The sequence below is a fragment of the Crinia signifera genome, chromosome 3, assembly GCF_055691185.1.
Source record: "Crinia signifera chromosome 3, ASM5569118v1, whole genome shotgun sequence".
Taxonomy (NCBI): Eukaryota; Metazoa; Chordata; class Amphibia; order Anura; family Myobatrachidae; genus Crinia; species Crinia signifera.
This window is the reverse complement of record NC_139219.1, coordinates 185,802,547-185,945,387: the sequence shown is the minus strand read 5'-3', so window position 1 is coordinate 185,945,387 and position 142,841 is coordinate 185,802,547. Positions and strand designations below refer to the sequence as shown.

The window sequence follows — 142,841 nt, the reverse complement described above, 5'->3', positions numbered from 1 at the left end:
TGACGCGTCTATGGACTGATTTTATGTAAATACAGCAGAATTGTACATGTTTTTGATGCGCTTCCGATGCGCATCCATCCCTTTTGGAGTTTTTACTTGCTGCGCTAAAGATTCGTCATTTACATTGGATTGGGTACCGATCGTGTGCAACCATCGTACAATTTCATGAAATCGTTCTGGTGTGTACCCTACATAACCATTTGAGTGCCAACGCTGCTGTGAGAGATGTACAAACTATTCGCTGTGAGCACTGCTGCCATTTTTAGCAGATACTTTACACCTCTCTCACACTATCTTTGGCGCTCACAGGGATAAAAATCAACTTATAATGCTTTTGGTGCTTCCAGATTTTTTTAATTTAGTTTAAATGGAGAATATCAGACTAAATAGAATACTTAAATGTAGAGCACTTCTTTTATAAAAAAACAAAAAAACAAAAACAGATGTGATCAAGTATAGATCACGTGCTAATTGTACTAAAGCTAGGCAATTCAAACACATGTACATGTGACCGTTCTCATGTGAATATAGGGACATCCTCCTTTCAGGGGTATGCAGAAATCCAGTAATTTAGTGTGAATAAAAATATTCGAAGCCCTACTTGTTTGGAAAGTAGGCATATGTAAAAGAGTACCATACTACACATTTATACAGTAGCATGTTGAGCACTTTCTCAAATGATGCTATTTAAATGTTTTAATTTAAAATACATGGCACTAGTTTAAACATGCAGTGGATGTACTTAGTTTTGTAGTCTGTGTTTTGTAGTTTTTAGTTTACTTTTGTACTTTAAAAATAAAATAAAATCAGTTTGTGAACTAAAATTTTAATTGTAAAACCAAAAAAAAATAGACCAAAGCAAAAAAAATCCAAATTGAAAAAGTTAGTGGCAATCCATATTTTAAATGCATGCTTTATTTTTAATATTGTGTTATTCCATGCATGGTTGTTCTTTTTGTATGTTGATATTGAAATTTTGGTTTGTTTTATTTTTGTTTGTTTTTTTTCTATCAAAATATTCTATGTCTAATTGGTGCCTTTTGTTACCTGGCTAGCAGGGAAAAGGGGTCGAGGCCGGTCCTGACCTGTTACAATGAAGACTGACTTGCTATGTGGGATTACACCAGAAGCTTGCAGTGGAGTAATGGTAAGAAAATCAAGAAACCTTTAAAATATATCTGAGATGTATAGGAGCATTTCTATCGCAGAAGGCCTTCAAGCAAAGATCATGGATTCTAATATTGGACTTTTGAACTAATATGTGGACTTTGATATGAATTCCTTTAACATTTTTTTGCAGTGCAAGTTATTAAATTTAAGTTACCCTAAATCTCCATGTGTTCTACAGCGTTAAGTTCATGACTAGCATGGTATCTTGGTAAAAAAAATTATTCTATAGACAAAAATCTGCATATAGTAGATTTTCCATTTTCTTAATGTTGGGTTCCAATGGTGCTTACTCTGCCATTTCCTTAGTCTGTTGTTCATCATGCCTACTTCAGCCATTTAAACCTGAGCATCTTAATCAACATTTGATTGCAGTTCTAAGCCTGCAGGAATCCTGCCTCCTTAAGCCTGACTGGTTAGCTGTAGTATTCCCTTATGTTAAATATATTAATAAAAAAGGGTTTACATTGAGCCCCAGAACCTGCAGTTTTGGGGCTGATAAACTGTTTGTATAGAGCTTAATGCTGACATTTAAGTGGTTTAAGCAGCTGTCATATGGAACCTCTGACTAGAAATGGCTTAGTAATGTATTTTTGACTTTTTTGAGGGAATATGATGCTTCTTTAAAATATGCTTGTTTAAAAAAAAAAAAGTATGGGACAGCGTGGGTTATTGTAAATGTATTTTTATCACCATTGGTACCCATTTTCATTTTGTTTTTCAATACATAAATATATATATATTTTATTTTTGCTCCCAAAGGTTATTAATGAATGTCTCACATGAATTGTGTTTAAATTGAAGTACAGAAGTTTCGGGTGTAATCATCAGAGCCGGTTAGTCAGGCATTCCAGATAGTGGTTCTTTTCAGAACCTTTTTTTAAAGGGTTGGTTAACTACCTCAGTAGCAGAGGATTGAACTATACCCTGTGTGTACTGTATATAGAAAATCTTTGTTGATGAAAGCCAGACTTGTGTAATGTGCCATGAGGAATTTGAAATGTACCAAATGTAACATTCTTTTACAGCCTTTTTCATGTTAAAAGGTTTGTGAGACTTCCTCATGGGCCCAACAACAAGCCTAGCTTTTGTCGTATTTTGTGGCTGAAAAAGCAGCCTTTGCTCTTTCAGATATATTGTAGTTATTTGGATGTAAAATAGTTTAGCGAGATGTTACTTTTTACTAAGACATCAAATGTTCCAAAAAGTACATCGGCAACTTGTACTAAATACTGCAGTGTCCCTTTTTGTTTAGTCAAGCTTAACGCACCTTTTACAGTTAAGCCTGACTTCTTCTTTATAGTGATGAGAATCCGAATACAAAGCTCATCGGCTATTGTATTCCATCATTAGAAAACAAATTGTATGCTTATGGTTGTTTTTTCTTTGGTTACTTTTGAACCATGAATCTATTCTTCCTAAAACATACTATATAATTACTGTGCAGTACAAATATGATAGTTGTCCTCCCCATTTTTTTTTTTACATTTTCCTTATGATTATTATTTTTTTTTTTTTCCTTCTCTAAAGCACCTTGATAAGTGTTAGATTCCTTTTAATGGAGTCTAATTTGAAAAAACAAACACACCTTATCCTTAAAGGGATACTGCAGTTGAACTACATATTCAATTAGCCACCACAATAGTTGATCAATCCTGTTACCCAGTGGTAGTTTCATACACTTATTTTCCCCAGTAATGCTAATTTTAAGCAGAATCAATAGACCTGTCATCTGTTCAAAATGCTCATGACAAACAATCATTTTTGCATTCCTGCAAATAAAATTGTTTTATACTGTAAGCTGGAGGCGAGTGTAACTTATTTTTGTAATAAAAGTTTTTTATTTTTTTTTTAAGTGTCATTAATATAACTGTGTGTTAGTCCGGAGGATGTTTTAAGTTCTAGTCACTGCAGTATGTTTACTTATACTGTACATTACATAGCATAGTGGTTGCCAATATCTGTATGCTTCATTTCTAATTAAAACGCTATCTGTCCCTAAGACCAATTTCCGATTACCATGGCTAATGAGCACCCACAAGGTCCACCATAGTATCTGTTTGCAGGACCCTCTAAATTTATAGAATAACTTTGATGCTAGAATGTCCCCTTTCTATCCATTTTTTTTTTTTTTTTGTCTTTGCAAACTCATTACTATGTAGCGCATTAATATTACTATTATATAGTATTACAATTGGAAGTTCTTAATAACTGAACACGAGCATTTGTAATATTCTCCCCGAAATTATATATTCTAGTTGTGATGTACACTTTGTCAAAGCATGTGTTTGTGATGACTGTCTTAATACTGCCACAGTTCTTTCAATGCTGGGTCATCTTTCTATAGTGTTTCAGTATTTAAAGGATAACCCTCATGCACAGAATTCAAAACCTAGCGAGAGTACACAGCATCGTGGAAAAAACACTACAGAAAGCTACTTATTTTTCAAATACCCATAGTATTACTTTGAAAGCATTAAAGCAATTATCAGCAAGTCTGTGCCACAAACTACCATGTCACAACAAGCAGAGAGTGTTCATTTACTTTGTTTTGTATTGTACGCAACCTAAATAAGTAAATTGTAACTGTCCCTTTGGAAAAAGGGAAACATATACATTAGCAGGGTACAGTAGCCTGAAGCTATTCCAAAGCCTGCTGAAACATTTGAAAACCTATATTCCCATGTATAACCAACCATAATGTGCTACACCGTTTTCTTTTTTTCTTTTTCTTTTTTTTTTGCATACATTTTCTTTTTAATATGGATTCAAATGTAAATGGCTGTCTATTTGTTTGTGCTTGCCAGCTTATTCACTATTGTGCATTATACCACACCACTCATATTACAGTTGGGAAGAATCTAAACTTTCGACTAAGCTCTGTTTTGTAGTATTTCATCATATTTTCCACCACTAAATACTTATGAAATGTCTGGATCTTGTGGTTAACTAATTTGCCACTAGATATACATACGAGTACCAATCAGTGATGGGCATCATTCTTTGTCACCCTAGGAAAATGTGTGCACTTCTGCCAGCAAAATGTCCCTGGCTAAACCTCTATTTCATTGATGCAACTTTTTAACTTTTTCTCATATCTCTACATATATAAATATATACATACAGTGGTTTGGCAGAACTTGGATGATAAATATCTGTCTTCAAAAAGATTTTATTAGCTGCCTTTTGCCAGTGGGGTTGTAAAAGTTTATAACATTCATTTGGTTTTGGGATTTCACCAGTGATTTGCATTTTACTGGCTTTGGATTTTCCAGACATATTTTTAAATGTATATAAATAAAGTGATTTACAAAAACATATTCTGTGTTCTGTAATTTTGTTTTCCATAGTAGAGTTATTGTATTATTATTAATTTTTTTAATTCAATGTCATTTTATAAAAAATAACACAACACACATTGCTTGCCTTTGTGTTTTTACAACCTTGTTGCACAAATAGCAGCAATTCTGGTAGCCCATCCTTGCACGCTATTCCATAGGGAACCTGCCAAAAAGTAGCAAAATATGTACATAATTGAAACTGCCCTTAATTGTCTTTCTTCTACAGCAGTGGTTTCCAAACTTTTTTGAATCACGCTGCCCTGGGGTATCAGGATTTTTTTCATGGTGCCCCATGGTCAAGCGTTTTATTTAAAATGTAATTATAAACTCAATTTACTTAAATATTATTTTATTTCACCATTAGGTTCTGTTATGTGGTGATGTACAGATGTAGTAGTACTCCTCTTCCTTGCAGGGGCTGGTGATTCTATCGCCGGCTCCTGCCAGGGGCACGCACAAGATGCTCGCGCGCCCCATGGCAATGGAGCTTGACCCGGGTCCCCCTCGCCTCCCTGAAACTGAGACGGGTAGACGTTGCCCAGCCGCCGTGATACTGGGACGCGCGTGCTAGTCCCTATCGCCGGCGCTCGCCAGAGGAGAGGATCTGGCGGGCGCCGTCAATGAATAAGGCCGGCTCCATCTGTACAGGATTCACTTCTGTTTGTCCACATATTTTATGATTGACAGCATCAATTACTGGTCTATTAAAATTTCCATAATTAATTTTCTATATAAAAACTATATGGAACCAATGACCTCCATGGAGTACTTTTTTTTTTTTTTTTTTTTTTTTTTTCAGTGAATTAATGAACTACTTTTTCATGAATGTTTTAAAATACTGGGGCTTGATTCAGTTTGAGTACTTAACCTGTTGCGGCATACTATATGTCTATATGTTGTGAATTTGCAATATATATATGCCCAGAAGAGTGGGTGTATGCGTAATCATTTTGTAATTCATAATTTTTGGTCCGAATGGACAAATGTACAAAGGTTTTTATTTGGTCAGCTGAGATACATTGGATAATGATGGTGGCCATGATTTGCTATGAACTTCACTGGCTAAGTGAAGCACATAGTAAAGGAATTCCACCTTTAAAAAAAAAAAGGTACTTGTTTCCTAGAATGGTGCCCAGATTTCCTACGCACGGCACCGTTGGGGCATCACATCGGCCATTATAGCGGCATGTAATGAGATTTTTTTCATGTAATTTTTTTCCCTCATTGTACCCCACTGCATCGCATTGCATGTCCTGCATGCGATGGCCACACTATATAAAATCAACTCCATGACGACGAGGATAGTGGGGTAATGAAAAAGTCGGACGCGTTCCACCGCCCCTTGCGGGGCTCGCTGCACTCGCCACGCTTTGGGGTGGGGGGAGCGTTAAACCTATTTTTGGGACATACAATCATATTGTATACTTAATGTCATGGCATCAAACACCCTATAAAATCGACAAGAAGAAGATAATGAGCGCTATATTAACCCTAGATATACGGGGTTCCAGCTGCTAACTCTGGGAAAACCTATCCCTAGAAACAAGACAAATAAGATACAATAGAAGTAGCGCTAGGAACCGGTTCCTAGTGCTACTTCTATTGTATCTTTCTTGCCCTATAAAATCGCATGCGATTTTGCGGCAGATGTGATGCGATTGCCCAGGGCTGAGAGCAGTGAATAAATTACATAGGAAAATCACATGACCCTAAAATGGCCCATGCAATGCGATTTCCCTACGCAGAATAGCCCACTAAGCAAATTGCTTAGTGGGCGCCGTTCTAGGAAACAAGTACCAAAAAAAACATACATTTGCAAAAACTGAAGTATGGGTGCTAGATCATATTCATTAATACATTCGCTAATTTCCCAAAAGGGAAAAGAAATCCGCACACCTGTTAAATATTTACACAAAATTTTATGAAGTGGAAAAAAAAAGCTCAAAGCCACATGGCAACATACTGTCATTTACAAAGAGATGCAGGTACTTATCATTAATCGTAACTCCAATATGATAGAGGAGGAAGACTGCACCCGGACACACTACCCTCAGACAAAGGCAAAAATCACAGCAAACGAAAGCCCTTATTCAGATCTAATCGCAGTACAAATTTGTTCTCAAAATAGGTAAAACCATGTGTACTGGAGGTGGGGCAGATGTAACATGTATAGAGAGAGTTAGATTTGTGAGTTATTTTGTTTCTGTGCAGGGTAAATACTGTCTGCATTATTTTTTCACTGCAATATAGATTTCAATTTCAACACACCCCACCCAAATCTAACTCTCTATACATGTTACATCTGACCCACCTGCAGTGCACATGGTTTTGCCCATTTTGAGAACAAATTTGTATTGCAATCAGATCTGAATAAGCAAGCTTTTGGAACAATCACAAAAGAGCGTTGCGCTTATTTCACTGATATATATTTTTTTGCCCATACCTGAGGTATTTTAAATATATTTACCACTGTGTAGGGATTTTTAACAAGACCATTTGATTTATATTTGTCTTCTGCTAATTCATAGTTTGATTTTATATTTGATTGTCTGTTAACAAACTGATGTATGAACATTTCTGTTAAAGCTGATCTTGCCTATTTAATCCCGAAGTCCGTAAAGACGAAACACGTAGGGTTAAAAGTGCTTTTGTTTGCATGTTCAGCTGGAAATCTGATATCCACTGTGCTTGTCTTCAAGGAGAACTGAAGGATCAGTAATTAACCTTCCATTGTACGATGTGTATGTAACAAATTCTGCAGTTCTAATAACATTTTGTTCTTATGTCATCTTAAATATTTTTTTTAATTTATGTGTTTTGTTAACTATATATTATAAGATTATCATATATCTTTGATTTTTTTTTTTTTTTTTTCAATTAATGTGTATTAACAACTAAAAGGTATGATAGATCTTTTGAACTGTTTATATGCTCTGTTATGATTGAAGAATAGTATGATTTATGTGTCCACTCACATGTGTCAATAAATCTGGTTCACAGCAGAGTGTTTCAAATATAGAACAGAATACTATACTGGTATATAATCATTAAACAGAAGGGTCTAAAGGCCCCCATACATTAGGCCGACTTGTCCTAGGGACAAGTCGGACCCAATTTACCTGCGAGCCGCCCGGCAGCTCCCCGGGAGGCTCACATACAATTTGGCACTTGATGTGCCATTTTTTACATGGGATAAATCGCATGCGATTTATCCCATGTTAAAAAAAACCCGGGGAGCTGCAGGGCGGTGAGGAGTAGTGGGGGCGGCCAGCGGTGGTGGCGGGCGGCGGGTGCGGTGAGCGCTGCTGACCTGGCCGGGCAGTGTACTTACTTACATAGCAGCAGCGGGGACGGGCAGCGCAGTGGCGGCTATTATATTTTGAAAATACTTGTCAAATGACCGGCCGCTCTCTGATTGGCCGGAGAGCTCTCAGCCAATCAGAGAGCGGCCGGTCATTTGACAAGTATTTTAAAAATATAATAGCCGCCACTGCGTTGCCCGTCCCCGCTGCTGCTATGTGTAAGTACACTGCCCGGCCAGGTCAGCAGCGCTCACCGCACCCGCCCCCACCACCGCTGGCCGCTGCCCACACGCACCACCGCCTGGCCAGGTCAGTCAGCCGGTGCTCAGGGACCCGCTGCCCGCCCGGTGTCTGCATGCATATGCCTGTCAGGTGGCAGGCATATGCATACAGGGAGGTCGGACGTGATCGTATGTACAGACCGTCCGACCTCCCTGATCCAGTCCGATGCGCACGGGACCGCGCATCGGATCAGATATCACACACATACGATTTTGGGCCGATTTCATCCGATTATCGGCACCAAGTGCCGAAATCGGATGAAATCGGACCAAAATCGCATAGTGTATGGGGGCCTTAAGTCCATCGCACTCCAGGAGGTTATTTGGCTAAAGAAAGAACTGCCTTGAACTAGAAAAAGTCTTTATCTCTTGAAAAGAAAATGTAGCCACTGCAGCACCTAAAGGTGCATACACGCTAGTTGATTTTGAGCTCAAAGTAGCTAATTTTGACTAGTGTGTTGGTGGGCGATGAGTGTTGATGCATGTTCCCCTATCATCGCCAGCTGCTGACGTCAATCAGTCGGTTATTCAGGCTGAATTAACCACTTTCCATAGTCCCCTTTTATGGAAAGTGATTCACCCTCTGAAAATCTCTGTGTGTATGCCCTGTGCTATATATTGGCCATCAATTTTCATTACATCTTTAGACATAAACACTGGGCAAAAATGCTCAGTGTGTATGTGTACCTTAAGTCTTGCAAGGAACATTGGGGTCAGTTAGGTGTGAATTTATTTCTACATAAATCCCTATTGCAAATGAATTTTACAATCCAATTAAAAACTCTCATCGAACCAGTCAGATAACATTTTTCCATTCATACCTCATTGGAGGGGAGAGATGGTAGGCAAACATTTCAGTGAAATTAAGCCAAAAATTAATTATCGGATTTTTACTTTAGAATGACTACTGCGTTTTACACTTTTTTTTATTTATTTTTTTTTGTCATCCAAGGTCCTCCGAAGGCTGATTTTTGATTTAGTGGTACTAGTATTTACCATGGTTTGCGATTAATAGAACGACTGCGTTTGACACTACTTTGCAGTCTAAAATATTAGGTTTAGTAAGGATTGCTAGAGGAGTTATGTGGCTGAAAAAACAGGAGGCAGATAAAGAAAAAAAGTTATGAATTTTCCAAATAAGTTAGATAAAATTTCTATCTGAGGCCATGGGAGGAAAATGTGGCTTTTGCATTTTTCTCTTTTCATTTAAAAATCTTGTAGCCAAAGGAAGTATTCTTCTGACAGCGGTAAAACAAAACACTTCAGAAATGTTACTTCAATGCTGCTTGGTTGCCATACGCAACTACTCCACTGGCTCACTTCACCCTTTTCACTGCTTTATTAAAATAAACCATAATAATATAAAAGGTTGTTTCCAGCATCTGACTCCAACTCAAACCATTTTTTTTGTAACAAAATGGCTGATCATGCAGCAGAACGATAGTTAGGCAGGGCTTGACAAACACCGGGGGCCAAGGCTACCAGATTATAATTTTTTTTTTTTGGGAGAAAGTAGAATCTGGTCGTGGCTGGGTGCGCTTGCAGGAAGAGCCATCATCAACCCCCTCCTCGCTCTCCGCTGTACAAGAGCATTAGAGCAGGTCTGCTGTACTGTGGTGGTTTCAAAACTACTCGAGCCGGCATCGCTAGCCAATCTAGAGCGGCAGTGGAAGCTCGGCTCCTGATTGGCTGTCGGACCGAGCTCTGAATGGCTTGCGATCTGAGTTTTGAAATGGCCATGCTGTGGGTGAGCTGCTCTTGTGCAGGGGGATAGTTGACGACTGCTCTGCCCCTGGCTGCTGCTGTTACCGCAGATGGTAGCGGCAGGGTGGAGGAGTGTCTGCCATTTAGCTGACAGAACTTGTTAACCCAATGACAACGAGCATTACCCCTGGCAGACCAGGTTAACCCTGTGGAAATGTGCATTAACCCCTGGCAGACCAGGTTAACCCTGTGGCAACAAGCATAAACCCCTGTCAGACAAGGATAACCACATGACAACAAGCAATTTACCCCTGGCAGACCATGTTAACCGCCTGGCAAAGAGCATGAAACCCATATCAACAAGCGTGTAGGTAAGCGTAACTTATGTGGCAAAATATGTAAAAGGCATTATGGCGTGTGGTATATGTAATGAGTATTAGTGTGTGGCAAAATTTATAATGGGCATTATGGTGTTTGGTATAATGTTTAATGGGCATTTTGGCGTATGGTAAATGTAATGGGTATTACGGTGTGTGGCATAACATGTAATAGGTATTATGGCATTTTAGTATAATATGTAATGGGTGTGTGTAATAGACATTACAGTGTACATTTTTGGTGCTCACTGTCTGTATCTTTAGTTTGTCTGGCTCCTACACTTTCATCCCGGCTCTGAGATTTTAATGAAATTGGTCGAGCCCTGCAGTAAGTGCCTTCAGATGAGATTTTATTCTAACATTTTTGGGACAAAATCCAGGAAGTAACATGTTCCCATTTTTAAAAGTACCAAAAAATATTAAAAAAGGTTTAGAAGGTTGGTCATAAAGAGGATTAACATTACGTATTAGGTGTGGCATGTACAGGCCCGGCGACAGGGGGGTTCAAGGGGGACAGCTGTCCCGGGCCCCGCCGATCTGAGGGACTGAAAGCTTCCCCCGCCGCTCAATATGTGAACTTGACTAGCCCCCAGCCACCCGACACCGCGGGTAGGTGTGGAACGAAGCCAGGAGCTACACAGGCTGGGAGGCGAGGGGCGGGGTTTCACGGGCCTCTTTGGAGGGTGTGGGGTCAAACAACTCGGGGTGGAGCCTCATGTCACTTGAAGCTCAGGCAGTTTTGCTGCTTTCAGTTTCTACAGAAGAGGGAGGGCAGAGGCCTCTGGTTTTCCTCACCCACTGAGCCAGACTGCACTGTTTTTTAATTTCAATGGTAAGAGAGAATGGATATGTATGTGGGGTGGATTAGGGTTAGGCTTGGGGGGGGGGGGGGGGGTAAGGAGTTTAGGCTGTGGTGGGAGGGTTGGGAAGTACATCAGTGGGAGAGAGAGCAGAGTGACGTAGGGCGTCAATGTGATAGAGCGCAGGGTGAGTTAGCATCAGTGTGATAGATCGCAGGGTGAGGGATTGTGTCAGTGTGATAGAGCGCAGGCTGCAGGAGGAAGGAGTGTTTCAGTGTGATAGAAAGCAGGGTGAGCTAGGGCATCAATGTGATAGAGCGCAGGCTGCAGGAGGAAGGAGTGTTTCAGTGTGATAGATAGCAGGGTGAGCTAGAGCGTCAATGTGATAGAGAGCAGGCAGCAGGGGGTGCGTAAGTGCATCAGTGTGGTAGAGCGCAGACTGCAGGATGAGTGAGTGCATCAGTGTGATAGAGCGCAGGGTGAGGCAGTGTCCGTCAGTGTGATTAAGTGCAGGCCACGTGTTAAGGGAGTGCATCAGTGTTATAAAGCACAGGCCTCTGGGTGAGGGAGAGCATCAGTGTGATAGAGCGCAGACCGCAGAAAATAGGGCTGCTCCCTGAAATTTCCTGGGCTGGTTTTCCATTACAATCTAATCGTCCCTCCCTGCAATCCAGTAATGAGCACTGGGCGCTTCCAGTTTAGGATCGAGCATGGGGAATGGGGACCTGCACAGATATTAGTGTATGGGGCCCCAAGATTTCTGTTGCTGGGCATGTATAGATATAAAGGATCCTAATTTGTGAGGATCATCCACCCTAAGACTTGCAATCAGGAAAGACTCCGGAATTGTTTTAGTACCATGGTTCGGACATAGTTTTGAAAAAAATTCAAGTTGATTCCCATTTGGCAAATGGAATTTTTTGGTCTAAATTCCAACACAAAATTAGCCAGATTTTCAGGCAGAATGAAAGATCTAAAGGCCCATACACTATTATTGTTTCCAATCTGGATGGTTGGAATGAAAATTAGATCTTTTTCGGACCATTTGCTCCTAAACATGGAAAATATACAAAAATGGTCATTCAGACAAATTGGTTGAATCAATTTATGCAGATGCCTGATTTTTTGTCTATTTTACAGCTTTTGGGAGCAACTGTTAATTGTAATTTGTTCCCAGAAATTTAGAAGCTACTCAAAAGTGTTTTAGGATGCTGAAGCCCATCAGTTCTCTTTTGCATGGAACTTTTAGGAGTAAACATCCAAAAGCGTTGCTCAGGATCCAACCATCCGCTATCAACTCTTCATTTCTCTGTCCACAGAGACAAGGCCATGTCTCATAGTTACATAGTAGATAAGGCTGAAACAAGACTTGCGTCCATCGAGTTCAACCTAGGTTTTAATAGCTTATCCCTTGTAAAAGACAGAAAGATTCTTATTAGTACCCTTGGAGGTTTTTATCCAATAAATGTTTGTCCACCCTTATTTTGAACGTATTTATTATATCTGCCGACACCACTTCTCCAGGAAGAGAGTTCCACAGTTTGACTGCTCTGACTGTAAATAATTTTTGGTACTTATGTATTATCTGGGCTCCCATGTTAAATGCACCCCATTTTTTCATACCACTACTATCCAACTACGCATGGAGTTGATTTTATATAGTGTGGCGAGCCACTGTGCCCGAAGCGTGGCGAGGGGACGCGGTCTCATAAGAAAAACGGGAGCCCAGATATTACATAAGTACCAAATTTTTTTTCTTTCGAGGGAACAAAATCTTCTTTCTTCTAATCTAAATTCGGGCCCTCATGTCCTAGATTCCTTTCTTGCAGTAAAAAGGGTACTTGAGAGTTCTTTATATTGGCCCCTGATATATTTGTACATGTTGAGCATGTCCCCCCTTAAATGTCTCTTCTCTAGTGTAAATCGTCCCAAACTGCTCAATCTCTCCTCGTAGTTTAAATTCTCCATTCCCCTGATTAGCTTGGTAGCTCTTTGGTTTTTTTTTTTCCAATTCTATGATGTTCTTTTTATAGTGTGGGGGCCAGAACTGTACTCCATATTCAATGTGAGATCTAACTAATGCCTTGTACCGTGGCATAATTACTTTTGAGTCCCTAGTTTCCATGCCCCTTTCAATACATGCTAGAATTCTATTGGCCTTTTGTTGCTATGTGACATTGAGCACTGCACCCCAGCTTGTTAGCTATATATGGACTCCTAGATCCTTCTCGAGTGCTAAAATACCCAATGTCTCCCCGCTTGGGTTGTAACTAGCACACTGGTTATGTCTCCCGAGATGCATAACCTTGCATTTATCCACATTGAACCTCATCTTCCACTTTTTAGCCCACTCATCTAGCTTGTTAAGATCATTTTGAAGTACGTTTACATGCTCTGTTGATTTTAATATCTCTACTCAATTTTGTGTCATCAGCAAAGATGGATACATTGCTGAGTATCCCCATCCTGATATCGTTAATATATATGTTAAATAAGATGGGCCCTAGTAACGAACCCTGTGGCACTCCACTTAGAACTGGTGTCATATTTAATAAAGCACTGTTTACGACTGTCTTGCATGGTGAACTTGTGCAAATAATCTTTAAGAAAAAAAAGACTTCCTTGCAATGGTCTGCCTGGTGATTGCTACAGCTTCCAGTCTACTAGGATGGAGGCATGCTGGTCATGCGGAAGCATAATGTCTCCATCACTCACCAGGGCAAACTGGCATAGACTGGTGGATGAGTGGAGCCTGGCAATTTGTAATCTTTAATGTGCCCAAGAGAGTTAGTCACTCCCTGCCTAGCCTTTTAGTTTTTTTGTGGTGGTCTTGCAGCTGTAAAAGTTTTCTGCAACATAGCTCCACTTGAGGGGGACCTGCCACTAGTTACTGAGGCAGGATCCAGACCACTGTAAGATGGCTTAAATTTCTCCAAACATTTTCCACAGATAATAGAGGCTTGTGCCCAGGTCTTTCACTGTCCACATTAGCTCTGATTCAGAAAATTAAATTAGAATGGATTGGATTAAATGTAATTAAAATGCAATTAGATTCCACGTGCCAATTAGGTTTAAAATATAGTAGCATTTAAGAAAATCTAAACATTATGACCTAACATGACATAAATAAAAATCTGCAATGTAACAGAGGGAACTAATGATTTATGCCAGTCCATACGGAACCATATTTGCATGGTCCTGTATAAAGATGGTCTGTTCCTATAGTGCCTTGTTGGTGAAGGAATGAAGCTGAAACCAACTTGATGGAATTGAAGCCAACTTGAAATATTCCAACAATTAAAAGGCAGTATTGGAAGTTGTTATGTCGTAATGTTTAGATGTTGTTATTAAATTCTACTATATTTTAAACTTATTTGACACCATGGAATCTAATTGTAATTTGTATTACATTTAATTCAGTTAATCATATATTGTACAGTGCAGTGCACCTCCTTTTTTCTTTCTAGCAATTTATAAGGGGTTGAATACCCCTCACCCACACTGCAGCTTGACAAAGCATCTCAAATACCTTGTGCCCCCATAACGTGTTGATAACCAGTTATCAACGTCTTTTTCCACAGAATAGCATATGCCCATGTGCATGGCTTCTGTGCGGGCAACTTGCATAGTCGCCATGACACTTACGGGTGTGGTATATGGTTCCGACAGTCGGGATCCTGACAGTCCTTAGCCCGATGTCGGGCTCAGACAGCATGGCGAGTGCAACAAAGCCCCTTGCGGGCAAGGTGGCTTGTTATGCTCACCATCTATTCTATTCTCCCTCTATAGGGGTCGTGGACCCCCCTGAGGGAGAAAAGCCGGTTGCCACCAGGAACCTGGCTGTCGGTGCTTTAACAGTCTGGATCCCGATGTCGGGTAAATGACCGTTGGGACCCCACCCGACACTTACACGGGGGAGGGGGTGGAGGGATGTGAATGTCCTGTGTTTCCTGGGCGTACCCTCAAAAATGGTGGGAGTCTCCATGCTAAAATAGTGGGAGCTAATTGCACATATTCATCACATGAAAACATGGGGGACACTTTTGTATATGATGCAAATTTGCTATGTATTGTTGGGCAAACTGGTGATCAGTGTTGTGGTTAGTGCCATTGTGGCCAAACACTGGTATCCAATGCTATTAAAGTAAAAAAAAAAAAAACCTTTATCACAGAAAACAAATAGATGCATACCGATGGAGCTGCTCCTGCCGATAGAATCGCCAGCCTGTGCCAACCACCGGAAGGGGGCTTATGTGCTCCAGCTCCCCCCTAACCCTGCCTGTCTCACTGAAGAGGAGATGGGCAGGGCAAGTGCTGGTCCACATGAGGTGGGGTGGGAGTGTCCGGGAAAATGCTAATCAAATGATGTGGGCCATACCATCATCTAATGTCCAATCACATGTGCAAAACTATCATATTTATAGCACATATGATCACAGGATCTGCAGGACTGCACATGGCACCTAAACAACTCTCCTTGTGCACAAAAAAAAGATTCATATAACCCACTAAAATCGTGTGTTCGGGCCTGTAATCGTTCTGATGTATGGCCAGCTTAAGTTCCATATGCTCTGCTGAGTTTAGCATAGCTCTTTCCAGCCAGGTCCGATTGTAGCTCTGCTCTCCACCAGGTCCATGTATTGCAAGCCACCCTACCCCCACCGGGTCCCCTGCAGAAGCAAGTATGTAAGATGCAGTGTGGGGACAGTGCCTCTCCTGCTTGGCGCTTCCCTGACTATGTATGGTAGTGGTGCACCCACAGTGCAGATGCTCTGTGGGCCCTGGTAAGAACACACATCTGTTGCACCTTGGTCTTATATAGAGATACCAGAAAAATATTATATTCCTAGCAACATTTTACCAAAGAAAAGTTTAAAATCTCTTTACCATGCATTTATGGCTCTTTACACTACACAGGCCCATGTAGAAATTTGTTTTGGTGAAAATGTAAATATAGTGATATGATAAAAAATAGATCAATGCTGTGTACTATTTTTAATAGGCAAAGCCCTGCAATCTAGGAAAAGCCTTCCCTGCAGGCGATGCATGGGGCTGCGCTTTGCTGCAGGGCATACATATGGAGCGATTAGGGCTCTTTTTCTATTTTACTAAATCAAAACGCATGTAAATCACTGTGTGTAGACCACACAGCGACTTAAATGTGTGCCCCCGTCGTTCTGAATCTGCCCACAATTCAGAATGGATGGGACAGATAATTTCGGTGCAGTTACTCAGAAGGTCCTGCTTGTCTCCCACATGTGTGGCACAGTCGGGTGAGCTGGGCCTTCTGAGTGGGCGATGCAACACCCCCGTCACCGCACCTGCGGCACTTCAGACCCCTCCATATGTAGAACTCACTCTGATTGTGGCAGTCCGGATCCCCAGGGGCAGCAGTCCGGGTGCTCCTGTCATCCATCAGCGGCAGCGGAGGGGGAAAAAATTGCCACAGCCAGCCAATCACGGCTCACCATGTAATCAACCTGCCCCCTAGAGCTATATTAGCCAGCTCGAGACAGGAGGCAGGCAGTTTAATGGCGGCGGAGGAGGAGCAGAGAAGAGCTCCTGAAGAACAAGCCCTGAGAAGCGGTGGCCATGCAATAGAGCTTAAGCGGCCGCTGCTCCCCAGGTGAAGATGCAACAGAAGCCCTGGTGGGGGTAAAGACAGAAGATGCAATTTCATAAAATATTTTAATATGTCCTTTACAGGGGGGCTTTAGGTACCGGTGGATCTTTCATGACCCACATGCTGGTACTTGTGGTTTTCCCAAGTACCAGCATGTGGGGCAGGCTTGCTGGGACCTGTAGTCCTACTGTAAAGGACAATATTTCTGTTTAAACCAGCTATCATCCCTACATCCACCGCCCCAGGCCTGGGGTGCCCTGGAGAGGGGCGACCCCTTTATTTCCCAGCTCCCCCATAAACGTCTGGACTGACTAGTTAGGGAGGGTAATGCTTTGGCCGCGGGACCCCATCAAGTGTGTCCTCTGTTACCCTCCCTGTTAGTGGAGCCTGGTGCTGGTCCACAAAATACAGGGGGACCCCTACTCATTTTGTCCACCGTTTTTTGGGAGCCAGGGCCTGCTCAAGGTGCTGGTCCCTAAAATATGGGGGGTCCCCACTCACTGTTCCCCTGTAATTTGGGAACCAGGACCAGCCTAAGACCTGGTGACATTATTTTTCTATTATAGACAAATAAGGATGACACTCCACCAGGCTTTATTCCAACCCATTATTTATCAAAACTTTTTTTTTTATTCGCCTGAAGATTTTTTGTGAGAGATTTGAATTCTCTCATGCTGAATCTCTGGCACAAATCTCTCCATGTGTGGGGCTGAAATTACCATGTGTATGCCCCTTAAAGGGCATAGGCTAGGGCCCTTATTCCGATCTGATCGCAGAACAAATTTGGGTACTTGTTTCCTAGCACGGCGCCACCGATTTTAATTGTATGCAATCGGGTTGCAAAAATCGGGTCAATCGCATCGCATGCAACCAAATTGCATGCGATAAGATTGACCTGACCGACCTGGTTTTTTACATTGAATCCAATGTTAATTGGTCCCTGAGACCCGATTTTACATTGGCCCCAATGTTAAATGCCCCCCCGACCCCATTTTTCATTGTATGCCCCTCCATTGTTAACGCCACGATCAACGTGAACCCGAAGCGTGGCGCTACGCGTCCTCCGACCTTTTCATACCCCCACTATCCACGTCGCCGTGGAGTTGATTCTATATAGTGTGGCGAGCGGATGCGCATTACTTCAGACGTATTACGTGTCCCTTCGCGGGGCTCGCTGCGCTCGCCACACTATATAAAATCTACTCCACACCGCCGTGGATAGTGGGGGTATGAAAAGGTCGGAGGACGCGTACCACCGCCCCTCGCGGGCTCGCTGTGCTCGCTTCGGGTTGGCGTTCATCGTGGGGTGGCGTTAACAATGGGGGGCATTTCACATAGAAATTACCCATCAGGGTGGGTATACAATCAAAAATTGGGTATGGGGGGGCCATTTAACATTTGTTCCTATGTAAAATCGGGTCCATTGCATTGGTCGTATTGTATGCCATTATAATGGCATACAATGGCCCTGATTTTACATAGGAATTTAACATTACATACAATGCTTACAATGTAAAATCGGGTCGATCGCATGCCATTATAATGGCATGCGATCGACCCGATTTTACATTTGTCGGGAAACCTCATAAAAAAAGCCTGAAAATCGGGTCCCATTGCATACCTTAAGTTAAGGTATGCGATGGGACCTGATGGGCGCCGTGCTAGGAAACAAGTACCCAAATTTGTTCTTAAAATGGGTAAAACCATGTGCACTGCTGGTGGGGCAGATGTAACATGTATAGAGAGAGTTAGATTTGTGTGAGTTGTTTTGTTTCTGTGCAGAGTAAATACCGCCTGACTTATTTTTACACTGCAATTATTTAGATTTCAGTTTCAACACATCCCACTCAAATCTAAAGGTGCCCATACACGTGCCGATATGTGTGCTGTGCGTTTTGTACTTCATTTGTGCCTTGCTATTTTGGCACTTGAAGGGCGATGTGATTTTAGCCTCTTTTTTTTAGTTTATAGTTAAGTAATGGGTACTTATGTAGTATCTGGGCTGCCGATTTTGTGATCGTATGCCTTACCTTAAGGCATACAATCAGATGCGATGCGATGCGATTCGATGCAATTTTGCATAGGATTCAATGTTAAGAAGGTCCTGTTCATTTCCCCACTATCCAAGTGGGCATAGAGTTGATTTTATATAGCGTGGCGAGCGCAGCGAGCCACTGAGCCCGAAGCGTGGCGAGCGAACGCATATTTCTTAAAAAGTATTCTGTGTCCCCTCGCGGGGCTCGCTACGCTCGCCACGCTTCGGGCTCGGTGGCTCGCTACGCTCGCCACAGGTTTATATCCAACTCCATGCCCACTTGGATAGTGGGGAAAGGAAAAGGACCCCTTTTTCCCATTGAATTCTATGTTAAAATGGACTCAGACCATTTTAACATTGAATCCTATGGAAAAATCTTGACCATCGCATCGCATACGATTTGGTCGCATGCGATGCGATACGATGCGATCCGATCCGATTTCTAAATCGGCAGCCCAGATACTACATAAGTACCAAGTAATGTATATTGCATTGCATTTACTACAAAAGTGATGTAATGCAGCACAAAAAGATACTTTTTGTGCTATACAATATTGTACCCGCGGGGCTGCGCATCGCATCCCCGCAGGTACACGGTGCAATTCTATCCAATGCGATGCATTTTGAACTTTAAAAGTTCAAAAGCATGCGATAATCACAGCGTGTATGGGCACCTTAACTCTCTCTGCTCTGCTACATCTGTCCCACCTGCAGTGCACATGATTTTGCCCATTTTGTTAACAAATGTGTACTGCGATCAGATCTCAACAAGGGCCTAGATACGTTTGTATCCCCGAGTGTACTGCATTCATAAAATATTTGATGAATTTGGAAGACTTCATACCAGATATGGTGGATCTGTGTGAAATTAGCACTTTGTAGAATGGTCGTACAATCAAAAACAAATACTACAGAAAAAAACATAGACCATTTTTCTATTTCTAGTGTTGTTCAAACTATTATTATCCCAGTACTTGTATCAACTAGATGGCATTTCATGTGAAGAAAATTTTAGATCAGTTTGCTTTGTTTTGTTTCTTCTCTGTGTATATAGAGACCGATTCAGAGATAGATACGGTAGCACAGCCACTGCATCTCACTATTCAGCCGCTCTGTTAACCTATGCTAATGCTGCAGGAGCGGTGCCACCTGCTGCCTTCTCTGACCCTCTACTGTGTCTGTCTGAGTAAGCAGCACTGGATCATCTGCGTCTGGTCATTTGTGTAACCTTCAGGTTACCTGGCATGATGTGGAAATGGATGCTACAGTGATGCGGAGTCTCAGGATGCAGCCACTTGCGTTATCAGGTCCAGAAACTGAGCCTGACATGTCCCCGTCTTCCCTAATTTGGGCTGTCTTCTCCGCTTCCATACCACTAAATAGCATGGCTTAGACGGCAAAGCAAGCAATCTCGCAGACAGAGATCTACATATGCACCGAACTCACACCATCAGAGATGTACGTAAACCGTTGCAGTTGTGTACGTCTCTGAATTAGACTCATACTTCATAATTCACATATAATTCAATATATTAAAAATATACAGTTAACCAGTGTGATGCTACTAAATGATGTACCTCTGTAAAGCATTATATGAAATCTAGATTATATTACTACTCTGAAGGATCATTAGTTAATGGACATCTATTATACACGTCCATTGCAAAGTTCAATGTGTTTTTCCACTATTTTGAATCGGCACAGATCAGCATTAACATGTTATTTATTAGGGTGCAGCAAAATCCAAGCCTCTTGCATATATTACAGGACTATTTCTCTTTTCAACACTAGAGGGTGCTGCATTTCTATATCTGTACCTTTGTAAAAAGCTTAGTGCTTTCAAGTTTCAATTACATGAAGAATATTGCAGTATGGATTTTGTAATGTATGTAACCAAGGGTCCAATTTAGACCCTCTCGTAGCAGACCAAATTTGTTCCTGTCCATGATGGTTGAGGCTTGAGCGAATATGTGTAAAAACATCACAAATTATTTTCAGAGATTTTATGAGTTTTCTACTGTAAAATGTATGAACAGGTAAAGTTCTTGAACACGCTTTATGTAAAATATGTATTTACCGCAAATGCTAGAATACTGACATATTAATTTTGCATTGACTTTGAAAGTACTCTTACCCAGTTATTCACAAACTTTTTTGAATCACGATGCCCTGGAGTATCAGAATATTTTTCATGGCACCATTACGTCAAAAGTATCTTGTTGATAAAGTGTCTCGAGGCACCCCAGGGTACCTAGGCACTACAGTTTGGGAACCACTGTCCTAGACCATCAACTTAGGGAACCCCTGCAAGGATCCTGTGGCACCCCAGGGTGCCGGGCATACAGTTTGGGAACCACCGTGCCCTAGCCTGATATATCTGCACGTCTTGCTATGGTGATTGTGCGCATACGCTTAAAACTTGTATGGCAATTTGCTAATATTGTCTCATTCTTAAACATGTAAAACGATATTTATATTGATGACATTATTCACTGATTGTGATCAGAATGACTTTGTGAATTAATACTTCATGTGCACTGGATGGCCAATAGCGATCAAATAAAACACCGATGAATGCCCACTTCCAACATGGTGGATTCAGTGTATCGTGTGATGACGCGTGCCTCAGGCGCCGAGTCGCATGTCAGGAAGGGAGAGGGCGGAAGCCGGGCGCCGTCATGTCAACATCAACAGCCGGGAGAATGTGGCTGAATCTCAAGCAGCGGCTTAGGGTTGGAGCAGTGCGGGAGATATTTAGACATTATCCGCTGCTATGCTTCAGCCTGCTCTTCCTCTCCTTGTCAACCATTCTGCTGCTCAGGTAACGGGGAACCGGAGACGACTGCTCCTGTGTATGTCTGCCATCTTACCCCGCTTCACTTATTTACTTGCTGCCCCTGGTCCTTTACCTGCTGCTCTGCTCCTGGTCCTTCCCTCCGTTTCGTTTTCTGAATAAGAGCATCTCACAGCAGCTGAGCTTACTGACACATTACTGCATTTATATCACCAAAATAAGAACATTTTAGTGGAACTGCTACATACCCTCCAACAATTCCAACGCAAAAATATGTACAGACCAGGGGGTGTGGCAATAGATAGTGGGCGTGACCATTTCTAAAGGGGCGTGGTCTTTACCCTTTTACTTTCAACTGGACCACTACACATCCCAAGCCGAAACTGGACTGACATGACACACAGGATCAAGAGCGCACACACACTCCATGCTGCTCACGTGTTAGATAGTCAGACGGATATACCTCAGACACACACGTGTATCCCCCACGGCTATTCAGTGAGCCCCGGGCCTCTGTGTGTCGTCCCGTCCCCCCGGTCCCTGCTCACCTGGATCCCCCGGCTCGGTGCCCAGGTGAGGTGGGCGGAGGGCACGTACTCTCTGGTCAGGGCTCCAATCTGTGTTTCCCACACCTGTATCCGCCTATCCATCCCGGAGATGGATAGGCGGATACAGCAATCTCCCTCATGTCACCTAGCCCACATTACACTGTTACATCATAGGTACCTCCTCTCCTGCATTCTGCAGGAGACTCCCTGACATAGCAGCAATCTTATCTCCCTCTCTCCCTCATTAGTCTAGCAATCGCCCTCATGTCACCTAACCCATATTATGTAGCTGTTACATTTTTGAGAAAAAAAAGAATCAGAATCAGAGACAGATACATTTACATAGAATCCTCAGCACCATTTCCCAGCACTTTACCAAGTACAGTAACTGCTTTGGGGCTCATCTACATTTGGCTATAAGTAATTTTAAAAGATTCTTCTCAGATTTAGAAGTACACACCCAAGTTTCTAGGTGCCACGTTCACAATCTCTATTCACAATCTGACCTGTAAGCGATGTGGACGATAAAGTGTAGATTTGCACTATATAGTCATTGCAGCCCTGTCTATCTGGGTTTCAATTTGTGCTGCCATGGGAACGTGCATCGGGATCGCAAGGTAAAAACAGCTGTGGGATCTGTATGCGACCCTAATGCGATTTTGACTATATAGTCAAAATCTCATGCTGATTGTACCCGTGTGTACACACCATTAGAGTGGTAACTATTACTAACCCAATTTACATTGGGAAAAACAGTCTTTCTAAAAGCATAGTGTCTGCATTTGGGAGCCAAAGTGAATTCTTCTTTGATGCACCCTGACAGTTACTATTCATTGGGACTTGACTGCTGATCACGTGGTTCATGTAATCTTGTACACCGCAGGCTACATATACAATGATCTATATAAAGGGCCATATTCAATGCGCTAGTGAGGGGGTTAAACAATGAGGATCACCGAAAACAAGCCACCCTCGCCGTTTAACCCCTGCGCCGGCCACTCTACTCATACACCATCCACACAGATGAAATGGAACTCAGAGACATAATTAGGAAGTTGTCCCCAAAATGACCTGATTAAACACATTTTGCACTTTTGTATTGGCACACAAAAAGGGTGACGAGTTTTTCATTTTTTTTTTTTAAACTGTTAAAACTTTTTCATACTTACCATCCATTTGGACCTGTATTGGGAAAGTGGAAAGTCTCATCTCTTTTAACCTTCTTTATACCAGTGGTACTCATCAATTGGAACCTTTACAGAGGAAATTACTCTTTATGTATGTAATACAATAATAAATAAATAAAAAACAATCTCTGTGCTCCACATTTTCTCACATGACTCCACTAGTAGGGAGGCTAATACTAGGGTGTTATTTTAATCCCAGGATTCAGAATTGAAAAAATCAATCCCGGATTGGTCCCTGAACGCCGTAACAAAAAACTGCTGTTAACCAGTCCTTAGGTGGGTGGAGGGGGCGGGCAGGTGCATAGTGTTGCAGTGTCACCTTTTAATACCACGCCGTGCAGCCCCACATCCTGGTTTCTGTGCATTGCCTAAATTAATAACTGCTGGTGCCCAGCGCTGCCTGGCAGTAAAAGGGTCAACTGTCTATGCACATGATTCAAATTCCAGCAAAAATTGGCCTCAATCTCAGGATCCCTCCAATCCTGGGATTGGCATCCCTAACCATGGGTACAAGGGACCACCCATATAACTCATATATTACTAGTAATTATTAAATCACAAATTTTAAATATATTTTATAATTGGAATGTAAAAATGACTTATCTTCAGTCAAGCTACACTTGTATAAAAAGGGGGTTCTGTCGGGTGCCGGATGGCTGACAGTCATTACACCAACGTCGGAATCCCGACTGTTAAAACCCTGACACTCGGGATCCTGATGGCCAACAGCTATTATCCCTCATGGGGGTCCATGACCCCATATAGGGAGAATAGAGTAGGTGGCGAGCGCACCGAGCCACTGTGCCCGCAGGGGGCTTCGTTGCACTCCCCACGCGCCCCCCCCCCCCCTGCTGTCTGAGTCCTATACCACACCCGTTTCTGTCCTTACTAAATTCATCATCACATGTTAAGGTGAGTGCATTTGTTACCTTGCGTTTTACAATATAAATTGACTAAACCTTCTAAAATTTTTTAAAAAAGGTGCTGCCTTCATATTTTGTCATTTCTCTATTGCATCCTAGAAAATGATAGACAGAATGTTTATGGTTGCTATGGGCAACATCACCTCTTTTCATATTCAGATGCTTTAGTAAATTTACTGTTTAGTTTTTACAATATTTACATGTGTTGCATACTAACAACCATTTTTATTTTCCCTCCTACAGATATCTTCATATTCTTATGATCTTCTGGTCATTTCTTGCTGGAGTTGTCACATTATACTGCTCACTGGAACCTGAATCTCTTCTTCCTAATATTTTATTTAACATCAAGCACAAGCCAAAGGTATTAAACTAATAAAATGTGGATTTTCTCATGCTCTTGAGCAGTCCTTGAGGAATTTTATTTTTACAAAGCAAGATGTTTCATGTTGGCTGAAGGATTATTATCTCGTCCTGCGAAGAGTTTAAATAAGAAAACCTCTGTGCTAGAGTTTATATCGAATAATCTAAAGCAGGTCGCTTGGCACTTTTATAGTCTGTGGGACTGTGTTTGGGGTGCAGGGCTCTTTGGGCTGCTCCATGGCATCATATAGTATATATGTAGCACCCTTCACATTTATTATTACCTCTTACTTAGGTAAGTCTTATCACATATAATTTCCCTTATCCCTTTTAATGTCACTTTATTTTCACACCAATGTGATGCCATGGGGTGATTCTGCTGGGCTGGCCTGGGGGGGTTCCGTGCCCTGGACCTGTCTCAGAGTAGTGTTAGGGACTTGTCCTATTGAGGTAACCTGGACGCGGTGGACAAGCCCATAATAATGGCCATCATTATGCTAAGAACCTCAAAAATGCAATATAGCAATGATATTAAAAGGTCTAGCATTTATATTTAGTGTGCACCTGCAAACTCCTTCTCCTGCTTGCTGCACTTTTATGTGCTAAATGATAGATCTGATCTGATAAATAATATGTACTACTTCAGTTTCCCTGCCTTGCAAATGCTTCCTTGACAAGGGCATTAACATATGGGTTGGATTTGTATTGATTTATACATGCCAGGTTTGCCTGAACCAGCCATAGAGTGACAGAAACTCCACCCACCGAAGCAGATATAGGTGGGGGTATTCAATCTCGGGTCACAACTGTCGGTAAGTTACAACAGCCGTGACCATGGCCCGTTTTTGTTTTGCTCGACCGCAAATCGCCAAACGGCCGTGTATTGTTGAGATCCGGCCGTGATCGCGACCGTTCTTAGCAAAACGGGCCCGACCGCTTTTAAAGGCGGGCCCGTTCTGTCGATCTATCTCTTCAAAGCTGTCGGGAAAGACCACATTGAATAGGCGCACGCCGCTATTTCAGCAGGGATTGAATTCCCCCCATAATCTTAATAGTAAAGCTTTGTTCAGATGGATGGTGCTAGGCTAGTAGTTTCCAAACTCTGTGCTGTTGCACCCTGAGGTGCCTTGTGCGACTTGCAAGGGTGCCCTTTATTGGTGGTCCATGACCAATTCAAAATTATTTATGACCAATGTAATAGAATTGTAGACAAACAAAAGTATGTCCATTATCACATAACTGACCCTAAGGATGAAATAAAAATGCTATTTACTTCATTTAATATTTTTTTTTTCTGATTATATCAATGGGAAACTTTTGACCTAGGGGTGCCGTGAAAAAATTCTGATACTCAGGTGCGCCGTAATTTCAAAATGTTTGGGAACCTCTGTGCTAGCCATGCCCCATCTCTAGGAACGTTACCAGTAATATGCCCTTTTTTCCTTTAAGCCCCATACACACTATAGCTTTGTGTACACTCATTGTTGTTAACACCCCGCTCCCTCATCTGAACATGTTCAGGCAAGGGAGGTTCTCGTTAAGGACAACCATGCGGTGGCATGTGGAGACTGGTTAAAAAGATTTATGGTGATATGGGAGATGGTGATTATTTGGGGTTAGTATTGAGAGTGGGGTGGAGCAGTGAATCTATGTTAAATAGGGCACCAGTGAACACTCCTTTGCACCTACCTGTCTGGAATAATGGTGTAGTCAATCTTTGCTGCTGAAACACGTGTCCAGGGGTTTAGTCACATGCTACATGTTACATCTGTTCCACCTGCAGTGCACATGGTTTTGCCCATCAGAGAAAGATTTTGCATTTGCGATCTATGCTAAATTAGGCCCTGATTCCAGCAATATTTGTGCAAAGAACTAAAGTTTTGTATGCAAACAATTTCTATTGAGAAAATAGTTGTTTTCCAAATTGTATTTCAGGTAAATATAGAAAAGTCTTAAGCTGGGTACACATTCGGCGATATATCATTAATGATATGGACAATATTGATTTAATTTGTGCAAATTACTCAATGTGTACCCACTATGTTGTAAACGATGTGTGCTCCCACGCATTGATAATGACAGGCCCTGTTGGCTGTACATGCAGCTTAATCTTACAATATTGTCAGAGCCTGCATGTAGTGGCGGGTTTTGTGATGTCCCTGACCGAAATCATGAACAATATCGGTCAGTGTGTATACACTATATCAGGGATGGGGAACCTTTGGCTATCCAGCTGTTGTTAAACTTTACACCCCAGCTTGTCCTGCTACAGTTTTGCTCTTTTGGCAATGCTGAAACTCTTAAAGGGCATGCTGGGATGTCTAGTTCAGCAACAGCTGAAGGTTTCTTATCCCTGTCCTACATCATTCTGCCGGGGATCTCTAAGTGTGTACCCAGCTTGTGCCATTGCATGTCAACCAAGTGTAACACTAACTTAAAAAATGAGCAGCTATTTTGAAGATGGTATGTAAGAAAGTTTCCCAACCTCTGCTGTTACAGTCCAGGGTTTAAGGGTATCCAAGCTTGAGCACAGGTGACTTAATTGTACTTCAGTCCATTTGATTAACTATCTGGACTCAAACATGGCTATCTTTAAAACCTGGACTGTAATAACAGATTTTGGAAAGCTCTATGATTAGTGATTAATACCCCTTTAAGATCGTAGCAATAACCGGGACTATACCCTTTCGACCCACTAAACTGAATAACCCGGGTTGCGCTGTGTATAATGGGAGACCAGGGTTTAGTGTGAAAGGGTCGGACCCTGGATCAAAATCCCTGGTCAGACCCGGATTTGCGATCTGAAAGTGGTGTTTTATTGAGTTGACATGCTCATAAGAACATGCCAACAGTACTAATACATTTTGAAGGTAGTCATTGTGATTTGGCTATTTTGGAATTGCTTGCTCCTGTTTAAATGAAATAATAGTATCCATGTATTTGTATTCCTCCAGCAGCCTGAACTACAAGAGCTTTTTCCACAAGGCCATAGCTGTGCAGTGTGTGGTAAAGTTAAGTGCAAAAGGCATAGGTAAGTTTAAACAGAATGTTATCAAAGTAAAGGGGTTCTGTTTAGTATGATTTGTACATAATTGTGTCATTTCTGGTGAATTTCAGGCCTACTTTGCAGTTGGAAAACTATCAACCATGGCTGGATTTGAAAGTCCCTTCAAAGGTTGATGCATCTTTGTCAGAGGTAGCTTGCTATGTTGTTGTTTTGTTTTATTGAGTTGACCTACACAAAAGCATATTGGTAGTACACACATTTCATCTCAGCACAAAGCCTTCATGAGATGCTAAGAAAATGGGGCATAGGTCAGAAGTATCTTGATGTGTAAGTTTTGCAAGTTATGTCTATGCTGGACATTGTTTCCATTACTTACAGATTATGTTATGACATTCTCCATAGGTACAGCAATAGAAGAAGGATTATGCAATATGAGGAAGGCTGTCATACATTCTCAATGACAGGGACATAGGAGGTCATTCTGGTTAACATTGAAAGCTGCGAAATTCGCAGTTTTGCTTGTCATTTTACCACCGCCCGTACGAACGTCGCCCCCCCCCCCAACGCACGCCGAATATCCCCGAACGCATGCGAATGGATGTTAAGCATAAACATCCATTCACAGCCTTGCGTGCGGGGACAAAATCATTGAATGGTTTTGCAGGCACTCGCAGATGTAAGACTCCGCTCTGGTGTCATACATCTGTTTGTGCCCCGTACGGGAAGCAGATGGGCAACTGACATCCGCTGCTGGCCTCCTGCACCCACATCATGGGCAAATTTACATGAACGCTGGGCATTCCCATTGGCGCAGCCCCTCGCCGCCGCCCCACGCCCTCAGTGCGAGGTGCAAACAGAAGGAACAGCAAACAAGCAGCAAACAAGTTGTTTAAGCTTGAATCCCTTTACCAGTGCCAAGATTAAGGACCTTATTCTGGTCCATTCGCTCCAATGTGTGTTCACACAGGGGAGCGATGGTGCGCACGCATAAACTGTTATGCGCATGTTCAGCCGCTTGGGGCGCACACAGCACTGCGGGCATGGGGCGGCAGCGAGCGGTCGCACCCATGTGAATGCCCAGCATTTTATGGGCATTCCCATGAAAATGCTTGGCGTTCCCATGGAAATTTGTTGGGGAGCAGGCAGCTGCCCGTCCACTTTCTGCACATGGCACCCTCGGACCTAAAACATCCATTTCCATGCCTACGGGGGATCGCAGGGGGGGGCAGGCGGCCATGCGAGTGGTGTTTGGTGGACTTTGCAGCCTTGTGAGTCAACCAGAATAAGGTCCTAAGTGAGCAGTGGCTACTTTGACAAGGAGCTTTTCGGCTCGGTGGCCACTGATTGGTCAAGGGTGTTAAGTAATGAGCAAATTAAAAACTGATGTTCTCTGACTGAATAATGTTTGTAATTCCCCCATTAACAAAGCTACAGTGCATTGTGCCAAGGATCCATTATCGAATATGGCTAGGTACTCCTTATTGTTTGGGGGTTGTTTCTCTAGCAAGCTTGTTGGTTCTCTACACTGTGTAGAAGGTATTGTGGATCAATGACATTACAGTAACATTTTAGCTAAACAAATGTTTGCGTTGGTGGGAATGAAAGTCTTTTAACAAAACAATCCCAAACATCTGAGAGTACTGGAATGGCCAAGTCAAAGACCCAATCTTATTCCCAATGAACACTTGTGAGAAGAGTGATGCAGATATGGGAGATGATTCTGATTTACTCGCTCCCCTGCGTGTACGCTCAGGGGAGCGGTGTTCAGCGTCTGCGCAGGTGCAGACATTGGGTGAGAGCAGGCATGGCAAACTGCTAGTTCACCATCCCGTTCGCACCCCACGCACTGGGCATGGGGCAGCGGCGAAGGGTCGCGCCCAGCGTTTCATGGGAATTTCCATGAAAACGCTGGGCGTTCCTGTAGTAATGGGCCGGTGATGTGGGGGTGGGCAGTTGACATAAGCACAGGGCGCTCGCAAATGGAAGACACCATAGAGTTGCTAAACATCTGAAAATGACTGCAGCGCTGGATATATATGTAAAGGATTTCTTGTTGGATATGCAGAAAAAAATCCTCCCAATATGGACCTTTGGAATATACAGTCTCCACAATTTTCTTTAAAAGTAACGCAATCTCTTTATTTCTCCACAAACCAACAGATCAGTAAAAATAAAAAAATATAAAAATACATATAAAATTAAGAACCAGTTCCTTATTCTCAAACAAAAAGAAATTTCTTTTTAGCTCACCGGACCTCCTGGGGATTGATATTATCCTTTTATTACACAGATGTTATATATTCCTTTTCTGGCAGGGCCACTGCCGCTCCTACACTAGTACTCCTCTTCCGGATGTCGCACTGCCAATACGGCTATCCTTCAGAATTTCCCTTTGTGTTAGGATTTTAGTGGAAAGAAGGAGCTGGTTTCTCTAAGCTAGGCATACGGCTTTAGATGTTGGTGCATGTACCGCCCAGGCTCTGCCTGCGCTCGCAGTCTGGTGGGGTCTCACGGCAAGGGTAACTGCAGAAAGCCGTGTCGCTCAAGAGAACTTCAGATTGGCTTACGATCTTTCCAAGCCGCCCGGTGCCGCAGGTGTCACAGACTCACACTCGTCGGCTCTGGCACTGCTCCCCTTGTATGCGGGGGCTTTCTCGCACAGGCTCCGGTCTCCAGCTGCTCACCAACGCGTTTCTACCTGTAAAGGTCTTTCTCAAGGTGCACCTTGAGAAAGACCTTTACAGGTAGATACAATATGAGAAATAAGGATGGCACTCAGAGGACTTATCATACATGCTGTATTCTAAAAACAGAAACCAACGTTTCGGGGCTGGCATGCCCCTTTGTCAAGGTATGCAGTGAAACAAATAACATAATAATTACCTTAAATGCCGCCAGCAGGAAGTAGTTTCCACTTCTGCTTCTACCCCAGTTCCGGCATCAAGGCGTCCCCGTTGGTGCGCGAACTGGAGGATGAGACAGGAACACTGCACCTCTTATTTAAGGGGACTAGCACTTGTTATTTTTTTCATCACAAACCTTGACAAAGGGGCGTGCTAGCCCGAAACGTTGGTTTACGTTTTTACAATACAGCACGTTTGATAAGTCCTCTGAGTGCCATCCTTATTTCTCATATTGTATCTATCCGCCGGAAGAGCGCAGGGGCCAGTGACTTTTTGTTTTTAAATAGGTAGTGGCCGGCACTCCATGGCTCAGCAAACAAATAATGGCACCAGGTGCCCTCCCTAGGTGAACCTTGCAGGGTCCCTAACAGACAGGTAGGCAAATGGGCGGCACTCTGGTGACTTGTAGAAGGAAGAACACAGAAGCCTGTTTAGTTCAACGTTTCGAGAGTGTTTATTTTCATCATCCGGATACAGATATGGTCCAGTGAAAAGCCGCAATACATGTGCCCGTGATAAACAAGCCACTCCCAGGAACACACCTGAGAGTGGTGATTAATCAAATTAATGTTGCTTGTATTAGCAAGCAAAACATTGCAGTCTAAATGCATAAGTAATATCCAAAGTGTCAAATACAAAAATAACATAAAAAAATAGACAAGACAATACAAACGCATACACTTGTGCATATACTGAAAATATACGTCATAGACTAAACAAAATAGCGTCTTTTTTACATAGAGAATCTTGAAAGGAATATAATCCAGGTCTCTAGTGACATCTTGTGGTGAAAAAAATTACAGAACAATATATTTGCCCAATACTGCTTCTTATCAATGGTTAACAGAATCTGTGATGGCTGTCAGATAAATGGGAAAAGAAATTTCTAAGCATAACACACGATAACCATCCAATGCTACACACCATACGATATTCATACGATGTTACAACAATATGATATCCATTCGATGTTACATACAATATCTATGCGATGTTACAAACATGCATTTAAGCCCAAGGTCTCGTTCAGGCCAATTGGTGACAGGGTCTTTAAGAAAAAAAATCCATTTTGATTCTAGCTGCAAAAGCTTTTTAGACCTATCTCCCCCCTGACACCAATCAGTACCTGGTATGGTATCTGAGTGTGGCCAATGAGTGACGAGCTTCAAGGAAGTGGCATGCCACAGGTTGGTCACTATGACCCTTTGTGATTGCTCCTCTAATGGCACTCCTGTGTAGTGCCATACGTTCCTTGAAGCTCCTCTCCGTTTTCCCCATCTAATGTTTACTGCAGGGACATGAAAAAAGATATATCACAAATTTAGAATTACATGATAAATAATGTTAATGAGGATATTTTTACTAGAGGTAGGATGTCTGAATGAGTTACTGCTCAGCATATAATTACAGGTAACACAATTGGGACATCTAAAGCATCCCATTTTCAAGGGTGCCAAAACACCCCCGGTGCCCTGTTTTCTCGGTAACATCCACCTTCACCAAAATTTCCCTAAGGTTCTTCCCTCTAGTGAAGCATTGCATTGTACGAGTATCTTGCAAAACAGCAAGATCCGGGTCATCTCGTACCAGGGACCAGTTTTTATCTAAACTCCTACGTATCACCTTACTTTTAGGGTTAAAGTGATTCACCCAGGGGATATTATTTTTCAATTCCTTTTTCTCACTGCTACATAGAAGCTAATCCTTAGGTATTTTAATTTATTGTTATTTTTTATACAGGTATTTGAATTGGTGCTGGAAAACTTTGTCTACCCTTGGTATCGGTAAGTATAGTAATACGTTTGAGATAAAATACTTAGTACTTAAAATACAAGTTCTAGATATGTGGAAACATTACCCAATCGATATAAAAAATGTATTAAATGTGGATAATCACATATATATACTAATTTAATTATCCCTTTTAATACAATGACCATTCAAAAATGATATATGCTTATCTCTGCACTTATGATAACATTTTACATCCACACATCAGCACAGACATTTTTATAATAATTTCCCAATATCACAAGCAAGAACGGGATTTAATTATGTGGTAATTTACCATGTCAGGAAAAGTGGTAGCCTCGGGCTGTAACACCCAGGTCTGTTAGGTCTGTTCTGTTACAGCCCATTTTTTCCCGTGTGATAAATGACCTTGCAACTCATATTAAGATCTGTGATAAATTCTCAGAGCTATGGGTCAACATGTTTGCAGCACCCATGATCAGTAAACTTTTTGTATTCAACGTGTGGAATTAGGACAGCGGTTTCCCAAACTTTTTAAAATCACACGGCCCTTCAGGATTAAAAAAAAAATTTCACTGCACCCCTAGGTTTAAAAGGTTTTAATTGAGCAATTTAGAAAAATATATTAAATTAACTATTTTGTGTTTATATGTGATCTTTGCGTTATGTGATGAAGGAGATTGGCAGCCACCATTTATGAATTTGCCTATTAAATTGACCATAAATAATTTAAATTGGTCCTGGACCACCAATCCAAGGCACCCTTGCAAGTGTTTTGAGACACCTCAGGATGCCACGGCACACAGTTTGGGAACCACTGAGTTAGGAGTTTGTTGAATTGATTGTCGATACTATTCACATTTATAGCTCAATCATATTGTTGTGTTGGTTCTATGCAGTTACTGCTTTTAACAGTTAACACTTCAGCCCTGTTGAATGATATTGAGGAACCTTTGGCCAGACTGATCAGAAAAACGCAACTTAAAAATAACCGTTATAGAGAAATCTTTGACTTAAATTGTATCTGTTTTGCAACATGCCACGTGCTGACAGGAATTTGAGATGGTGGACGAAGTACTTTTTTCTGACACAGTTTTTTGCTATGTTTTTCATTGTTGTCCATGGAAACCGTGTGTCTTGCACTGCAAAGACATACATATGTTTATTGTGCCCAATTTTACGAGCATATTCCAATTTCCATTTCAAACACAAGCAGAGAACCCATTTATGTGGGTAAACACTAAGCACATCAGCAGTCGAATGATGCAGAGTAGTCGCGGGGAATGTGTTATTGGCTCTATCAATGCGATAACTTCCCCTTTTTTATTTATTTGTTTTTCACCCCACATGCTCACCGCAGTGATATTACTGAAGATGAATCTTTTGTGGATGAACTGAGGCTGACATTGAGATTCTTTGCATCGGTTCTTGTGCGGAGAATACAGAAGGTGAATCCTTGCTTAGTTTTATAGCAATATTTGGTTGCCAGTGCGCTAACCTGTTAAAATGTTTGTTTGCTATTTGTTTTCTTGACTTGTGTACCCTTGCTGAGAATGTGGCCTAAACAACTGATTAAATCCAAGGCACGTATTGGTCACAGTGATGATGATGATGATGAATAAATACTAGTGTTCATTCTAGCACCATGCATCTTCCAAAATCTGTGCAGTTCCTCTTCCCTGCCTGTGGTGCTGCTCTCTGCTGTGGTGCTTCTAGCACAATGTGGTCTATACTTCAGCACTGATATGAAGACCAGACCTGTGCTAGATGCACCACTGCGGCGCACGACACCCCAGGAGGTGAAGATGAACTGCACGGATTTTAAAAAGTGCAGGGTCCCTGAATGAATACTAAACTATATTTATGCAGATATAAAACAGATGCATTGGATGTGTATTACAGATGCAGCTGGAAATGTATGACAATAGGGTAAGTGTAGCATATACTAACTTACATGGATGGGTGTAATGACAGGTTAGTTAAGTTTGGAATGGCCTTTATCTGTTAGGACGCTCTGCACCTCAGGTGTGAATGGTCCCTACAATCTTACTGTTTATCAGAATGGTAGTAGGCATGGTCCTGATTGCAGGAATGGTGCTCAGCCAAATTAAGTCATACCGGGCTGGGTAATGTATCTGCTTACTCTTAAGGTGCCCATACACTGCTGCGACGTCTCGCAGCAGTGTTCGGACACCCGATACCCCTGCAAGCCGCTGGACCTTCCCAGCGGCAGGGACGCATGTGATCCATTGTGATGGATCACATGCGTTCCTACTTGGTCGGACAGCCTGCCGGCATGTCAGGGAGGGGCGATTTGGTCTGATTTAACGGGCCAATTGGTCGAAATTGGACCAAATCACCTCAGTGTATGGTTACCTTTTAGATGTATACTGCACCTCCAGAAGCCAATCAGATATCACTGGAGTCCTATTGCTGTATTATCTTGCATTGTTATTGTTGGCATAGCTTAAAGGTGTGCTAAAGGGGATATCTTTGTTTAAAAATAAGTCTGCTATTTATATTTTAAAGAACATATTTTTGATTACCATATACATGCCCATGAATGTTTCTAATAGTGTGTACACACGGTGAGATGTGCCGTGCGATTCTATGTTCGATTCGATGTTTCATCCAATTTTTACTTTCTCTACTCATTTGAGATCAGCTTGAGATTTTCACTTTTGTGCTATGCGATGTGCTATGCGATGTGCTATGCGATGTGCTATGCGATTTTCACTATGCGATTTTGTCTTATCTGTATATTTGAATAAAGGGTGTTCTTTACTTGCAGAAGGGGTGAGTCTATTTCTAGCTAAATAGAAGGGGAATGGTGATTCCTAATTTACTAACCGGCCGTAATTTCAATACGGCCAGTAATTATCGGCAATTAGCGTGATATGCCCGCTAATTGCCAGCCAAATACGCCAGAAAAATACACTTCGTTTTCCTGTCATATTTGGATTCAGCCTGCACGGATCAGTCAGATCCCTGCAGGCTTCAGTGTAAATATAGAAAAATAAATAAATAAATGAAAAAAAAAAAACGCAGTGGGGTCCTCCCCCCCCCACGCCCGTAACCAGCACCAGGCTGAAAGAGCCCGACTGGTATTAAAAAATCAGGGAACAATTTGCACAGAGCTCCGCTGTATTTTTTAAAACCAGCTCCAGGGCCGGGGCTGGTTCCCAAAATACGGGGGACAAAATGACTAGGGGTCCCCCATATTTTAAGAACCAGGCCCAACCAGCCAGCAGGGTAATTCCGCAGCCGGGGGGTGGGGGGGAGACTTTTTAATACAAGTCCCCCCCCCCCCCCCGGCGAAAGCATTCATCCCTGTGACCGGTCAGCCTGGCCAGGGGTCCTAGGGGAGTGGGGACCGCCCCCAATAAAGGGGTCCCCCCCCCCCTCCAGGACTTACCTGGCCAGGCTGAAGCCTGGGCTGTGGGTACCGGGCTGATAAAGTGTAAAAAAGTAGATTAAACCATTGGGTTTTGTTGTGGAACTATGAGTCCCAGCAAGCCTGGAATGCAAACTGGGACTTGGAGAACCACAAGTCCCAGCATGCGGCCCAATAATGGGCTTGCTGCGACTCTTAGTTCCAAAGCAGAACCAATAGTTAAATAAAAACTTTACTACATACACGGGCCATACAAACTGAAACTTACCTATCTTGACCCTGTACCGTAGGTCTCCATCCATCTGTCCATCAGCTGGGGCTGGATGATGCTGCCAGAGGATCCCACAGGGGTGACTGGGGATGATGCTGCCAGGACGGGCTGGGGATGGATGATGCAGGGGGGGGGGGGGGGGGGTGACTGGGGATGGATGATGCATCTCCCTACCCCCAACATACTTTACTCCCCCTATCTCCTAGAAGCACCCTATATACCTCTAACCCCAACACATCCTACACTTCAGTTCCTGTCCCTCAATATACACCCCATAACTCTCTATCCTGTCCCCCAATATACACCCCATATCTCTCTATCATGTCCCCCAATACACAACCCATAAACCCCCCCCCCCCCCCCGGTCCCTTTAGTTACAGTACATCGTGGGAGCCGGGTGGGAGGTTAGATGCGGCGGGTGTATGCTGTCTTCCGTTCTGCACAGACAGCTCAGAAGTCAGCTGGGGGTGCAGTGCCACGGATCCACAGAGATCCGATCAGCACGCAGCATCCCCCCATAGCTCCATATCCCCTATTGTGTCTGCGGCTGGCGGGGGTCTGTGCAGGGGCGCTGAACTTTAGTAAAAAAAAAAATGTGTTGGATTCCGGAGCAGACGGCAGTGCCGCTGCGTGCCCCATACATTGGTGGCCAGTGGATAAGCGGCTTGTACTCACCGAGTTCCAGGTGACGACAGGTCCCACTCAAGACCAGATCCGCACAAGTAATGCTGCTTGGCTTGCTGCTGCTGCGTCTTCTCTGGCCCGGGCCTGGATAGAAATGGGCGGCGACCAGGTGAGTGACAGGTCCCGGGATATTGCATCGTGATCGCAAGGCGCATACGATGCATGCGGTCACCTTTCGATGTTAACTATATAGTGTTGGCTGCCCTCACTATATCACCACCGATTTTTACTTAAACGGGAGCGCGCATCGGGCTCGCAAGCCCTTAAACACTATACAATCACCATGAGATATGCATGCGATATGGCTTCCGATGTTCGCTATATCGGCAACATCGGAAGCCATATCGGCCCGTGTGTACACACCATAAGGAAGTGACTCGAGGATATTCGCTATCAATTGATAGGCTTCATACTAGCTCAGCGTAAAAATGAATGTTTCCACTGTCTGTAGATCGGTAGGAATTCGTTTTTTTATCATTTTTTATAGAAAGTGTATTTAGAAATGATGCGTCAACACACTCAGATTTACCTCAGACTTTACCTCAGACTTTATATCCCTTTTATTGTACATGACAAACGCTGCAAATAATATAATTGCTCATGTTTAGGTGGATATTCCATGCATTATAACAGGAAAGTTATTGAAAGCCGCTATGAAGCATATTGAGATAATCGCAAAAGCAAGACAAAGAGGTAAATTGAAACAGTATAATTATCCTGATAGTAGAGTGTGGTACAGGGGTCCGACAGTCGGGATGCACTGCTGTGTATTTTCCTAGTGGCTCTGAGCTATACCTTGGTGATCGAAACATCCACTACATACTCCAGCACTCGCACTAGAAGTGGGCTTTCCATCATACACCACTCTGCATTGCGTAAGCTGGGAGCCATTGCACGTTGGTCTACAGGGTTGATCGTTCCCAAATAAAGTATGCATAGTCAAATAGAAATTCCAGAGATGACATCACCTAGGTCTCCTGAAGATGTAATAATGAGAATCTTTGCCCAGTAAAGAAGTTCTATCACAGGGTAGTCTGCTACAGTGGTGGGTAAAACTGATACTTATACTGAACATTGTGTGAGTATTGGCTGCAGTGTGGTATGGAGATCCGTAAACTAGTATAATGTGCATTGCTCTCAGTTGGTACACTGCAGTCTTTTACTTTTAATGGATAGATATATGTAACTTTTCCCATTGCTTTCTCATTAGTAAAAAACTCGGAGGATCTCCAGCAAGCAGCTTTGGAGGAATATGGACCAGATCTTCATGTTGCGTTGAGAAGTCGCAGAGATGAACTTTGCTACCTAAGAAAACTTACTGAGCTGCTTTTTCCTTATATTCTGCCTCCCAAAGCAACAGACAGCAGGTGAATTACTCGGTTTTATTGTCCTGCCATTTGTTTAAATGTAGGTAGTTCAAACTTGATGCCCGGACAAAGAAGTGGATTATTGCTATAAATGCAACATAGACTATGGGGGTTGTAAACAGTGCCACAGTACTCGTCTTTATCACGCAGTAATGCACGTGGAGTCATGTGGGACACTCCCAGTTGGTATGTAACTTGCCTCAGCAATACATTTTCAGATAATTGGGTTTCAACTTTAAGTGGGGGTGATGTGCCTTTTTAAAATGTATAAAACAGAATAGGGCATAAAAGTGCAACCTTAGGTGTGTTGGTTTCTATAAAATTATGAATGACCTTGGCTAAAAAGTATAACATGTATTTATTTATACTGATATATCAAATATATAGAACATAAAGTTTGCACTTAAATTGGAGTTTCCTAGACAAACTATCAATAAAAAGTGTAACCTATTATTGATTGTGTGTCTAGGAATCTCAGATTTTACTGTTTTACATGTCTTCTGTTGTCTGGAGTGCTGCTGCTAATCGTTTGTTTGTTTGTTTATGTGTTTGTATGTATGTATGCGACCTCAACATGGAGTCTGCATAAAATATTACATACCTAAATATGGCAGCTGCGTATGGTACCATATCTGTTTATCCCAGAGGAACAACAATAGTTAAATACACCCTTTTTTTTTTTTTTTATTCAATCTTTATTTTTCCAATTTTTCTTTTAAGTACAAAATTAACATTTAAAATTTACCAAGTTTAGAACAATAGGGTAGCAATTTAGACGTCACATGTAGATTCAGTCCCCTGTGCACAGACAGGTCTTCTATAGGTATCCTGCCCTCGCTAGGTACATAGTACACATCATATTATGTGGAACGGTGTCCAAGACCCTTGCGCTCCTCGTCCATGACCCCAGTGAACTTATCTTATAATAATTCATTAATTTTATTTTGCTTACTTTTAGCGTTTATCCTTTCTTAGCGTGCAATCATCTTAATTCATAATTTTTATGTGTTTGTGCAACATTTTATATATGATACAGCCAATAGGTGTGCTGTATGTACTGTGTAAAAAAGAAAAAAATAGACGGTGTTACATATATTATTAATACCTATGAATCTAAAGTGCACTGTGCAGAAAAAAGAAAGAAAAGAAGGGATAAAAAAAATAAAAGGGAAAGAAAAATTTAACCCAATCTGTGACACTGTTTTTATTGCATATCTTTGTTCCCCTTAATTGCTACTGTGCGGGCGCTTGGGGCTGGACACCGAACCACCTGTACATATATACATATATCACATGCATCACATAAGTTACCACACCTACTTGCTCAAAAACTTAGTATCCTCTCCCCCCCCCACCCACCCACCCTAGGCGTTAGGGAATCAACTCTCATCGTATATTTCTTTAAGTACCTTTTTGCTGTTGTCTACCTTTCTTCTCCCCTAAATTCTTCCTATTCTTCTCTCCTGACATCACCTGTTCGTTGACCCTCCTCCTAACACTCAACCGGTGGCCTCCTCGTAGGCTGACCATCTATCCCAGGACAAAAAACAAGGTGAAGACTGATTCCTCCACTGGCGCTCTGTATAGGATGGTACCTTCCTTAAAATGGAGGTACGATCCTCTTCTCCCAAATATATACGATCACTGCAGTATAAGTATAAATACCATACATCCCATTGTCATAAACAGCGATCCTCTTCTCCGCCTCTGTATACTCAATTTCTGTGTTAGATAAACTTCGTCCAACTCAAATCGAAGGATAGGCACAAGAATTTAGCGTGCTCCCCCCAAAAAGGAATTAGGAGAAATGGCACAAATAGTGTAATACCATTTAATACATATAACACATTTAAAATACAGAAGTGGGACATAAACAATGCGGATGGTAAATGGAAGATTGGCCTGTTACCCGTATGCGTGGAGAACTTGGATGGCAATCCAGTCCTCAAAGTTGGCATAAGAGGATGACGGTGAGCCCGGGATTTCGACCGTCAAACGTCCACAGCAATAGGCACAGAGTCCAAATGGTCCATAAACGCTATCCCCATACAAAAAGGGTAACCCAGCTCCAAGCGCTTTCGACCTCCACTGAGGTCTTTTTCAAGAAGAGTGCTGGGAAACTCTATACTCCGGGTTTATATAGTACAAGTGTCCAATCAGAGCATAATATGGTGTGATTGACACGTCCCTGTGCCAATCAGAACTGAATTCTAGTTTTACCTGAACAAGTGTCCAATCAGAGCATAATATGGTGTGATTGACACGTCCCTGTGCCAATCAGAACTGAATTCTAGTTTTACCTGAACAAGTGTCCAATCAGAACATAATATGGTGTGATTGACACGTCCCTGTGCCAATCAGAACTGAATTCTAGTTTTACCTGAACAAGTGTCCAATCAGAGCATAATATGGTGTGATTGACACGTCCCTGTGCCAATCAGAACTGAATTCTAGTTTTACCTGAACAAGTGTCCAATCAGAGCATAATATGGTGTGATTGACACGTCCCTGTGCCAATCAGAACTGAATTCTAGTTTTACCTGAACAAGTGTCCAATCAGAGCATAATATGGTGTGATTGACACGTCCCTGTGCCAATCAGAACTGAATTCGAGTTTTACCTGAACAAAGGATAAGTCCAAACAGACGCTAAAGTCCAGGATGTGCGGTAAATGCCGCGACTTCCGGTCCGCGGTAGTAAGTATCCAGTGACGATACCGGAAGTACGTGGTCCGGCGTGTGACGTCATATCCGGGAATGGTGTTATGCTTCCGGATATTCGTGGTGTCAGCGGCCATCTTGGTGCACCTCCGGGAATAGTGTTTAACTTCCGGATATTCATAGTATTAGCGGCCATCTTGGTGCACCTCTGAAACGTTATAGATGGGCTGGAATTCATATGAACGTCTCATAGTGTGCTAAAAATCCGGAATCACTGAAAATTATATACATATTGGGTATAAGTAAAATTTCATATATGCATAAAGTATTTAACCATAACAATATAAAAATTGGGGATTTTAAAATAGACAATATAAAAATAGCAGATATAAAAATAGACCATAAGAATTATAAAACAGGTAATGTGCAGGAATACAGGATTCGGAGGGTTGTAAATAACACTATAAAAACCATTTTACCTCGAAGTCTAAATTAAGACCATTGGGTTTTAAAGTGTTAAAATTATAAATACATTTCATCTCCTCCTGTGCCAACCTAGTGGGCAAATTTCTGTTCCTAATGTCTGCACAAACTTGTTTAATACAGAAAAAACGGGAAATGGCTCCAATGGAGGAGTTATGTTTAACCCTAAAGTGCTGTGAAAGTGAATGGGATTCTAGACCTTTTTTAATATTATTCAAATGTTCGTTAAGACGGACTTTAAAGGGTCTGCTGGTCCGTCCAACATAAAAGAGTCCACATGTGCATTCGATGGCATATACAACGTTTTTGCTGTTACATGTTAAAAATTGATCTATGACATGATAAAATCCATTGATCTCGACTCTCTCATATTTAGTGATCCCATTATTTTTAACTGCCTTACAACCATTGCAACCCCCGCACCTGTGGAAACCCTTGGTGGCAATGGTTCCCCTAGGTTTATTGGTTATCAAGGCACTTCGCACAATCTTATTTCTTATATTTGGGGCTTTTCTATAAATAAAATTCGGGCGGTCGGGTAGAATTGACCCCAAGATCGGATCCTTCTTTAATACCCCCCAATTTTTCTTAAAAGATCTCTCTATATTTTTGTGTTGGGCGCTATAGCCAGTAATGAAGGCCCATTTTAAATCTTTGTTTGTGGTTGTACTGTCGTTTTTATCCTTGTCTTTTAACAACTCATTTCTTTCGATTTGATTGGTATTTTCCATTTTTGTCTCAATAAAGTGCGAATCATATCCGCTTCTGACAAATCTCTGGGCCATGTTCGTTGCTTGTTCCTGATAGACTGTGTTGTCAGTACAATTGCGTCGTATTCTTTTGAACTGCCCCCCTGGTATTGCATTCAACCATTGTGAGTGGTGGCAACTATCGTGGTGAATATATGATAAGCAGTCCGTAGGTTTTGTAAATGTTTTCGTCTTTAAAACACCATCTTCAATAAAAATTGTAATATCTAAAAAGTCTACTGTTGTTCGACTGATGTTAAAAGTTAGTTCAATGTTGACAGTATTTGTATTGAGGTATGCACAAAAGGAATTTAAGTCAACCTCACTACCCCTCCAGAAAAAAATAATATCATCTATATAACGTTTCCATGACACCAGATTCGCCCCATATGGGTTGTTAGACCATACCTTATCATCTTCCCATGCCCCCATGAAGATGTTGGCATAGCTAGGGGCGAATCTGGTGCCCATGGCTGTCCCCGTTTTCTGGATATAAAAACAGTCTTGAAATAAAAAATAGTTATTATTCAAGATAAAATGTACTCCCTCTTCAATAAAAGCTTGGAGGTTTTTGTCCAGGTCACTATCATGCAATGATCGATTCATAGCAGCTAGGCCATCTTGATGCTCAATTATGGTGTATAATGATTTGACATCTGCAGTGACCATAAAAATGTCATCGTTAAAACATAAATCTGATAAAATATTTAAAAGGCTTTTGGTGTCTCTGAGATGTGACCGGTTTTTTAAAACAAGGGGCTGTAAATAAAAGTCAATATATTCAGAGAGATTGGCCGTCAAGGAATTAGTTCCGGAAACAATAGGGCGTCCGGGAGGATGAGTAACACTTTTATGAACTTTGGGAAGTAAATAAATAACAGGTATGGATGGTTCTTTAGTGAGTAAAAATTTGTGGGTATTATCTTCTAAAACACCTTGTGACTTATATTTATCAAGTAGGGTGGTGAGTTTTTTTAGCATATTATCCGTGGGATCCCCCCTGAGTTTGTGGTAAGTGGTTTTATCCTCTACCTGGGAGAGGACTTCATTGATATACCATATTTTGTCCATCAGGACAATCCCCCCGCCTTTATCGGCGGGTTTGATAATGAGGTCCAGGACCTCATTATCAAACCCGCCGATAAAGGCGGGGGGATTGTCCTGATGGACAAAATATGGTATATCAATGAAGTCCTCTCCCAGGTAGAGGATAAAACCACTTACCACAAACTCAGGGGGGATCCCACGGATAATATGCTAAAAAAACTCACCACCCTACTTGATAAATATAAGTCACAAGGTGTTTTAGAAGATAATACCCACAAATTTTTACTCACTAAAGAACCATCCATACCTGTTATTTATTTACTTCCCAAAGTTCATAAAAGTGTTACTCATCCTCCCGGACGCCCTATTGTTTCCGGAACTAATTCCTTGACGGCCAATCTCTCTGAATATATTGACTTTTATTTACAGCCCCTTGTTTTAAAAAACCGGTCACATCTCAGAGACACCAAAAGCCTTTTAAATATTTTATCAGATTTATGTTTTAACGATGACATTTTTATGGTCACTGCAGATGTCAAATCATTATACACCATAATTGAGCATCAAGATGGCCTAGCTGCTATGAATCGATCATTGCATGATAGTGACCTGGACAAAAACCTCCAAGCTTTTATTGAAGAGGGAGTACATTTTATCTTGAATAATAACTATTTTTTATTTCAAGACTGTTTTTATATCCAGAAAACGGGGACAGCCATGGGCACCAGATTCGCCCCTAGCTATGCCAACATCTTCATGGGGGCATGGGAAGATGATAAGGTATGGTCTAACAACCCATATGGGGCGAATCTGGTGTCATGGAAACGTTATATAGATGATATTATTTTTTTCTGGAGGGGTAGTGAGGTTGACTTAAATTCCTTTTGTGCATACCTCAATACAAATACTGTCAACATTGAACTAACTTTTAACATCAGTCGAACAACAGTAGACTTTTTAGATATTACAATTTTTATTGAAGATGGTGTTTTAAAGACGAAAACATTTACAAAACCTACGGACTGCTTATCATATATTCACCACGATAGTTGCCACCACTCACAATGGTTGAATGCAATCCCAGGGGGGCAGTTCAAAAGAATACGACGCAATTGTACTGACAACACAGTCTATCAGGAACAAGCAACGAACATGGCCCAGAGATTTGTCAGAAGCGGATATGATTCGCACTTTATTGAGACAAAAATGGAAAATACCAATCAAATCGAAAGAAATGAGTTGTTAAAAGACAAGGATAAAAACGACAGTACAACCACAAACAAAGATTTAAAATGGGCCTTCATTACTGGCTATAGCGCCCAACACAAAAATATAGAGAGATCTTTTAAGAAAAATTGGGGGGTATTAAAGAAGGATCCGATCTTGGGGTCAATTCTACCCGACCGCCCGAATTTTATTTATAGAAAAGCCCCAAATATAAGAAATAAGATTGTGCGAAGTGCCTTGATAACCAATAAACCTAGGGGAACCATTGCCACCAAGGGTTTCCACAGGTGCGGGGGTTGCAATGGTTGTAAGGCAGTTAAAAATAATGGGATCACTAAATATGAGAGAGTCGAGATCAATGGATTTTATCATGTCATAGATCAATTTTTAACATGTAACAGCAAAAACGTTGTATATGCCATCGAATGCACATGTGGACTCTTTTATGTTGGACGGACCAGCAGACCCTTTAAAGTCCGTCTTAACGAACATTTGAATAATATTAAAAAAGGTCTAGAATCCCATTCACTTTCACAGCACTTTAGGGTTAAACATAACTCCTCCATTGGAGCCATTTCCCGTTTTTTCTGTATTAAACAAGTTTGTGCAGACATTAGGAACAGAAATTTGCCCACTAGGTTGGCACAGGAGGAGATGAAATGTATTTATAATTTTAACACTTTAAAACCCAATGGTCTTAATTTAGACTTCGAGGTAAAATGGTTTTTATAGTGTTATTTACAACCCTCCGAATCCTGTATTCCTGCACATTACCTGTTTTATAATTCTTATGGTCTATTTTTATATCTGCTATTTTTATATTGTCTATTTTAAAATCCCCAATTTTTATATTGTTATGGTTAAATACTTTATGCATATATGAAATTTTACTTATACCCAATATGTATATAATTTTCAGTGATTCCGGATTTTTAGCACACTATGAGACGTTCATATGAATTCCAGCCCATCTATAACGTTTCAGAGGTGCACCAAGATGGCCGCTAATACTATGAATATCCGGAAGTTAAACACTATTCCCGGAGGTGCACCAAGATGGCCGCTGACACCACGAATATCCGGAAGCATAACACCATTCCCGGATATGACGTCACACGCCGGACCACGTACTTCCGGTATCGTCACTGGATACTTACTACCGCGGACCGGAAGTCGCGGCATTTACCGCACATCCTGGACTTTAGCGTCTGTTTGGACTTATCCTTTGTTCAGGTAAAACTCGAATTCAGTTCTGATTGGCACAGGGACGTGTCAATCACACCATATTATGCTCTGATTGGACACTTGTTCAGGTAAAACTAGAATTCAGTTCTGATTGGCACAGGGACGTGTCAATCACACCATATTATGCTCTGATTGGACACTTGTTCAGGTAAAACTAGAATTCAGTTCTGATTGGCACAGGGACGTGTCAATCACACCATATTATGCTCTGATTGGACACTTGTTCAGGTAAAACTAGAATTCAGTTCTGATTGGCACAGGGACGTGTCAATCACACCATATTATGTTCTGATTGGACACTTGTTCAGGTAAAACTAGAATTCAGTTCTGATTGGCACAGGGACGTGTCAATCACACCATATTATGCTCTGATTGGACACTTGTTCAGGTAAAACTAGAATTCAGTTCTGATTGGCACAGGGACGTGTCAATCACACCATATTATGCTCTGATTGGACACTTGTACTATATAAACCCGGAGTATAGAGTTTCCCAGCACTCTTCTTGAAAAAGACCTCAGTGGAGGTCGAAAGCGCTTGGAGCTGGGTTACCCTTTTTGTATGGGGATAGCGTTAATGGACCATTTGGACTCTGTGCCTATTGCTGTGGACGTTTGACGGTCGAAATCCCGGGCTCACCGTCATCCTCTTATGCCAACTTTGAGGACTGGATTGCCATCCAAGTTCTCCACGCATACGGGTAACAGGCCAATCTTCCATTTACCATCCGCATTGTTTATGTCCCACTTCTGTATTTTAAATGTGTTATATGTATTAAATGGTATTACACTATTTGTGCCATTTCTCCTAATTCCTTTTTGGGGGGAGCACGCTAAATTCTTGTGCCTATCCTTCGATTTGAGTTGGACGAAGTTTATCTAACACAGAAATTGAGTATACAGAGGCGGAGAAGAGGATCGCTGTTTATGACAATGGGATGTATGGTATTTATACTTATACTGCAGTGATCGTATATATTTGGGAGAAGAGGATCGTACCTCCATTTTAAGGAAGGTACCATCCTATACAGAGCGCCAGTGGAGGAATCAGTCTTCACCTTGTTTTTTGTCCATGATACTTGTGGTGTTTGGGTCACCACACTTTTAGATTGAACTCTCCACAGGCTGCTAAGCGCACACTACCATTGACTTTTTTCTTTTTTTCATACATTTGACCATCTATCCCAGATATTGTGGAATTTCTGAATCGAACCTCTAGCCCTATGAACCTGTTTTTCATGATCCCTAGTTACGTGGACCAGCGCCAACCATGCTTCAATACTAGGGCTTTCCTTAGCCATCCACCTTCTTGCAATGCAGATTTTGGCCAGGGTACATAGTTGTATCAGTAGTAATTTATCATCCCTACCCAAAGGTAAATTCCCAACTAGGGCTAAAATACATGCCCGAGGAGTACAGATAGAACTGGGAAACCCAACAGCAGACAGAACTGCTAACACATCCCTCCAAAATGTTGCCACCATGGGACACTCCCAGATAAGATGCCAGAATGAGCCCCTGTTGGTCAAGCATTTTGGGCACCCATTGTTACTTGCCCCCCTAAATTTATTCATACGTTCTGGTGTTATATAAACCCTATGGAGTATATACAATTGAACTTGCTGGAATCTAATTTGATTCGTGGCTTTACATATGTTACTCATTGCCTCCGCCCACTCTACATCTTCTATTTCCCCCAGCTCACTTTCCCATTTGTCCCTTAATTGAGCCAGATCGCTACTTTGCGCTTGCAAAAGGGATTTGTAGAAAAAGGAAACCCCATGTCTGAGAGGAGATCTTTTTACCAATTTTTTAGCAAGAGATTCCCGTAACCCAGGGTGCTCATTGCGGAACTGAGTTTCCAGAGCATGTCTGACCTGCAGAAATCTAAAAAAAAAGTTATTAGGGAGGGCAAACTCATTTTTAAGGGACTGGAAGGTTCTCAGATTTTCCCCCTCATATAGCTGGCCTATGTTCACTATCCCTTTTTGTACCCATGTCTCTTGTAACTGCAGGTCCCTCAACTCCGCCAGATATCCAGCCCTATACAATGGGGTCTCAGGGTCCAACCCGCTACTTCCCATTAGCGTCTCAACTGACCTCCAGGACTTGATGGCCTGCTTTATCAACGGGGGCCATTTGTTTTTCATATTCCCTGATAGTAATAATTGTAGTGGGGTATGTCCTGGTGAGACACAGCCCACCATTGCCTTAATCATATCACTCTCCTCCCCCCCTTTAACCCACATTTTAATGTATGACATTTGCGCAGCAAGGTAATAGAGCCGAAAATCTGGTAGGGCCAGGCCCCCATTTGCCCTTTCTCTTGAGAGAATACTTTGTCTAAGCCTGACTCTCTTGTTGCACCATAAAATGGAAGTTATCAGGCCCTCAATCTTTTTAAATATTTGCCGCGGGAGGTAAGAAGGAGAGTGCTGTGTTATGTACAAAAGTTTTGGTTGAATAACCATTTTAACAAGGTTGACTCTACCTGTCAATGATAGTGGCAACCTGGCCCAAGTTTTACTTTTGGACTTCATGTACTCCATCAGGGGGTTTAAATTCAAGGGGATGAATCTAGATATGTCCCTGGATACCCATATTCCCAGGTACCTGAACTCGTCCTACCACTTCAATGGCGAGGGCGAGTCCAGGACCGGGGGACTACTCCCACCCAAGGGGAGAACATATGATTTGCTCCAATTTATTTTCAGTCCAGAGATTATACCGAAGTCCTCCATCAACCCCATCACCCGAGGGAGTGCCACGCTCTGATCTTTAAGAAACAACAAAATGTCGTCGGCATATAGGGCTATGCGGTCTTCTCTAGCGCCGATTTTTAGACCCTCGATCCTAGGTTCTTCTCTGAACATACATGCCAATGGTTCTATCGCTATGGCAAACAATGCCGGCGACAATGGGCATCCTTGACGAGTGCCCCGTCCCACATTAAACTTAGGAGAGATAAAACCATTGACAGACACCCTGGCTGATGGGAAAGTATATAGTAGCTTAACCCAACTTATAAAAACAGGGCCAATGCCCGCCCAGTGCATAGCTGCCCACAAAAAACTCCATTCGATTGTATCGAAGGCCTTAGCGGCGTCAAGTGAGACCACCACTGAGCTACTCTCTTTATTTTGTGAAAATTGAAGTTGACCGTATAACCTCCGCAGATTGGTTGAGGTCGACCTCCCAGGCATGAAGCCAGTTTGGTCCGCGTGAATTGTTTCTCCCAAGACCTTGTTTAATCTAGCTGACAAAATCTTGGCCAAAATTTTAATATCGTTAGTCAACAATGATATGGGCCGATACGAGTCCATGTTTTTAGGGTCCTTATCCTTTTTCAAAAGGATTATGATTAGGGCCTCCGCCATACTAGCTGGTAATATCCTCCCGTCATACAGTGTGTTAAATAAGTCCAGAAACCTCTGTGCAAAAAATTTACTATATTTTTTGTATAGTTCATGTGGTATGCCATCGATGCCCGGGGCCTTGCCTCCGGGAATCGATGATATGGCCATTTCCACCTCAGAGAGGGTCAAAGGGCCATCCAGCATGTCCCTAGATGCGCTTGAAAGTTTATTTATTTTCTTAATCCCTAATAAGAATATATCTATTTCCTCCGGGGACCGTCCCTTTTGAGAAGCATATAAATCCTGGTAGTATTGCCTAAATTTCTCTGCAATCTCTGGGGTCTGATAGACTACCTCATCCCCGGGGCCATGAATCTCCGACACTATGTTCCCAGGCTGATCTGTACGTGCAAGATGGGCAAGAAAGCTACCGGGCCTGTCCCCATTCATATAAGTATTATGTCCGGCAAATAATTCTTTATATGTTGTTTTTTCTAAAAGACATTTTTGCCAGGCTTCCTGGGCTTTAATCCATGCCTGTTTACTTTCACCTGTCCCATCTTGCAAGTACTTATGCTCTAGGCTGTTACAACTAAGTTCCAGTTTCTGTTCCTCTTTCTTGTATGAGGCTTTTAGGCCAGAAATTTCTTTAATCAGAGTCCCTCTAAGGTAGGCTTTGAATGCCCCCCAGAGGTTTTCGATCGATTCTGAGCCCCTGTTTTTTTCGAAGAATTCCTGCCAGGAATTTACTAATTTATCTCCTGGTTCTAACAATGTTGTCCAGAAGGCGTTCATTTTCCAATAAGTAAAACCCTTATTTTCCCCTATATCCACCACTATTTCTAGGGGTGAATGGTCTGAAATTCCGCGGGTCCTATAACTTATTTCCTGAATATGAGGGAACCAGTCCTCTGATACCAGAGCTAGGTCGATTCTGGAGAACGCCTCATAGGAACTGGAGAAACATGAGTACTCTAATAGGTCAGGATGTCGCTCGCGCCATACATCCCTTAGGCCCATTTCCCGAATTAAAGATGGAAAGCACTTTTTCTGCGGGCCTGGGGGTACCTTCGCACGGCTTTTCCTGTCAAGTAAGGGATCTAGTATATTATTAAAATCCCCGAGAATCATAACTGGGGTATTAGGGAAAGCTGCCATGAACTCGGCCGCTTTCTTTAGTATCTCATGTTTAAATGGCGGGGGTATGTATACTGATAATAGTAAAAAAACTAATCAACCCAGTTTACATTTCATAAACACGTATCTACCTGCTGTATCTAGATGTATTATATCTTTAGAAAATGGTATGCCTTTGCGAATAAGAATAGATACCCCCCGGGAAGAGGATGTAAAAGAGGAGTGGTATGCCCATCCTATCCATGCCTTTTTAAGAGATAAAAGGGTACTCTTTACCTAGCACGGCGCCCGCGATTACAATCGCGGGCGTCGGGGGTAAAAAATCGCGGGCATCGCGGGTAAATCAAAAACGGGTGCGACGCGATGCCCGCGATGCCCGCGATTTTCCCATAGGGATCAATGTTAAAAGTCAGATTGGTCGCGATTTTAGCGTTAATTGGCTCAATGCCCGCGATTTTTACATAGGAAACAATGTTAAATGGGCCACAGAGCCCTAATAGTCCCCCTGAAGTGTGAAATGGCCCCCACAATTTTTAACGCCACCCCACGATCAACGTGAACCTGAAGCGTGGCGAGCGCAGCGAGCCCGCGAGGGGCGGCGGTACGCGTCCTCCGACCTTTTCATATCCCCCACTATCCACGTCGGCGTGGAGTTGAGAATAGAATAGTGTGGCGAGCGGACGCGGATACCTTCACAGTTATACGCGTCCCCTCACGGGCTTCACAGGTGTCCGTGGCGACGCGGACACCTGTGAAGCCCGCGAGGGGACGCGTTTACCTGTGAAGGTATCCGCGTCCCCTCGCGGGGCTCGCTGCGCTCGCCACGCTTCGGGCTCGGTGGCTCGCTGCGCTCGCCACACTATTCTATTCTCAACTCCACGCCGACGTGGATAGTGGGGGTATGAAAAGGTCGGAGGACGCGTACCACCGCCCCTCGCGGGCTCGCTGCACTCGCCACGCTTCGGGTTCACGTTGATCGTGGGGTGGCGTTAAAAATTGTGGGGGCCATTTCACACTTCAGGGGGACTATTAGGGCTCTGTGGCCCATTTAACATTGATTCCTATGTAAAAATCGCGACCAATCTGACTTTTAACACTAAAATCGCGACCAATCTGATTTTTAACATTGGTCTCTATGGGAAATCGCGGGCATCGCATCGCACCCGTTTTTTAGTGCATGCGATGGTCGCGATGGTCGCGATGGGCGCCGTGCTAGGTAAAGAGTACCGATAAAAGTTTATTGCCCACAAGATGTGTCTCCTGTAGGCAAATGATGTCTACGGCATATTGCTTTATTTGGCGCATTACCAGTGCTCTTTTTATCCTGTTGTTCATTCCTCGAACATTCCATGACAGGAAAGAATATTTTGCTACTACCATATTAACGGGGGCAAGAAATGGGCCCAGTGTAGCATACCTTTTTTAAAGTACATATTGAAGCCAATCAACCCAAACGCCTTATATCCCATCCCCTCCCCCCTCCCTGCATGCCCTACACCCCTCCTGACATGCCTCATCCCAACCCTACTCCTCCTTCCCTCCCCCCACCCTTCCCTCTGGAACCCCCCCCCCCTCCTGTCCCCCTTCTTTTTTTTTTCCACTTTTTCCACTTCTTTTCTCTTTTCCTTTTTGGGACAATCTATGTAATGACCACGAGCTGGGGGACCGCCCCCGCCCCTTTATATACCATATTGTCCCCAGTGAACGCACTATATATCAAGCAAAAATATCCTATACAGAACAACAACAACTAATGAGAGAGGGAGGAAAAAAAAAAAAAAAAAAGGGGGAGAGGAAAGGAAGGGAACACCCCTAGACCTATAAATGGCTGTATATCAGTTCACATGTACATTCACAGATTATCAGGTACCCATACGGCACCTGAGCAGTTTACATATGTCGCTCGCACCTCCATTTACCCTCTTGGTGTCTACGCAACATTTGTCCACTGGCATCGAACAGCTTGGTAGCCTGTGCCTCCAGCACTTACTCAGCATTGCCTATTGGTTAATGCCTTTTTTAAGGAGAAACCTCAAGCAGCCCAATCGTCCTAACCGTTCCTTATCATTATACATTTTCTTATTATTTTCGGAGAAGAAACAAAAAAAAAAAAAAAGGGGGAAGGGAGAAAGGAAAAAAAAAAAAAACACATATATATGCCCATAAGCATACCCTACTGCAATTCATATGCAAGTATACATTCCTATGATATCCGATATTAGTCCAACATATAACAGTTTCATACGGCGCACCCACTAAGCGACATATGACTGACTGACAGCAAGCAGCCCGTGTACCTGTACAGGAACATTTACACAACATTGCTAATCAGGCAATGCTTGTCCTAGGAGAAAGTCTCAATCGACCAGCACAGTCAGGGCAAAAAAAAAAAAAAAACAACACAAAGTCCACAGAGTCCCATTTGAGGTTGTTCTGATTAATCTAGTTAATTATCTTTCTAGCTAGTATTCGTTTTTTCGCCCGGACTTGATCAACTGTTGTTCATCTGCCTGCTTGCGGGAAAGCTGCCATCCAGCCAAATTGCAGCATCTTTAGGTGTGGTGAAGAATTTAGTTGACCCTTCATGTGTAACGCGCAGTTTTGCTGTAACATTATCGAATACTGCAAATTCAACGCCCTCAGGCGTTTTTTTATGGGATAGAACTGGGCTCTTTCCCTCTGCACTTCACTGGCATAATCCGGGAAGATAGAGACCTTCACGTTGTCCTAGACTGGAGAACCCTTATCTCTGGCCAGTTTCAGAATTAAGTCCCGATCGGAGAAGTGCAGGAGTTTAATGATAAATGTACGAGGTGGAGAACCTGGAGGGGGTGCCCGCATGGGTAGTCTATGGGCCCTTTCAACGGAGAAGAATTTAGAGAAAGTCTCTTGGCCAAAGGAATCGATCAACCAGTCCTGTATGAATTTTTCGGGGTGTTGGCCCTCAGCCCTTTCGGGTAACCCCACAAATCTCAGGTTGTTTCTGCGAGCGCGCCCCTCCATATCAACCAATTTGCCGTTAATGGTCTGAGGTGCGTTTTTCAACTTCCTTTACACGATCTTTAATCTGTTGTACAGACTGTTTGATTATGTTCAAATCGTCCTGCAGCTTCTCAATTTTATTTGAAAGACGACCCTCACTGGCAGTTAATGCATCCAGCACCTTTTGGATAGAAGTGTCACTGTGTATTGTGGACTTCTCGCTATCGGGAGAGGTATCGGAAGGGGATTTCTCCCCTCTAGGGGCAGATGGTGGAGTTGCCGGGGGTCTAGCAAATTTTGCCAGGCGATTTGCGGCTGTGGCATTTTGCGTTTTACCCATAACTTCTGCCGCTTTTGCCCCCTTTTTATCCCACTTCTTGCCCGTTTCCCCACCAGGGGTATTTTCCTTTATAGGAGAGGAAAGTATAGAATGTAGCCTTGGCAGACCGGGCAGTAATCACAGGCAGAATAGTGGGACTAGGTAGAGTACACACAGTTTCTCTGCTAGAGAGGAGTATCAAACAACCTTCTCCGCAGTGTACTAGCAGAGTGCAGATATAGGTGAAAAAAAAAAAACCTTCAAGCAGTGTATTATATCGTTCCTGCAGTAGCGAAAGGGCTAGTGCAGGCCGAGTACCTCACTCCTTTTGATGCTGCCCAGGCTCCGTGGCTCTTAGACTGGTGCTCTGTGTGGTTTTCTGTGCAGGTATATAGCCCCCCGGCCGGCTGCTGACTCTGCGCCTTATTGTTGTTACTGCCGTCCTCACTTCTGTGCCGGGCGGGCGCCAAGCAATCCCGACTGTTTCTGCCCGTACTGCCCCGCGGCGTTCACAAACCGCGCTTCAGTGTATCGGAGCCCAGCTGGTGACGCCGGCTCCCTCGCTGCTGGGACTCTGCACCTCTTTCCAGCTTCCTCTCGGCGCTGCCTCACCACGTCACCACCTCGTCGCTGATGCCGGATGTCAGCACACGCTGAACTCCCGGCTCCTATATCGCCGCTTCTCATCGGCGGCCAGTCCCGCCACAGGTACACCGGGCTTGTTTAGGATTGCAGGCGGGGTTTTAGTGCATTCAACTTGGGGAAGCTAATTTCCAGTAGCACCCAGGATTATGGAGCGGGAGAGGACGCCGACTTGCGACCTACACCCTGCTCGCCGTGGTCACGCCCGTTAAATACACCCTTGACTTAAATCTTCATCACTTTTTTTTTTACTTTTAAAAATAAAAAGTTTCTTATTTATTTATTAACAGTTTCTTATATAGCGCACACACATATTACGCATCGCTTTACAGAGACTAGTTGAACATTCACATCAGTCACGGCAGCACGGATGGTGTATTGGTTAGCATTACTGCCTCACTGCGCTGAGGTCATGGGTTCGATTCTCACCATGGCTCTAACTGTGCGGAGTTTGTATATTCTCCCCGTGCTTGCGTGGGTTTCCTCCGGGTACTCCGGTTTTCCTCCCACAATCCAAAAATATACACATAGGTTAATTGGCTTCCAACAAAATTAGCCCTAGAATGTCTGTGTGTGGGTGTACATGTGGTAGGGAATATAGATTGTAAGCTCCACGGGGCAGGGACTGATCAAATATTCAAATGAATGTTCAAATATTCTCTGTAAAGCGCTGCGTAATATGTATGCGCTATATAACAAACTGATAATAAATAAATAATAATAAATAAAAAAAGAATCAGTCCCTGCCCCAGTGGAGCTTATAATCTATATTCTCTACCACATGTACACACACACAGAAATTCTAGGGTTAATTTTGTTGGGAGCCAATTAACCTACCAGTATATTTTTGGATTGTGGGAGGAAACCAGAGTACCCGGCGGAAACCCACGCAAGTGCGGGGAGAATATTCAAACTCCGCACAGTTAGGGCCATGGTGGGAATCGAACCCATGACCTCAGCGCAGTGAGGCAGTAATGCTAAACTTTACAACATCCGCACTGATCCATTTTTGGCTAAATACAGTAGGTAATAAAATCTCTTTATGTTTTACCAACTCACCCTTGCGCTAACCAGACTGGGACTGGTTTCAAGAAATGGAGGGACCTCCTTATTAAGTATAATCCAGCCCTAGCTATGTACTGTAGTAAACGTTGGAGATTGGATGAGGTCTGCCAGTTTATTTATCACTAATTACCCTGTCACAATGGTGGAACAAAATAACATTAATGTCAGTGCCAGCAGCTGTGCTCACCCGAGCAGAGCAACACTTGAATTGCTTAGTTGGTGCCATCTTGTGGTCTACGGCATGCAAAACACTTAAATTTCTCCCATCAGAGTTGATGAGCAGCAGTTTTATTATACAGTATAGGATGCTTTCTCTGTAAAGTACACAATAATATCCCCATTCGGTACTTATGTATTATCTGGGCTCCCATGTTAAATGCACCCCATTTTTTGATACCCCTACTATCCAACTACGCAAGGGGTTGATGTTATATAGTGTGGCGAGCGGACGCGGTCTCATAAGAAAACCGGGAGCCCAGATATTACATAAGTACCCCCCATTCATTTCAATTGTTTTATATGTGTTTTTTTTGTACTTCTAGATCATACATTGGTCTAAATGGGAATAGATCCAAGATTTAAAAACATATTTTCTAAATAAATTGGCTCTGCTGTGAATTTTTTAAAGAAAGTTGCTATTTCACATATTACAAAATTGTTACTATTGTTGGTATTTTTTTATTTTAATAATAGTTTTTATTTAGGAAATTGACCGTTTAATAGCGATTCCCCAGAATCGCACAATGATTTTGTAGTATTGACTTTTCTTCCTATCCCTAACGAACTGTTATGTGGAAAAAATATATATTTTATTATTGAATTTGTTAGTTCCTCTGTGATGTAGAGTACCTCAATGTGTCAAAATTCTTCATAACAACATTATTCATGCCATTATTATTCATTTGTATTGCTGTCTGTGATTGCCCTAATGGTAGCATTTAGTATTTTGTAAATGTACTGTAAATTTCCAAGAATGTCTCCTATCTTTACAGGCTTGGCTAATATTAGTCACATAATATGAACTGATGTGACCATAAATCTTATGTATTAGGCTGTATTTTGAATGGGTTTACAAAATCGCTTGCAGTTATTCTATAAATCTTCAATTAAAGTCAGAGCTAAATTGATAAAATATTTATTGCCGGCAAAAGTGATCTAACTAATGATGCATAATGCACTTTATTCATTTTACATTCTGTTCATTTAATATCACTTCTTTTTTCAGGCCTTTGACCTTGCTGGTAAGAGAGATTCTGTCTGGTTCTGTGTTCCTGCCCTCAATGGACTTCTTAGCCGATCCAGTAGGTTCTTCATCATTTATATTGTATGAATGACTTAAACGGTTTTTGACATTGGTTATATATTTTAAATTCAAACTCTTAAACAGTGTAAATGGCTCCCTTATTTAAATAACAAATATGTTAGTTCATGGACAATGGTGTTCTAGGTTGTTTTATTTACTACATTTAAAATGTGAGTTATTTACTTTTTTTTTTTTTTCCCTTTTAGGATAATGTGAATCGCTTGCTCCTAATTTTCATTGACAAAAGTCCTGTGAGTATTTTTTTTGTATGACCGTAATGACTAGATGATATTCCCACATTAACTTTCCAAGTTTAATAACCTTCTCATATTTATTTCAGCCTGAAAAAGCAACAGAACCAACCTCTACCTTAGTACCATTCCTACAAAAATTTTCAGAATCTAAGAATAAGAATCCCTCGGTATGTACTATGATACAATCTGCTTCATTTTATTAGCAGAATCGGTACTTGTGTATTTTGGCGGCGCCCATCGCATCGCATACCATAACGCATGCGATGGTATGCGATGCAACGCGATTTCGTGCCATAGTGTGCGATGGCATACAATTTTCAAATTGTATGCCATTGTACATGGCATACAATGCCATATGATGCGATTAAACATTGTATAAGCACCCTAATGGGTGCTTATACAATGTTAAGCACCCTAATGGGTGCTTACAATGTTAAATGCACCCCCACGCCACCCCCCCACTATAAACGTGAACCCGAAGCGTGGCGAGCGCAGCGAGGGGCGGCGGTACGCGTCCTACGACCTTTTCATACCCCCACTATCCACGTTGGCGTGGAGTTGAGAATAGAAAGTGTGGCGAGCGCAGCGAGCCACCGAGCCCGAAGCGTGGCGAGCGCAGCGTCCCCTGGCGGGCTTCACAGGTGAAGCCCGCCAGGGGACGCGTATACCTGTGAAGGTATACGCGTCCCCTCGCCACACTTTCTATTCTCAATTCCACGCCGACGTGGATAGTGGGGGTATGAAAAGGTCGTAGGACGCGTACCGCCGCCCCTCGCGGGCTCGCTGCGCTCGCCACGCTTCGGGTTCACGTTTATAGTGGGGGGGGTGGCGTGGGGGTGCATTTAACATTGTAAGCACCCATTAGGGTGCTTATACGATTTTTCATCGCATAGGGGGTCAAAATCGCATCGCATGCCATCGTGTACATGGCATGCGATGCGATGCGTTCATCGCACGATGCTGAAATCGGGCGCCGCCAAAATACACAAGTACCGCAGAATCATGTGCTGAGCAAAAAGGAAGAATAGTTTTAATATGCTATGTGATTTGAGTATTTTAGAACTTTAGATATAATTTCTTAATAAATCCATATTTTTATATTTAGCAGGATGTAGATAAACTGCAATATTGATTTTTTTTTATTGAAGAGACCTGAACTTAAGCTGGGTACACACAGACATATGTATCTGTCAAATCTGTCTGGTAGGAACAGAACAGTACAGAAATATGGTAATGTATTGATGAAAATGACCATTTGCTCCTAAACGCTGGATAACAAACAATAATATTATCGAAAAATTGGTTAAATCCATTTGAACTCACAGATTTGTCCAAATAAAAGTTTATGTACATATTCCAGCATTTGGGAAGAAGGTTGATTTGTTATATGCTTTTCATTCTCAGGTTTTTTCTCCCACCAGACAGATTGGACATAAATCTATAGATGTGTACCCATCTCCCAGCTATAGTTTTCACTAAAATTCAATGGTGTATAGACCAAAAATATGTAAATACACAAAATGTCTCATCACACGTGTCTTGTTAATATGCACTACAGGTTGATTATCCCCTATTCAAATATCCGCTATCCAAATTATTCTTAAACCGTAGTTTCCATAATGTCTTTTTTTGTTGTTGCTAAAAGTACTCCTGGGACAGCTGTAACTGGTACTATGGACATTATATGTAACTGGCACTAAATATGTACAAAAAAATGATTTGGCATTTGAGTTCAGTGTCTTAGATAGGACACAAACATTTTTTCATGTTTTGAAACCTTTTTTTCATGTTTTGAAACCTTGTTTCATGCACAAATAAAATATATTTGTGTTTATTTCATGCGTGTTTACAACATAAATGCAAGATACCTGAAGATAAGTCATTGAAATATAAAAATATTCTGAAATACGAAAATAATCTGTTATACAAATTTCTTCAGGACCCGAACATTTTGGAGAAGGGATATTCAACCTGTATTTTTTATTTTATTTTTAAAACCCAAGAGACACAATATAATTCACCACTGCAGTGGTGTTATAATTAAATCTGTATAGTGCAGGGGTTCCCAATCTTTTTCTAATCACGGCACCCTACAGTATCAGAATTTTTCCACGGCACCCCTAGGCCCCAAAAAATATATATCAAATTAAGTAGATTGTGTTTATATGTGCTTTTTAGGTTCAGTTATGTGGTAAAGGGCAGGATTTGGTTCTGATTGTACACATTTTATGATTGGCAGCCACCATTTTGATGGACTTAGAACCTGTTGCTCTTTACCCCTAAACAATACACTGCTGTGGTATTTCACATTTTTTTTTAAATTAATACACATTACCACAATTTAAATACATACAGTTATCAAACTTGTGCATCATTTATATTGTTGTAAAATTTTGTCCTCCCGGTTGCTCCTCCAGATCCGTCAATCTGAACAGCACCGGCCGTGGCTTGAGGTTCCACTTTGGACACACGGGTGACTTCTATACGGTCACTGCCACCAACACAAGCTCAGGTTTAGCTTTCGAATGCAGGGTGCGCTTGCGTTTGCACCTGAACACACAATTCAATATATAAAAACGTTATAGCGTCTGCCAATATGCATGAATCCTAAAAGCACAGAATCCAGACTAGAAATATGAATTATTTATTTCCAAGATACTTCAGAGCTTTATTACAGAAATGGTTACAAAGATGATTAAATATATCTTAAGACTATACACAGAGGAATACAATCTCAAACAAAAATAGAAAAGGAATAAGTTCAGAAACCTAATTACATAAGTAATGGGGGGGGGGGGGTGTTCACAGATGAAAAAGGATTGGTGCATTCCTGGCATGACTAGCTGGTTCCTCCAAGAAATGGACTAGGGATCTACTGTGTAACCCCCAGTTTTTCTGCCCCTTTCCTTTAGAATGTAAGCTGTAACGAGCAGGACCCTCTCTCCTCCTTTTATAGCAATATATCTCTGCCCATGTTATAATTGCATCCGTGTCCGCTGCTCCAATCTTTTCTTTACCATGTACTTGTCCTAATTTACATTTGTACTGTAAATCACTATTTTCTTGTTTTGTTCTTTTGCTCATCTTTGTATTGTCAGGCGCTGCGGAACCCTTGTGGTGCCATATAAATAAATAATGATGATAATAATATAACAAATGTGAGCGATGCTGGTATTTTAAGCAAATATTTTAAACTTCTCTCACAGAGATGTTGTCACTCAAAGGGTTAAGCAGAAGCGTATCCCACAACTCACTACCCCTACCTCAACTCTATTCTCTCCCATTGGCAGAGTTATGGAAAAAGTTTTGGGCGCATAGTAAAGTCAAACTCAAGTTCTATTGAAGATGGGATGTTGCTATGGGCAACTAATCAGATTCTATCTATTCCATTCTAGAAGGTGCTAAATAAATAAGAAGAAGAATCTGGTTGCTATGGACAACATCCCAATTTCAATAGAACTCCCATCTTAGTAAATTTACCCCTTAGGTTTTGCCATGAAATATTGCTTTATTGACGTACTTTTTTTTTTTCTGGGTACACAATAAATGTTTATTTGGTATTTCAGCTGCATAGTTAAGATCAGGGGGCAGATGTAATAGTGTCCAAGTTGGCCAGGTGTAGCCATGACTGTTTTAAAGCGGCAATCAATTACAAGGCAAAACCATGTGCTTAAAAAAAACTTCCACGTTTTTGGCCGAGATACCACACCTCAGGTGAACTTGGATTACATCTACTCCTTCATGTTATTTTGGACTGACATTTTTTTGTGTTTGATATGATTTATTTTTGTGTTTTCTCTTAGGTGCTGAAACTAGAATTGAAGGAGATACGGGCAGAGCAGGACCTCCTGTTTCGCTTTATGAATTTCCTGAAGCAAGAGGGAGCTGTTCATGTGTTGCAGTTTTGCTTGACAGTTGGTAATTTATTATTTATATCATTTAGGGGTCAATCCAATTACCTACGATCTACTCACGGGTGCGAGTAAGTGTGATTATGTGCTGCACATATGATACCACCAAACTTGTGATTTTTTGATGTATGCAGAAATCCAGAAATGTGTGGCAAGATTACACCATGGGGTAAAAGTTCTTCTAAAAGTCTTATTGGAATGATACATTAAAGTCAAAAGTTCAACTTCTTTTTCTATATTCCTGTCTTTTGTGAGTAGCGATGGTAGAACTGAGGACTGCACATTGTACTTTACAGACCAAAATTTCTACAAGGAGCTGGTAGCTCTGTGCTGAACCGTTCCTGAGTGGCTCTTTGCCTCATGGCACTTGCAGTGTGTCTCCTGGATTTATTTAAGTTGAGGCATCCTGAGCTGAAATGCCATGGCCTCTCCTCTAGGATTCACCCTTATATCCATTAATTCCTAAAGATGTGGGGGTTTCCACTTTACTTGGTTTTTAATGTTAAATAAATGCACGTTTTGGCTTTATCTGGATTTTTCTTATTGGATATCCAAAACATGTGACAGCCAGATCGCCAGTAAGATGCCATTTTGAGATCCGAGTAAATCGGAACACGCACATTTCTATTGTTTACTAAGGTGAGTGTGATGCTACAAGACTAAGCTTATAGCTTCACACTCCACAGCTTTAACCCTTTGAGTGCCAAGTGAATTTGTCAAAATAAGTGTGTAAATTGCCAAGCAAACATTTTTATTCATCATAATGACATGTAATGTTTACCTTTTATATAGGAAATATAATCTTTTAGTACAACATTTGTTATTTGAATTTATATAACAAATGTGAGTGCCACTGGGCTCTTTAAGCAGATATTTAGCAAATGTCTCACAGAGATGTTGGAACTCCAAAGGGTTAAAAGTGTAGTCCTATTATGCTCAAGGTTCAGAGCCACCTAGACAAATGTCTAGGTGCCCATGCTGTATTGAGGAGAATTACCCTCGTTCTGAGATAGTAGAAATACACTGTGCTGGACAATCTATTTCTACTTTTGATTCCAATGCTGTGGGGCCGCACATCAGATTTGAATCGCGATCGGGTTTGGCTAAACACAGTGGAATTTTCACTATTTGCTATACGATTTTGACTACATGGTCAAATTGCAAGCCAAAATCACACTGCGTGTACACAGCATAAGATCTGATTTTGTTTTCTTTGCAGAAGAATTTAATGACCACATTTTAAGACCAGAACTATCTAATAAGGAAATGCTATCTCTTCATGAGGAGGTGAAGAAAATCTATCTTACCTATTGTCTGGAAGAAAGCATTGACAAAATCCGATTTGACCCATTCATAGTGGACGAAATTAAAAAAAGTAGGTCTATATTCATTGAAACTGGAGTTTGTAGCATGATCACGTGTGGCCAGTATACCCTTAACAGTGTGCTGTGTCCAATGTCATTATTATGCTGCTTGAAGAACTTTCAAATACAAACCAGTTAAATAGAAAATATATAAATCATTCTACATGGGCATTGAGGGGTGTTCAATGCTCCTGACCGCAAGCTATCGACGGTGATTAGTGCCAATAGCTCGTCATCAGTATTCAACTCTTTCCTCTTCATTCTCTGTTTCCACCTCGCCTGTTCCCTGAGGCGAGTGTGGCCATTAAAACGGCCGGGCTCGCCACAAAATGCTGTAGACTTGCTGTATTTGTGGCAAACCTCGATGTCCTCTCACTGTGGCCCTTATTCAGATCTGATCGTAGTACAAATGTTTTTGAAAAATGGGCAAAACCATGTGCACTGCAGATAGGGCAGATGTAACATGTGCAAAGAGAGTTACATTTGGGTGGGGTGTGTTGAAACTGAAATCTAAATTGCAGTGTAAAAGTAATGCAGCCATTATTTACCCTGCACAGAAACAAAATAACTCACACAAATCTAACGCTCTCTGCACATGTTATATCTGCCCCACCTGCAGTGCACATGGTTTTGCCCATTTTGAGAACAAATTTGTACAGCAATCAGATCTGAATAAGGGCCACAGTGAGGATTTGGCCCTTACATTGAATACGGCGATGGGGTTTGATGGCTAGAATGGCTTGTTTTTGGCGAGGGAAACACCACATAGAGTACCGCACATTATGGTACAAAACTCTATAGGCTCATTACTTTTCTACATTGCTGTTTAAAAAATGTAGAGATCATCTTTTAAAAATGTATTTAAAATGTGCTTACAAATAACATGGGTTACCTTGAATGCAATCTACTTTGTAGGATAAAACTTCTAAAATAAACTGTAAAAAAATTTTTTTTACCTTTTCAAAATTTTCTGTTACCAGGGGCATCACTAGTAATGGTGATACCTGGGGCAGTTCATTTAATGGCCACGCCAGTCTAAAAGTCCCTGTGGCCTGAGCCTTTTTTTTGCTAGAGATGCCAGCTGCTCACGGATACCAGTGTGTGTGAAGTGCCATTTCCTACACACAGACAGGAGCCGGGTGCTTCTCATAGTGGGGCAGGTCTATTACACCTGGTGAAGAGATAAAGTTGAAGGTGATAACACACCAGCCAATCAGCTATGTTTTAAAAATGACACTTAGGAGTTGATTGATCTATGTCACAGTGCAGCATCCGGCTCCTACCACTGGAGAGGAGTTGGCATGACACATGGCATGTTGGCTGGTGTCTTATTCATAATTTAAAAAATGTTGGCATTAGTATCACCTGATTTAGAAATCTCTATATGTAGCTGTGTGACACAATTTTGTGATATTTTATCTTCTAGTTGCAGAAGGCCCATACAATGAAGTGGTGAAGCTCCAAACCATGCGATGCCTGTTTGAAGCGTATGAACATGTTCTCTCCCTCCTCGAGAATGTTTTCACTCCCATGTTTTGTCATAGTGATGAGGTAAATTCTTCCAGAGACAAATAGGATATACAGTTACCCACGTTAAATTTCCATAGGTATTTGCTCTGTCCGTGGCTATCCAGTTAGCCACAATAAACCGTTGTGTGCCAAGTCCCCGAAGACAGCCCGTTTTCCTGCGGAAATGGGGCTGTGGCTGTCAAAAACACGCAGGTTTCACTGATTTTATGGGTTTTTATGGGCGATCCTAATTGGGTAGCCAGTTTAAAAAAAAAAAATAGGTGAAACGCCCAATATTTTTTTTTCCAGAGCTAATTGGCTATGCCCATAATGTGTAATTAATAAATATGTAAAATGTTACTGCATTATTGTATTGAAAATGAGGAATCCTGTATAATAAAAGGCTAACGCTGCTCCTCACCTCTGTGGAGGAAATTCAAGGGCTTTGTACACTGGCGTCTACAAGTGTTGCTCCTTTCAGCGGTATACTGCCACTGGCAATGACATTACTATTCTTTTATCTAGTATAAATTCATTCCTTTAGATAGTTGGAAGGTTTTGGGTAGATGCCACCTTCGTTGTTCTTCAGGATGTTCCTTACTTTTTGTTGTTGCTGTGGTTTTACACAAGGTACAGTAATGTTGTGTTTTCATCAATATGAATATGAGCAACATAACCAGCTTTTTATCAAAGTACTGGTTTGTGTATGCAGTGCTTTAAGTTGTTCTAAAACAGTAGAAGTGCTCCTGGACAGAGGAGGCTATTGTTTCGTGCTAACAGACTTTTTAAACCAGTAATGGTACTGATCAATCAAGTGATTGATCAGTACCATCAAGTTTTTATATTTAAAAGGCTTTTTGCTACAAAATATTTTTTTTAAATGTATTTATTTTTTAAACCAATAAATACATTTGTTTTGTTTTCTGTGACTGTTAGTATTTTAGGCAGTTGCTGGAAGGTGCAGAGTCCCCAACACGCAGCTCAAAATTTAACAGGTATGTATATGATCAAATAGAAAATCTATATATATATATATATATATGTGTGTGCAGGTGCACTGATGCTTTCTGGCACATGTGACTCCATATCTTCTGGTAAAGAGCAAAATACTCAGCAACGTTTTGGTATCTGCGTACTGGTGGTGAAGTTTTGATCAAGGATTCTCAAAGCTTTGCAGAGTTGATATATACAGTACCAATCTGAATGTCCTGAAATGACTCTTTGGCACAAAACGTGCTGCTAAAATATATATATATATATATATATATATATATATATATATAAGAAAAAGAGATAGATGTGCGCTCTGTCTATTTCACCACTTTAGTACATTAATAGTCATACATTGGTACATAAAATTTGTGTTTATTCTAAATTTCTTCACAATAATAAAGTATCAATAAAAAAGTTTGTACAAAATTTGATTCACATTACAAATTCAGATGACAATTTTGTTCAAGTAGGTGACATCAGATCCAACTTCATGATGTGTATAACTTCTTAGGATACGAAAACCCTACGCGTTTCGTCCCTTAGGACTTCATCAGGGGTGAAATAAGGATCCAATCTGAATTGTATCGTGAAGATAGATTTCTTCCGACAATAAGGATTGATTTATAAAGGGTTACTGACCACGTCAGTTTAGATAAAACCTCTGTCCTGCAGAGGTGTAGGACTTCAAAAAGCCCAATTTCTGCCGATAATTTGAACTGCTCAACCACAGAGGTCACTTCCACGTATGTGTGGATAAAAAACTAATAGTAGTAAGCATCCAATTTCTGTGGGTTTGCAGCGAGAGCATATATATATATATATAGTTAAATACTTTTTGTAAATGGTTGTTTTTTACCCTCTATTTGGTGATTTGTCTGTTTTTAGAAGGCTAAACTGCCCAAACATGACTTTTATTTCAGCATATATAGTCCTAAAATTATAATGTAATGGCCCCCATCCACACGTGCAATACGGTCCCTTTTCATCCGATTCTGATTGATCGCATCAAAAGTGTGTCGTCGCATGTCGTTTTTCCTGCGGTTGCGATGTGAGGCGTGTTTCCGTGCGCATCTCACAGACTCTCATATGCTCTTATTTATGTAAATAGGTGCACAACGCAGTGCATTTGTACAGAAAGCATACGATCAATCTGATGTAAAAAAATCACTCCAGTAGCAAATCGCTATCGCAGGACTCCCAGGAAGCTGCCGACCAGATCGCAGGCAAAAAGGATCCAACTGATTGGTGAGATAAATCTCACTAGTGGATGGGGCCTATGATACTATCAAAATGAATATGACCATACTCTGGTGGATAATGCAGTTGGAAAGTAGCTGCTATTGATCTATCTGCAGAGTTGGGGTATTCATTGGCATACAATGGTATAGTTCAAGGTATAAATATGTATAACCTTTGAAAAAAATATTTATATTTTGCATAAAATTGGTATAACCAGCATTCTATATAAAATAAAAAAATGCCATAAAAACATGTCTAGAATATATATTTCACAGCTTTCTTAAGAACAAAAATCTGTACACACTTATTTACTATGCTGTAGAATGTACAGAATATATACATTGGTAGTAAACATATACACACTTTGGGCAGTATTCAATGCGGCCGGTGAGGGGGTTAAATGGCAGGGATCGCCTGTTTAACCACGACAATTGATCCTTGCCGTTTAACCCCCGAGCTGGCCACTCACCCTATTCAATGTTCTGGGGGAACCTTCACAGTCAGGTGATGGCGAGGATTCACAAACAAGCAAGGGTAGCGGCTAATGCAGGGAGCTGCTTCAGTGCTGTTCTTATTTATTTATAATTGTATTTAAAACTCTTTCTTGCTAAAGAACCCTCAGGTACTTATCACATTTCTGGATCACAAAGGTTCAAATATTTGATCAACACCAAATCATTTTGTATGGAATATGTGAACAGTGTGCTCATGTCAGTGTACTGAATTTTATTGGGTTCATGAATTTTCAGGATGCTTTGAACTGTACCCCCTTTATTGAGTAGCAAATGCCAGTCAGACCTGGATGGGTTCCCATCCTCCGCAGGGACCCTGCCGCTGTGTGGCACTGGGGCTTCAGGTGAGATGAGGAACGGATACAGGGGTAGGCAAAGGGTGTGGTCCCCCCCCCCCCCCCGGGGCCCATGCTCTCCTCCCCACATGTCCAGGATCGGTCGGCTCCCAACCCTGTGGACGCGTCTCCTGCGTGCATGGACCGCAGGGGCCGCTGTCGTCTACATCCAGCCGGAGAACCCCGCAGCCTGATGGACGCTCAGTAACAGTCAGAGGAGCAGACAGGAAGGGGGGGTGCTGGTGTGTTGGTGCTGATCGCTGCACCGTGAAGGTGCCTGCCCTGCCGGAGCTGTCACTCTGAGCAGCCTCCTGCCATTGTGCTAAGGAATTCTGGGGTCTGTGTGCACGGAGCACAGGGGCTGTCGGCTACATCCAGATGGAGCCTAAGGGACGTGCAGGGACCGAGCAGACAGTAGGAAGCCGAAGACGGGGGCAGGTGTCGGGCGGCGCTTGTCTAGGAGTTGAATCCAGCTGACGCTGAGTGAGATCCAGGGGAAAGGACAGGAGGGGGGGTGCTGGTGCTGATCGCTGCACCACGAAGGTGCCTGCCCCACCGGAGCTTTCACTTACCCCATGGTTGTAGCTGCAGCTGTCAGCCTCGTTCCTCCCCGTTCCTGGGGACCATCCCAGCTGTCTCCTCCAGGAGCCCAGCAACTTTCTGAGTTCCATGCTGGGGGGGTGGCGGGGGCTACTTTTACATGCAGCCAGGTGGCACCTGGGGCACAGGTACAGAAACGTTATTGAAACAGTAATTTACCGTTTACAAGAGGCAACGTGAAAGGGGTTTAATTGGCTTAGACACGTTTTTTTAAACGTTTACAAAAACGGGCTGAAAGTAGGTTTGCAATGTGAAAGCAGCATGAATAACGTTCTTTCTAGGAACATCTATCCCATACATTCACTAACTGTTATCAGTTAGATATAATGGGGCAGATGTATTAAGCCTGGAGAAGAGATAAACTGGAGATAAAGTGGAAAGACATAATGCACCAGCCAATCAGCTGTGTTTGAAATATAACAGTTGGGAGTTTAGTAGCTGGTGAATTATCTCCTTCCACTTTATCTCCAGTTTATCTCTTTGCCAGGCTTAATACATCTGCCCCATTCTCCTTTACAGCCACTTAAATGTTTGTTTATGTAGCATAATCTGTTATGGTATTCCTATTGCCCTTGCTTTTATATTGATTTAGTACTTGCCATGTAAGGGCTGCCATGTGATATTGAAGGAGAATTTAATTTTTAAGACCTAGGGGGGGTATTCAATCCCGGGTCACGACTGTCGATCTGTCCCAACAGCTGTGACCCTGGCCCATTTTAATTTTGCTCGACAACATATCGCCAGGCGGGATTTATTCTCCTGCTTTGCGATCGGCAAAAAGAGGGCGTGTCAGCGTAAACAGCCGTGGATTGTTGAGATTCGGCCACGATCTCGACAAGTCACAGCCGTAATTGAAAAAACGGGCCCGACCACATTCAAAGTCGGGCTAGTTCTGTTGATCTGCCTCTTCAATGCTGTCGGACAAGACAGCATTGAATAGGTACCTGCCGCTATTTCCCCCGTCGGAAATAGCAGCAGGGATTGAATACCCTCCTTACTTTGGAAGTTTTTTAGACAAACGGGAATTTGTTTGAAGACACTCTAGTAGAAGAGTAGACCTTTAATGTAAATTTCAGGGATATGTTTTTTATATATATACTGTATAATATAAAACATTTAGGGAGTTACTATAATTGAAGGATTCAATAAGGAAACTTGTCTCATACCATAAAGTTCTTTGAAAGCATTTCCGAATAGTCTTTTGTGGGATTTTGTTAGTCTCCATATAACATTCCCACGTATCAAAATGTTTTTTAACGTGGGACTCCTTTTGGAGGGAGGCTTCCATCCAGTCCATATTAAATCTAGCAAGAGACGGTTGTGTAGATTGTGTCCACAAATGTAAAATGTTTATTACATGCGGCTGATACTACTAATAGTAGCCTTTTCCCTGCTCAAGAAACTCTCATTTCATTAGGCAATATTCCAAAGAGTGCCCACTCTGGAGTTAGTGGGGCAAAATTAAGCAAATATGCCATAGCAAATCTATTCATTTGTTTTAAGGCATATGTTTAAATACCTGTCTTCTACTCTTTTAAATGGTACTAAGCTATTTGCTTATGCAATATGTGTTCTCTAAAACCTCAGAAATTATTGGTGAGTATCATCTACTGTTCTCTGCATTTGGAATGCTATGTCCTGAGAATAAAGTGGTCCATTTTGAGTTATAGGAAATACGTGAGCGAAATGTTTATAACTGTGAATTGTATTTCTATGTACTTGTTGCAGAAATAGCCTGTGTTTGGATGATTTACGGTGAGTTATGATACAGCATGTTGACATTTCTTCAATTTGTATTTATGTGCATTTTTTTGTATGCCTTCTTGAGTGAATGTTATGTCTTTTAGGAAAATTGTGTTCTATTTTTCACCCTCACCTAGTACATGTACTCATGACACCTTATTTACTAAAATGGGAATTCTATTGAAGACAGGGCAACCAATCAGAGTCTACTTTTTTATTTAGTACCTTCTTGAAGATAATAGACTCTGATTGGTTGCCCATAGCAACATTCTATCTTCAGTAGAACTCCAATCTTAGTAATTAAACCCCACAGAATCCAGACATATAGCTTCTGAATTAAATGATTTATCAGGCACACATCAACATACATTAACTTGGGTCCTAGTAAAACACCATTACCGCTTTCATACAGCGGCAGCCAAATAACCCAGCAATTACCCGGCTTATGAAGCTCCGGATTATTTGTCCGCTTGATCTCAGACCCCCTTCACACCGGTAATTTGCTCAATTACACAGGGTTTCCAACTGTGTGAAATGATCAACCCGGATCTTAAACTGCGGATGTCCTGCCATGGTCATTTGCAGGGCCAGAGATCCCTATTGACCCTTTCACACAGAAAAATGGCCCGTGTATTTCAAGAAAATCCTTGGTGGAACTGCTTCACACAGAAAATTATATTCCCGGGGTGAAAGGGGTATATTTTATTGCTGAGCCTTTAAATTGAGAATCCCCAATTGGTTACTTATCCAGACTATGTATGCTTATGTCCTGAAAAGGCTGGAGATGACCACTAGCAGCATGCAGAAAGCAACCTAAGGCATTGATGAGGAAAAACAATTGCATGTTTGGGTGGAATATCTTATATTATATATTAACTAACTTATCCATCAACGTATTCATGGGCAATAATGGCAAAAAGCACAAAACAGAACAGTAACTTTGACAAAACATTTTAGCAATTCGGAATGCATTTTTTTGTTGTTTTTTTTTTTACTATATTTTATATACATAAACATTTTGAAGCTCGTTTTCTTAAGAGTTTTTTTCAGAGAGTACCAAAGTGTCGCTTACAATCTTGTTTTATTACCATCGGTACACAAATGTACACCCACTTGGCCAATGCAGAAGTCAGAAGCCATTAGCACCACATTTTGTTTGAACCATACAGGGGCACTCAATGCTAGCCCACACACACATTTAAAGAACATACACTCTTACACATACACTTACACCTAAGATTCACATTGGGTGCTATTGGCTGCTTTTTTTTTTTTTTTTTTTTAGCTTTTAAGTAATCTTTACAAAAGGGGTGAAAACAGAATATATGTTTCCTTTTTATATAGCGATATACTGCCTTTACATTTAATATTAAATTAATATAAACCAATTTTATAAATTATAGCAGTATTCTAGTGGTAGCCTAATTTAAGTTTAAAAAAAAGCTCTCTGTTAAAAAATGCTGTTCTAATAAAGTTACTGTGTTCACAGAGCTGTAAAGGCAGTATGCCTGGCTTTTATGTTATTACGCTGATAGCATGACCTGTACACTGATGCTGTGCCTGAGAATGCTCACATGTTGTCTCACCCATCTATAACAAGGCTGCTTGGATTACCCTGCTGTCCCTTTTTTAACAATGGAATTGCAGTGTTGAGAATGTTCACGTCTGTTCAGCTGTTTCCATAGACAAGGATCCTGCCTGCTGTCCCTTTGTAGTACTAACTGCCAACCCATTTCAGATGCTTTGCAATATCCAATGTTTTCCCTGCCATATTTTACATCACTTAATGTAACTACACGTTGAGAGATGAGTGATTTGCATCTCTCAATATCTCAATATATATATTATGTTCATCATGTACCTCTGTAGCTGTGTGAATTTTCCAGACCGTGTCGTGTGTATCACTATAGAACACATGTATAACTATTTTACAATATACTATGTCTGTAGCCTTTCATTACTCTTTAGCAGTTAAAACATTGGTGTTGCTCCCATTACAATACAGTATATCAATGGGGGATATTTACTAAGATGGGAGTTCTATTTCACATGGGATGTTGCTAAGGGCAACCAATCAGAATCTACTTCTTATTTATTTATCACCTTCTAGATATTAGATTGATTGATTGGTTCCCATAGCAACATCTTTGTGAATTAGCTCCCAATATCACAAATTTGTTTTAGTAACCACACAAATTAAAGCTTTTTTTCTCCTGAAGATACTATTCAAGTCTTGTTGTTACTTGTAATATGTATAATGAAATGTAACCAAAATTGCTTTCTTCCACTTATCAACAAAAACAACCAAAGCACATCCAATGGTGCTGGAAGGAACCACTTTTAAAAATTCTAAATATACAAAAAAAAATTATAGATCCTTATGCAGCTGATTTAAATGGTTACATACCCTAAACTGGAAATAATGTTTAAAAATAAACATAGCTGTGAGAATATGTCTCCTATATACAGTAAAACTTAAAGCTGCAGATACGCAAATCCGGAAAAAAAAATACAGGGGTAAATGTATGAAGCAGTGATAAGGGAGGAGAAGTGATAAAATGTCTGGTACTTTATCACTGGCCAATCAGCTGCTGACTGTTAAGTTACAGGCTGGGTTTTAAAAAAGGGACAGTCAGGAGCTGATTGGCTGGTAATAAAGTACCAGGCACTTTATCACTTCTCCCTTATCACTGCTGCATACATCTACCCCACAATTACATAAAAATTACAATGAGTAAAAATACATGCATTGCATACTTCTATTGCAAATAAAAGCGAGTAAGGAACAGTCTTTCTCTTATTTTTACAATTAAGTAACTGCAGTCTCATCTTAATAAAGATAAAACCTTATTGGTTTTTACGTTTATAAGTTATGAATTATTTGGTTTAGCCAGGGTTACGCAACTGACATATGATGATTATGTTTATACACTTTTAATTCAGAACCACACAAAAAAGAGGCGGAGAATCCTCTGGTATCGGGAAAATTGGCAGCAGGCTTAAAGGAGTGTTTAAAAGCACAACAATGGAGGGAGCGATGTTGCCCAATTATGGGTTACCAGAGGGAGACGATTATGCCGTAAGTAAAGGCTTTTTTTTAGCTCTTTGTCCTAAAATGTGTTCATTTGTCAAGTCATTTGAAAGCTAATAAATGTACTAGGTGTGCACAATTGCCCTGCATACAAAAAATGATGGACTTTTCTAATTATAAATTATTCATATTAACTGATTAACACATAATACTAATATGAAGTGAAACTATTACAACATAGTAACATTGGAACACTGCAGTGTTTTTGGCATAGTTTTAGTGGAACTTAGTTAATGTCTCACCTTGGGGGGGTATTCAATGTGTGCCAATATTTCGGACAGTCAGAAATATCGGCGTACATCTATTCAATGGGGCTGTTTTTCGACCACATAGAAGTCTATCAAATTCGATTTTCTAAAAAGTCAAATCTGCATGGTCGAAAATTCCTGCTGGATTATTGAATCTGTGGCTGTTTTTTGACCAAATATAGCAATCCACGTGTGAATTCTGACTGACGTTGGCCGTGATTCATTTTGTCGGGATTGTTCAGACAGTCAGAATAAAACATCAACTATCCCACTGTGTTTATTATCTTTCATAACATATGATGGCTCTCTCACTTTGGCTCATTATCATCGCAGAAAACAAATGGCATATCCATTATTTATTTTTATTTGAAATGCGACTCCCTTGAGTGATTTTCATATACCTAAATGTTGCAGCTCCTGTGATATTACTCATTAAATTGTATTATCTATATATTACAAAAACACACGCAAAATGATCATCCATACATAGGACCGATGACCGTTCTGCTCTAAACCCTTTGGTGGCCTCATCAAGGTGTCTACATGGCCTTGCTGCATTGGGCATCTGCTTATAATAATACATTGGGGAAATGCCCAAACCAGTATACTACTGTGTTAAAACTTTATGAACATGGACATTTGTTTACAATGTCATAGGGTTTCTTTCATTCCATTGTTTTTATATGGAGTAAATGGCAATCCGCTTGGAAGAGTGGCAAATTGTTAGGGTGAAGGTGTATACTTCTTCTAATGTCTTGGCCAATGCTCATTACATGTATTCCTGTAGATTGAAGAAGGCATTATGGTGTTAGAAGATGATTCTCCTGTGGAGGTTCTCACTGCAACTACACCCAACACCCCTCGCAATCTCTCTGCATGGAAAATCAGTATTCCATATGTTGATTTCTTTGAAGATGCTTTCCTCGAGAAGAAAGATCGAAAGGAGAGGATTCCCGTTTTCTGTATAGATGTGGAGAGAAATGATCGAAAAGCAGGTAAAACGTTTTGTAGTGTCTACATGTAAGTTAATCTATTAGGAATGTTGTATATACAGACTTGTAGTGTATACAGGTTAAGTATCCCCCTATCCAAATATCTGTTACACCAAATTATTCCGAAACAGAATGTACTTTTTTTTTATTTATTTTTTCTACAAATCTGTTGTGCAAGAAAATTATTGCTTGGCATTCAAATTCAGTGTCTGACATTGTACACAAACTTTGTTTCATGTTTTAAAACCTTTCATACACAAATAAAATATATTTGTCTGTATCTCATGTGTTTGATGCAAGATACCTGATTCAAATATGAAAATATTCCAAAATACAGAACTATCCAAAATGCTTCTGGTACCGAGCGTTTTGGATAAGGGATGCTCAACCTGTATATAGTAGATTTGAATTGTGGAAACTTAGATGTAAAGACCTATACAATGTGTCTGCATTTTTTGTATTATAATTATTTTTTTATTTTTCTAGTTGGACATGAAGCTGAGCATTGGTCTGTCTACAGAAAATACATAGAATTTTATGTTCTGGAGTCAAAGCTGACTGAATTCCACGGTATGATTTTTCCTTAGAACTTCTGTTAATACTGTGTTTAGTTGTAAATTGGTTTGCATGTATTTTTATTTTATGACTTCTGTAGCTTACCGTTACCAAAAAAAAAAGAAATCTCTTCGACAAGGAAATCTTAAAATCTACAGGTTTATTTGCTTAGCAGTAGTTTGTAAAACCTTCTAGTACTGTATTTAGGCCTGGAATGTACAATGGCAATGGTTTTCATAGCAAAACCATTGGTTGTTTTGTTATTTAAACCCATGAATTTTTACATTTTGGGAGTTAAGAGTTCAGTTGATTTTTGGTGTTTAATTCACAGCTAGTTCACTGGATATTTTTATAAAGAAGCCCTGCTGAATTCATGAAAGGGTCTATTTCACTGAATTGAGTTTTACTGCGCAGGTTCAATTTTTTTTTTTTTTGCGTACATTGAGCTGGACTCTGCTTATTGTATAGTGGGTCCTGCATGTGGCTGCTTCCTCCACGAAGCTACCTAAACAACTAATTTCTATGATGCCATTGCCTGAGGCCTGAGCAGAGCACATTTTATCTGAAAATAAAAGCTCTTGGTCCTGCAGAATTAAATTGGGGGTGTAATCGGTTGCTTGGTTTCAGAGTTATGTGGTAAATTCCAGAGCCAATCACCATTGAGCTCTCTGAAATGTGACAATTGGTGAGCTCTCCCTGTGCACCCTCTTGGTGACCTGGGACACGTGACCTGCTGGGTGGTCTGGTTGAAACAGGTCACATCAGCTAGTTCAACTTAAATTTGCAGGATTCCATTATTATTATGCACTTTGAATAGCTTGATTTTGGTATTTAAAAAAACAGGTGAAGAGATTACATACCATGAATGTAATATATTCATATGTATTACTAAAGAACAAAAAATCGTACATATTATATATTTGCTTTCTATTAAAAGACTTAAGGCCCCCATACATTAGTCCGACTTGTCCTAAGGACAAGTCGGACCTGATTCCCCCCTGCAGCTCCCCGGGAGGGGGACACACGATTTGGCACTTGATGTGCCAAGTTTTGCAAATGATACATCGCATGCGATGTATCATTTGCAACTCCAGGGGAGCTGCAATGTGAAGGGAGCAGGGGGCAGGGGGACATTGAGGCGGCTGGGGGGACGGACGCTGCGGGGGACACAGCTGCGGCAATTACTTACTTCTGAGCCGGGCAGGGGGAGCCGGGAGCTGTCTGTACCGAAGAAAAAAAAAAGCCCATACAATGAATGGGCAGCCTGTGATTGGCTGCTGAGCGCTCTCTCAGCCAATTGCTGACTGGCTGAGAGAGCGCTCAGCCAATCACAGGCTGCCCATTCATTGTATGGGCTTTTTTTTTTTTCCGTACTGACAGCTCCCGCCGTCTCCCCCTGCCCGGCTCTATGCCGCCTGTGTCCCCCGCAGCGTCCCCAGCCCCCCCTGCTCCCTCTACCGCCGCGCCGCCCCACTAGGTCCCAAGTCGGGTGGTCGGACGTGCAGCAGGTCCGACCACCCGACGCAGATCCGATGCGCATGGGACCGCGCATCGGATCTGAGGGGACATCAAAACTAGCCGATTTTGGTCCGATTTCGGCCAGATCCGACTGATCTGGCTGAAATCTGACCAAAATCGGCTAGTGTATGGGGGCCTTTAGGGGCCGATTTATTAAGCTTGGAGAAGAGATAAACTGGAGATAAAGCGGAGAAAAGGTAAAAGGAGATAAAGCACCAGCCAATCAGCTGTGTTTGAAAAAGACAGTTTCGAGTTGATTGGCTGGTGCTTTATCTCCTTTTACCTTTTCTCCGCTTTATCTCCAGTTTATCTCTTCTCCAAGCTTAATAAATCTGCCCCTCAAAACTATTATGTAAAGTACAAAAAAAAACCTAATTTGTAGGTAGCAAGCCAGCCTACAACATACCATTTTATGGAGTATTTAGGGAGTGCAGCTGTCTTCATTATATAGAAATGCTTACTCTAGGGCGCAACCCTTTGTTTCTACTGTGTCTTCATTTATTATTGCTATGCTTTTTTTTTTTTCTCTAACTATTACCATCACTTTTAACTCTAAGGTACCTTTCCGGATGCCCAGCTTCCATCAAAAAGGATCATTGGACCTAAAAACTATGAATTTTTAACTTCAAAAAGGGAAGAATTTGAGGAATATTTACAGGTATAACAATTAAAAGTTAGGTCAAAGGGATATGGCAGAAATATGAGCATAGTTAAAGTAATAATAAATAACACAACATCCATGGGGTCCATATAATCCTTTTATAGGCATGGCAGGTTAATCGCCTGTATATAAGCATAATATTACATTTACTGCTTGTTTGAAGAAAAAAAAAACACAATCTGCATTAAAGGCTTATTCTAACTATTTATAATAGATATTCTGAAATGTATGGCCTCCTGACAGTCATGATTCCGATGGTCATTAGACCGATGTTGGAATCCGACTGTTAAAAGCCCAACAATCTGGATTCAAACTTACAAAGGCTATTCTCCTTCGTGGGGTCCACAACCCCCATAGAGTTAGAATAGTACCTGTGGCAAGTGGAGAGAGCCACCGAGCCCACAGCATGGTGAACTCAGCGAGCCCGCAAGTAGCTTCATAGCACTCGCCCGGTAGTTGGGATACCTGACTATCGGGAGGTTGTACCACACCCTTTGAAAATGATCCCCCACTTGCTTCCGCTTATCTCTGTTATGAGTCTTCCTCTGGGGCTCATCTGCACTGTTGGGTCTATTGCCCAGAGAAGGGAATACCAAAGCTCAAGTAAGGCAGTGGAAGCTAAATTTCATTATAAAAGTAAAATCAGTTTCAGCCATTAAGCAAGTAGTAAAATGTTCATTACTCCAGTTATGTATGATCTAAGCCACTTTGAGCCTGCACTGTTAATAAAGGCACATACTTGGTGTACTCTCTCCAGTATTTCATTATGTTTGCATTGCAAATAAATGAGTGTCCATTTTGCAATAAAGCAAAAAAAAAAGCACCCTCTTTTTGTAACTTTATTTTTGTTCTCGCATTGCAGAGACTGTTACAGCATCCTGAGCTGAGTAACAGCCAATTATTAGCGGATTTCTTATCCCCTAACAGCCTGGAGACTCAGTTTCATGACAAGATCCTCCCAGATGTGAATCTAGGTAGGTGTTGTATGCAGTATTGCATGTATTTCAGGGACAAAATCTAAATGCAATAAACTTTATAGCTTAACCTTCCTTGTGTAGCTTTGTTCTCCCAACTCTTCTCTTTTCCTCTGCTCTTCCTCTGGTCTGGTCAGGCTCCCTACGACATTTAAACTAAAATGCCGGGTCGTGCCTGGGATTTTGTATACCGGTCCAATCTTGGTACTCCCTGGCTTAGACCCCGGTGGTTGGTTCTGGCTTATTTCTGGGTTGGTTATGTCAATGCACATGTGACAAGTGCCATTGCTTGGCTCTTCCTATGTAGTTAACTGCTTGCATCGACCTGGCTTACCTGTTTACACTGCAACCCAGGTTGTTCCTGGAACTAACCTGCAAGATACCGAGTTGGATTCTCGGGTCACTGGACCCCTTTTCTACTGAGCCACTCCTGGGTTATCTCCCCTATAATTTTATACCTGTGCCTGTTTACTCTTGTGGTCTAAAATGTTATTGCCTACTGTTAATTAAGCAGTGAATCACTGTTAGAAGAGGTCTTATCATTACAAAGTTAATGTCCTACCATTTTCATGTTTGTGTTACAAAGCCTTGACTATTTGAATTAATTATTTGAAGTTTATTAGTCTGATACCTTTACTGTTCTCACAGGCTGCAGCACTTGTATGTTTTAGCTTTATTTTTTTGTCCTGTACTGCCACCTTGTGGTCAGATCCAAAACTGCAACTCCTTTGTTGTATGTGTTTTAACCAGTCTAGTATAAAGTGTTTGCACTCAATAAGTTATTGTAGTATGTGGCAAGGTTTATATATTTTCATGGGCAATAAGAGACTGTTAGTGTGGTGCAGGGACAGACAGAAGCGTCTCACTGTGGGCGTGGTGCTTGACCGCAGACTGCCACTAGTATGCATTCTTCAGGCTCCTCCCCATCCCTCAGAGCACTCCTGACTTTGACTTGGTGTCCACTCTGGGCCAGTCAGGACTGATCCCTCCAATTGTGGCACTGAGCCACATCATGTTGCCACTATGCTGCCGACTAAGCAGTGAGCTGTCCTCTCCAGATGGCTGAAGGTGCGGGCTGGTGTGAAGCTGCACTGCCTCTGAACTCACGTGGTGCCTCTCACACTTGGGACGCATCTGAGCCAAGTGCTCAGCACTGCCCGGCAAAAATAATTAAAACTCTGCATGCGTATACCACTTCCGAAATCCTGAAAGTGGAAACTCCAATCACAGGATTGAAATATCCTGCAATTATGACCCAAAATCAGCCACCTTATGCCAGATCTTACATTGCATTTTTCTCAAACATGGTATTTATTTTGGCTTTAGAGAAATTAAGTTAATAGCATTTGCAGCCCTTGTTTTATTATATATTTAGATTACATAGTTGATGAGGTTGAAAAAAGACCTGTATGTAATCTTCTACGGTCCCTATCTTATATAAATGACCCAGATGAAGCAATCACCAATCCAAAAATCCCTTATTACCCAAAACGGTAGTCCTACTTGCCTCTGGGTCTACTGCTATACATTTACTTAACGGTTGTAACAGTGGATACTCTTTTCCGTGAAAAATTTGTCTAACCGTTTCTTTAACATCTCAATTGAGTTTGCCAGCACAACCTTCCCTGGCAGTGTATTCCATATCTTAACTGCCCTTACTGTAAAGACACTTTTCCTTTGCTAGTTCTGAAACTTCCTCTACTCTAACCATAGGGGTGTTCTCCTGTGTACAGTCCTTGGGGTGAAAACTTCCCCTGAATTTCTATGAATTGACACTTAATGTATTTGTATATAGTAATCATATCTCCTCTTAGACTCCTCTTTTCTGTAAGTAAATATGCCTAAACTGGCTCCCCTTCCCTCATAAGTCAATGACCTTTAATCAATTTTGTTCCCCTTTTCTGAACCATTATAGTTCCAAAGTCATAGTAACAATTTATATAGTGCCAAAATGACACAGCCTCTCCTTGCCTCTATGCCCCTTTTCATGCATCCTAATAATACTCTGTCCTTGCAGCTGCTGCTTAACATTGAGCACTATTGCTAAGTCTTGTGACAATGAGCTCCCCAGATACAGATCATTCTGCATAGGCCTGTACAAATTGGGTGATTTGGGGCTATATTCTAAGCAATCTAACTAGATCACTTAATAAGTAAGCACAGATCGCTCCGTGTGTACAGGGTAAAGACAGTGCATGTACTGGCTATCCTGCTAAGATCACATCCATTTGCCTATTATGGCAAGGTTCACAATCAAATGAGAACTTCAATTTTGGCAGCAATGATGGAAGTAATGGCTGCTAGTATCTCTGAATGTCAGCCTAAAATAGCAGCAGGTAAACCAATAGTGATATATCTAAAGTGTTTCTTAAAGACTATTTGAAAAAAATTGAGTTCACTGTCATCTCCATACTGTGCTTCCCCTAACCAAATTGTACATCTACACTCTATTTGGTACTTGTGTATTATCACGGTGCCCGGCTACACTACGTTTTCAGCGTAGGCTAAGCTACGTTGTCAGCGTAGCCCAATGGCTGCCTAGTGTAGTCAGCGGTATGACTCCATCTGTTTGAGATGCAGGAGTGTCTCAATAAGTATTGCGGCAGGGTATGGCAACCATTAGGGGTTCGGTAGCTCATGCGTCTCCTGCACAAAGGGGGGGTGCGGCCGCAAGTGCGTCTCATGCTACGTAATGGCAAATGCCTCCATTTGAAACCCCCCCCACGATCCACACCAGCTCGAATCGTGGCAAGCCCTGCGATACGCATCCTCCTGACTTTTTGATACCCCCACTATCCACGTCGGCGTGGAGTTGATTTTATAAAGTGTGGCGAGCAACGAAGCTGGAAGCGTGGCGAGCGCATGTGGATTACTTTACAAGTATTCTGTGTCCGCTCGCCATGCTTCAGGCTCGGTGGCTCGCTGCGCTCGCCACACTTTATAAAGTCGACTCCACGCCGACGTGGATAGTGGTGGTATGAAAAGGTTGGGAGGACGCGTAACGCGTCTCCTCACTGGGCTCACCACGCTTCGGGCTGGCATGGATAGTGGGGGTGTTTCAGGAACACATTCACACCTGTCATGTCAGGCAGGTTAAAATGGTCAATGGTTCCCACACAATGTAATAAGCGCTGATTGGTTACGCTGACTACGCTAACTACGTAAGCTCCGGCTGGCCGCGAATGGGCGGAAACATGACGCCTGACTGACTACGCTAACTACATAAGCTCCGGCAAGCTGCGAACGGGCGGGAATACTACACCATATTTTTGGGGATGTTCCCAGGGCCAGCAGTGACCCGTGTAGGGGGGCAGTTGTGAGTCCCTGCTGCCACCTGCTCAGCAGCGGTGAATAAACTTTGTGCCATGTCCCAAAAGGTCCCGCTTGTTCGTCATTGAAAGTTGGGAGGTATGGGTAATGTGCCAGCACACACTATATATTTAATACTCCTGTAAGTAACAAGACTTTGCTGTTAAAATGACTATTACATTGTGAATGTGTCGATGTGTTCTTGTTTTCAGGTAAAATGATCAAGTCTGTACCAGGCAAGCTAATTAAAGAGGTAATTATACATTAAGGTTTGTTTTTTTAAACTCTGAGACTTAATTTATAATTTGACTTTATGATCTTTCATCCTTGCCTTACAGAAAGGACAGCATCTGGAGCTCTTCATCATGAATTTCATCAACTCGTGTGAATCCCCAAAGCCCAAACCAAGCAGACCTGAGTTGACTATTCTCAGTCCAACATCAGAAAATGACAAAAAGGTGTGCACCAGGATTCCAATGTTGCATCTCTTTATTGTCATGTTGATTTATGTGTGATCTTTTAAATTCCTGTTTGTTTCTTGTTTTTAATTATTCAGCTTTTCAATGATTTGTACAAGAACAATGCCAACCGTTCTGAGTATATAGAGAGAAAGCATAACCAGAACTACTTTATGGAAGTGCTGACAGTAGAGGGTGTTTATGATTATCTTATGTTTATAGGTGAGTAATCCTAAATACATTGGCTGTTGCACAGCTCAGTATGTGGTTCTTGCACATGCATTGCTTCTAATAGCGGTTTCTGTGTAACCATGTATAGTATGCTACATGAACATTTATATATACGTTATTACTCCTAATGTATGTATGCTGTTCAGTAGACTTGCTGGCCATACCCTAGACCAGGCATTCCCAACCACTGTCCTCAAGGCACACCAACAGTGCAGGTTTTAGTTCTATTCAGACTTCAGCACAGATGGTTTAATCAAAATAACTCTGATACTAATTAAGTCACCTGTGTGCCAGCCTGGGTATCACTAAAACCTGCACTGTTGGTGTGGCAAAATGCCTACATTAGATAATGACACATCAGTAAGTTTTTGGAAAACCGGCCATTTTCTATGTTATGTGACCTAAGTAATTTTTGAGAAGCTCAGAAAGTTGTTAACTGCCAGATGTGACGATGTATCTTGGAGATAGATAAAGTACCGACTAATAAGCTCCTACCTGTCCTTTCTCTAGCACTGACTGTAACTTAAAAGCAGCTGATTGGATGGTATTTTCTGTTTCCAAGGTTTCTTTTGCTAAGTTATACCCTTTCACACTGAAGCCCCGGCTCCAACCTGGGATTATGAACACTGGTTGGTTCTGGGACTTGAGATATATTTATATCTTTCATCCAATCATATGTTTCCAGATCTGCCTTTCAAACTGCAGTCAACCTGGGTAGATCACAGGAATAACCCTAGTCATGTCCCGGGGTTCATGACCAGAGTCAACCTTTTCCGAACCAGGACCCTGGCACACTGGCTTACCTCAGCAATAACTTGGGTTTCAGCTCAGTGTGAAAGGGGTATAAGTCTTCCAGATGGGAGAAATTGTCCATGGGCACAGGCACGTCTCACATTTGAGTCTTATGAGAGAATGGCAAAAAGAAAACTGTTTTGACAATAGCTCACTAAACGATAATACTCGGATTGATTGACCCACAAGTAAAGAAATAAGACTGAGACAAAGGCCCTTATCCTGGTCCGTTCTCAGAAGGGCTGCATTCACATGGGGACCGATGTTTTTGTACTGCGCAAGCGCATATGCAGGGTGCAGACTGTTCGCAGGGTGCAGGCACCCAGGACAGGGGGCGGAGAGGGGCGTGGGGCGCCGTGTGATACAGTTAGCATATGGGAGCGCCCAGTGTTTCATGGGCATTCTCATGCTCATGAGGCCTTGACGCAGGTGTGAGGGGCGGGCAGCTGACATTACTGGATTCCCATTTTCTTCCCAGCGTACACGCTCAGAGCAACCTTGCATATGCATACACCTTCCACATCTTTCGATGGTCAGCATGCGAATTGATTCAAAGATTCAATCTCAGGCTTACTTCTTGGTGCAAGACTAACGCGGCGCATCATTTCAAGACTACTAGAACTACTGCTATGTAATTGGGTTGGTTCTCTACTGAACTGGGAATGTTTTAAGCAAAAGGTATGGGACATGGGGGGGGGGGGGGGGCTATTCAGACTTGATCGGTTGCAGAGACCTGCATTCAGATAGCCACCACCCAGACAAAATGAACTCCCGCCCTGTGCAAGTGTGCAAATGGCTTCTGGAAATGTCGCTGATCGCTCACCTTCAAATGATTTTCTCCTTCATCTTTGGGGACACTGAAGTACTACGCTGGGGATAGTGTGGTGTTATGGAGGAGTTGGCACTTTAAGAACTTAAAGTGTGGCATGGCTCCTCCCCCTCTATCCCCCCCTCAGACTTCAGTCTTAGTTTAGTGCCCGGAGGAGTAGGATCCCTGGGCAAGAGGCTCCCGCAGGGGTCTCTGTTTTGTCCGTTTTTATTTTTTATATGAAGTGTGCAGGCAGCCTGGGTGTTAGGCTGGCTGCCTGCAGTGTGTACAAGCTCTCCGGGAGGTCAGAGCGGCTCTGCGTGCGGCGCACGCTGCTGACCTCAGCCGCCTGCATGTTAGATGTGGGGGAGCCGCCACAGCCGCTCGCGGCTTGTGTTACCGCTCCACGGCTGTGTCACCCGCCGGAGAGGTCAGGACGCAGGGCGCTGTGCGCCGGGTGACTGCTGGACCAGAGTCGCGCGCTGGTCCAGCTGAGGGGCAGATTGTGTCTCAGCGCCGCTGTCCACAGCGCGCGCTGGGAAGGAGGAGGCGTGTCATGGGCGTCTCTTCCGACTTAAAGATCCTCAGCGCGGCAAACGCTGCTCTCTGCCCACGCTGCCTTCCTCTGCTTGCTGTGCCTCATCGGTTTCTCCTGCTACAGGACAGTCAAGGCGCTTTTCTTCACCCAGACTGGACAGACTGTGTCACTGCGCTGGGTGAGTGAAGGGGTTCTCCTGTTAGGAGTCCCCCCTTGGAGTGTTTAGGTGGGCCTAATTCGGGGAAGGTGAGCTCCTCTCCCCCTATTGTATTTTCTCCTTTGACTGCTGGGTTTACACTGCTGTCTGTGTGTGTGCTTGCGTGTGCTGAGTGGGGAGTGTTGTACTGTTTTATATTATGGCAGCAAAAGCTTCTAGCTCTAAGGCTTCTCAGAAGCTGTTCACTTGCACTCAGTGTAACCAGCAATTTACACAGCATGTGAAAGGTGTGTCACTGTGTAAAGATTGCTATAAAGGAGGGGCTGTTCAACAGCCAGCTGCTCTCTTTAATGCTGAAGGGGTTACAAGTGTGTTAGCTACCTTAGCTTCTGAGCTGGCAGCGTCCCGTAGGGACAGGGAGATTTTACACTCTCATCTGTCTACTATGTCTTCTGCTGAGCCGTCATGGGCCAGAGATTTGATTAGGTCAGTGGATTCGCTTGTACAATCCACCGTTATGCCTCCACAGCCCAGCGTCCCCCCTCCACTTAAAAAAAGGGGTGCCCCTTTGCTTTTGCGGATTGACTCTTCAGATGATGAAGAGGTTAATCCTTTAGAGGAGGGGGAGTGTCAGGCGCAGGATGATACTTTTGCTCCTGTGGATGAGGAGCAAGGTATTCAGGATGAGGCTCAAGGCTTAGAGGCCTTGATTCAGGCTATTAAGGTGACCCTTAATGTTGCTGAGCAAGAATCACCTGCTCCGGTTTCTATTTTTGGCCGTCCAGTTAAGGCTGCGGTAACTTTTCCTGAGTCCATAGAGTTGGAGAAGCCTCTGTTGGACATTTGGAAAGCACCGGAAAAAAAGTTTCAGTTGTCCAGGCGCTTTAAGTCATCTTACCCCTTTGCTCCTGAAGCCAGGGCGAAATGGGAGAACCCGCCGTTAGCGGACGCTTCTGTCTCTAAGCTTTCAAAGAAAGCAGCTCTTCCCATTCCGGGAGCGGTGGCCCTGAAGGAGGCTCCAGATAGGCGTTTGGATGCGGGGCTTAAGCATATCTTTTCAACGGCGGGTGTCTCTTTACGTCCTATTTTTGTTATCTCCTGGGTCAGTAGGGCCATGGAGAAATGGGCAGAGGATTTGTCCAAGGGCTTGGAGGAGCAGAGGCCTCCTGAGTAGTTAGCTCAGTTGGCTGATCAGATGCGGGAATCCTCGGCGTACATAGGGGAGGCTGCCAGGGATTCGGCTTTGCTGGTGGCGAGAATTTCGGCTCTGTCAATTACAGCCAGACGGTCCTTGTGGCTCAAGTCCTGGCAGGCGGAGGCGGACATAAAGAAAGCAGTGGAGGCTCTTCCCTTTACGGGAGAGGTTCTCTTCGGGCCGGAGCTAGACAGGTTAATTGCTCAGGCGACAGGGGGGAAATCTACCTTCCTCCCTTCCTTGGCACCTCCTCCTAAAAAACCTTACCAGGGACCGGCTTTTCGCTCCTTTCGAGGTGCGCCAAAGTTTAGGGGTAAATCTAGAGGTTCTTTTACCTCGTCCCGTGGTAGAGGTAGAGGGTTTGGTGGCGCCACCTCCTCTGCAAACCCTGGCTCCCGTCGTGCAGACGCCAAGCAGCCAGAAAAGCCCGCGGCATGACTCCCTCCCCTCCTACCTGGGGGATCCCAGAGTAGGAGCGCGGCTTCTGGGTTTCCGGCAGGTCTGGGAAAAGTCCTGCAAGGACAATTGGGTTCTCTCAGTGGTGTCTCGGTGATACAAACTAGAATTTGCCGGTTCTCCTCCTCAGCAATTTTTCACGATGGGTCTTCCGCATGCGGAAAAGGACTCTCAGTTACTGCTTCAGGCAGTTCAGCGTTTGCTATCAGCCGGAGTGGTAATGCCCGTCCCGACCGATCAACGCAAGGAGGGGTTTTATTCTCCTCTTTTCCTGGTTCCAAAACCGGACGGGTCGGTAAGGCCGATCTTAAATTTAAAGAAATTGAACGAGTACATAATGTACCACAGGTTCAAAATGGAGTCGCTACGCTCGGTAGTGGCAGGTCTGGAACCGGGGGAATATTTGGCATCTTTGGACATCAAGGATGCCTATCTGCATGTTCCCATTTACGACCTTCACCAGAGATTCCTTCGGTTCGCAATCAAAGACCAGCATTTTCAATTTCGGGCGCTGCCCTTTGGCCTGTCATCGGCGCCTCGCCTGTTCACCAAAGTAATGGCGGTCATGGTCGCTTTGCTCCACACACTAGGAGTCAAGATTGTTCCGTACTTGGACGATCTATTGATCAAAGCCGGTTCCAAGAGTCAGCTGGAACAGGCGCTTCATGTGACTTGTCAAACTTTGATTCAGCATGGCTGGATCCTAAATTATGGGAAATCCCAGCTGGTTCCTTCCAAAAGGATTTTGTTTCTTGGTTTGATTCTGGACACAGAGGTACGGAGAGTGTTCCTTCCTCTGGAGAAGATTTCCTCTCTCCAGGACTTGGTGAAGCAGGTTCTTCGTCCTCGGAGGTTGTCAGTGCACCTTTGCATTCGGTTGCTAGGCAAGATGGTCGCCTCCTTCGAGGCTCTGCCTTTTGGCCGGTTCCACTCCAGGACCTTTCAACTCGATCTCCTGAGGAAGTGGTCGGGTTTGCATGTCCATATGCACAGGACGGTGATTCTGTCGCCCTGCAGTCGTCTGTCTCTTCAGTGGTGGCTCCAGACTGCCAATCTCTTGGAGGGGCGTCGGTTCGGAGTCTGGGAGTGGACAATCGGCACGACGGATGCCAGCCTCAGGGGCTGGGGGGCGGTTGTGATGGGACGTCACTTTCAGGGGCGTTGGTCCTCGCAGGAATCATGTCTGCCAATAGATATTCTGGAAATTCGAGCGATCCGCCTGGCGCTGCTCAATGCGGACTTGTTCATCAGAGGGAAGCCGATCCGAATTCAGTCGGACAATGCCACCGCGGTAGCGTATATCAACCGACAGGGTGGAACGCGCAGTCGGGCGGCTATGCAGGAGGTACGCCCGATCCTCCAGTGGGCGGAGAGGCATTCTCTGGCTTTCTCGGCGGTGTTCATTCCAGGGGTGGACAACTGGGAAGCGAACTACTTAAGTCGCCAGGATGTGCACCCCGGAGAATGGGCTCTGCATCCGGATGTGTTTGCCCAGATTGTCCTTCGTTGGGGGTTACCCCAAATAGACATGATGGCGTCCAAGCGGAATTGCAAGGTGTCTCAGTATTGTTCCAGGTCACGAGATCCGGAGGCGGTGGCGACGGATGCTCTGACCGCAGAGTGGAAATACCATCTAATCTATGTGTTCCCACCGTTACCCTTGATTCAGTTGGTACTCAAACGGATCAAGCGGGAGAAGGCAACAGTGATTTTCATAGCTCCAAATTGGCCTCGTCGGCCTTGGTTTGCCGATCTTCAGGGGCTCCTGATAGATCAACCCTGGCAACTTCCTCAAAGAGAAGATCTGTTACAACAGGGACCGTTCGTCTACCAAGGGTTACGGCAGCTGCGTTTGACGGCGTGGCTGTTGAGGCCGAGCTGCTGAGCAGACGTGGGGTACCTAAGGAGGTCATTCCCACAATGATGAGAGCCAGGAAGGAGGTTACTTCCCGGCATTATTACAGAATTTGGAAGGCTTATGTGTCGTGGTGCGAACGACGCAAGTGGCCTACAGCTGTTTTTTGTTTGTCCCGATTGTTGAGGTTTCTGCAATCAGGTTTTGAGGCGGGCCTTCGTTTAGGGTCCCTGAAGGTTCAGGTGTCCGCTTTGTCGGTATTTTTTCATCGGCGCCTAGCTTTGATGCCGGAAATACAAACCTTCTTGAATGGGGTTTTCAGGCTGCAACCTCCGGTAAGACCTCCGGAGGAACCTTGGGATCTTCCCTTGGTACTGGATTATCTCAGCTCTGAGGTTTTTGAACCTTTGGAATCTATTGATTTACGCTTACTCACCTGGAAGACGGTGCTCCTGCTGGCCTTGGCATCGGCTCGACGAGTGTCTGACCTCAGTGCTCTCCCATGTCGTTCACCGTATTTGGTTTTTCACTCGGATAGGGCGGAACTCCGGACTCGGTTAGATTACCTGCCAAAGGTGGTGACTGCTTATCATCTTAATCAGCCAATCGTGGTTCCGGCCTTGACAGGAGAGTTCGCTTCATTGGATGTGGTCCGAACTTTGCAGGTTTATGTGGACAGAACCAGGGATCTCAGGAAATCGGATTCTCTGTTTGTTCTGTACTGTTCTGCGAAGCGTGGTTGGCCGGCTACCAAGCAAACTTTGGCCAGGTGGATTTGCCTAACCATTAAGCAGGCTTATTTTCAGGCTTCTCGCCCTCCGCCGGCTCGAGTTTCGGCTCATTCCACCCGGTCGGTGGGACCTTCTTGGGCGGCGGCCAGAGGGGTGTCTCTTTCTCAGGTATGTAGGGCGGCCACTTGGTCTGGCCCCAATACCTTTATTAAGTTTTATAGGTTTGACACCTTCGCGGCCTCCTCTACTAGGTTTGGCCGCGCAGTGCTTCAGGATGCCCAGCGCCTTCCCGCCCGTGGGGATGGCTTTGGGACGTCCCCAGCGTAGTACTTCAGTGTCCCCAAGGATGAAGGAGAAAATAGGAATTTGGTACTCACCGATAATTCCCTTTCTCCGAATCCGTAGGGGACACTGAATGCCCTCCCGGCACTGGTCTTCCGGTAAGGGGGGGGGTCTTACAGGTCGCATGTGGCCGGGTTGTGTTGCATGCGATGGTCTGGATGTGAGTTCTTTTGACTTACGTTTGTTTTCGGTGTTTTGTTTTCATGTTTCTCTCTCTGTCAGAGGTTTCCTGGTCTCTTTTCTCCTCTTGGGCACAGTTAACTAAGACTGAAGTCTGAGGGGGGTGGATAGAGGGGGAGGAGCCATACCACACTTCAAGTTCTTAAAGTGCCAACTCCTCCATAACACCACACTATCCCCAGCGTAGTACTTCAGTGTCCCCTACGGATTCGGAGAAAGGGAATTTTCGGTGAGTACCAAATTCCTATTTTTCCAGTCTGTGCGTCATTTTGACCTTAACACAACTGAGTGATTAAAAACTGTCTAATCGAGGCTGGAGCTGACATCACACACCCTCCCTTAAAATGCTTTGGAAAGCCTGTGTGACACCCAGGCTGTGTGACAGCCTGTGTCAGCCTGTGTGACACTTCTTCCTGTCAATCAACTTGTGACCGCCTTGTGAATAGAGTTATCATTGAATTGTGTTTCAATTCCTGTTTGACCTCGCACATGTATACTAATATCCATACGCATGCACAGTCTTTCAATAATCTGTCCCAGTGTGAATTCGAACAGCAGCAATCAGGTCAGAATGACCCCCATGACCTAGAAAGAAAACCTTCTGCAGTCTGCCCAATACCTAGCACTTTTGAGAGTCCGTTGCCCATATCATACAGCTTAAGACGCATTTTCATTCTCAATATGTGGAAGGGTATCAAAACTGCTGTTCGCTTAATGTCCCCATCTAGGCTGATGGAGCTTCAGCAATATTACAGAGAAGCTATGAAAATTGCAGTGTTCATGTGCACAAGGCTGGTTGAGGCTAATCCAAATTATTTTAGTTAATAATCTAATCCAGCTGGGTCTTGACCTTCTCAGCATGGGGTCGTGACTCCATGTTGCTGACCATCAGGCTGATGACGTTTTAGACTCCTCCCATCATTTTGTGCCTCCACAATGCTGCCATGTATGTGCTGTCTGCTGACCACACATGTGATGTGATGACCTTTTGCAATAACTTGCTGGGGTCCTGTCCATTATTTTTATTGTTTGATGGAATCCCAGAGCAAAATAGTTTAAGGACCCCCTGATCCAATCAGTTATAGTTTTTTTATTAAATCTGTGATTTACACATTTATTCCTTTGCTGTCACTGAACACTTTAGGAACATCAGTGTTAATATATAATACATTTTGGGGTTTTTTATCTATAAAAATTAAAAATGCAGTAGATGATAATTACCTTTTATATAGCTATTGTATCTGTCACACTTGTATGACAGTAAATTTTTCACAAGGAAAAGAAATCAGGCGCTATGACAGTAGCTGTAGTTCTAGGTAAAGCAGCTGCTCAAAAATGGGGGGGGGGGGGGGGGGTAGTCAATCCCACCTAAAGAAAAAACACACAAGCAATCACGCACAAGGCATGAGAGCAGCGCTTAATGAATTTAAACCAATTGATTGAATATTGAAAATTTTACTATAATAAAAAAGTGATATGTAAACAGTATACAATGGATGAACAATACAATACACAATATAAAACAAATATTAAAATCACGCCACAGGAGGATGGATGGAGTGTGGATTGGCCCAGGGGAACAAAGGATAATGGGATACAGTGGGTCACAGGTAAGGGCTTCCGTTATTCTGCTGGTGTTCTGCCCTAGTGGACTATATTGGGTTATAGCCACCAGGGTGGTCCAGGATGCGGTGTCCGCCAGGAGATGGAATGTCACTGGAAGGGGCTTCTGCTCGCAGGGTCCTCCCACTTGGTTGGCTGGATGGTATTTGCCACCGGGGGACTTGAGGAGCAAGTGAAACGCGTTAGGTGGACACCCCTGTACTTCACGCCCAGGACCCTAAAAGTGTGTACCATCTTGCCCAGTGTGGACTTTCGGATACCAGGTACCCCCTTGCTACTAAACTACAATTGTGTGGCGGACACTGCTCCTCAAGTCCCCCGGTGGCAAATACCATCCAGCCAACCAAGTGGGAGGACCCTGCGAGCAGAAGCCCCTTCCAGTGACATTCCATCTCCTGGCAGACACCGCATCCTGGACCACCCTGGTGGCTATAACCCAATATAGTCGACTAGGGCAGAACACCAGCAGTATAGCGGAAGCCTATGGTTCATTTCCACCTCCAAACGGCTTATAATTTACCGTGATCAATAGTGAGGATTAACATCGCTTGTTACAAAAGTGGACTTTCCTGGATCAAAAGGTCACTCAATACCGGTAAAGTGCACCTACCTGTGACCCATTGTACCCCATTATCCTTTGTTCCCCAGGGCTAATCCACACTCCATCCATCCTCCTGTGGTGTGATTTTAACATTTGTTTTATATTGTGTATTGTATTGTGCATCCATTGTATATTGTTTACATATCTGTTGTTTATTATTATAGTAAAATTTTCAATATTCAATCAACACTTGTATGACAATAACTGTGCCTAGTTGGGTGGCTGAAATATGTAGCATTCAAAATCTGTGTAGTTACATTTAAATCAGTGTTAGAGCTGTGATTACTAGGCATGGTTATAGAATAGATATTACTTTACTATACTAGCAGGTGGACTCGCAATATAGGAATATTACTAAACTGCTCATTATGAATTATGTGCAGGACGTTGTGTCTTCCACATTCCTGATTGGTTTCATCACCTGTTAATGGGAGGGCGAATGCTTTTCAAAAATACACTTGAGACCTACACGGACCACTACCTACAATGTAAACTTGAACAACTTAGTCAAGAACATCGACTGGTTTCACTAATTACACTTCTTAGAGGTATGTACATAGCTATGGTTCTTTTTTATTAGAGTTTACCAAAATCTTCTAAGGTATTTACATTTTATGTACAGTATGTAATATTGGGTAAGTATGCGAGGCATGTTATAAAAAAACAACTGTTTTTGCCACCATTTGGTTGTGAACGGCTTCAAACTAGTGTTTTTTTATGTTGTGTAACATAGCAGTATAGTATTTGAGTAAGCTTCTGCCTGCCTTATTCCTGGGGCTGTTCATGGTGGAGACCCTAAGTATAATGGGGCAGATGTATTAAGCCTTAACAAGATAAATGCAGGGGTGATAAACAGAGATATATGTCCAGCCAATCAGCTCCTTACTGACTTTTTTCAAACACAGCCTGTATCATGGCAGTTAGGAGGTGATTGGCTGGACATTTATCTATCTTTATTACCCTTGCATTTAGCGTAATACATCTTCCCCACTGTGTCCATTAAACCAACATGATTGGAAACTTTTCATGAGCATCCTGTTCTTTTTCACTTCCACTTCATGTGAAATACTTCTGTTTTTAAGAAAAGAAATAGTTTTTTCTAGATGAATAGAACTTCCTAGCTCAGCCACCATATCTTTGATAAAGTGCTCAGGGGTAGGTTTATTAAGCTAGGTGAAGTGATAAAGGGTCTGGTTTTTATCACCGGCCAATCAGCTCCTACCTGTCATTTTTCAAACCAAGCCTGTAACTTCACAGTTAGCAGATTGGCCGGTGATAAAACTAGACACTTTATCACTTCACTGAGCTTAATAAATCTAGTGTGGTATGTAACATTGTAGAGAGACAGGAAATTGGAGATTCATAGAACGTAAGAAAATGATACCATCACTGGGGACCTGCAGCGTTCTGTTCATTGATACACATGTTCTCCATGTGTGACTGGGAGAGAAACACACATAATCTAATTTCCAGATTACGTGAAAATAATTGCTCAACCATGATATTTGTATATATCTCTTATAGTGAATCATATTGTACAAAAAGCTTATTGTTCTTTCTAGATGCTGTTTTTTGCGAAAGCACTGAACCGCGATCTGCAGTGACAAAACAGAAACGGGCAAAGCAGACATTTGATGAAATGATGAGCTACATTCCAGGTTTGTATTGTTATATGCAAAATTTATTAGATTGTTGGCACATGAATTGGATCATATCTATCAATTGTATTTCTGTTTCTATGTTTAGAAAGTTTCAACATTTTTCCTTTGCATGCATTGAGAACATTACTTGTCAAAAAGAACAATTGAGGACTCTTAACAGTAACTAGAGTCTCCCTGAACTCATCTGGGGGTCTAGCTTTCAGCTTTGTGGCAGTGACTAGCTTTCCACTGTAGAATCCTTTTAAAACAGACTTAATGCTTTACTCGCGCATTTCACTAATGTCCCTCATTCTAAAAATACAGAATACAACCCAAATGCTTATTTTTACCCAAAGTTTTATTTTCTGTTAAGATTATTTAGTAGTATCTTGTGTGTTATACAAATGTAAAGCGCTTTGAGTTGAATCTTATTAGCAGCAGGTGAAAGACTCCATATGTGCAATGCTAAAGGGGTTAATCGTCACAGGAAGGGGTGTGTCTCTGCCATTGTCATCGCTACTGAGGCTGCCCCTTTAGACTGACTGCACTGCCAGCTCTTACACTATGACAGGAGCTGAGTGCTACAGGTGAGATATACTGATATAATGGGCCATATTCCATGCAGCCGGCGAGGGAGTTAAATGGCGGAAATCGCCGAAAATAAGCGATCCTTGCCGTTTAACCCCCGCGCTTGCCACTCACCCTATTATACGTTCCGGGGAAATCCTCGCTGTCAGAGGACGGCGAGGATTCCTCTAAACAGCGACATTTAGCCGCGAGTCTCGCTGTTTTACCAGCCACACACGCCTTTTCTCCGTCGCTACAAAAGCCTAACGAGGGGGAAACGGCATGTGCAGGGGGTCAGTTGAATATTGACCCTGCAAGCTGTGACAGTGACCAGTCAGCACTGCTCGCTGTCACAGCTTGCAAAATCATTGAATACACCCCAATGCATATGCAGAAGGACCCTTCCTCAGATCTGATTGCAGTACAAATTTGTTCTCAAAATGGGCAAAACCATGTACACTGCAGGTGGGGCAGATGTAACATGTGCAGAGAGAGTTAACTGTGGGTGGGCTGTGTTGAAACTGAAGTCTAAATGACAGTGTAAACATAATGCAGCCAGTATTTACCCTGCACAGAAACAAATAACTCACCCAAATCTAACTCTCTCTGCACCTGTTACATCTGCCCCACCTGCAGTGCAGCATGGTTTTGCCCATTTTGAGAACAAAATTTGTGTTGGGATCAGATCTGAATAAGGGTCAAGATGTACTAAGCCCTGAAAAGTGATAAAGTGGATAGTACCAGCCATTCTGTTCCTAACTGCCATGTCACTGGCTGGGTTTGAAAATGACGGGTGATAATTGGTCATTTATCACTCTATTTTATCACATATTAAGGCTTAGTACAAATGGGCCATTTTGTGAAGTGTGACACTATGGTACAGTATCTGTACAGTTTCAGCAACAGCAGGAGACCACGATACACAAATACAGTTTAATATTGAAGATTGGTGGATGTTTGGTAAATCCTGAATTTCCCTGTGTTGTGTAATTTCTCTAGTAGTTCAGCAGATCAGTAGTATCAGATATATTTGAAAAAAGGAAATATTCCCAGGGAAATTTCCAAGGGAAAAGAATCAGGCACTTAACAGGATATGTTTTTCAGGGTGTTAGCTGCTGCTTAATGGGGGGATAGTCAGTCCCCACCGAAAAGAGAACACAAACACCAGTCACGCCGAGGCGTGTGAGCAGCGCTAAGAAAGGGTGACACACTGAAGGTTCAATATAATTTTTACTCAATAAAAATGAACATATAATATAACACAATACAATTGACAATATAAAAACAATATGGGTACCATAAAAAATTGTTTCTTCACATCACAAGCAAGGGTGGGCGTGATGGTATAAGTCCAGTTTGGACAGTGGACTTTGGACAGTTTCAAATCCACTCCATCATTTTCATCCACTGTCCAAACTGGACTTATACCATCACGCCCACCCTTGCTTGTGATGTGAAGAACCAGTTTTTTATGGTACCCATATTGTTTTTATATTGTCAATTGTATTGTGCTATATTATATGTTCATTTTTATTGAGTAAAAATTATATTGTACCTTCAGTGTGTGTCACCCTTTCTTAGCGCTGCTCACACGCCTCGGCGTGACTGGTGTTTGTGTTCAGATATATTTGACCAGTTTCTGAAATTTCAAGCAGACAATCTGAAACAGATACATGTAGATGATATAATTGTTACAGCTACAGACATTTTCAATCTTGGATGATGCATATCTAAAATTCCACACAATTCTGTTTTTAGTAACTGAGACTTGTAGCATTTGTTTGCAGTGTTTTATTATAATTAATATTTTTGTCTTGTTTCTTGTCTGCATAGATTTAATAGGGAAATGTATTGGAGATGAAGCAAAGTATGAAGGTATTAGATTATTGTTTGATGGTCTGCAGCACCCTGTGCTTAACAAACAGGTAATTAATTCTACATGGTCATAGTTGTACTTTTTGTCTGTAAAGATTTTCATTTGAAATACCTTGAAAGGGTATTCCTGCTTTCATCTGAGATGCATTCATTTGGTCTACAGCATGATGGTCGACATGGGAAAAACTCGACATTAGTCTAGGTTGAAAGGTCATTAGTTCGACAGGTCATTAGTTCGACAATGTCTAGGTTGACAGTCAAAAGGTCGACATGGGGTTTTTTGAGCCAACATGTGCCGACAGGTGGTATTTCATGCCCTACCATCCACTAGGGTGTGGTGGGAGAATAAAATAGTGTGACAAGCGTAGCGAGGCACCGTGCCCGACGCATAGCGAGCGATGGGATGCGGTGCACTTGAAACTGTGTCCATGTCGACTGTGTTGACATTCAGGTAAAAAAAACAGTGGAAAACCCCATGACGACCTTTTGACTGTCAACATAGACATTATCGAACTAATGACCTGTCGATCTAACGACCTGTCCATCTAACGACCTTTCGCCCTACACCCATGTCGACATAATGGTGTTGACCTAATGACTGTCAACCATCATGCTGTAGACCAAATGATCCCAACCCTTTCATCTGACTTATTTTTAGTTTAATATGTAGCATTTTACATATCCTCTTGTAATGTTTGTGGAGAATGAGTATTAAACCTACACAAGGAAGCCAGAAAGACACAACTGTAAGTACATGATCATAACTATAGTGGGTGCAAGGGCTGTTATTGCTATTGCACTGTAACATAGCATAACATGAACTGGGGACACTGTATGTCATAAAGTGAATTGGGGATATTATGTGGCATAATGTGTACTGGCCACCCTATGAACTATGGAACTAATATGATTCAGAAAATAAATTAGTGTTCCACAATGGGGCATAACATTTACTGGAGAACTCCGATGTCTCGGATAAAGTCTCGGATAATGACCACCTGCTGCAGAGAGGATTGGGACAGGAGCCCCTTTACTATGTTGCTATGCGGCCCACAAAGTTCTGGTTATGTCCCTGCATAAGCAGTACTAATGTTGGGGGTAGGAAATAGATTTAGGAACTCTAGTTTTGGGGCGGAGCTATTTTTTTTAAATATTTGTAAATAACATATTTTAAAAAAAAGCACTCAAAAGGGATTTTAAAACAAAACTTATAGAAAGTACATTTTGGCCCAGGAAAGGTTTCCTGATTGTCATATTTAATGAGAATTTCAGAAACAGAGTTCCTGCTGAAAAATAGCCCTGACCGTAAACTATGCTTATTAGATATTTTGCCAATATATAAAAGTCTTTCAAAGTACATGTTGCTGCTTAATAGTCATCTAGGCATATTACGGGAAACGGTCATCTGTCAGACCACACTTAAGTCGACCCCTAACCTCGCCCTCTCATGCAACCTACCCTTTACCTCCTCCTCTCGAACCGCACACCATCACAACACACAGCCTACAGTTATTGCTCCCAGTTTCCCATTAGTAAACTGTTTCCAAATCACACCAACCCCAGAGCGCCAACACTCCCAACTCCTTCTTGAAATTGTTCACGACAAGGGGGACCGGGACTTCCCCCCAGGAGTGCAGGCCGCCAGGTTTCTCTCTAAGCGCTGTGTAAACCCTTCCTTTTATACGACACCAGAAGGTCGACTGGCCCCAAGGTCGACAGGGTTAAAGGTCAACATGGGTCAAGGTCGACATGGGTTTAGGTCGACAGTCATTAGGTCGACATGAGTTTTTCACTGTTTTTTGAGCCGACATGTGCCGACAGGCGGTATTTCATGCCCTACCATCCACTAGGGCGTGGTGGGAGAATAAAGTAGTGTGCTGAGTGTAGTGAGGGACCGTGCCCGAAGCATGGCGAGCGAAGCGAGGGGCTGCGGTTCAACTCCAACTGTGTCGACATTCGGGTCAAAAAAACAGTGAAAACCTCACGTCGACCTTGACCCATGTCGACCTTGACCCATGTCGACCTTGACCCATGTCGACCTTGACCCATGTCGACCTTTAACCCTGTCGACCTTGGGGCCAGTCGACCTTCCGGGGTCGACCTAATGACTGTAGACCGAAGTCTGATCTGACAGATGTACCGATTCCGCATATTACAGAGCGAGAAATAGAAGAATCTGCTTTAACAGCAATGGCCATTTTTACTAATTCTAGCACTCCATAAATAAAGTATAGGCGAGATTACCTTTTTACATACAGCAAGATTTGACATTAACTTTTACAGGAACCAACATTTAAAATCTGGGAAGTACCTGGGAGAGGTGTGGTATAACATGTCGACAAACTATATGTCCATGTGAGATGTCTGTAAACCACGTTCATATACATAGTTACATAGTTACATAGTAGGTAAGGCTGAAAAAAGACTTGCGTCCATCTAGTTCAACCTGGTATAGATATCCATTGCTGATTTGGTAGGTTCTGGTATTTTACAGACAAATTATATTTCTTATTTGTACCCATGGATGTTTTTCTCCAGTAAATGTTTGTCCAACTTTGCCTTGAACGCATTTAATGAGCCAGCCATTACCACCTCTCTGGGAAGAGAGTTCCAGAGTTTGACTGTTCTGACCGTAAAGAAATTCTTTCTACTAGCTGAATGAAATCTTTTTTCTTCTAATCTATACTCATGCCCTCGCGTCCTAGATTCCTTTCTAGTAGAAAATAGGGTGTGTGACAGTTCCTTATATTGGCCCTTGATATACTTGTACATGTTGAGCATGTCCCCCCTTAAACGTCTCTTTTCTAATGTAAATAGTCCCAAATTGCTTAATCTCTCCCCGTAGCTTAAATTCTCCATTCCCCTAATAAGCTTTGTTGCTCACCTTTGGACTTTTTCTAATTCTATGATGTCCTTTTTATAGTGTGGGGCCCAGAACTGTACTCCATACTCTAGGTGAGGTCTCACCAATGCTTTATATAGTGGCATAATTACCCTTGAGTCCCTAGTTTCCATTCCCCTCTTAATACATGCCAGAATTTTGTTGGCCTTTTTTGTAGCTACATTACAATGGGCACTACATCCTAGATTGCTGTCTATTTGGACTCCTAGATCCTTTTCAAGTATGGAATTCCCCAGTTCCTCTCCGCTAAGGTTGTAACTTGCACACGGGTTGTGTCTCCCAAGGTGCATAACCTTACATTTATCTACATTGAACCTCATCTTCCATTTTTTAGCCCACTCATCTAGAATTGCAAGATCATTTTGAAGCATGGTGACATCTTCTGGTGATTTGATGACTTTGCTAAGTTTTGTATCGTCCGCAAAGATGGATACATTGCTGAGTAACCCTATCCCAATATCGTTAATAAAAATGTTAAACAAAATGGGCCCCAAAACCGAGCCCTGGGGCACTCCACTTAGTACCGGTATCATATCTGATACGGCACCATTCACAACCACTCTTTGTTCTCTATTACATAGCCAATTCCCTACCCATCTGCAGATATTTTCACCCAATCCTAGGTTCTCCATTTTATTAATCAATCTCTTGTGTGGGACAGTATCAAATGCTTTAGCGAAATCTAGGAAAATCACATCTACAGCATTTCCATTATCAAGGTTTTTGCTAACCTCTTCATAGAACCCTAGTAGATTAGTTTGGCATGAACGATTTTTCACGAACCCATGTTGGTTAGTACTGAGTAGACGGTGATTATCTAAATATTCCTGGATACCATCCCTTAAAAATCCTTCAAATAGTTTACCCACAATTGATGTTAAACTAACGGGTCTGTAATTAGCGGGATCTTCCTTTTTTCCTTTTTTGAATATTGGCACTACCTCTGCTATTCTCCAATCTTTTGGTACTATACCTGACGATAGTGACTTGCTAAAAATATAATGTAGGGGGGTAGCTAGTTCATCCCTTAATTCCATTAATACCCTCGGATGAATCCCATCTGGCCCTGGTGACTTATTCGTTTTGAGTTTGCTTAGCCTCAGTATTATTTCCTTCGGCGTGAAATCCACAATGAGATCTGGCTTATTTGTCCCGTTTGTGGTAAATGTTCGTTCCACAGTCTGCTCTCCCTTAGTAAATACTGATGAGAAGAACTCATTTAACAGTTTTGCTTTCCCTTGACAGTTTTGCTTTTCCCTTGACAGTTTTGCTTTTCCCTTGACAGTTTTGCTTGCAATATGAGTCTTTCCCTGGAAAGGAGGAGATAGTGTCTACCCAGCTTACATCTATAATAATGAGAATCGAATTGTCCATTCACCTGTGCCTCATGAATATTGGTGTATAGTAATTCATAAGTTGCATTATTATGAATATGGTTTCTGCTCAGCCTCTGCCCAATGTCCACATAATAAGGATGATTCTACTCCTGCTATAGTACATTATCGCTCCATTTATCAACCAAGTTCCTGTTGCAGCTATAAGGGATCTCTGTGGCTGTGTAGAGCATTGCGTTAGCACTAGGCTCCCATGTGTATGTTAGTATTAGGCATCTGTGTAGCACAGTATGCGGCCTGCAGTCCGGAGTGGAGGAACGTTGAGCTGAATTAGTACCCTTTTAAGGACAACAAATGCAACTCTTTCTACTGCACTTATAGAATACCATATAGAGAATGATCTTTCAGTAATCTACCCTGTGTTGCGTACAATAAAACACATTTTACAGTGTTCTGCCACATAATTGTGTTCAACAATATGAGTGTCATTAATATGACATTGCAAGATGAAATCTGTGTTGTCATTTCAGCTGTCTTACGTTCTGCTAGATATTGTTATGCTGGAGGTGTTCCCCGAGCTGGGCAAGGTACAGTACATGTTTGTGCTCTGATTTTTCACCATGTACCATGCATGAAGTGCGGCTTAATAGAGCTGTAACATTTGTAAAATCAGGTCAGGGAATACAGAATAATATAAAGAATTGGGATTCTTGTGTGGTGTGGGGCGACTTTCGCTGGGAACGCGCTCCCGCGTCCAGCCCTGGGCTGGTCACTGGTTGGAAGAGCATGCTCCTGCTATCAGCTGTTTCCCCGGATCCTTTTTTATCAGCGACCATCTCTGGTCGCTGATGAAAACCGGACACTGAGCAATATATTGCTCCATGTGTACGGAGCTTAAGCCTTTTCAAATTTATTTTATGTATTTATTTATTTACAGTTTATAATATAACACAGCATATTCCATTGAACTTTACAAATGGAAACAGTGATAAAACAAACTGGGTAGAAACTGACCAATATAGAGGTAGGAGGGCCCTGCTCGCAAGCTTAATGATAACTTTGCACAGAAACACATTATGGGCCGTATTCAAACGTTTAATCAAGCACAATCTCCTGTTCAAAGTGATGGGAGATCGCTGGGTGATATTCAAATGACAGTTTTTATTGCGCATATAGCTCTCGGTAAGATCGGGTTTAGCCACGCACAGCACAAGAAATGGCACTCACCAGACTTCAGAGCAATGTTTAATGGGATAATGCAGATTTATTCGGAAAATGACCAAAGTGTAAGGCAACCTTTTGGTCCACACAAGGACCTTTTTCAAGGCTAAATTAAATATATAAAGAGCAAAAATGGGCCATCAAGTAGGAACAGAAGCAGGAGGTTGCCTCCCAGGCTCCTGCTATTAAACTATCATAGTTCAGTGTGAATTATGCCCATTTCAACTGCATTCCACAAGGTGTAATACGTGTCGTCACTTCCGGATTGGACTGGAAGTTCACGGCTCAGTGAATAATCCAAAACAGCCAAAAGCTAAACGCAGTAGCGTGTCAACATGCCTGGCCGGCAGTTCCCCCATGCACCAGTGCTTGAGTTGGTGGTCCCCAGGGACACGCATTTTTTTTTTTTATATTTTTTATTTCTTCTATACCTATTCAACAAATAGTTTAGGCAGGTGTAGGAAAAAATTCTGCAAAGTAAGAATGCTGTAAAAAAAAAAAAAATATATATATATATATATATATATTGTTAGCAAGTAACAAAATCCAAAGTATGAGTGTATGGAGGTACAATACTGTATGTGTGTATAAATATGCATCCACATACTAATGGTATATACCAATACATAACCTGCAGAGGGTAAGTGGTCGACTACTAGAGGTTTAGCAATAACTGTATATTTCAGATTATTTTTGTTGTCACTCAGGGTCTACCGAGTAGGCAAAATAACTTTCTGTGTAGTATTTAAGTCTCAAGTGGCAGTTTGGAAAAACCACTGCTTCCCAGAGTGTTTAAGCTCAAACTATAAAAACTTTCCTGAACAATATATGCTTTTCATAGTACCACAGGTATTCTCAGGGATTATATCTGCAACAGGTGGCTGCTTTGGTCAATCAAAAAAATGTAAATGACATTTTGTTAAATAAAATGGTTATGTGATATTTCCAATTGTTTTATTATCCTTTCATTTTATTGCATGTAACTGCGCATTGTATTGGAATCGGAGGCTTGGCAGATAAGATTTGGGCACTTTTCACCTGATTTCTCAGTCAGATCCATTGAAATTTGGGTAAAAAGGGCCCAAATCGTATAAGTGTATGGGCACCTTTAGCCTTGATCAGCAGAGTGGAAGGGTGATATGAGTAAAACACGTTTGCAGCCAATGTCCAATTATAAAACTAGATGGGGGATGGGGGAAGAGTGAACAATCACTCAGTAGCGCTGGCTAATTTTCACCGGGGGATCAATTACCACATTCAATTCTTCAATATTTATAATTCAATCGTTTGAGTATGGCTGCTGCCACCTTATCAGAGAGTATGTGTTTCTCTGTAAAGCAGACAAGAAAAAGGTTTGTGGAAATGCTATATTCCCACTAGATGGCGCTGCCACACTCAACAGGATTTTTCAATAAGGAACTTTAGAGAAGTATTTTGTACTTATAATTATTTAATAAACCATGCAATCCACTGCAAAATTTATTGGCAGTTCCTGCTCAGATATAGGATCTGGTACCTGCACCCTAGAGATACAAGTGGGACTATTCACTGTGGACTGGTAAATATTTGCTCACAGCCAAACTTTATTGTCTCATAGAAAAATAATACATGCAGCTAAACAGCCTCATAGCCAGCCCGTGTCTAGCCTATTATATGTTATATGTTGTATGTCCTGTATGTCATATTTGAGTGTATATTTTATATGTGAAATGCGCATTTTCTATTTTATCATGTATACCATGGTTTATTAAATAATTATAAGTACAAAATACTTCTCTAAAGTTCCTTATTGAAAAATCCTGTTGAGTGTGGCAGCGCCATCTAGTGGGAATATAGCATTTCCACAAACCTTTTTCTTGTCCAATTATAAAACTCCCCCTATATTTTCATTCACATTAGGGAGTAACCAAAACAAAATCCAAATCATAAATAAAGTGTCAGCTGTAATGGCCTCTGAGTTTGGCGGCTGTGTGGGATGCTAGAGGAACTTCGTGTTTTTACAAGGAATGGTTTTGGCTTGCAAATGATTGCCCCTTTAAAGCTGAGTTTGGCCAGAATCCAGCACAGCCACCAAACTCAGAGGCTATTACATCTGGCCAAATATTCTAGTCAAATTAATTTGCTAGGTTATGTGCAATCAATAAATGGGTAAACTATTAATGTATTTAAATTTTTGTTTTAGCTTCAGAAAGATGTTTCATCTGCACCAGCCTGGATGTGAGGTAGACGACTAGAATTGGACCTCATGTTATTGCAAATCTTGGAAACATTTTCTCATTTTATGACTGTTATTCCTGAAGCTGCACTTTTATTCAGTTCTGCAAGAGTGAAACTATCAATAAAACTCTGTATAGAATGTGTTTTCTGTGTCACAGGGTTAAATCACTTTTCCTCGCATGTTGTGCGAAGTGTTAGTAACGATCACTTTGTTTGTACATTATTTATGTAAATATTAGAAAACAAATACGTATTAAAGCTGCTTTTAATTAATGAAATGTTTTATATATTTTTTCCCATTGACTAAACAACAAATGTGTGAGCGTTTTAGAAATGTTATCGTTCAGGTAAGATCTTAGGGGGGTATTCAATCCCGGTCGAGATCGTTTTTTTGGCAAGGTTTTCTGTTTTTGCGACCAGAAAACTGTTCTTTTCTCTTTCGCCTATTCATTGTGTCATTTTCTAGATTGTCTATCTGAGCTGCGTGATTTTAGTTTTCGTTTCTCTCGAGTGTCAAGATAAACATTTCTCGTATTGTCGAGCTGATTTTGGAGCAAACTGGCGGGATAATACTTCCAACCTATTCAATGTTGAATACTCAACATGATGTCAATTGTTTTTATTCACTATCCCGACAATTTTAAGTAGACCATTTTGTTTGTCGTGGCAAGGGTATTTTTTGTTTTTTGCATGGGCAAAACTGTAGTTTGTAGCGTATGCATGCTTCCCTAATATATTAAGTGGTTACCTTGACTTTGGATCTCTGGTTGCAATGCAGGGAAGCATTTTCTAGGGTTGCATTTCATTTGGCCTTTACTTCTTGCAAAGGTACATTCATTTCCAGCATTTCAAAATTTTCATCAGATTTCCGCATGAGTCATTGTTTTGTTGTTGCCCTATTTTGTTTACTTCTCTTACAATGCTCTGTTTACCTTCAAGTCTGTGCCGAAAGTTTGTCACAAAGATGCGATCAGGCAAAATGACATAGACCCACATGGAGCTGGGGTTTATATACTATCTGTCAAGGCAGGAAAGTGAGATTGCAATGCCTACAGCTCACCGCATTGGTCCAATGTCGACAGGAGGCGTTTCCGCAGTATGACACTTTGAATAGACCAGCTGACGTAGTAGCTAGATGGATTTGGCTGTCAAACTACTCAGCTCGACTATTCAGAGTATTTTTGCAGGGATCGAATACCCCCCTTAAAGTAATGTAAAGATTTCCAGCTGTTAAATGTGTGTTATTACTACGTAATTGTAGTCTTTGTGTGTTATTACTAATTGCAAGGGCTTATGGTATTATAGCTGACAATTATGCATGGATTGTTTGTCACCTGGGGCGCCACAACCCTTTTGGTTGGTAGAGGTTTATTTTGGTGGTATTTAGCAGTGGCGTCTGGTACCTTTTTGAAGGAGGGGGACTGCCCCTGGTCACGATGAACTTCCAACAGGAAATCAGTCTCACAGGCTGCATCTGGCGTTCACTACAGTGGCGGCTTTTACCTGGGGGGTGCAGCCCTGCAGCTGCAGCCAATAGGTAAAAACTGCCACGGTACTTATGTAATATCTGGGCTCCCGTTTTTCTTGTGAGACCGCGTCCCCTCGCGGGGCTCGCCGCGCTTCGGGCACAGTGGCTCGCTGCGCTCACCACACTATATAAAATCAACTCCATGCGTAGTTGGATAGTAGGGGTATGAAAAAATGGGGTGCATTTAACATGGGAGCCCAGAAAATACATAAGTACCACTGCCACTGGTCTTTAGTCATCCCCCCATCTCACCCCCAAAGGACAAAAAGGCATGGGTGAAAAAAACACGTAATTGAATGCACAGGCGTCAACATAGGCAGGAAAGTGAGATTGCAATGCCTACAGCTCACCGCATTGGTCCAATGTCGGCTCCCCTTGGGTTGGTGTGGCTGAGTTGCTTTCGGGGTGGCACACCCTGACATTTATTTAGCACTATTTATTTCCCACTAATATATTATACTTTCTAGCACTTCACTTTTTAACCTCTAGCTTCTGCTACTTTCTTATTAATACACCTTTAGCTTAGTTTTTCACTTGTGTGCTGCCCTGGGGTGACTGGCCTATGCCAACCTTTTCGGGGTTCCGCGCCCCAGATTCAAACTTAGTATTAGGGACCCACCAGAAATGAGGCCACCGTGAAGCTGGTTGGTGGGCAAATATTTCTTGGCCAATTAATATACCAAGAGCCTCTATTATTGATTAATAATATGGAGTGTGCATCTGCACCATGTATTTTTCTTTGCAGAACTACAAGTCCCAGCATGCTAGCACCTCATGTATCTTGGGTGTGCATTCTAAGATGAGAGATTCTAAGAGATTCTAAGAGAACCTGGCCAAAACAATAACTCGTGACTGGTCAGCCCGGCTGGGGACTCCCACAATAAAGGGGTGTCGTCCTCGTCCCCCTCCTCCTCTAGCCCGAGGCTGTCCCAGGTGCCTGTGGGCTTCGGGCTGATGCTTTTGTGAAGAAAAAAATATATGAATCTATTGGGTTAAGTTGTGGAACTACAAGTCCCAACATGCGGGACATTTGAAGGTCCTGCCTGGTGCCTGTAGTAACAACTTAACCAATAGTTAAATAAATGAGACACACCGTAGGTAATAAAACTTTATTAAAAAATTTACCTACTTGCCTATCTTGATACGTAGCTTCGGTGCACTTGATAAGTAGAAATCCCTATTGGGTACCTGTGAAAGGAAATTATCCTCACCAGGAGATCACATCTTCGTTCCATGTAGTCGTCCAGGGGGTTATTAAAAAAAAAAAAAAGTGAACCGAAACCAGAATGAACTGGAAGAGCCGCAAGTATTTTGTTGCCGGGGAAGCCTTCATTTTGGGGGAGTAGTCGCAAGTGTAAACACGCTTGCGGCTCCTCCAGTTTGTACTGATTTCAGGTCACTCATTTTGTTTGTTTTTTACACCGTGGACACTATTGGTCTACCAATAGCATTACCATTAGTGTAGTTAAGATTTAATATGTAACATTTAATCAAAGTGCTGTAAATACTGTAGGTAATATTTAGTGCCGGGAAACTTTTCATGTAGTGAGTCAGTATTCATTTATTGTTACTGTTAAAACCAGTGGCAGAATGGCAGTAGTGCAGGGACCCGAATTGATGCTGCCCGATGTTGATACATTGGGCAGCTTCGCATTCCCCATATTAAGGTATGGGGCATGCAGTTGGAGGAGATGCAGAGGGATCGCAGCAAAGATTGGAGATTCTTGCTGCGGTCCCTCCTGATACATTCAGGTGATACTAAATATTTGTGGCTAACCTCCGAAAACTGATTTTTTTTTTCCGGAGGATATAGCAGCAAATGATAAATGGACCCCTGTATCTGAAATTTCTATTATTTCTACTGTTGTGTGTAAACTTGTTGCAGTGTAGGTAACAATGTAACGTTATGGCAACAAAAATCTATGCAACCTTAATTAGTTTTTTTTATAGTGTTGTCACTTCAAGGTCACTTATCTAATTTCACATATCTAATTTCTAATGAGGGGATTTTTGTAAGAACTTACCGTTCAAATCCCTTTCTCTGATATGGTCCTGGTGACACAGCTCAACCATGGGATGTAGGAGGGTCCGAAGGAGCCAGGCACCTATGCTAAAGCTTTGAGAGGCAGGCTCCTCCCTCCTGCATCCCAGCATTCCTCAGTACAACTTCCAGAGCACATTAGGATACATTAACTCAGTAAAATGCATGAACATATTAATATGCACAATCAAGTGATTTTAACCATCATAACATGACAAATGTTTTGTTTGGGGAATACACACTGCGCTGTCAATAAGGAAAATAAATGAATGTAAAAGAAGTGGTAAAATCACACTGAGCACAATGATGGAGGACACGCTGTATTTAAATTAAAAAGTTAAATAGTATAGGTGGGTGACCCCATTAGGCATCCTGGAGTGGGGGCGTGACCTCGGAGCGGATGACGTAGGACGCAGGTCCTGAGCGATGCGGCGTGCTGCTGCAGGACGGAGGCTCTGAGAAGGAGCAGGAGGCGGTAAAAAAAATCCCCCCATGATCCCAGCTACGCGACACTAGTGCCGGCGTCTCGCAGTGAGCGCCTCCCTTGGAGTGGTGTCAGTCCGTACAGCGGGTCCCGGCGACGTATTGGCAGGAGGAAATCAGACACACAGTCAGACACGCAGAGTACGGCGTCCACCGGGTGCCTGCCTGCAGGGTAAGAAGCAGCACAGCTGACGGACGCTTCCCCTGCAGCAAGCGGCTGGAAAGAGGGGAAAACAAGCCTGGAGTAGTGAGGGACGCCGGGTGCTGGATGCCGACTCCAGCATATGGACAATAGCAGATTACCCCACAGCAGGTACGGGAGTAGCATATACAGCACTGGCCCAGGCTGTTGGCTGCTTGCCTGTATAGTGGAAGGACAGTGGTGGACGCAGTTGTAAATAACGGGCAGCTGGTGTCCTGTCTCCCCAACCGAGTATACTGCCCTGCAGAGTGGTGGAGGGGGGAGGCACAGCCGTACCAGAGTCACTGTGGATACACAAGGACCTCCATGTTTGGAACTGTAGGCACAAGCCACAAGAGAACCTACCACCCCAGCAAGGAAAACACGGTAGAGACACGGGAAACCGGAATTCTCCCTCGTATAAGCAACAACTTAATAGGTGAGAGTCTCCCGTGGCAGAAAGCTGAGACAGCTGAGATACAGCAAGTGAGTTAACCCTCGCAAACCCTACAAGCCTAATCAAGCCAGAAGTACTGCAAGGGAAGACGTGAGTACATGATCATAGAAAAATTGTTGTAATCACTGACATTGGTAAACAGCTCAAGTGTGGTTTGTGAAGGAGTGGTGGGGCGGACATACCAGGTGGGAAGTACACCCGAGACAAACAGTATAAAGAGAACAGGGGTGACGGCCAAAGCGAGATACCGGTGTTTAAAAATGTCTAAACAGGGGAAAGCTGGACTTGCAGCAGCGGCGGCAGCCGCAAAGCTGGAAAAATTCACTAGAAGCAACCCCCAGAGTAAAAACCCAGACAAAGAAACACGAGAATCATTATCCCCGGACACATCAATACTGTCTAAGTCAATAAATACTGAGTCTATGAACGAGGTAATGATGCAAAAATTGTTGGAGGCCATCAAGGGTAGTGAAACCCGGTTAGGAGTAAAAATTGAGCAAACCCAAACAGAAATTGGCCTGCTGAGGTTAGATGTACAAAAAACCCAAGCAAGATTAGAAGAGACGGAAAAAAGAATTTCAGATATTGAAGACAGACAGGTACCAATTGAGTCCCAAATGAAGGAGCTAAAAAGTGCCGTAGTAGGTTTACAAAGCCAGGTGTCAGAGATGGAGGGGCGAGCCCGCCGGAACAACATAAGATTAGTGGGGATACCCGAAAAAATGGAGGGTGTCTCCCCCGAAAAGTGGCTGGAAAGCTGGCTAATAAAGCAGTTCGGAAGAGAGGCCCTGTCCCCCCTGTTCTGTGTGGAGAGGGCACACCGGGTACCCAGTAAACCATTACCACCAGGGGCTCCGGCACGGACTATGATTGCAAGAGTCCTAAATTATCGGGACCGAGATTGTATACTACGCCTGGCTAGGGCCAAGAACCAGCTTGAGATAAATGGATCAAATATCATGTTATTCCCAGACTACGCAAGGGAGGTACAGAAAGAGAGGCTGAAATTCGTGAATATAAAAAAAAGACTGAGAGAGCATGAACTTCAGTATTCGATGGTGTACCCGGCAAAGATGAGAATAATTGCTGATGGAGTAACCAAATTTTTTGCATCCCCCGAAGAAATCTCAAATTGGTTGGATGGTCGGAGAAAGTAATGGGAGGATGTGAAATCTGGGGCATGAAATAAACAGGCAGATCAAATTAGTAAAAAACAAACAGAGATGGAGCGGTGGGGCACAGGAGGGGAGGGGGAGGAAGAGGGGAGGGCGGGAAGGAAAGAAGAAAAGAAGAACCCCTTTGGTTTTTTTTTTTTTTTTTTTATTTTTTTTTTTTTAAAAGGAAAGCAAGAAAAGAGAAAAGAAAAGAAAAATGTGTGAACAGAAGACCGGGCTTTGCCAGTTAGCGATGAAGGAAACGGCAAAAGTGCTAACTCAATCCACCCGAGTAAACTTGTATTTCTTGGATTATGTCTTATGTGGGGTACACACCAGGACGACCACCGTCGTTCACGACCGATAGACGACCATGGAACGATTTCCCTTGGACTTCCCGGGAGCTCCCAGGCAGTCCCCAGCAAACGATTAGCAAAAATTGTGTTTTTTTGCGGAACGATCTAGATCCGATCCCGATGCGCCCGCGATGGTCGTTAAGACGGTCGGATCGCTGGTTTTTGTTTTTTTTGCAAGAACACATGCGACCGTCGTCAGATGGGCCTTTGAAATTTGAATGAAGGGGCTGGACTAGCAGAGGGGGAGGACTAGCAGAGGGGGATAGGAATAGCAGCAGCCATTTTAAACCAGTGTATTTCTGCTTTGTTACTAGTGAGGCTTGGTTTATACCTGCTGAACGCTGGACATAGCTATTTACACATTACTTTGTTTTGCCTGCCATTACAAAGTGTCTTTTAACCCTGCACTATGGAGAATGCAGTGATGGGTAGTCACCAGCAACAGTACCTGCTCTATTATGCAGTTTTGAAGCTCAGGCGTCAGAGAGCCCAGCGCAGGAGAGAAAGATCATGCTGGACAAAGCAGTGGCTACTTCAGCGTCAGACTCGTTCGCACATGCCACTGCTCAGGGACATCAGGGAGAATAACCCAGACGATTTCCGTAACTTCTTGAGGATGGATGATGCCACATTCCAGGAATTGCTGCGTCTGGTGACTCCCCACATCGAGAAGCAGGATACCAAGTATCGCATGGCTATCCCTGCTGAGGAACGGCTGGTGGTCACCCTGAGGTTTCTGGCGACAGGACGGTCTCTTGCTGACCTAAAGTTTGGATCCCTCATCTCCCCGCAAGCTTTGGGCCTCATCATCCCGGAGACCTGCAAAGCCATTGTGAAGGTGCTGCAGTACCAGTATTGCAAGGTAAGGATGAAATATACACTGTACACTTTATTGTGCAAACAAAATATTTTTATTTATAATTTAGGCCTAGGACAGAAACAGGTTTTTTAGGCCTTTCATGGTTAAAACATGTAAAATAGTAAATAGATTGTGTCAACAAAAATATATTATAATACCATATATAAAAGATATTGTACAAAAACACACACTATATATAAAGATTTAAGTATGTATGACCCAGTTTAAACTTTCCCAATAAGTACGGGCTACTGTGTGGCAGAGGATGTCTGCCGCAGATAAGTAAAGGCTGCGGCCCACATGGCGCATGGCGCAGATGCAATGGTCCCGGCCACATTGATGTGCGCCATACGCCATGTGAGCAGTGGCCATCACATACCTGCAGCTGAGACCATGTCTGCCGCACAGTACCCCATACTATTGGTAAAGACAAAAGGGCAATAAATGGAGTTTGCTATCCAGATTGAGGAGAATCCTGTTCTCCCTCTGGTAATGCAGGTACAGGTAGCAGCATATAAAAAAACAAAAAACACACTCTGGTAACTTCTGGAACAGGCACTTACAACAGTAGGGATAAGGTACTGTGTGGCAGAGGATGTCTGCTGCAGATATGTAAAGGCTGCGGCCCACATGGCGCATGGCGCAGATGCAATGGCCCCCGCCCCATTGATGTGCGCCATACACCATGTGAGCAGTGGCCATCACATACCTGCAGCTGAGACCATGTCTTCGGCACAGTACCCCATACTATTGGCAAAGAAAAAAGGGCAATAAATGGAGTTTGCTATCCAGATTGAGGAGAATCCTGTTCTCCCTCTGGTAATGCAGGTACAGGTAGCAGCATATAAATAAACAAAAATACACACTGTGGCCCTTGTGTGGCAGAGGATGTCTGCTGCAGATATGTAAAGGCTGCGGCCCACATGGCGCATGGCGCAGATGCAATGGTCCCGGCCCCATTGATGTGCGCCATACGCCATGTGAGCAGTGGCCATCACATACCTGCAGCTGAGACCATGTCGATGGTAAATGATAAAGTAGCCTATTTTTTAAGACAGATCCTCAAAAACAGGACACTCTGGATCTTCTATCAGTAAAGAACTGTAGAATTGACGGTACTGGGGGGGTTGAGAAGGCTGTGTAGGTGTTGACTGGGTATGTGTTGGAATTGTGCTCGACTGGCCTGCTACGGTGGCAGGCGGAGTAGGCACTGGTGATTCTAATGACAGTGGTGTGTCTGGTGCACTACCAATGCCAACTATTTTAGTGCCACTGTTGAGATACCCTAAACTGCCATTATACACCAACTCCATGCATAACTTTTCAAAAGTAAGTTGCTGGTCAGGAGCCATGTTGCGAACACACTCTGCCACATAAGTGAAGTAGTTGTCATGTTTGTCCGGGTTTCTTTGCAGGACTTGATGTGCCCGCATCATAAATTCTTCATGTGCCGCTGCTTCTCCTTTTTTTCCTTTGCCACGCATTTTTTTGGCACGGGGGAGTGGTGGAGTGGGTTCCAGGGTGGGTGGCGGAGTGCGTGCCGGAGTAGGAACTTCGTTAGATGTGCATGCATTATCAGATAGGACAGATAGGTCTGGGGTTGCAGGTGGGTAGTCACCAAGCTGTAAAAAAATTGAACATGTTTACTAATCAATTCTATTTACTTCTAATTTCAGTTCCCTACCAGCGTGAATGAATGGAAAGTCATCGCAGAGGAGTTTGAACAGCGATGGAACTTCCCAAATTGCGGTGGAGCCATTGATGGCAAACATGTCCGCATAGCCCAGCCTATCAATAGTGGTTCCTACTATTTTAATTACAAGGGCTATTTTAGCATTGTACTAATGGCTGTGGTGAATGCCAACTATGAGTTTATCTTCCTGGATGTAGGAAGGAATGGCCGTGCATCGGATGGTGGCACTTTCAAGGACACAAAGTTCTACGAAAGGCTCATAGCGAACACCCTTCACTTGCCGTCTGTCCAGGAAACTAAACAGGGGCTTAACTTTGTTTTTGTGGCTGACGAGGCTTTTGGCCTGCACGAGCATGTCATGAAGCCATATGCGCAAAGGGGCCTGAACCATGACAAAAGGATCTTTAACTACAGGCTATCCAGGGCACGGCGTGTTGTGGAAAATGCTTTTGGCATCCTGGCAAGCCGGTTTCGCATTTTTCACACTGCCATTAACCTGAGGGTGGACAAAATTGACTGGGTTGTCACGGCGTGCTGTGTCCTGCACAATTTGCTCCGCAGAAAAGCCACACAGCAAAGGGCTACAGGCACAGCACTCCAAGAAGACCAAGAACTGCCAGAGGAGGTAGTGCAGATATCCTCCTTGCAAACCCCAACACAACGCTACACAGGGAGTGCACGAGCCAAACAGGTGAGGGAAGAGTACATGGCCTACTTTAATGGGGAGGGCGCTGTGGATTGGCAGGAGGAATCAATTAGATAGCCAAAAAAATAGACTCACCGATGCAGACTGCGAATTCTCCTCCTCCTCCTGCGCCGCGACTTCTTGGTTTTCCTGTTCGACCATAAGGACTACTCCTGTCCTCATCGACTCCTGGCTGAGGGTGAATGTCAACCGGTCATAGTACCAGAGCGATGTTTGATACATCTCGTCGACTCCAGCACCAGACTTCTTTGCAGCCTCCATCTTCTTGTGTTCCTTTAAGAACACCGTGCGCATATTCTGGATGCGTTTCCTCACCCATTCAACATTGGCCTCTGGGTGAAATGGAAGACTGTAGCGTGCCAACTCCTCCAAGGCTTGGTTTCTTTTCATTTTGTTTGAATACTCCTTGGATTTGGTTCTCCACAGGCATTCGTGTGTACGATATTTTTCAATAAACCCTTCCAAAAACTCTTGTTCCTTTGCGTTGGACATTGGGACTGTAAAAAGATAAAACCATTTTAGTTGTTATAGTTATACCCATGTTTTGTTTCATATTTAAATTTTTATAGTTATAGTTACCAGTTTACCTAGTTCTTATGTTTTAAGTATTTAAAATGTTAATAAACTTTTATGAAAACCACTATACATTTTATTGTGCAGATTGCTATTCACACACACAGGTGAATGGGGCCTAGCAGAGAGGAGTGCTTGGAATACTGCAATGGTGGACAATGGTTTATGTATATATATCTATATATACACAAACACACACACACAGGTGAATGGGGCCTAGCAGAGAGGAGTGCTTGGAATACTGCAATGGTGGACAATGGTTTATGTATATATATCTATATATACACAAACACACACACACACAGGTGAATGGGGCCTAGCAGAGAGGAGTGCTTGGAATACTGCAATGGTGGACAATGGTTTATGTATATATATCTATATATACACAAACACACACACACAGGTGAATGGGGCCTAGCAGAGAGGAGTGCTTGGAATACTGCAATGGTGGACAATGGTTTATGTATATATATCTATATATACACAAACACACACACACAGGTGAATGGGGCCTAGCAGAGAGGAGTGCTTGGAATACTGCAATGGTGGACAATGGTTTATGTATATATATCTATATATACACAAACACACACACACAGGTGAATGGGGCCTAGCAGAGAGGAGTGCTTTGAATACTGCAATGGTGGACATTGGTTATATGTATACACACAGACATGGGGCCCACCCAAAAAAAACAGTGACATGGTCGGGTGCACGGTTGCCAAACCAGTGCTTTATACACACTATATACATTGGTGGCAACAGTGGGCATGCATAGAAGAGCATTGGGAGTGCAAACATACCAGGTTGTTGTTCTGGGAGATGAGACAAGAAGGAGAGTCCAACTGCTGCGCCAGCGCTGTTTGCTATGTGGAAAAACATGGCGCCGGGGGAGTGTTTAGGAAATGCCACTCAAATAGGCTGGATCAAACGACGGACGCACCGACGGACGGACGACGGAGGCGGCAAAAAACACTCACGATCTGCATACGATTGACGGTCGGTCGGCCTGGGATTGACAGATCCTACCTGCAGCACGTAGGACCAAAGATGCGACCAAACGAGCGGCGTGAACGCGCATTTGATCGGAATCGGATCAAATAAATGTCAAAAACACACGATAGTACATACAATCTGCATACAACCGGTCGGAATTGGATCTAAATTGACAGAATCGTGCCCTAGTCGTCCTGGTGTGTACCCAGCATTAGTAAAGGCTCCCCGGGGGACTCGAGAGAAAAATTGGGAGCAGGAGGTCGCGTATTGATAGAAAATACGGTCAATTAGATCTCTATGAGATAATTGGTACTTTCGTGACTGTGTTTCGTTAAAAACTCATTGTGGTGTGCCATCAGGAGGAGGAGGCCGGTTCGGATATCTAGGGATAAAGGAGATGAAACAGGGCGAATCCGATACCCCCCTCGAGTTAAATTGTATACCTGGTGATGGGTGTTCCCTAAAGGTTTTTCCCCCTCCTGTTGTTTTTTTTTTTTTTTTTTCTCTCTCCTTTCTGTCTATCTCCCATCCCCCTCATATATTTGTGTTGCTATATCTGTCTCCTCGATGTCCCTTCAGACAGATTCCTCCATAAAAAGAAATAAAATTAAACTTGGAAAAATGGGGTAAATGGGCAGCACGCCGGGAAGCGGGTCATCCAGGGAGGTCACTAGGGTAAAAAGTGCCCCTAGTGAAGAGTGGATGGTGGAATAGGGCAGGACATAAAAAATCCAGCCTTATAACCCAGGGTGAATGAGGATGGGGGGGGGATATGATTGAATGGGGGGGGGAAGGTATAAAATATGCTGTCAAGGGGGTGGCATATAGGGAGGGGGGGAGATATATGGTTCACAAACAGCGACAGAGGGATAAGATGGGTTGGTTACACGTGTGTAGTGTTTATGGTTATAAAATATCAGTAGGATATGGTTAAGGTATTATACTGGAATACTCGGGGATTAAATGAAAAAATTAAGAGAGCTACAGTTTTAAACCAGGCAAAAAAATACGGGGCTCACATAACTTGTTTAAGCGAAACGCATTTGGTGCCGGACAAGGTCATGGCATTGAAGAGGGCGTGGATGGGGCAGATGTTTCACGCCTGCTTCACCCACGACTCAAGAGGAATATCAGTTATCATTCATAAAAATGTACCCTTTCGTTGTATCAGACAGGAGATAGATGGGGGGGGGGAGGTATATATTTCTGCAATGTGAGATATTTAACAAACCAATGTGTTTGATGGCGGTATATATACCTCCTCCCTTTCAATATGAGGTGTTATTACATGCGGTGGACTTTATGTCAAGGTCCCAGGGGGCAGATATGATCTGTATTGGGGATTTTAACAATGTCATGAATCCCCAACTAGATCGATGGTCAAGGAAACTAGGGGTGGGGAAAGGGGGAAATAAGGGCCTGGATAAGGTTATGATAAATATTGGATGGAAGGATGTATGGAGGGAGAAATACCCTAACACCCAAGCATACTCATGCCACTCCCAATCATATGAAGCACTGTCCCGCATTGACATAGCGTTTGTGGATGAGAAGACATTAGCCAAAGTAGAAAAAATAGAGTACCTTCCCCGAGGTATATCGGATCATGCACCTATAATGATACAATTAAAACAGATACTGGAGAGAGGGCGCAGCCTCTGGAAATGCCACCCAGTGTGGTTGGGTCAGATGGGGAATGGGCTCGAACTAGTACAAGAGTGGCAGGAATATCTCGAGCATAATGACGAAACAACCACAAAGGATTTCGTATGGGATGCGGGGAAAGCAGTAATCAGGGGCTCATTAATAAAAAGAATTGCAAATATAAAGAAGGGTTCCCGGGAAAAAAAACAAGAGCTGGAGAAGGAAAGCAAGGACCTGGAAATTAAATATTGGCAAACCAAATCAGACAGCGATAAGAGAGAGTGGGCACGGGTCAATAAAATATGGGTCAATGAACTTAAAGAAGGAGCAGTGAGACAGGAAATGTTCAAATCCCATAGTAGATACTTAAACAGTGATAAACCAGGCAGCTATATGGCCCACTTAATCAGTAACAATACTCCTTCCAACAATATATTAAGGATGGAAAAAGAGAATGGGGTAGTTACAGATAAAATTCAAGAAATGGCACAGATATTTACCCAGTTTTATGAAGGGTTATATACATCAGGGCTACAGAAAAATGAGGAGGAGATAAGAAGATATTTGGACAAAGTGTCCCTCCCTGCCATCAGCCAGGAAGAGCAAGAAGGGTTGGAGCAGAACATAAGGATAGAGGAGGTGAAATGGGCTATTAAGGAGCTGCCAAAAGGAAAGGCGGCTGGCAGTGATGGGTTACCACCCGAGCTGTATAAAAAGTATATGGAAGTATTTGCCCCGTGGTTGACAGAAGTATTTAATGCCTGTAGGGGTGAGGGGAAACTACCAACATCAATGAATGAAGCAATCATTGTAGTGATACCTAAAGAGGGGAAGAATCCCACGAACCCTGAATCCTATAGACCCATATCCCTAATCAATTTGGATGCAAAAATTTCAGCGAAAATAATAGCAAAAAGAATTGAGGGAATGGTGAATAAAATCATCCATCCCGATCAAACCGGGTTTAGGAAGGGGCAAAGTACAGCTATAAACATTAGACGTTTTTTCATTAATACCCAGGTGGAAAGGGCACATGGAGACGAAGCAGCAGTGGTTACCCTGGACGCGGCAAAGGCATATGATTGTGTAGAGTGGGACTACCTCTGGGTAGTACTGGAGAAAGTTGGACTTGGCCCACAAATAATAAAGTGGATAAAATTACTATACCAATCACCAACGGCGAGAGTCCAGGTGAATGGGTACACTACAGAACCCTTTGGCCTGACCAGGGGAACCAGACAGGGGTGTCCGCTTTCTCCAGTACTCTTTAATCTGGCGATGGAACCCCTAGCATGTGTAGACTAAGAGATAATCAGGAAATAAGGGGGTTGGAACAAATGGGTCAGAATAAAGAACTAATTTCGATGTATGCGGATGACATGATGATATATTTGGCTAATTATAGGCAGGCATTACCGGTAGTGTTGAAAATCATGGAGGAACATGGAGAGTACTCCGGGTTAAAGATAAACTGGGGAAAGTCCAACATCCTGCCATTGGTGGGGAAATGTCCAGAGAGCATGGAAAGTATAGCGCTAAAATGGACCAACAACACACGATACTTGGGTATAATAATATCAAACGCACCCAAGGAGTATATCACTTTAAATATTATTCCAGCCATAAAAATATACCAAGAAAAGGTTAAAACATGGAGTAAACTCCCACTTACGATGACAGGTAGAATAAACCTAATAAAGATGGTAATACTTCCAAAAGTATTGTATATATTCCTACAAGCACCCTGGTATATACCCGTAAAATTGTTTAAATGGCTAGATAGCATAACCATATCATTCATATGGGGTAAAAAAAGAGCTAGGATCAAACTGGATACCCTCAGGAGAACTAAACAGATGGGAGGCATGGGCCTTCCCCACTTTAGGCTTTACTACATGGCAGCACAATTAAGCCATCTGCAGTCTTGGACCAAAGGAGAGGCCACAGAGCAAATAAAAACTTTGATCACGCAGACATATGGTAATTATGACCCGGGGCAAATACTTCTGTCAAGTAATATCGTCAGAGTAAAAAATCCCATTCTGACACAAGCAATGAAAATATGGAGATATACGAACAAGATGCTGGGGAATGATAGTCTCGACCCTGAGATCCCAATATGGGTTGGAGATGACGGGGGGAAATTAGAACTAAGGAAGGAAACTACGGAGATTAAAACAACATGGGAGAAGGTAGGGATAAAAACTATTGGCCAGGTGTATCAGAATGGGGTACTTAAGACGTATAATCAATTAGAAATGGAATATAACATCCCAAAAGGATATGGCTTTAGGTATCTACAGCTCAGGAGTAGATTGGGAAAAGTGCTAGGAGGAAAAATAATAGATATCCAGGACTCCCCGATAAAAAAGATACTAAAACAGGGGAATAAGGTCAGCGTGGCGGGGATATACAAAAGATTAATAATGGAACTAAAAAACCCCCAGATTGAAAAGACCAGGGAAAAGTGGGAAGGAGATATAGGGGCCATGACGGACCAAGAGTGGGGTCAGGCGATGTCGTCGCATACAAGAGCGACGAGGTCGGTTAGATTTCAACAAATCCAATACTACATAATACACAGATCTTATATCACTCCAGAGAGGTTGAGACAATTTGACGGAACTAAAAATGACCAGTGCCCAAAATGCAACCAAACGAGGGGGACATTTTTTCATTTGATATGGCAGTGCAGTAAAACAAAGAAATTTTGGGGAGAAGTGAAGAGCATCATGGCCGAAATAGGGGTCAATAGGGAATGTACAGGTGCTAAAGCATGCTTGTTGGGGATTAATATCAAGAATGGTAGGAGAGGGAGTAATAATAAGATCATAGAAAAAATGTTGGCATTGGCAAAAGTGCTAATAGCGAGAGGCAGGATGTCACACGAAAGCCCGAGAAAGAACGAGTGGATAAACCTGGTAAATAAAACGATAGCCCATGAGAAATATGCCTCAATTAGAGAAATGGATAACATAAAAGAGCACAGTAGAATATGGGACAAATGGATAAAATCAAAATATTATGAATAAACTCACATATTAAACATAAAAATAGGTACACGAACGTAAAAATGATAAACTAGAGAGTGCACAGAAATTGAAATCACAACACAGCAAGGAGGGCTCCTCAGGGCCTGTCTACACTAGCACCTCACAACTCTAGGCCTTGATGTATAAAGGCAACTATAAATAAATACACACATAAATAGATGTGAGAAATAAAAATATAGGCATAGTTAAAAAATGGACAAAGCACTAAGAGCACTTTAAAAAATGGTAAACAGTAAGATATTGTAGCTAAAGTCACAAAGACATAAATAGATATAGATAGAGGGGAGGCAGGCGGCACATACCCAATGGCAGGATAGGGCAGCACAGGAAAATACTAGAGGTGGGCACACAAAATGAGATACACTTGGGTAAAAGAGATAATAAAAACACAGGTGGTAACCAAAAAAATAAGTAAGGATAAGTTAAGTGAACCAAAGAATCCTAATAACGTAACCATAGAGACACATGGGGGGAGGGGGGGGGGGAGGGGGGGGAGGGGGATATGATTGTGGGAGAATGAATGGGGGGGAATGAGATGGTATAAGAAGAAGCGTGCACAGTAGGTGGATCCCAATAGGGGGCCCCTGTAGACTCAGGGAGGGTCACGAGGCGCCACTAGGGATTCTGCTTCGATTGTAGATGATGTATGTTCGTCATGTTTAAAGTATATTGGTACATCAAGAATATAAGAAAACAAGAATGTAAAAGTATGTATGTTTTATTTTTTGTAAACATGTCTAATAAAGAATATTGAATTAAAAAAAAAAAAAAAATAGTATAGGTGGGTAAAAAACAGAAATTGGAATATAATCAACAAACAAACATACAATATATAGTACTCTCATATATGATACAATAAAAAACTTTGCATGTTTAAATGACTTAATCCTGTGCGACTTCCTGTTGATCTAGGCGGGCCGCTAGTTGTTGAACTGGAGCAGCCCCTCGCTCCTGTCCCGATGCTGGTTCCATGGAGTCAGTACAAACTGTCACGTTTCGTGAGCTTACTGAAGCACCAGCCGGAGTGTAACGGAGGCTGGGTGCTTTAATGTAGGGCTGTTGCATGAACGACAGAATGGAGTGAAGCAATTGAATAAAATTAAACCTTTTTTAATGAAGATACTGCGGTACAAAGATATGGATGATGGCACAATGAAATAGCTGTAGATATTGGTTGAATGACAAAGAAGACAGTAATAATAATAACCAAAAGGACTATAAACCAAGCGCAGGAAACACCAATTTAATATATGTCCTTGCTGCCGTCTAGAAGGGATACTCAACCCTTCTTGAAACCAAAAAAACGTAAATCAACAAAATAGACAGCGCAAAATGGACACACTTAATACCTAATTGGTTAAAAGATAAATGTTTGTTTATTATAACAATATTTTCAAGTTATTAAGAACTTTCACCGGCTGGTGGGACCAAATACAATTTAAAAATAAAAATGTTAATATTAAAGTAGCAGTTACACAAGATAAACACTCTAAAAAGAATTAAATCACATTTGTTAGTAGCTCTCTCAACTTGGTTAGGCATGCATAGGGTTAATTGCTTGGTTTTTAAGCAGAAATAGGTTAATGATAATACTTATTAATGAAGCTTGAAGATGATTGGAAGATTAAATGGTCGGATGATTGAAAGATTGGATGATTGGAAGATTGGATGGTTGGATGATAGCAAGAATGAATGGAAATAAGATGAAGTCCAATAGTAGTTCTTGCCGATTGAGGTCGTGGCTGCCAGAATACCAGGGATAGTGGCCACGGATATTTACCTTCAGGATTGCAGGAGGAAGAGGACACCTTTGGGGTGTTTAACCTTGTCCTTATCCTAAAAGGCAGCGGAGGAGTTCCGTGGAAGGATATGGCTTGAGCAGTAGACGACCAGCAGGAATGATCACAATAGACTTTACCCAGAAGTTTAAGGAGTCAGCCTGCAGCGGATACTGCAGGAATTGTCAGGGATGCACAGAGATGCTATCTGGTGGACAACATTGTACTGACTTCCGGTCTGGCCCGGCTAGTCAGTATTTAAGTGCTGAGCTGAATGGTGATTGGCCGCAAGAGTGACATCACAGCTGGAGCCGCGCAGTATAGGTTGTGGTGACAGAAACCAGCCGGTGGAGGCGCTGCGGCCGGCGCTTCCCAGCCTAAGGTCTAGAAGGACGCGGACACCATCATGGTGGATCATGCCTCACGCCACCCAGAGCCAGCACGCCAAGACATTGCACACCAGAACGGACACCTGGTAAATGGACATGGCGCCTGGGTGACAGAGTGACAGAATGTAGCAGGTCGGCATTGGCATCAGAAGTGGAGGTGAGCGCCAGGGCAGAGGGCATAGCGTCAGAGGTCTGCAGGGCTGGAACAGCACAGGGAGCACGGGTAGCTGCAATGGTGGTCGTGACACTATTCTCAGAAGGACGAAATACTGCACAAACTCCGCAGCTTAGATGAAGTGGACTTTAACAGTAACAAGATTCAAATATTTCAAGATCTATCATGGCGCACCCTACAGCTACGCCACCTACTTAGGCCTTTAACAGAAGCTTTGCACTCAAAAGATAGGAAATACAAATGGCTGTTTTCTTTTGGTCTACAATCAACTCATAATGGCAAATCTGCAATTTTCCGGGACTGCCCCGATTTAGACAACTTTTGCACAGTGTTAGAAATCCCTGCTCCAGATCTACCCAACTGGGATGAAACCTACTTAGTCCCTCCACCTCCCAGATCTGACCCCACGAGAGGGGCTTCCAACCAACCCGCGGTTCCAGACGTCAGAAGAGGAAGAGTGTGGTGTGCTCCCTAGGGTGCACAGACAGGCGCTACCAGGGATGTTCTGTCAGGAGCTGCCACTTAATGTCGGGGTTGTCAGCCCCAATGAAGCCAAGAAAAAAGGGGGAAATGAAGTAGCGCTGATTTGATGAAGAAATCAATACAATATTTAATAACAATTAAACATAAAAAAAAAACATAATGATAAATTATGAAATTCACAATAAAAATGGTGATTAAAAAAGATCTGGACCGAAGGCTGGAATATATTGGACCAATACACGTAATAGTAAGCGTGGGGTGTGGCTGATTAATATGATGCGGGTGCCCACTGGGCTAATATTTACCACTTGAATTTTGCGGAATGTCCAATCCCGAGTGAAAATGAGTTTGTAGATATCCTCAGATGGATGCGACAATATGACCACTTTAGTGGGAACCCATAGGTGTTATCAGGCTGGATGGTAATTGAGCCACGGGTAGCTTGCGTCGCTGGAGGTTGCAATCTCTGATTTTTGCAGGTGTCCTCAGGGTTGGTGAAATGAATGTTCGATATTGGAGAACATGGCAGTCCAACCTTGATTCCTGCTTAGGGTGGGGCCAACAAGGTGGCGAAGGTACGAACCAGCAATGGTGGAAGTGGTGGTGGGAATGTCCTCTGTGAGTGAGGAGTGGGTGACCGCAGTCACTCTATTGGGTCCAGTTATTGAGAGCGAAGGGGAATCAGCGGGTCCGGTCCAAGATCAGCTCCTGACCCATAGGTGTTATCAGGCCTGATGGTAATTGAGCTACGGGTTGCTTGCGTCGCTGGAGGTTGCAATCTCTGATTTGTGCAGGTGTCCAAGATCAGCACCTGATGCGTTTCGCTGCTTGGAGAGGTGCAGCTTTATTAAAGGAAGAGGAAGAGACTCCAAAACGAATCACAAGATGTGACTTGACTTCATTTACAATCATTTTTTTATTTTCTTACTCTTAATGTGATTGCCTGATTTATACGTTCATGATTTATCCTTCTCACCTAGTGAGCTTTGGTTTTTAAATGCCATATCGTTAAAGGTGACATTGATAATGATCAGTTGGTTATAGTACTGATACGCACCCATTGTAATCCCTTACTGTCATAGTCAAGGTTGACGTTAGCAAGGTGCTAATTGAGGTGATGAATGTTTACTCACCTTTGTTTTCTGCAGAGTTCAGATACGTCGTTCACACCACTGGTTGGGTGAACGAAATGTATTGATGGTTCTAAATTCAAAACTGGTCAGACTGCTAGCCTGATTGACTATCTTATAGTATATGCTTAATAGTTTAATACATTTTATTCTTCTTGTCTCTCAGATAAGATATTAATATGTTTCTCATACACTGATGCTTGAACTTTAGATTCTTAGTGTTTCTTTATAGGTGTGGCCGTTGGCACTATTCCCCCAGTGCCCCAATACCGAAAACAATTTTCCTGAGCATGTGGAGACATCCCATTGTCCTCCCCATGCATCTTAGGAGCGGTATTTTTCGAGATGTGTTTTTTACTGTTAAGTTACTCACTTTCTCTTTTACTGTCTTTCTTCCCCCCTCTCTTATCCTTCCTTCCCCTTCTCCCCCTCCCCCCTCTTACCCCACCCTACCACCTTATCACTGGGAACCACTCCTACAACCCTCATTACTCGTCATGCTGTGCCTAAACTTTAACCTAGAGCTCTGGACCACAGCAGAGAACTACTCTGACCCTCCATATGATGACTCAGACTCTTAAAATTATATCTATCAAGGCTAAGGGCTTGAATGTCCCAGAAAAAAGATCCAGACTCCTAAGAGAGCTTAGAATGGACATAGCTGACGTTGCCTTTATCCAGGAAACCCATTTCCAATTAAAACAATGTATTGATGAATATATTAAGCTTAATGACTCCCCTGACACCTCAGCTGTTACATTATGGCAAGCGCACAAGTGTGTTATTTGAGGGAACTAATCCAACTCGGCTCCTATATCAAAAAACAAAAAGAGGAACAAAAAAAAAAGGTTATTGCAAACAATTCATAATTTAGAAACCGAACATGAATCCTCCTTATCATATGAAGTATTCCAATAACTTACTGAGACCAGACACACCCTTAACAAACTCATGGCAGACAAAATCAAATTGGACTACACTAAATGTAGAAGCTGCTTTTTCCAGTGGGGCAACAAACCTAGTAAAATGCTGACAAGAGCCCTGAGGGAGCAAAGGGCCTCCATGCATATTCAGGAGGTTGTAGATGACTGCGGACAGAAATGCCACTTGACATCTGATATTGCGAAGGCTTTCCAGACCTATTACTCCAAACTCTATAACCTGATGGATGGCTCTCCAGGAGTCTCCAACCAAATAAATGATGATGCACTCCTGACTTACCTTAGGGACTTGGCTCTTCCAAAGATCTCGGAAGATGAGGCAAACCACCTAGACAGGCCTTTAACTCAAGAGGAACTGAATGAGGCGATTAGGCTCACGCCATCAGGGAAAAGTCCAGGGCAGAATGGCCTCCCGATCTCATATTACAAAACCTTTAGTGAGTCTCTGTCGTCTATTATGCTCCAAGCCTTTAATGCCATAACCGATAAAATGCCTCTCTTGGCCCAGTCACTAGAAGCCTATATTACCGTAATCACTAAAGAAGATAAAGATCCTTCCCTCTGCCCCAGCTATAGACCCATCTCCCTTCTAAATGTAGACTTAAAATGATATGCCAAATTAATCTCCAACAGACTGAAGCTATTACTACCGGATCTAATCTATACTGACCAGGTGGGGTTTGTGTTGGGTCGGGAAGCCCGTGACAACACCGCCAAGATGTTAAAATCTAATCCATCAGTCAACCCAGTCCTCTGCTCATACAATGCTATTATCTACCGACGCCGAGAAGGCGTTTGATCGGGTAAATTGGAAATTTATGAGAAGCCTACTAGAACACATACGTTTAAAACCCACCTCCCTACATAGGATATTGGCACTCTACAGTAATCCCATTGCTAGAATTAGGGTCAATGGAAGCTTATCAGACCCAGTGACTATCTCGAATGGAACACGTCAAGGTTGCCCGCTGTCCCCCTTGATTTTTGTTTTATGCATGGAGGCCCTAGAAAGATCCATATGTGCAAACCCTAACATTACAGGTTTGCGGATAGCAGACACTGAATACAAGTTAGCATTATTTGCTGACGACCTATTAGCAATATTACCAACCCAAAGGTCTCCCTACCAAATCTAATGAAGGAGTTCAAAGTCTTTGGAGACCTATCCTACTTTAAAATCAATTATAATAAATCGATCGCTCTTAACCTCACCATCACCTCAGATACGCACACTCATCTGCAACAGACACCCCACATACATCAAGTACCTAGGGGTTTTCCTCCCGAAACACCTTACATCAGTATGCTCTCTAAACTTTAATCCGCCAATAACCAAACTCCGACAAGAACTTTGCTCATGGTCCTCCAAAGGCATATCATGGTTAGGGAGGATCAACGTAATAAAAATTTATGTTTTACCTCGCATCCTCTATCTGCTACAGGCATTGCCGGTCCAAATCCCTAGGGGCTGGTTTGTAGAACTTCACCGGATGGTCCGAAATTTTGTGCGGAGTGGTAGATCTCTCCGATTCCGACATGACTACTTATATAGAAGGAAGCACTTAGGAGGTTTTCAACTCCCCCATTTTGAAACTTATTATGATGCCATTATGCTAAGTAGAATTTACGAATGGGCCAATCCAAAAACAACAAAACAATGGGTGACCATAGAAAACTCATTCAATAAAGCCCCCCTGAGGATTGTGCAGTGGCTTCCTCACATACCCAATATCTCGCACCCGACCATAGGCCCAACCCTTGGGTTATGGAAACGAAACAGAAGTAAAAAATACATTTCATCAGCATACTCCCCTATGACACCACTATTTGATAATCCGAAGTTCATACCAGGAGACTCCAAAATGGCTTTCAAGTCATGGTATGAGGCGGGTATCTTGAGAATAGGTCAACTATATAATTCTTCGGGAGTGTGTTGCCATTCCCAGAGGTTCAATCCAAATGGTTTCTCTCCCAACAAGCAAATTTGGAGATACCTTAAAGTTAAACATTTCCTTCTGTCTAAGGAAATGAAGGCGGCAGGCTCTAGAGACTTTGAGCAAATAGTTTGTTTACAGAGCATGTCAACACATCTTACATCACACATATACAAATACTTAATTAAAATCAAATTCTCCACTTTACCAAAATTTACCACAAACTAGGAGAGTGACTTGAATCTGACACTCAAGGCTGGATTAACAATGGGCCTGATGGAGCTTTAGCTCTAGGCCCACTTGTCAAATAGACCCATTATGTAGATGAGGACCAGGGCTTTCCAACGAGCCCATCCCCGTGTCGCTAGCCCCACGGGAACCGGAGATACCGCCGGGCAAACCTGGAACGTTTTCCCCATAGGATAGCATGGGACCCGCTAATTCTGACCCCCACCCAGTTCCGACAGCTGCCAGTCCCTCCCCTCACAGAAGCTCAATGTTGTTCTCATTTGAACCCAAATTGCTGGACCTTCAATCTGATACCAGGCTGGTCCATATGGGTTCATTGGTTCCAGAGATACTGCAGGTAAAACTATTTTTTTATTTCTGAAATGTAATTTCATGGCTGTTCATGTTCTTTGAGGGCAGATTTCTCTGGAACCAAATGGCTCAGTTAAAAGTTCTTTAATATGATACTGGTTTCATGTAAATGGGTAATTTGGTTCCAAAGATATAGCCGTTTAAACTATATAGCCGGTTAAAGGGTGGGGGGTGGTGGTTTTCTCTCCCTTCACACCAGAAAATGCAGGCTGGTGTAAAAGGAGCCAACCTGGGAATGTTCCTGCATGATCCTGGGACCATATTCCCGGTAAGTCTTTGCATTTTTTGGTGTGAAAGGGGTATTATTTCAAATAGCCGGGACCTGCAGTGCTCTGAATACAGCAAGGCAGCCCCCTGCTCTCTGCCCTGCTGTCAATGGCTGTCACTTCTGCCCGGTTACCGCGAGCATGTATTCCCCCATGGCAATGAGCATGGAACCCCTGGCAATGAGCATGGATCCCCTAGCAATGAGCATGTAGGTAAGCAGCACTTATGTAGCATAATTTTTAACAGGTTATGGTGTTTGGCATAATAGATATTGGACATTACGTTGTGTGGCTTAACATCTAATGGGCATTATGGTGTAAAATTTTTAATGAGCATCTTTGGCATGCAATGTCCCTGTTTGTGAAGCATATTGTGAATTTTGGCTCAATCCGTTTGGTATAGTGTGTATTTTGGCTCAATTCATGTGTCAAAATGTGAATTGTGCCTTAATTTGTGTGGCATAACATGAATTTTGACTCAATCCTTGTGTCATTGTGTCATGAATTTTGGCTCAGTTGGTGTGAATTTTGGCTCATTATATGTAGCATAATGTGTAAGAGGCAAGTACAGTATAAGGGGGTTACTATTGTGTTGCATTATTTGTATAAGGGGTATATCGTGTGGTAAAATAAGGTGACAACATAAAAGGTGCTGAAATGTTGTCTACCAAGTTTTGGTTTTCAGAATTTTTTTTATGACTGGAATACCGCCTCACCCTGCAAGTATCTTAAAACATCGACATCCTGAGGGTGCTCTTTTGGAGGGCACCCGGGCAATATATACTGTGTGTGTGTGTGTGTGTGTGTGTGTGTGTATATAAATATATATAAATATATATATATATATATATATATATATTCAGTTGAAAGTATTTACACAAATAGAGCCACACTCATGAGCAGACCACCCAACCAGAACACTGGTCACGCCCCCCACATTATTAGGTTCTGGCCACAACCACTGGCACATAATAGGCCCTTGAGAATTTTCAGCTCCAGGACCATTTAGACCTTAATCTGGCACTGCTGACACTTAGTGAGTCACAGTGGAAATTCATTTTCGAGAAATCATGGAGCAGCTCCACTAATATACTTACTTTAGAAACTCACTTTAAGGTTATCTCTCGTTGGTATTGCTGCCCATCCATGCTTTCCAAAGTGTTTCCGGGAGTCTCTGCAACTTGCTGGAGATGTGGCTCTGAGCCTGGCTCCCCAATACATATTTGGTGGACATGTCCGACATTACGGCCCTTCTGGAACAATGTGATTTCGACCACAAGAGAAATACTGGGTCCAGAGATCCCAGACCGCCCAGAATTTTGGCTACTAAACTTACACCCCTCTCCACTACTAAAATATAAAAAGCCGTACTGAAATACCTTAATAGTGCTGCAAAAGCAGTCATAACAGTCCATTGGAAATCAACCTCCCCACCATCCCTTTTAAATTGGTTCCAAAGAATAGAGCTTTATAGAACAATGGATGACATCATAATGTCCTCCCCTGACATATTCCATAATTTGGCTCCCTTGGCTAGAATTCTGTGAAACCTAACAAATACAAAAGTATTATTAACAAGCCTCAACCTCCGTCCTGAGCCCAAGCACACTAGTAAAAAAAAACAGCGCAATCCTCACTAGAAGATCCTGTTGGTTCCCACACCCGACCTATCCCTCTTCCCCCTTACCTTCTCTTTCTTTCTTTCCCCCCTTCTCTTTTCTTTCTGTTAAACCTGTTCACAACAAGTTTATTCTTAAAATGTTTACTGCTAATTATATTCAAATGTAATGCTATCTCCTATGTCACATTCTTGTTTTATACCTGACTACAGTACTTTTTCTTATGCGACAGATGAGATTGTATAAGATTGAGCTTTTCAAAAATGTAAAGAAAATGTCCCTATTGTTGTAACTTCTCATTTGCATTCTAATTCAAATAAAAATTAATATACCTTCATTTATTTTCCTTATTGACAGCGCAGTGTGTATTCCCCAAACAAAACATTTGTCAGAAGAAAATTCTTTCTTCTTTTTGGAGTTTAGAAGACTCATTACACCTGCAGCAGCCATTTAAGGTTTATATTACACACAAGAACCATCTTTGTCTGCATCTTTTATATATACCCATTAGCGCCGGGGCCCTTGAGAGAGTGGGGTATCCCCTCCCTCTCAAGGAAAAAAACCTCCATCATAACATGACACACATGAAACGGCATTACTTACTGAGCGTAAAGGGAGTGATCGCTGTGTCACCAGGATGAAATCAGAGAAAGGGATTCGAACGGTAAGTTCTTACAAAAATCCCATTTTCTCTTTCATCCATCCTGGTGACACAGCTCAACCATGGGACGTTCAAGAGCCGGTCCTTTGGGAGGGTATGCTCAGGCCCGCAGTTCTCATCACTGCTCGCCCAAATGAAACATCCTCCGACGCTAACTCATGGAATCTGTAGAATTTTGTGAATGTGTGAACAGAGGGCCAAGTGGCAGCCCTGCATACTTGATCTGCCTTTTGCGCTGTGTCCTGTGGCGCATAGCCCAAGAGGTAGCAACCGACCTGGTGTTATGAGCATTGATTCTGGAGGGCACTGGTCTGCCAACTTAGGCAAATGCAATAACCGACCGCAACCAAAGTCAATGGTCTGCTTAGAAGCTGGCCAGCCTCTTTTGTGAACATCATACAATACCAACAATAAGTTAGTTTTACATAACTCCTTCACTCTGTCCACATAGATGCGCAATGCACGAACCACATCCAAATTCTTTAGTCTGTCCCTATTCCTGACCTACTCAGGAGGAGAAAACACCGGAAGAACAATTTCCTGTTTTAAATGAAATGAGGAAACAACCTTAGGCAAAAACATAGGGACTGTTCGCAGCACAGACCTTTCCTCATGAAATACCAAAAACAGAGACCTGCTAGACAAAGCTCCTAACTCTGAAACACGCCTAGCAGAGGCGATAGCCAACAAAAAAAAGTCAGTTTCTAAGTAAGAAACTTCAGGTCAGCTGACCTTAATGGTTCAAATGGAGGTTTCTGAAGCACAGATAACACCAAGGATAAATCCCAAGGAGCTACCAGTTGTCTATAAGGAGGATTCAACCGTGTAACCTCCTGGCGAAAAGTTTGCACTTCTTGTAGCAAAGCCACTTTTTTCTGAAAGAAAAAAGACAAAGCTGATAATTGGACTTTTAGTGACTGAAGACTTAGTCCAGCCGATAATCCATCCTGCAAAAACTCCAACAGTCGTGAAACTTGAAACCTTGACGTGTGGACTTTTTGTCTCTCACACCATCTAATATAGGTTTTCCAGACCCTGTAATAATTGGCAGCAGAAACTGGTTTCCTTGCACTAATCATGGTACGAATGACTTCATCCGAGAAACCTTTCTTCTTTAGAATGGAGGTTTCAAGAGCCAGGCCATCAAATTGAGCCGAGGAAGGATGCACCCCCTCCAAAGGAGGGACAAAAGGACTGGCGAAAAGCCGCAAACCTGGAAGAACTATGTTTAGCTGCCAGTGTAGGGAGAAAGGTACTCTTTCCTCCCGTTGCCTGCTTAATGAGGGATTCCAATTCCTAACCAAAAAAGTAATTCCCCTTTAAAGGCCAAGGCCTCCAGAGACTTCTTGGATTCATTATCGACATCCCATACCTTAAGCCACAAGGCCCTTCTGGCCATCACTGAAATGACAGACACCTTGGAAGCCATCTTGACTCCCTCTTCCCCTGCTTCACAGTTATATTCAGCTACTGCCTTTAATTTTTGTGCCAAAGCAAATGCTTCTGAATCTGGCTGAAGAAGTGAACACAGACTGAAGCAATGAGAGAAAAATGTATGTGTGGTGCGCAAATCAACAGCAGCTGGCACAGGGTGGTCAAACCCAAATATAACAATAGTAAAAAAGAGAACAGTGCCAGCGCTGGCTGTACCAATAATTGTACCAGACGTTTCTCAAAAAGTATAACAATTTTAATAAAAATAATAATACATATAAATACAATATCTAAAATATCACACTAGACACAATGAATCCCTTGACATAAAGTCCGAAGGGGTTATATGATGTATCGCCGGGATACTATTGATAGTGAATTGGGGCTGAGATATGATTTATCAGAACTGACAAGAGTTTATATTACCATCCTGGTCGATCTGGTGATGTTGTTATCCAGATTGTTGGGAACAGCAGTCCAAAATGTCCTATAATTTCAAGGACTCAGGCTCCCCACTTATAAGCACAACCTCTTGGAAGCTGGAATTAGGGATCAGGCAGGTATACCAAAGATGGAAGTCCAGATTTTTCTGTGAGGGGCATCTGTGTGTGTTTGTGTGTGGGGGGGGGGGGGCGGGTGGTATGGACGGTTCGCCACAACTTTTGTAAGATGGTAACTTGAGACCAGTATCGGATATCTTAGCTGCGCAGGTAATTTCAAAGCTCAATGCGTTTCCCCGGATCTGAAACTCCGGCTTCTTCAGGAGCAGGTATGAAGCAATAACCAGTCTAAATGTAAAGCCTATACCTTCAAACACAGCCTTTAAGCAACCCTCTAACTTTTTTTATCCACAGTGTCCTTAAATGCAGCGCCTCCTTGTACAGGCAAAGCAGTAGCTTTTAACAGTCTGGCCACCGGGGCGTCCACAAGTGGAACTCTCTCCCACAGTTTTACGTGCTCTTCCGGCAATGGGTATAGACTCAAAAGACTTCTACTGCCCAAGAAGTTTTAATCGGGCATTTTCCATGCCCCTCCCAGCAATTCTTGCAAGCCTTCATCAGAAGGGAAAGTGATTGCATCTCTGCGTTGTCTTTTAAACACACCCTGCTGTGGGACTTTTTTACCCTTCAGATAAATTCAATGCTTGCTTAAGTGCAATTATTAAATCATCAACACAAGGGACAGAGACTTCCTCCTCTCTGATTCCATGCTATATCTTCCACACATTCCCCTTCCTACTCAGAGTCTACATTGGGGTTAGGGGGAGTGGATAAAGAAAATCTGGGAGAGACCTCTGACTCCTTTATAAACTGCTCCATAAGGGCATTGTAAAAAGGCAGGGTCTCCTTGTGAGAGGGGAAGGGAACCAACCGAATGCTGAGAGTATAACAATGGTCTGGGAGATCGCACCAACTCCTCTCTCTGTCTGTTCAACACATGCACTAAGGCAGACACAGACTTTCCCAGAGCAACAGCCCACACAGGTTCTGGTTGCTGAACCCTTTGGTCTTAGGCTCCACTGGGCACAGACTTGCATAAAGGGCATATCCGTTCAGGGTCCATCTGTCCAGGGGTTAATTTAAGCTTGCAAAATCTGCAGTTATTTAACAGGGATGCAGTTAAAATCCCGGCGGTCGGGATCCCGGCATTCAGAATCCCGACGCCGGAATCCCGACCGCCGAAATCCCGACACATTCTCCCTCCGTGGGTGTCCACGACACCCCTGGAGGGAGAATAAATTAGTGTGCCGAGCGTAGCGAGGCACCGGGCCCGCTGCGTGGCAAGCGCAGCGAGCCCGCAAGGGGGGGCGATCCACGTCCCCCCCTTGTCGGGATTTTGGCTGTCGGGATTCTGAACGCCGGGATCCCGACCGCCGGGATTCAGTACTGAATCCATTTAACATGGCCAACGCTCCTTCCCCTAACACAACATCATTACACCTTTCAGTCATGTTTCTATAACATAGTGCAATACGTCAGGCATCAGTACAAAGCCAATATAAACAGTGTACTTAGCTGTCTGCTGTATGACCCTCCGCAGTCACCGAGGATGGCATCGCCTCTGAAGAAACAAATCACTCTGTCCGCAGGAACAATCCTCTCCTTCCAGCTCTGCACAGTGCGGGGGAAAGGATGCCAAAACAGAGTGAGGGAAGAGACCAAAGTCCCTGCTACAGCAGGGAGGGAGGTCTTTTAGCGCCTTTTTCCCCCCTGTGAGCCGCTCCCACTGTCTTCTCTTCCCTGTGTCTCCCCTTCACTGGAGACCACATGGAATAGCCCAGCCCTGCTGAGCTCCTGTGACAGGCTACAACCTCCGCAGAGTTCAGCCTGTTAAACCCTTCCAAGATGGCGGTCGCCATAGCGGGGGCGCCCGTCACCCATGATCACCCCCCCCCCTATGCCTGCTCCGGGGTCCCCCAGGGCCCAGGAAGACCCCTCAAGTGAGGAGGTTTTAGCGCTGTACTGAGACACCAGCCAGTGTCTCTCAGTACACAGGGAGTTGACAGGATGTGCTTCTGTCAGCCCCTGCTGCGCTGTCAGTGTGAGGAACTTCCCCTTGAAGCCTCACACTGTAAAAAGAAGGAATTACCAGTAGGCGCCTTATGCACACAAGTATGACAATTTATTAAATAATCAAAACATACAGAAATTAATTAAACTAATAAGACATAAATTAATACACAACAATAGCAGTAAAGATATAAAAAGTTAAAAAACATGTGCAATATCAAAATGCTGAATTGATATGGTGTATAGTTACCAAGTCCCGGTAGATTTTTATCATATGCGCATATGTTTGCCAGGTACTAATGTCCCGAATTGAAGGATGGAATACCAGCGTTCTGTGGGAGTGAATAGCACCTGTAGGGTCTCACACAGGGTTTTTTTGTAATCCACAACGAGGGTTTTTGAATAGCTTTGTGATAGCAAACGATGATTTGTAGAAAACCAATGGAGTCGACACTTACGTGTCGATGGAGACGAAGGGCACAGTTCTTACTTGCAGGCAATATTACACAGCGGTTCCCAATTAGGGAAAAAACGAGAGCACCAATGTGCCCCACGCCTGGCGGTGTCAGATGGTAGCAAGGCCCCCGCACCGGCCAGACAGCCAAGTGCAAGCCGCTGGACACTGTGACAGGCGGAGGCTGCTTGGGACGGTAGGCTCGTGCGCTCTGCTATGAGCGTATCAGCTGGTTGCCGCGAGGTGGTGTGATGGCTGTGGGTCGTCTCCGATAACACACCGCTGCTGCGCTTCTGAGAAAGTGACATTGACCGATTTCAATTGAATCAATTTGAATAGGAGCCCTGCTGCCGCCATTGAGCCAGTGGACCTGGAGGAATATCTCAATTATTGAGCTCCACGATAATCAGCCCACCTCGGTCCCTGTCACTTTCTCAGAAGCGCAGCAGCGGTGTGTTATCGGAGACGACCCACAGCCATCACACCACCTCGCGGCAACCAGCTGATACGCTCATAGCAGAGCGCACGAGCCTACCGTCCCAAGCAGCCTCCGCCTGTCACAGTGTCCAGCGGCTTGCACTTGGCTGTCTGGCCGGTGCGGCTGCCCTGCTACCATCTGACACCGCCAGGCGTGGGGCACATTGGTGCACTCGTTTTTTCCCTAATTGGGAACCGCTGTGTAATATTGCCTGCAAGTAAGAACTGTGCCCTTCGTCTCCATCGACACGTAAGTGTCGACTCCATTGGTTTTCTACAAATCATCGTTTGCTATCACAAAGCTATTCAAAAACCCTCGTTGTGGATTACAAAAAAACCCTGTGTGAGACCCTACAGGTGCTATTCACTCCCACAGAACGCTGGTATTCCATCCTTCAATTCGGGACATTAGTACCTGGCAAACATATGCGCATATGATAAAAATCTACCGGGACTTGGTAACTATACACCATATCAATTCAGCATTTTGATATTGCACATGTTTTTTAACTTTTTATATCTTTACTGCTATTGTTGTGTATTAATTTATGTCTTATTAGTTTAATTAATTTCTGTATGTTTTGATTATTTAATAAATTGTCATACTTGTGTGCATAAGGCGCCTCCTGGTAATTCCTTCTTTTTGCTTATCTCTCTTGGGGGCGGCATCCCCCTCCCAGAGGGCAGCCACTTGCACATAGCACTTAAACACTGGCCCATAGCGCTCAAAATATTGTTTTTTGTTTAAGCCTCACACTGTGCCTGCACTAACTAAGAATGTAATATTAATAAAAAAAAAACACCCTAGCTACTCTTAAAATGGCTGCAGCAGTCCTGCAGCATAGCACCCACTCTGGTGGGCACCTAAAATGAACTGAGGAATGCTGGGATTCAGAAGGGAGGAGCCTGCCCCTCTCAAAGCTTTAGCATAGGTGCCTGGCTCCTTCAGACCCTCCTACATCCCATAGTTGAGCTGTGTCAATGGGAATGAAAGAGAAAATGGCCATTACTAAAAAATAGATACTGTTGGAGATTGTAGTGATGATTTTTCAGTTACTTTTATATTCGTATTATCAGTAACCAACCTCTGGACTTTAGAAGCATTCGAGATCATTAATGGTTACCTATACTGACCACTTTAAGGTTATATAATTATTTGTATTGTGGAAAGCGTATATACAGCATTTAAAGCTGGCCATACATCTACTGGCTGGTTGGAACAAAAATCTAGTAACTTATGGGACCATTTGCTTTGAAATGCTGGAGAACTGCCAAAAAACGTAATTCAGATATTACCAGGTTTTTGTTCCAACCAGCCAGATCTGACAATCAATATGTAGATGTATGGCCAGCTTTATGCTGTGTATACATGGTACAATTTGACAGTCGATTTTGACTATATAGTCAGAATCAAATGGGGATCACATGTGCCGATGTGCGCTCCCATTCAGCTGAAATTGAAAAGCCAAATAGACAGTGCAGCAATGACTCTATAGTGCAGATTGAATGTAGATAGTATGAATTGTGTGTAAATAGCACATAAATTAGCAAAGATTGCATAGCAAGGTTGCCATAACGTTACATTTTTTACCTACACTGCACACAGCAGTGGAGCCTTGAAAATAATTGGACATTTCAGATTGAATGTTCTCGGCAGCACGACAAGATTATTCAAACAGGAACAATAAATGAATACAGTCTCACTACATGCTAAAGCTTTTAGTGCACTAAATGTTTACAGCACTTTCATTAAATGTTACAAATTAAACCTTATCTAAACTAATGATAATAATATTGGTAGACCAAATAAAAGTTTGCTATCTATCACTACAAGGTTACACTGCTATTTATATTATTAATTAAAAATAGTTTTTCATACAAGGTCAAATTGTTCTCTATAAAATTTACATACAGCACTAAATCCCTGGAAATAATAAAGAATCCAGATTGTGTACTCTGGACGGCATGCCAAGGTTATCTAAATGGCAATAATAAATTAATACCGTTATATAAATATAAGGAAGTTCCCAGTGTATTAAATGTCTAGGCAAGGCGCTAAGCTCCACATAGCGGACTAAATCCAAGTAACACAATATAACCTTGTCATTTTTGAGGTGGTTCTATTGAAACAATGCAGAGGATATCATTTGGTTATCTGATAATATCTATGGTATCCAATCACTATTGCTGATAATAGCACTATACAGTGACCAATACCGTTAACATACAAAAAAATTGGTAGATCACAATTGGATCCTAAATAAAAACAAACCATTATTTGAATTTCAAAATTGTTGAAAATCAACAATAACCATTGGTAACCAGCGACTCTCCCACATGAGAAATATTAAAGTCCTTGGCACCAGCTAGCGAAACTGAGCAGGTCTAGCTATTTTATAATCACTAATTTCACCTTTTTTTTTTTTGGTGGACTGTATGTATTTGGATTGAAAAAATATGGAGTTCTGAAAGGTGCGCTACTATCAGCAGCTGGCACTCTGTATGTAGATGGCTACATACAGAGAAACAAAAGGATGTACCAGTGCTGGCTATATAATAGATAAAAAGAGTAGAATGGTTTATTTTATGAATGATATTTCATTATCCAATAAACAATATATAAATTATGACATATGATAACAAATAAGAATAAAAGTGATTAAACGTTCATATTTGGGACTTCCGGTTCCGCCTAGATGTGAGGAAGCAGCGGAGAAGCGGAGCTCCGTGGTGGTGAGTGGGACGGCACCCCTAGATCACCGTTTCGTGGACCCACAATACCCAGGTCGCTACTTGCTTCCTTCCTCTGCCCTCTTTCTGAAATTGATGGATGCAGGGATTGAAACAATGTGTATATCTGATTATTCCTTGATTTGGTGTTTGATGGAGACGGGCATCGACATGGGATCACACAGACAGTGGCGGTTCCCCTCGTATTTATCTTCATCCAATAAGTTTAGACAGGCATTGGAGGCAATGTGGGTAGACTACTCTAGCACTAATCGGGGCCATACTGAATTGGCAGACAGCCAAGGCAGTGCTAAGAGGGGAGGTGATGCCATTTGTTAGCAAGTACAAAAAAGACCGCTCTAGAAACACATAAGAGGCGCAAGATGCCTTGACAACTGCTTATGCAGCCTACAGACAAAGCTCTAACGCGACAACTAAGGGTTGATTTGCAGGCTAAGGCTCATTTTGACTCCATTATGGAGTTCCAGACCACTAGATATATTTCCAACGCGTCCTTCCAGTTCCATTGACATGGAAACAAGAATGGTCTCTTACTGTCTAATTTGATTAGGGGCTCGAGGCCCTTGGCATTGGTAGAAGCCTTGAGGATGCAGGAGGGGGAAATGAAAACTGGGGGAGCTGATGTTTTGGATATCTTTAGACAGTTTTATGAGAAGCTTTACTATCAGGGGCCAATTGATGTAGGACTAAAATCTAAGTTCTGGGACACAATTACGATCCCGCAGATTTTAGAAACAGCTAAGACTGGTCTGATGAGGCCAGTCACGGTGGAGGAGGTCACTCAGGCCATAAAGAATCGGAAACCCCTGAAGGCCCCAGGGCCGGATGGGTTTTCGGGAGAATTTTATAAGATCCTAGCGGAGGTATTTAACACAATACTGAATGGCTCCGCTTTGCCACTATATTTCAACTCGGCTGTAGTTAGGGTATTGCCAAAGCCTGGATGGGATGTGGAGGATCCGGGTCGTACCGCCCAATATCTCTTCTTAATAGTGACTATAAATTATTGTCTAAAGTCGGACCAGCTCAAATTTATTATGCCCACAGTGATCTCTACTGACCAAACAGGCTTTATTTATGGACGACATTCAGTGGTTAATGTGAGGAAGGTGCTAGCGGCTGTCTAACACCTGCAGCAGATGGGTGGTTCTGGGGATCATGTTGTGATGTCTATGGATGTGGAAAAGGCATTTGAATTGGTCACCTGGGACCACCTGTACGAGTCATTATCAAGATTCGGATTCCCCAGGGAGTTTGTTACGCTGCTTGGCATACTGAATCACAAACCACAGATACAAGTGGCTTGTAATGGCTATATATCATCGTATTTTAGTATACAGAAGGGGATCAGGCAGGGGTGCCCCCTCTCGCCTTTGCTTTTTGCGTTGGCATTGGAACCCCTGGCGATAGCCATACGCACACACCCGTTATTCCAGGGTATAGCAGTAGGTCCCAAGGTCCTGAAGATTGGGCTGTTCACGGATGATATGTTGCTATTTGCCTCGGATCTCTCAACATCCATCCCAACTATTCTAGACTTACTGCAGGATTTTGGTTCCTTTGCAGGGTATAAGGTTAACCTACACAAATCGGAGGTCCTTGTGGTACCTCCGGTTGACATGAACATTGGCACTGTGCCCCTACTCGCCCAATTTAAAATCAACACCTGCCAGATTAAATATCTGGGAGTTACTATACCTAGCAAGATAACTAATTTATATAGTTGTAACTTGGATCCTATTAACGAGGGGATTGTTAGGCAGCTTGAAGCATGGAGAGCTCTTCCGCTATCCATGTTAGGGAGGGCGGCGGTCATACAGTCTATTGTGTTCCAGAGACAATCATATTGTATGCAGATGATCCCAGTGCGACTGTCCAAGGCTGATACGAAGAGGGTGGCTGCAGCCTTCTTTCGATTTATCTGGGCTGATAAGAAGTACCAGATTTCTAGGCATAAACTTTATTTAAGGAGGGGGGATTAGGGGTGCCACATTTGACAGCATTCACCCAGTCGGTATTCATGCGTTATATAATGGATTGGATGCAGGGGACAGACCACTATACTCACAAGGAGTTGGACTCCAATTTCTTCCCTACATTGTCCATGGCAGCCTTGTTACATGTGCCAAAGACATCCTTGCCGCCCCTGGCTATGCAAAATATACTATTTGCTGATACATATAGGGTTTGGTTAGATATTATTAAAAAGATTGGGCGTAGACACACGGTTTCCCATTATACCACATTTTGGGGCAACTTCATACAAACTATTCCTTAACCATCAGGCGATTTTCGCCCTGGGTTCCACGGGTCCATACAGGCTTAGATACCTATATCCCACTCTGTTGCCATCTGATCCCGAGACCATATGGACAGAGGTGGCTGCACTGTGGCAATCAGATGTGCCATCGGTTACCTCCCAGGAGTCTTTAACTAAATATTTAGAGAAAACAATGAAAATCCTGCACTCTGCTCTGCTGCAGGAGGTACACCTGAAGACCCTGCATAGAGTGTACATATCACAGGCGCAGCGCAAGCACTTTGGGCCTTATTCTAGTTCACTCTTTCTGACAAATTCCTTCTTAGATTGACAAAACCATGTGCACTGCAGGTGGGGCAGATGTAACTTGTGCAGAGAGAGTTAGATTTGGGTGGGGTTTTACTTCAAAGTGAGATCTATTTTGCAGTGTAAAAATAAAGCAGCCAGTATTTACCCTGCAAAGAAATAAAACAACTCACCCAAATCTAATTCTCTCTGCACATGTTACATCTGCCCCCCTGCAGTGCACATGGTTTTGTCCAGCTAAGAAGGATTTTGTCAGAAAGAGTGAACTAGAATAAGGCCCTTTGTTCCAGGGGAGTTGGGTGCGTGTTCAAAGTGCAGAAGTACTGATTCCACCTTTTTCCATTATATGTGGGATAAGGTCATGGGATTAATTAATGGGATATGTGGCCTGCGTCTGGTGAGACCCATTGGCTATGTTGATGCCAATTTTCTCTAATTGGAACCTGAGGGGGGGGGGCGCGAAAGAGAGTGTTAAGCCCGTTTCTGACAATGATAGTAACAGTGACGAAAAAGGTGCTGTTGCGCTCTTGGACGTCACCCTCGGCGCCAATGTTAGCCTCGGCCAAGGCAGAGCTGAATAATTTACTCTACTTTGATAGACGTGCCACTCTGTCTGACATTGAGAATGGGGTGAAAAGGTTTCATAAAAAATGGGTGGTCTATATTGACTCGTTAGATCTACCCACGAGAACACAAATCTTTAAAATGTTTGCGGGTACCACATGGTGCTTACTTAGGACGTTGACATGAGGTAAACTGGAATATTTCTGCTAGGGCGGAGTTCAGGGGGGGGACAACATTTTGAGGTAAAGCTAAAGGGGAATTATAAAGCATGCTTAGATAATACTTATATTATATTTGTTTACGAATGTCTCTTCTAATTTTTTTTGTATTCTAATATATAATTCCCTTTCTTATGACTCTGTTTTGTACTGAAAAAAATTATAAAAAAGGCACTGTGTGAAATACGCTACATTGTTATCTGAATGTAACAGCTGGACTGTAAAGGAGAATGTAAATTCTCAGTTGCTCAATAAAATTGTTTTGGGAAAAAAAAAAAAGTTCATATTTGACACATTAATTCATCCGAATATGTTTCCAGTGGTAAAGTGCAAATTCACCAATTGAGGTACAAGGGTGATGGGTAAACCTTTTTACATCCTTTTGTTTCTCTATATTTTATTTATTTATTAAGTTTCTTATATAGCGCATACATATTCAGCAGCGCTTTACAGAGAATATTTGAACATTCACATCAGTCCCTTCCCCAGTGGAGCTTACAATCTATAGTCCCTACCACATATACACGCACAGACATTCTAGGGTTCATTTTGTTGGGACCCAATTACCAGTATATTTTTGGATTGTGGGAGGAAACGGAGTGCCCGGAGGAAACCCACGCAAGCACAGGGAGAATATACAAACTCCGCACAGTTATGGCCATGTGTGGTATTGAACCCATGACCTCAGTGCGATGAGGCAGTAATGCTAACCATTACACCATTCGCACTGCAACCATACATATGCGTGTACACTCGGGGGGGGGGGAGAGGCGGGCAGCTGACATCCGGTGATGTCAGCTGCCCGCCACCCACATGTCCGTCACGGCTGCATAACCATGAGAACGCCTCCATCTTCCTGGAGTTTGTTCGCAGTGGGTGCACGCACCCAGCACATGCGCAAAGCGCAAACATCTGCTCCATGCAAATGCATGTGGGCCAACGAACGGACCAGAATAAGGTCCTTTATCTGTGGATCTTATTCTAACTGCTAATTATTTGCCATGTCTTGTTCTTTCAGTCCACATGTTGCTAAAATTCTGTCCCTAACAAATAGTGCAGTCACTAGAAAGGGCTCACCTTGTTTTTATGTGTGGGTGAATGGAGACGGTTTTATTTCCTTTCCTGTCTAGAACGTTTCCCAACAGATATGTGTTGGTGGGATCTGCTGTTCCTGCGTAGTTAGATGTGCCTGGAGCTGATCTGTAAATCCTGTCCCATGTGAGTCATAATTCATCAACAGATGGGTAGCTCAGGTTGCCAAAGAATAAGCTACACATTTTTGTTTCCTCAATGGTGAACGCTCCATTTGAAGTTTTTACAGTATGTTTTAAAACTTTTCCATGTATATATCAACAGATGAGACTAAAAAGCGCACATGGATATGCATGAACAGAAGCCCAGAAGGTTAATAAAGAAAGCAGGAAAAAAATCATCTTTTGTACAGCATACAGGGAATATAATTCTCTGCTACAGACTTTGTCATAGGACATACAGTATGCAAAGTGCTCTGGGGGAAAAAGGGCTCTTTATCACTCTCTCCTCTCACTCTCTCCATTACTCACTATCCATCAGTTAGCACAGTAAGCAATGTGGTTTCTACATTGTAAAGCTGGTGTAATTAGTTGTGATGGAATATTTGCGGTTAATAAATTACATTGTTCTGTATAGAAGGTTTTTCTTAAGTCTGCTTTGTATTGCTTTTTTATGTTTCTTTAAGTTTGATTAGATGGTGTCACATTTATATAAATAGATTTTGGGCTGCCGGTGCTTCAGGACACATGGTTTATATATGGCTTAGTGTTACTTTATACTGGTATCCAGGGCTTCTGTTTATGTTGCGTCCAGTGCTATTTTTCAGCAGGAACCAGCAGGAACTCTGTTCCTGAACCTCTAATTAAATATGACATCATCAGGAACGGGGTTTGTTCCATAAGATAAGTTTTATTTTAAATTTGCCTGTGAGTGCCTTCGTTTGTAAATACATTCTCTCTCTCTCTCTCTCTCTCTCTCTCTCTCTCTCTCTCTCTCTCTCTCTCTACCCCTCTCTCTCTCTCTCTCTCTCTCTCTCTCTCTCTTTTTATTTAATCAAACCACCCCCAGATCCTGGACCTATTTTTTCAGAAAAATAGGACTGGTTGTGTCCTGTCCATGTGTTTCCCTCCTATATCCCTATAGATTGTAAGCTTGCAGCAGGGCTCTCCTACCTCCAAGTCTGTCTGTTGTTACCCACTTTGTTTTATCACTGATTACAACAACGGAATCTGCTGCGCTATATAAGAAACTGTAAATAAATAACAATAAAATAAATTGCTAATTGCTGCATAATCTGGATAACACAGTTTATTCTGTGCACTTGAAGGTATTTGAAAAATTACAATATTATTTCTGTTGGGCTGTCACTTTAAGCGCAAAAAATTGCTCAAAGTATTTATTATTAATATTATTATTAAAGTATTATTATATTATATGACTTCTGTTTTAATTCAGTCCATTTGTAATCTTTTTTGGAACACTTTTTGTTTTATTTCACTGGAGTAATGGTGTTTCTTTGTTCAAGAGGTAGTGTCTATGTTTTGCCCATGTTTCTAGAACACACAGGCAGTCTTACAGGTATCTCATCTTTGAGGTACACACTATCCACCTCTTCTACCCTATTCACCTCCTTGTGGCTGTAATCTACCGCCCCCCTGGCCCCTGCTCCCCTTTCCTTGATAACTTTGCTGCGTGACTTCCACACTTTCTTGCCTCTGACCTCCCCTCTATCATCCTCGGTGACTTTAACATTCCTATTGACATCAATAATGCTGCCTCCTCTAATCTGCTTGACCTTACCACCTCCTTTGGACTTTCTCAATGTACCTCCACCCCCACTCATAATCTCGGACACTCCCTTGACCTTCACCCACCATTGTAATCTCTCTGATTTCTCTAATTCTTCCTTCCCACTCTCTGACCACAATCTGCTCTCTTTCACCCTCTCATCCTCCCCTCTCCCCTCATTGCCCAGACCCACAGTCACCAGACGTAACCTCGGGTCTCTTGACCCTACTGTCCTGTCTTCCCTGGAGACTTTCCTCTCTCCTCTTTCAACCATGACTTGCCCCAACCAGGCTTCCTCTTTCTATTACTCTTCTCTCGCCTCTGTAGCCCCCCTCCGACGCTCTAAACCCCAATAAATAATTTTCTTGCAAAAATGTGCACACTGTGCTGAACGCCTCTGGAGGAAATCTCACTCTCTGGCAGACTTCCTCCATTTCAAGTTTATTCTCTCCTCCTACAGCGCTGCTCTCTCCTCTGCCAAACAATCTTTCTTCAAATCTCTCATCTCTTCCCATTCCTCCAATCCCCGACATCTCTTTGAAACTTTCAACACTCTACTTCGCCCTGCACCACCCCTCCTCCCTTCATCCCTCACTGCCACTGACTTTTCCTCCTTCTTCCTCTCTAAAATTAAGATAATTCGACATAATATCTCCTCCCATACCCCCTCTGCTGCCCACCCACCCCAATCATCCTCCCCTCCCAACTACCCCACTCTGTCATCCTTCTGCCCTGCTACAGCTGAGGAAGTCCACTCCCTCATCTCATCCTCTCCCCCCTCTACCTGTCCCTTGGACCCTCTCCCCTCCCATCTCCTCAGTTCCCTCTCCCCCACTGGCTGCTCCCACCTTTCTCACCTCTTTAACCTATCTCTTTCTACTGGCATCTTTCCCTCACCCTTCAAACATGCTCTGGTCTCGCCTATTCTTAAAAAAACAAACCTGGACCCTTTATCTCCCACAAGCTACCGCCCTATCTCTCTTCTCCCATTTGCCTCTAAAATACTAGAATGGCTGGTTTACAGGCCTCTCACCAGCTACCTGTCTGACCACTCCATCCTTGATCCTCTTCAATCTGGCTTTCGCCCACTTCATTCCACTGAGACTGCCCTAGTGAAAGCCCCAATGACCTGCTGTCAGCTAAATCCAAGGGTCACTTCTCCCTGCTTATCCTTTTGGACCTATCTGCTGCCTTTGACACTGTGGATCACCCTCTCCTCCTCCACACACTCCAAAACATTGGCCTCTCTGGCACAGTCTTCAACTGGTTTTATTCTTACCTCTTCAACTGTTCCTTCTCAGTCTCTGCCTCTGGCTCCACCTCACCACCTTCCATCCTTCCTGTCGGGGTCCCTCGGGGTTCCGTCCTTGGCCCCCTTCTGTTCTCTCTGTACACCTCCTCTCTGGGTGCACTCATTAACTCCTTTGGCTTCCAATATCACCTCTATGCGGATGACACCCAAATCTACCTCTCCTCTCCTGATCTGTCCCCCACTGTTTTCTCTCAAGTTTCCAACTGCCTCTCTGCCATCTCCACCTGGATGTCTGAGCGATTTCTGAAGCTGAATATGGACAAAACCGAACTTATTATCTTTCCCCCACCCAGAGCTATGCCCCCTACTAATATCTCTATCACTGTTAACAACACCATCATCTCCCCCGTTCCCCAACTCCGCTGCCTGGGTGTCACTCTTGACTCCTCCCTCTCCTTTGCACCCCACATCCAAGCCCTGGCCCATTCTTGCCGGTTCCAGTTACGCAACATTGCTCGCATCAGGCCC

At 42.7% G+C, this 142,841-nt stretch overlaps 2 protein-coding genes across 10 annotated transcripts in view; both read left to right on the top strand.

The window, feature by feature from the left end:
• Positions 1-4,485, top strand: part of SYNCRIP (synaptotagmin binding cytoplasmic RNA interacting protein) — a 31,253-nt gene extending 26,768 nt beyond the window's left edge. For 3 of the 6 annotated variants that reach the window (XM_083177088.1, XM_083177086.1, XM_083177083.1), the window contains exon 12: positions 1,059-4,485. In XM_083177088.1, the coding sequence (XP_083033214.1) occupies positions 1,059-1,097 (39 nt within the window). In that variant the 3' untranslated portion in view covers positions 1,098-4,485. Of the gene's footprint in view, positions 1-1,055 lie in introns of all 6 variants that reach the window. The other 3 variants (XM_083177087.1, XM_083177085.1, XM_083177082.1) reach the window with 1 other exon arrangement.
• A 16,775-nt stretch (positions 4,486-21,260) lies between these two features.
• SNX14 (sorting nexin 14) lies at positions 21,261-101,845 on the top strand. 4 transcript variants are annotated; one of them, XM_083177074.1, is made up of 29 exons: positions 21,261-21,451; positions 24,326-24,446; positions 27,403-27,476; positions 27,563-27,641; positions 32,096-32,139; positions 33,468-33,555; positions 37,065-37,149; positions 37,667-37,823; positions 55,959-56,034; positions 56,243-56,287; positions 56,377-56,457; positions 60,094-60,208; positions 61,421-61,576; positions 62,992-63,116; positions 64,011-64,069; positions 68,482-68,508; positions 71,440-71,575; positions 72,623-72,830; positions 73,314-73,397; positions 75,458-75,558; positions 76,424-76,535; positions 80,057-80,097; positions 80,183-80,302; positions 80,401-80,524; positions 90,195-90,359; positions 91,374-91,469; positions 93,852-93,943; positions 98,660-98,716; positions 101,533-101,845. In XM_083177074.1, the coding sequence occupies exons 1-29, from the start codon at positions 21,309-21,311 to the stop codon at positions 101,569-101,571; spliced, it is 2,850 nt and encodes a 949-aa protein (XP_083033200.1). In that variant the 5' UTR covers positions 21,261-21,308; the 3' UTR covers positions 101,572-101,845. The 4 variants fall into 4 exon arrangements, with proteins under 4 accessions (XP_083033200.1, XP_083033202.1, XP_083033198.1 ...); XM_083177072.1 differs by having other exon boundaries at positions 21,262-21,451; positions 27,400-27,476; XM_083177076.1 differs by lacking the exon at positions 68,482-68,508.
• Positions 101,846-142,841: the final 40,996 nt, after the last annotated feature.

Bases quoted from the DNA above. Each gene is read 5' to 3' on its own strand.
- SNX14 (XM_083177072.1), top strand. From the start codon at position 21,309: ATGTCAACATCAACAGCCGGGAGAATGTGGCTGAATCTCAAGCAGCGG. The intron at 33,556-37,064 runs GTGAATCCTTGC...GCTCATGTTTAG, and splicing joins TTGTGCGGAGAATACAGAAG to GTGGATATTCCATGCATTAT. The intron at 60,209-61,420 runs GTAATTTATTAT...TTTTCTTTGCAG, and splicing joins GCAGTTTTGCTTGACAGTTG to AAGAATTTAATGACCACATT.